Source organism: Arachis hypogaea, chromosome 19 (genome assembly GCF_003086295.3).
Source record: "Arachis hypogaea cultivar Tifrunner chromosome 19, arahy.Tifrunner.gnm2.J5K5, whole genome shotgun sequence".
Classification (NCBI taxonomy): domain Eukaryota; kingdom Viridiplantae; phylum Streptophyta; class Magnoliopsida; order Fabales; family Fabaceae; genus Arachis; species Arachis hypogaea.
Window position 1 is genome coordinate 15,994,255 of NC_092054.1, and position 120,972 is coordinate 16,115,226.

The following is a 120,972-nucleotide window of genomic DNA, read 5'->3' on the forward strand; positions in this document are numbered from 1 at the left end:
CTGATAATTCCATGAAATTATTGAGGAAGACGCGTTCTAACGTGGTGACGCAGAAGGAGATGCGTGCGGTAGAGCCGACGACAAAAATATAAAAGGAGATATATCCATTGTAAAATGAACATCCGATATATCCATTGTTCACATTGTTTAGTATTTTTATTGTTTACTTAATACTTTTCCAAAAAAAATCATTGGACTACACGGTAAATTAAAATTAATATTAGAATAATCATCCGCACATCTAATAAAATGAACATCCAATATATCCAATATTCACATTATTTAGTATTTTATTATTTACCTATACTTTGTAAAAAAAAATCATTGGACTACACAGTAAATTAAAATTAAACTCAAAAAAGACAAAGAAAAAAGGCCTAATTTCTTAGTAAATACTTTTTTCCTGTGAAAGCTTGGAATTTTGGTTCTTGTGGCTTCTGGGTTGTTTCTGCCTTGTGGTGTGACTCTTGATTAGTGGATTTCTGAGAGGCCTTATGTAGTCTTGACCCAAAGAAAAGCTTCCCAGAAGTTGTAGATGAAACATTATTCGATGAAGACTTGGAATCAGAACTCTTATCTTCATTGTCGTCACCTTGCTGTTTTGCCATACAAGAGGAAGAAGAAGCTTGTTTATCTGATGGTGTGGATGGCTTACTATCTAAACGCCTTGCAGAATTAGAGAATGGTACAAACTCTCCAATCTTTGTTAGAATGTCAGTGTCATTAGCTTCTTGCTATTGTTTTTTGCCAGATGAAGTAGATGGCAACTGTTTCTTAAATTCTTTTTTATAATCAAGAGGTAGGGACAAAATCAACTTTACAGTCTGTTTCCATGAGACTGATAGCATGAAATGGCTTAGTTTCAATCACAACAATGTAGTACTCTTTGTTGTTGTATGGAATCATTATTGTGTCACCAGTTGTTACACATGAGAAGCCCCTCAGATTAATCTCCATTAGCATTGTTTTTATATTTGAGAGATCCATGAAATCCTTTGTGTGAGGCTGCAACTTGAAGTATGTTCCTTTTGCACGTGTGATGCTTTTCAGAAGCACAAGATCTCCATCTTTCAGAGCTGTATATTTTTTATCATCCAACTCGGTACAAAAATTTTCCCCTCTTCAGCCGTGAATTCTAGGACCCCGCAGTAAAAAAAAGTTTCCATTAAAAAGATGTCTCATTTCAATTAACATAAGTATTCCGCTCCAGCATACAAAAGTTTATTAAGTGCTGAAGGGGGCATGATAATCTTATTGCCTGATTTTAAATTTGACTTTTCAATGGAAGAAAATAATTTTTAAACGGTTCCGCTACGTTACCAACAGCATTTCTGTCAACTTCTGCCAACTCTTATTTATGATTGTATTTAATAGAAGTGTCTTTGTGATGTGTCTAATAAAAATATTTTTTTATAGCTGTGTTTAATAAAAGTGCCTTTATAAATATAATTTTTAGATGTGTCTCTTTATATATGTGTTTAAAATATAATAATTAATTATTATTAACAATAAGTTGGCAGATATTATGTTGGTACCCTATACTTTTCCATTTTTAAAAGTATAATCATCCTCTTCTTCCTGTCGTTTCCCTCGTCGTGATTCACGTAGACTTTCTGGTCGATGTAGTAATCACCCATGCCAAATTGGTCCATTGGTATTTGGTAATGCATGATGATCAATATGAAACTGTGAATCCAAAAGAATAATAAAAAGTACGTAAAGATAAAAAATGTTTTGTTATATATTTTTTAATTGATTGAATTATAAAAGTAAAATTATATATATAATATTACTTATGAAAGTTAAAAATAAAAATAAAAATGTAACATAAAAATAAGATAAAGATGATAAATATTAAAATTGTAATTAAATTTATATATTTTATTAAGTTGAATTTGTGAATCACAAAATTCTTTTATTATTATCATAGACCAGATGAAAGAGTAGTTTAATAATAGTTATATCTTAAATGGGATGATGGTATTAACAAATACTAATATCATGAAGTAGTTAGTTGATAATTCTATAAAATTAATGGATCAAAAAACTCAATTCTTTTAAAGGCAGATATAGATATAATTGATACAGAGATTCTTTCTAAACCATGATGCATACTGTTCTTTTTTTTCTAAAACAATCATGCTTAGCTTTAGAATCAGGGGATACTTCCATAAAGATGTATAAAATATCTTTTTTTAAAGATATTTTTTAATAATTAAAATTTAACACATATAATTACTTAAATTGTGTTATTTTTGTCAAAATTAGGTCAGATAAATTAATTTGATCGAAAAATAGTAAATCAAATTTTGAATCGGTCTAAATTAATATTTTTTATAAAAAATGACTACAATATCCCTATTATATAAAATGACTAAAATACTCTTATTATATATATTAATTTTGAGAATCCTAAATTCTAACTCTTTTCTTCTCTGTCGATATAGAGTTAGAATTTAAAGTTTTCAAAATTAATATATATATAAAATAAGGATATTTTAGTTGTGTTTTATAATAGGAATATTGTTGTAATTTTTTATAAAAAAAATATTAATTTATACCGGTTCAAAATTTAATTTATTAATTTTTTTGCTAAACTGATTTGTCCAATTTAATCTTTAATAAAAAAAATAATACAATTTAATTAATTATATGTGTTAAATTTTAATTTTTAAAAAACATCTTTTTAAGATGTTTTTAACATCTTTATCTAAGTGACTCCCTTAAAATTAATCTTAGTGTTAAAAGCGATAATAATTAATAAACATAAATATTTCAGACAGAACAGAATTCAAGTATAGTACGGAAGAAAGGCATAGAGAGATTCTTCAATACTTTAAAGGATGCCAATTTATAAGAAAAAATTATTATTATTATTATTATTATTATTATTATTATTATTATTATTATTATTATTATTATTATTAGATAAAACAAAAATAGGTAATGCATGACATAATTATTATTATTATTAACTATGTGTATATATACGCGTAGAAATTATGTTTGATAAGAATATAAATTGTTTATTATATGAAATTTGTGGCATAAATAATATCATTTTAAAAAAAATATAATTTTAAGAACAAAATTTAACCTGACATAAAAAAAATAATTGTTAGTTTATATTTTATAATTTAAATGTTACCAAACTATTATGAAAAAATAAAACACTAATTTTAAAATAAATAAATTAGAATGATATGACAAAATTTAGAAAACATGTTGTTTTCTTTTTTCAACATAATTTAGTTCTACTCTTATTCCTTCTCTTTATAAAATATATACTTTTATTTTTATCTCTATTATTTACTTTGTTAGAAAAAAAAATTCGAATGTAAAATTAACTTCTTAAGGATCATATTTCATTTTTCTTTAACAAAATATAACAATTGTTTATAATTTAGAATTTAGAAATAAATCTTAAACTATATCATCATAAAATTTTCGATGATGTTATATGATCAAATTATTTTAGTAATTAAATTCAATTAATTAAGTTGATCTAATAATTTAAGAATTAATAATAAAAAATTTTAGTCAGAGAAAGAGGAGAAGAAACAGACGTATAAAAAGAAAAAAAAATCAACTTAAATTGGTTGAATGATCAGTTTATCCAACCAAAAAAAAAATTTAGTTAAATTTAATTAAAAAAGAATTTGTTCACTGTACAACATTTCTCTAAAGTTTTATTGGCTTTTGTATGCTTGGTATAAAGGTCATGTAAAACCAATTTATTTTTTAACTTAAATAAACTACATCTTTTATTTAAAATATAAAAAATAATTAAACAAATACGGATAATAATTTATCATATATATATAGGGATTAAGGAATTTTCTTTCATAGTCTCCAACTATTTTTTTCTTTAAATCCTTTTTTTATATTTAAAGAAAAAATATTTATGGTTAAAACTTAAACTCAAGACCATTGGTTAAAAAAGCAAAGTGCTTATTATCTTGGAGATTTTTTATTTAAATAAATTAAATAACTATTTCATTTACTGAAATAAATAATTTTAAAAATTATTACAAAAATACATAGAATTACTTATCTTGTTTACACTGTAAATGAAATAAGACAATGCACATGACATACATACATATATATATATATATATATATATATATATCGTTTACATGCAAGCTTTGTAAACGAGATACAGTAAGACAAATTTCCAACAGCTATAAAAGGATGTGTAATCCTTAGCATTCTCCACTTATATTTTATATCTCCTTCTCCTCCGTTTTTCTTCCAAAAATAAGCAAAAATGTCCAGTAGTGGCGGATATATAGTTGTTTGTTGTATCCCAATTGTCGTATGAGAAACAGTGACAATGTGGTGATATTTGAGTGTGAGAAGCCGTTACTATTGCGCATTTGGCGCGTAAGCTCGTTGTCCGAGTTGAAGAGTTTGATATTGAGCAACTTTAGTAGTTTAGGGAGAAAAAAGATCGAAAGAGTAGGTATAGGTTGTTAACTGTAACACCCTACTACACAGAGTCTTATGTTTAAGTCATAAAATAGAGGTGGTGAGGTATTACGACCTCTAGAAATAAAATTTAGTACATATAGTAGTATGAAAAGGTTTATAACTAGGAGCCTTTGAAGAAAAAGAGATAAATCAAAACTGGTAAATCGAAAAGCGCACACTCCGATCGATAACGTAAACGAAACAGATATAGGATAAGCTCACACGGGAAGATATACAAAAGAGAGCCAACAATACAGATATCAAGGCTCAGGACTCGGTTTGCGAAGATAACCGGTCCGAGCATATAAGAGTATACATACATATATAAGGAACTACCCAAAATAAACCCAAAAGACAAAATACAAAAACCCGTTTCTCCAAAAATTAACCTCTAAGAGGAGTTAATACAAAATATATATATACAATGGAGAATATAAGTATCTAAACAAGTACATATAACCAAAATAAAATCCCGAGAGCTAAGGATTTTCACCAAAATAGAAGTCTCCAGCATGCCTCAGCGAGAAGCCTCACGTCCTGCAACTGAAAACCACAAAATCCGCATGGGTGAGAACTGGAGGTTCTCAGCATGGTAACAGTGCCCAAATATCTAACATGTAATGTCTTGGAAAAGGCGAAGGCAATCCTAGAACTCCCAATTATAATCAAAACGTATAAATATACTAAACCACGAGAAATGTAAAAGTAGACAACTAACTTAAGGATCTTCAATCTAACTAAATATCCCCTTTCCAAGTCCTTCGAACCTCCCAACCACCAAGAGTGATTCAATATGTAAGCATAATTATATCAAGCAAAGAAATGCACAAGTAGAAAGTAAGTAAGGCAATTAGCAAGTAATGATGCAATGAATTAGGCATTCCAAACAATTCACATATAATGCATATGATGCATGCCTGTCCTAGTGGCTGATAAGTCTCATCTGTCGGTTATAAAGCCAATCCGACAAGTCCTGGTAGCTAACCATTGGACTGTCCCTCTGTCGTGCATCCCCCACTCGAGTTATTCACAAGATAAATCATAATTCACATCCAACACCCTCACTGGTGTATATTCATGGGGGCGAGCTCATCCGAAACATTCACAATGTCCGGCCACACTTACGACATACGGTCAGCAGAGTATCGAGTCTCCACCTGGAGCACGTGGTGGCTAGCCACTACTTTTACCCAGGAAAACTCATATCTCAGATAGGTGGAGTGCAATAATCATAATAATCAACAATTCAGCATATATGCATTCAATCACAACCATACATTAACATTCATCTCAGCCATCCGGCTTACAGATTATAATTCATTACTAGCCTTAAACCATCATCACACACAGCCATTCGGCTCATAACACATTCAGCCCTTTTTGGCTCATATCATACTCAGCACTCCACCATCCTCCTCAACAACTCATATCATTGTCATTAATCATAACTCATCATAATATCTCCTTTCTTCATCCACAAGTTACCCTCTTCCCTAACTTCCTCTCAATCACTAGGTATTCTACATTAATATAAGATTTAAAGGATGAAATTGGGGGTTTATAAGCGTGAAACAACATCTCGGAAGGTTACAGGCTTGTTGGAAATGTGAAAGACTTGAAAACAAAAGGTTTAGAAAAGAACAGGGCCGTGTGCGTGCGCACGCCCAGAAGTATTTTTAAAAAGTGTGCGTGCGCACAGGCTTGTGCATACGCACAGAAAGTGAAATCTCCATTGTTGAGTGCACGCACAAGGTGTGCTAGCGCCACCAACAGAATGTCATTCCCAACATGTGCATACGCACAGGGCTGTGCGTACACACAACTTGCAAAACCTTATTGTTTGTGTGCGTGCACAGGGCGTGCTAGCGCTCCCATTGGTAGCCCTTTCCCCGTGTGTGCGTATACACAAGGATGTGCATGTGCACAAGTCCAAAAATCCATGGGGTGTGCGTGCGCACAAGACTGAGTGTGCGCACACAAACCAGAAATCACAAATTCTGCAGAGTTTGCAGAATTTAGATTTCAGGCCCAAACTTTCAACAATCATATCTCCTTCCACAAAATTTGGATTTTCACCAAATTTAAACCATTTTAAATCTTATGAAATTATCTTTCATTTCATCAAATTCAAAAAACAATAGCTCAAGATATGATCCGTTAAAGTTTATCAAAATTTTATTTTTACCAAAACTCATAAACTCCCCATTTCTAAAACATACACTTCCAATTTCATTTAAAACCAACCAAAACTCAACCTTTCCAACATCAAGCATTTTCAAATTCTCATTCAATCATCAACCCACCAATTCTTCCACTTTAGCCAAACTCAATTCAACAATTCAATGTTTAATCAACATTACACATTTTCAATTTCCAATCAATGCTCAATCCTATCAATCAATATATATCAATTATCACATACAACTTCATACTCATCAACAAGAGCTTCAACCTTATCATCAATTAAACATATCAATCCATTTCACATACACTTCACATACTTTGTCAACAATCATCACCACTCACAATCATTCAACCAATATTTATATATATTGAATTCAATCCAATTCATTCAACAACTACATCAATATTCCAAAATCCTATCCTAAGGTCACTAGCCTAAGTTTTCACAACCACATTACATTTTAGATACAAGAAAATGAAACCGTACCTTGGCCGATTCTCGTTCCACCCGGAACACCCTCAAATTCAAATTTCAAGGTCTCAAGGCTTCCAAAAATCAGATTTCCAAGCACAAAGCTCCTTTCCAAGCTTTCTAAGATATCAATCAAGCTTCAATATGTACATACACACTTCCTAAACCACAATTATCATACCCAAACACAATAACTCAATACCCAATACCTAAACTCAGAATTTTACTAGGGTTTGAGGTCTCTTACCTTATCCAAAGACCAAGGAGGCAAGAATAAGCCTTCCCTTCAAGTTAATTTGAGCCTATAACATCCAAACTCAAAAATCTCAACACTTTACCCACTAAATTTTTGAAATTAAGGGCAGTGAATTCAAAGAGAAAATTGTAGCTTACCTCAAGAATATTTGTGTATATTTTGTAAAGCTCAACGCCGCGATCGCGTGGCTACAAACAGTGCATCAATCGGAGTTTCGAATCAAAAGTTATGATCAATGGAAGATTGAATTGATTTTGGAACAAGGTTTCTTGTTTCCCCCTTTTCCTTGCTGTGTTTTAACTTCATTTGGCTGCAAGGAAGGCTGTTGCCTTCACTTATGTATTATTGGCCTGGGCCTTGGCCCAACATGGGTCCGATTGGTCCGATTTGACCCGTTCGACCCAATCTTGGACCGATTTCTTTAAAGTTAGTGTCAAAATTCTCATTTTAACCGAATTTTACACTAACACTGTTGTGTAATAAAGTTTTTCGGTTTCGCCTGTTTCGGCTCTAGGGTGACAAGCATGTACGACTCATGTTTGACATCCATGGAAGAATTATGGCGGAACGAATGATGGAGCTTTCCGTCGAGGTTGGTGATGTTGGTGTTGGTGGTTTTGTCCACTCGACCTTTATGCAGGATGACCCACCTTTCGCACCACCACCGATTCATGTTGCTAGTCCAGTGGAAGACATGGACGTTGGTAATGAAGACTCCGACGAAGAGTACGTTGTGGATAGAAAAGATAGTGGTTCCTCTGAAGATGATGATGAGGAGGAGTTTGCACTGAGACACTAGCTGAGACAGCGGTACGCTATGTTTTGCCTCCCTCCATCCGATTCCGCCGCTACACTACAAGAAAATGGAACATTTGTAATAAAAATTTTGTATCAAATTTAAAATTGTTACAAAAAATGATTTTTTGTAATAATAATTAGTGATTGTTACAAAAGAATAATGTTTTGTAACAATATTACAAGTTGTTACAAATTATGTTAGTTTTTGTAATGAACTGTTGTTTTGTTACAAAATATTATAATATTTTGTAACAAAAAATAAAGAGGTTGCAAAATTTCGTAATTTTGTAACAAAATATCTTTTTGTTTCAAAAACTCCAGTTGTTTTGTAACAAAAAATTAATTTGTCAATAAATTCAAACATTGTTTGTAACAAGTTATTTGTTTGTCACAAAATATAAGTATATTTTATAACAATTTTTTTTTAAAAATGTTAAACACTTTGAGGGTAAATTTTTTTTTTCAAAATATTAATTTTATTTAAAACATTAAAAACAAAATTAATAGCATTTAAAAATAGTTTTAACACAAATAAAATATATCAAAAATAAAATTAAATAAATTTAAAACATTAAAAATAAAACTGAATCAAATAAACATTAAAAATATTTTTTTAAAAAATATAAACATTAGAGATAAAAAATATACTACATTATCCCATATATATTTATAAACAAGTGTAACTACCCGTGTCATGCACGTGATAAAATTAAAATTATAATTTTAAATTATTTTGTTAAAATTAATTTGAATTATAATAATTTGACTAATAAAAAGTAATGAGTTATGCATTGTTTGCTTTTTTTAATTTAGTGTTAATTGTATTAACTCTAAAATAGTTATTAACCGATTTTAGTAATCTGTTTTTTTCAATAAATCAGACATATATACTGAATGTGACCATAAATAATCTAATAATACCTAAATCTACCAACAAATTGTTATATGTGTAAGAATATATCAAAATCAGCTGAAAATGAACAATCAGCTGAATAACAAATTATTAGAGAATTCTAATGCAAAAAGTTCTCTAATAAACAATAAATAATTTAACCCCTCACTAAATAACAACTCAACAATATCCTTTGATGCCTGCAAAATATATACCTGAAACAATATTATATCAATGTTAGTATACAAAATTATATGATTAACGTAATTATAAAATTATTTATTAGGAGAATAAAATAATACGGATTTTTATGATAATTCTAATATTCTCAAGCTATAAATATACAATAAGAATACATTACCTATTAGCACCTAGAATTTGTCAATTTTTTAAATTGATAGTAATAAATTTTAATAAATTAATAAATTTAATTAAGAGATTTCGTTGTTACCTTTTCATTATAAGCTCTCAAAAATTTTTCTATATACCACATTCATCGTGCAGTTATTTTTCAAGTGTCCGTGATCTTGCCTTTATTTTTCAAACTTTTTCATTATATAATCTACCAAAGGTAATACTGTTAATAGAATCGTAGGCCATTAGGTATGAAAAAAATAAATAGAAAAAGAACTATGTCTAAGGTACGAATTTTCTAGATGATAAATAATTGTTACAATTCACTATTACTCCTTATATATATATATATATACACACACTCATTGTACACGGTAATAATTAGCCAATATTTTTAATGAAGATACTTGCTACAATTAGATAAAAATTATGCCATTATCTTTTATTAACCTTTATGACCAATGGAGATACTTGCTCAGTATATATATTATCTATATTAATTATGTGCCAATATTTTTAGGAAAGAACTAAAAGAAGAGATATATAAATATATATAATATTGTTGCTCTATAGGAAGCATATATAAATTACCACGTTCTTTTTTATTATATTATACAACTTAAAGTTATAGTATCTTGTTATTATTAATTATAGATACTTGTTATAATTATATCAAATTTAGTTATGACTCTAAATAAATAAAATAGATAACAATCAATATTATTTTCTTCTTTTTTATATTCAATATTTACTGTAAATATAAAAAATAAAATAACCAATGAATAAAAATATGAGTAAAAAATAAAACATAATAATTAAAATTCAATTTATTAACTAATTAATCTTGTGTCCAAACATTATTATTATTATTATTATTATTATTATTATTATTATTATTATTATTATTATTATTATTAATTAAAGCAGAAGATAAAGAACTATATAATCAACGAACTATTATTTGAATGAGTGAAAATTATAGCATGAATTATTGTGGATATAATTATCTACTAATAAAATTATTGCACATGAATGAGAATTAGAACTATATCAATTAATATAGTTAGAATGAATAAAAATATCGATGATTGATTATTAGTTTAATAATGCATTGAATATTGATTTGATATAATTATAATAAAGATATTTTTGTAAAATAATATAATTATACATTATTCATGAGCTAATTGTAATATAATTAAAATAAATTTATTTAAAAAAAATCATGTGTAATCTTCATAAATTACAGTAATTTCTTTATTTATATATACGTATGTATTAATTTTGTTAAATAATTCTAAATATTTTCTTACTTATACATAAAAATATTTAAATCACATATATTAAATATTTTTTATTACAATTATTTTCTTATATATATATATATTTATTCCATAATGCGTGCAATAATCTTTTATGTTTGATATCGATATATAATCTCCAATCCCAGCCCCATTCATATGTAAACTGTATACAATTTTTTCTAATAGAGCAAGTTTAATTTTTGATGGAGATACTTGCTACAATTAAGTAAAAATTATGTTATTATCTTTTATTAACCTTTACGATTAATTCAATGGAGATAATTGCTCAGTATATATGTTATATATCTACATTAATTATGTGCCAATATTTTTAGGAAAGAGCTAAAAGAAGAGATATATAAATATATATAATATTATTGCTATATAAGAAGCAAATATAAATTGCTACGTACTTTTTTATTATATTATACAACTTAAAGTTATAATATCATGTTATTATTAATTATAGATACTTACTACAATTATATCAAATTTAATTATAAATCTAAATAAATAAAATATATAGCAATCAATATTATTTTTTTCTTTTCTACATTTAATATTTACTATAAATATAAAAAGTAAAATAACTAATGAATATAAATATGAGTAGAAAATAAAATATAATAATTAAAATTCAATTTATTAACTAATTAATCTTGTGTTCCTACATTATTATTATTATTATTATTATTATTATTATTATTATTATTATTATTATTATTATTATTATTATTATTATTATTATTATTATCCACTAATTAAAGCAGAAGATAAGAACCATATAATTAACGAACTATTATTAGGATGAGTGAAAATTATAGCATGAATTATTGTAAATATAACTATCTACTAATAAAATTGTTGATAGAATTAATTATTGTAGATACAACTATCGACTAATAAAATTATTTCACATGAATGAGAATTAGAACTATATCAATTAATATAATTAGAATGAATAAAAATATTGATGATTGATAATTAGTTTAATAATGCATTGAATATTGATTTGATATAATTATAATAAAGATATTTTCTTAAAATAATATAATTATACATTATTCATGAACTAATTGTAATATAATTAGAATAAATTCATTTGAAAGAAAAAATTTTTTTATGTATAATCTTCATAAATTACAGTTTCTTTATTTATGTATTCTTATATATTAATTTTGTTAAATAATTCTAAATATTTTCTTATTTATACATATATATATATTAATTATACATAAAAATATTTAAATCACATATATTAAATATGTTTTTGTTATAATTATTTATATATATATTATTCCACAATACGTACAATAAATTTTTATGTTTGATATCCATATATAGCCTCCAATTCTAACCTCATCATACACAAACTATATACAATTTTTTTTAATAGAGCAATTTTAATTTTTCGTTTTATTTTCTTTCACGTAACATTTTCTTTTTCTTTTAAAGAGTGATATTTTAATTTTTTTTCCTTTTTTGTTTTAAGTACACTTTTATTAAGAATTGCATTATTAATCTAAAACACAAAAAGAGAAAAAAAAGTGATACATATATCCAAATAAAAAATAAACTTAAATATAAAAAAAAGAAATCTTATATTAAAACATTTAAAAATAACATATCCAATAAAAATAGTCGTAATATATAAATTGAGACAACAATTTAAATATAAATTAATATAAAACGAATTTAATCAAATACCAGAACTAAAATACTTATTTAATCTCTTCTAGTCCTTAGACATGTATAGATTAGAGTCATTCTCCTAACGACAACCAACTGAAACATAATAAGTTTGGACATTTAGAATTCGTGCAAATTCAGACCATCCTCTTGTTAAATAATAAGCTTCATCATTCGCTATCCATGCAATATGGCAAGATATAGAATTGTCACACCGAGAAACTAAACTGACCCTTATTCCCCTCAATGGCATTGCATTGATGCAAAAGAAGGCCGATAATTTCTGAAAAATATCACAATATATTATAAAATTATTTTAATAACGAAAAACTTAAAATAAGAAAATTTAAATATATTACTAATCATTGAAATTGCATATCCGAGTTTGACACGAATTCAGCAAAACTGAACTTAAATTGAGGGAATTCAATCTCATTATGTGCTCTACTTCGAAGATCTCCGGACAGACGTAGAAAGTATGGAGAGGATGGAACTTGAACTTATCCTACAAAGTTCCGTGGAAACAATTCCTCAATAAAAAATCGAGCTTCTCCCAAGAAAACTAATTTTACCCACATTCCATTAGGTCGGTCATAATATGTGAGTAGATCCAATCATCCTTCGGTAAAATAGAGTTTATTGCCTCTTCTTTGGACGCTTACATCCATGTAGTTAGAACCCGAATTAGTGAATACAACTCGATGGGGTATTTCATGGTTGTGATGCATTGTAAACGATTGCGGTAAAAGACAATCGCACTGGAACATTAAACGAAAAGAATAAGTTGGAATAAGAACAATCATTAAATTATCAAAAGAATAATATAATAAAATGAGTATATAAAAAATACTATATAAAATTATAAATTGTACCTTAAAAGGATCCACTTCGATGAAAAACAAAGAATACATTCTATAAAGTAGTAAAAGAAGAATAATAAATTTAAAGAAAATGAGCTGACTCTTAGATATGGGCTCATGTACCACAAAAAAAAAAAAAACTCTATATATAGACTTTATTAAAAAAATAAATATATAAATTAGTTATTATTAAGGTAATCTTTGATTATTTACGTTAGTTATAAATCATATATTTGTTTTGTTAAAATTATATAATTTTATTATATTATATCATGATTTGAATCATTGTTTTTTTTTATCATGAATAGAGTAACGGAGACAACTTCATATCACTATTATACCATATTATTATTATTATTATTATTATTATTATTATTATTATTATTATTATTATTATTATTATTATTATTATATTTCTAATTGATAATTGATAAGTAGTTTAATAATGTATTAAATATTGATTTTATATAATTATAATAAAAATATTTTTTTAAATTAATATAATTATATATTATTACTTAAATATTAATTATAGTATAATTATAATAAATATATTTAGTCCAAAAAAAATCCAATTTTAATATATTAAGTAGACCATCTAACAAAATTTTCATAGCTTACAACAAGATTGACCTACATTTTTATAAGATACCTTTTAAATTTTTTAAGCTTGCATTGTGACAATCTTTAACGAGCATTTTATTTGATTTTATAATTACATCACTTAGACCAATCACACATTAATGGCACCATGATCGCTCATCCAACCCACTTAATTATAATGTCAATCATTATAATTTATTTTTGACTTTTTGCACTCTTTTCCATGCTTACACCCTTTGCCCAATTTTAATGGAGTGGCACTTTCTTAGAAACTAATTATGCCCGCAACGTAGATATGACCAATGTTTTATTCACCAATCACCATCATCTAAGTCAAAACGTTTTCTACATGAAGGTGCGTGTGACAGCACCTCCAAAACTATGAATTGAGCTTTTTACACAAATCTGGTTACACAATCTTAAAATATATTTAATAATATTTAAAAATATTTATAATTATTTATTTTTAAAATTTGTTAACAATAATACTAATACACTAAAAAAAAAAGCAATATAGCACTCATTGTATTCTGGAATCTAAATTTTAAGTTTTAAACCTTAAATTTTGAATTCTAATTGTTTTTTTATGGAAATCTAAAGAGAGAACTTGGTCTCTCGGAGTCGACGCCGAGTTGTTATTTTCAGTGTTGATCTTTGAATTTTGTGGAAGTCCGAGCTTTACTCCGAGAGGATGTCCAATTACGCGGAGCGTGAGCAAAGAACAAAGGAGGGGGGAGTGTACCTGCAAAGGCACTCCAAAACTTAAGTCAGTATTGAGAATTCAATGTGTCCCTTTAAGGATAGAATAACGTACCTTTATAAGTGGAGTAAAAAGTCGGTTACATTCGTGTTGATCGCCTGAATTGATGAATAGTTATTAGGTCTCAATAGGCAATGATATTCGATCGGACGTTATGATTCTTAGGATGTATTCCGTTAAGCCGGGTTTTAACGTTTTGCCGAGTTGTAACGTAAATTGCCGAGTTATGGTGTGTAATGCCGATTTATAATGCCGGTCTTGTGACAGTCCCGATCATAGCCCCTAAGTTTAGCCTGAGAGTATGTTTTAATGAAGTAGGTTGAACTTTAAATGAAGTATAAGTCGGCGATTGCGTAGGAGTATAGCTTCGGCAAATGGGTTGGACCTGAAGCCCCCCAACTCAAGATGTTTTATTAAAAAAAGGTTAATAAAAGAAAAGAATGTTAAAAGTAAACAATTTTTAAATGAAGAGAGAGAGAAGTAATAATGGCATTAAGTGTGTTGTCATTTCCAAAACCTCTCTTGGACGGTTGATGTGATTGAAAAGTGGGTTATTGGGACTGAAGGGTTTTTGTAACTCATTGGTAACTGTATTGGAATACCAATAGTGTGTCTTCCAAATCATTTTTGAGTTTGTGAGAATAAAATTGGCTGTGAAGGTTCCAGAGGAAAGAAAATGAGTAAAAGAGGTATGTGGTATTTTTTTCTGCTTCTTCTTTCTTCATTGAGTTTCTTTGCTTGTTCCTCTATTTCTGTTTTTTGCTGATAATGGGGTTTGAGAATGATAAGAATGAGAGGATAGACTGGTCTTATGACTAGGTGAATGATGATATTAGGAGTCGTGTGTCATTGTTCTTGGATCAGGGAGCTGTAGATGAAGTAGATAAGAGTAAGGTTGTTAGGGCTGGTTCTGGAGTTCGACTGGAGCTACTGCCATGTTTTGAAAGTGATAGGATTTTTCATAGGGGTGACGGTTTTGAATATTTTTTTATGTATAGTTGTGTTCTTGAAGAGTTGAAGGTTAAGCTTTCATTTAGCGAATTTCAGTGTCGAATTTTGAGGCAGATGAACTACGCACCATCTCAGCTACATCTCAATGGGTGGGCTTTTCTTCATGCGTTTGAGGTGCTGATGAAGTTTTTGGAGGAAGTGCCATCTGTAGAGTTATTTTTCTCACTTTTTCAAGTTAAGGGTGTGTGGAAATGTGGGTGGGTGAACTTGAATAGTTCGCCGAGTTTTGCAATATTTAAGCTGTATAAATCGTCATTTAAGGAGTTTAAGGAGATGTATTTGAAGGTGAGAAGTGTTAAAGAGGACTTTCTTTTTTATGTGGACGAGCATTTAAGGGAGAGATTCCCGATTTGGTGGTGTTTTGAGCCCAATAATATACTCAGTCCAGAGTTTATCAAACCTAGGGATGAGTGTATTATTGAGTATCTGGTCGAAGCGATTGATCGGAAGGATTTGATCTCGATGTTTGATTTGTTGATGTGGGAGGAAAGTAAGCAGGCTGTGGTAGATTACTTAGGTGAGCTTGTTGGGGTTTTGTTTTGTGCTTAAGATTTGAAATATGTTGATGAAAAGTTGGTTTTTGTTTGGTTTTAGGTGAAAAGTATCATGGTGTATCCGCGGCAGACTTGAGGGCACGTGTGAAAAGTAAGAACCTAGATAAGGAAGGTTCAACGTCAAAAGTTGAGATGGTTGTTGGTGCTGGTGAGGTTGATCAACCAAAGCCGAGGAGGAGGAAGGTCGTTCTTAAGAAAAGAAAGGGTGATGTGGTGGATTTGTCCGACGTTTCTGATGATAAAGAGATGATGTGCCGATTGAAGAAGTTCATAAGTTTTTTGACAATCAAAAGAGGTTGCATGGGATTGCTGATCAGACTGATTCTTCATCCTTATGGGGAAGGGATTACCCATACATGGTTGTTGCTTATGAGTGTTGTCAATCGTCGACAGATATGACTCTGGCCGACGAGGTTGGGGATGTTGCTATTGATCAGTATATGCTGGTGATTTTATTTTTTTGAGTAATGGTTTTAAATTTTTCTGTTTTGTGGAGTACTCATGTGATAATGTATAAGTTTCAGGTGGTGGGATTACGGCTTGCAAGTTTAGGGTGTAGCCGTGAAAAAATACATCAGAAGTTTGTTGAGAAAAATGAGGATCCGAGTTTGAGGGATGAGTTGGCTATAAAGAGTGCTAAAATTTTAGAGCTTGAGGTGAAGTTAGTTGAGGTTGAGAAGCATTTGAAAGAAGTGAAGGATAGCTATGCCAAGGATGTTGAAGATTTAAAAAAGAAAGAGTCTGACTTATCTGTTTTGAGTACCCGTATGATTGAGGTTACCGCTCAATTGAAGGAGTTGGAGAAAAACAAGCAAGGAAAAATTCTTGATTCCTTTCTTGAAGAATTTGAGAGGGCTTCCTTTCAGGCGAGATTCTTAGCTCCCAAGGTAGATTTTTCACCGATGGATCCAGGTAAAATAGTGCAGGACAGTGTTATGGTTGAAGATGATGGTGCTGCTGAGCAAGGAGATGAAAATGTTCAACAGAATTTTTGGTTTGCTTCTGTTGTGCTTTTGGATAATTGATTTTGTTGGTAAACTATTTAGCTCCTGTGTTGAGCTTTTGTGTTTGTAACTTTTTTGTTTTGCTACTGCTTTTGGAATGAGTTATAATGCTTCTGAATGCAAGCTGTGTTGCATGTTACGATTAGAACAGAATATTTATGATAAGCTAGTGTTATCTTGTTTCTTATTGTGGCTTGGAGCCAAATTGGTTGTATGAATGGTGGAGTGCCATTATTTTTTATTGAGATTGGTTAACTTTCAAGGAAGGCCGATTAGGCCGAGTTTATATGAGATATCGAGTAATAGAGATAGGGTTTGTTTGTTTTGATAATATTTTGTATAAGTGGGATATGTTTAATGATCGGCGGTACTTATGGAAAAAATTTTGAGTAGTCGGTTTCCGAGTGTTGCTTGGCAATCTGTTTGAGTGATTAATTTCGAGTAGTCTGATTCGGTGGAAGATCTTCTATTTGTTTAACTGATAAATTTCGAATGGTAGGTTTCGAATTAAGATCGGCTATTTGATTGAATGTTTTTGAGTGGTCGGATTTGGATTAAAATTGGTTATGTTGATTGAATGATTGTTTCCGACTTGCCGAATTTGGATTAAGATCGGTTACTTGATTGATTGTGTTCGACTTGTCGGATTTGGATTAAGATCGGTTACTTGATTGATTGTTTACCCTCGAATGTTTGTAATCGGTAAGCTCCGTTGCCGATGACTTCTGTGATTCAGTAAGGGCCTTCCCAATAAGCTGCTAGTTTGCCATGGGTTGATGGTCTTCTAGCTTGTTCTGTTTTCCTGAGCACAAGGTCGTTTACTTGGAAAGACCTTGGGTGAAGTCTTTGGTTATATCTTCGGGCTATGTGCTGTTGCATGGCCAAATGTCTGACTGTTGTGGACGATCTGAGTTCTTCAACTAGATCAAGTTCGAATTGCCGAGCTATGTCTTTTGTAGTTTGGTCGGCCAATTCAGTGCGCTGTGATTATTGGGAGATCTCCACTGGTATCATTGCGTCTGAACCGTAGACTAATCGGAAGGGTGTTTTCTTTGTGGCTAAGTGAATGGTGGTGTTGTATCCCCATGTGATCTCTGGGATAAGCTCGGCCCAGAGGCTTTTTGCATCATCCAGTTTCTTTCTTAGGGCATGTAGTATTACTTTATTTGCAACTTCTGCTAACCCGTTTGTTTGTGGGTGCTCCACTGATGAGAAATGTTTGATTTTTAGTTCCTGCAAAAAGGATGTGAATTTTTGATCGGCAAACTGGCGACCATTATCTGTGATAATGTGCTGAGGAATGCCGAATCGACAAATAATATATTTCCAGACAAAAGAAAGCATTTGTTGTGATGTAATCTTGGCTAGAGGCCGTGCCTCTATCCATTTAGAAAAATAATCAATTCCTACAACCAGGAATTTTACCTGCCCTACTGCTGTCTGGAAAGGGCCAAGGATATCTATGCCCCATTGGTTGAACAGCTAACTTACCTCGGAACAGTGTAGGAGTTTGGCCGGGAGATGTGTGATCGGACTGTATTTTTGGCAGTTGTTACAGCTTTTTACTTTTGCTTGGCAATCCTGTCGTAGTGTGGGCCAGTATAATCCATCTCTGAGGATTTTTGAAGACAGACTTCGGGTGCCAAGGTGTGTACCACAAATCCCTTCATATGCCTCGGCAAGCGCAAGTTCGGCTTCTGTTCTGCAAAGACATTTTAGTAATGGACGGGAGAATCCTCGTCTATATAGGCAATTGTGATAAATTGTAAAAAAGGAGGCATGTTGGCGAAAATGTCGAACGTTTTTGACGTCGCCTGGCAAGATCCCTGTCCGAAGATAGTCTATGTATGGAGATCTCCAATCTGCTTCCTGTGTTATGCTTAAAATTTCTGTGAGTTCAATGCTTGGTTTAAGCAATGTTGACTAATAAAGGGATGACCCGGTTGGTTGAGTACTGGCGAGTTTAGATAGAATGTCAGCTCGGCCATTACTCTCCCGGGGTATGTGCTGTATTTCATATTTTGAGAATTTTAAAAGTAAATTTTGAACGATGTCAAGGTATTTAGAAAGCAAAGGGTCTTTTGCTTGGTATAAGTTGTTTACCTGCTGGACGATAAGTAAGGAGTCGCAGTATACCTTAAGTTTGGTGATGTTTAGGTCGGCAGCGAGTCTAAGTCCGGCAATGAGTGCTTCATACTCACTTTGATTGTTACTTGCTTTGAAAGAAAATAGGAGGGAATGTTCGATGATATTACCGTGGCTATCGTCGAGTATGATTCCTGCTCCACATCCTTGTGGGTTGGAGGACCCGTCGATGTACAAAGACCAGTCGACGTAATCTTCAGCTGTATCTGGTACTGAAAATTCGGCGATAAAGTCGACCAAGAACTGTGACTTGATGGATGATTGGCCCTCGTATTGGATATCAAATTCTGAAAGTTTCACCGACCATTTTACTAGTCGGCCAGCCAATTTTGGTTTCTGAAGTACTTGTCGCAAAGGTTGGTCTGTCCGAACATGGATGACATGACTTTGGAAGTATGGTCGTAGTCGTCTTGCAGAGAAAACAAGAGCTAAAGCTAGCTTTTCAATGGTCGGATAGCGAAGTTCAGCGTTCTGTAGTGTTTTGCTAATGAAATAAATGGGCATTTACTGCTTTTGCCTTTCTGCAACAAGAGCGAAGCTTATAGCCCAGTTAGTAACAGATAAATATAAGAATAATGGTTCCTCTTTAAGGGGAGTTTGTAAAATTGGTGGTTTTGAAAGTATTTCTTTGATGGTTGTGAATGCTTGTTCACAATCATCAGTCCATTGGAAACCCTTTTTCTTTTTTAAACTTTGGAAAAAGCATAAAGATTTAAAAGCTAGGCAAGGAAAGAATCTAGAGACTGCAGCAAGTCTCCCTATCAACTGTTGCACTTCTATGATAGTTTGAGGGCTGGTCATATCTAGAACAGCTCGGCACTTTTTTGGATTTGCCTCGATACCTTGGCTAGTGAGCATGAAGCCGAAGAATTTTCCACTTTGAACGCCAAATGCGCATTTTTCGGGATTTAGTCGCATGTTGTATATCCTGATTTGTCCGAAGATTTCAGCAATGTCATCAAGGTGGCTGTTGTCAATTTTTGTTTTGGCGACCATGTCATCAACATAGATCTCGATGTTTCTGCTGATTTGTTTGGTGAACACTTTGTCCATTAGGCGTTGATAGGTTGCATCTGCGTTCTTAAGACCAAACGGCATGACTTTATAATAATAGTTTCCATATTCAGTAATAAAGGATGTCTTATTTTGATCGGATGGATGCATTTTGATCTGGTTATAGCCAGAATATGCATCCATAAAGCTAAGTTTTTCATAACCAGACGCATTATCAACTAAGCAATCAATAGATGGCAAAGGATATAAATCTTTGGGCCATTTACCGTTATGTTTTTTCACCATGACGACATTTGCTAGCCATGTTGTGAATCTGATTTCCTAGATGAAGCCGGCGTTGATGAGCTTCTTGGTTTCTTCCAGAAAGGCTTGTTTGCTGTCATGGCTGAGGTTTCGCTTTTTCTGTGCTATAGGTCGGACAGATGGATCTAATGCCAGCTTGTGGGATATGATGGATGGATCAATACCTAGTATGTCAGCTGGGGTCCAAGCAAACAGGTCGGCATTTTGTTGTAAAAATGCTCGGAATGAGGCTTTCTCTTCTGAGTTTAATGTGGAACCGACGTAAGTGAACTTGTCCGAGCTATCTGTGAAATAAATTTTGTGCAAGTCTTCTGTTAGGGTTGGTCGTTCAAAGGTTCCTGCCCTGGGGTCAAGGTCGGCCAAGTCTGGTAGGTCTTCTAGGTTGCCGATGTTGTTCACATGAGCCTGGATGTTCTGGTTAGGTCTTTTGAGACTATTGTTGTAGCATTCTCTGGCCTCTTGGGCATCACTGTGAATGGTTGCAATGGTGTTATCCTGCAAAGAGAACTTAACACAGAGATGAATCGTGGAAACTATGGCGCCGAACCTATTTAAGAAAGGTTGTCCAAGTATCAAATTGTAAGGACTAAAACAGTCAACAACTAAGTATTAGATATTTGAAGTTTTGGATAAGGGATCCTCACCGAGTGTGGTTCGTAACCACACAGAGCCCATAACCGGGACTCTCTCACCTGAGAAACCAACCAGGTCTCTAGTGGAAGGTTGGAGGACGTTGCCGCTCATTTTCATCTTCTGAAATGTGGAGTAAAAGAGAACATCGGCACTGCTCCCAGGATCCAGTAAAACTTTTTTCACCAAGAGATCTCCGAACTGAAGGGAAATGACGACCGGGTCGTTTAGATTAGTTACGTTGGCGCTATAGTCGGCGGGCTGGAATGTTATCTGAGGAGAGTGTAGAGGTGTCTGTGTTTGATAGGCTTCTATTGAAAGCATAGCTCGGTAAGATCGCTTTCTTGCCAAGCTTGTAGCTCCTCCACCTGCAAAAACCTCCAGAGATACAGTTAATAATACGTCTTGGTTGGTCGGGATGATGGTTGTTCGGTCGATCTTTATCTCGGACATTATATGTTGCCAAGCTTTGGTCACCAGAGGGAGGTGCACGTCGTTATATGTGGCCGCCGATATACTTGTCGAGGTGACCTTGTCGAGCTAACCGCTCCAGAAGGTCTTTGGCAATGACACACTCATTAGTAGTGTGTCCGTACTTTTGGTGGAAAGAGTAGTATTTTGATCTGTCTGTGCCTTTTGAATCTGGGTAGTTGCCCGCTTTTCTCGGCGGTTTGATTAACTTTGAATTTAAGATTTCCTTGATGATGTCGTCGCATTTGGTGTTGAACTGAGTGTAAGAGTCATATCGCGGGGTTGGTTTGAAGTTCTTCCTGTTGTCTCGAGTTTTCTCGTCGTCTCTGTAATATGATTTTTCTGTTTTCCGAACTTGTCAGAATTCTTCGATGTCAATCTGGCCTTTCGCCTTTTCACGGAACTCGGCCATAGTTTTGGGCTTGGCAATAGCAATGGTCTCCTGGAACTTTCCTGGTCGGAGTCCACTTTTTATTGCATGCAGCTCCACCTCGGGGTGGAGGTCGGGTATACTCATGGCTATCTTTGTGAAGCGCGTCATGTAGTCTCTGAGGGTCTCATGTTGGCCTTATTTGATTGTGTTCAGGTAGTTGGAGTCATGTAGGTATATGGCTGATCCAGCAAAGTGTTCCTCGAAGGGCTTTGATATGTCTCGAAAACGAGAAATAGAACCTGCAGGCAAAGAACAAAACCAATCAAGTGCAGGACCGTCCAAGTAAGATGGAAAACAACGACATTATACTTTATTAGATGCACCGTTTACTATCATTATGGAGGTGAACTTTTTGATGTATTTCTTCGGACCACCCAGCCCATCATAGGGAGTCAGGGTGGTCGGCAAAGTGAATCTCCTGGGTAGCACGAAATTCATCACTTCGGCCGTGAACGGCCCAGGGGAGCTTTCTAGGTGGTCATCCTCATCTTCTGGCCAAGCTTCCTCATTATGCTCAGGTTGTTCTTCCTCGTGCCGAGCAGTTTTAAAGACATGCGTAGGCCCTGACTGATGCTCGGCTTCTTCTGTCCGTTCTTGTCTATTGTTGTTGTTTTCGATTCGGGTGTTATTCAAATTAGCAATTTGATTTGCCATTCTTTGGTTTTCTTCGGCCATGCATTGGTTGGCTTGCCGCAACTCGGTCACCATCTGAAGGAGTTCATATGGTGTGGGTGGAAGCTGTTCAGCCATGACTCCAAGCGAGATCGTCGAGGCCGATGATATATGGAAAGGATTATATTCCCGGCCCCATGGTGGGCGCCAATTATTCTTGTATGGATACCTGAAGGGAGAGCTTGGTCCTTGGGAGTCGACGTCGAGTTGTTATCTTCGGTGCCGATCTTTGAACTTTGTGGAAGTCCGAGCTTTACCCCGAGGGGATGTCCAATTACGCGGAGTGTGAGCAAGGAACAAAGATGGGGGGGGGGGAGAGTGTACCTGCAAAGGCACTCCGAAACTTAAGTCAGTATTGAGAATTTAATGTGTCCCTCTAAGGATAGAATAACGTACCTTTATAAGTGGAGTAAAAAGTCGGTTATATTCGTGTTGATCGCCTGAATTAATGAATAGTTTTTAGGTCTCAATAGGCGATGATATTCGATCGGACGTTATGATTCTTAAGATGTATTCCGTTAAGCCGAGTTATAATGTTTTGCCGAATTGTAACGTAAATTGTCGAGTTATGGTGTGTAATGCCAATTTATAATGTCGGTCTTGTAACGGTCTCGATCACTAATTATAAATTTTAAACTCTAAAATTTTAAATCTAAATAAATTTTAAATCTTAAACTTTAAATTATAAATTTTAAATTATAAATCTAAATTATTAATATAAAATATAATAAATAAAGAATTAATATTTGTTTAATTAAAAAATACCGCATTTGTTTAGTTAATAAAAAATATTTAATGATGAGGCTATAATATTATAACTAAAAAAAATTAAGAGCATTGAATATTTGTTATCAGCATGCACCAATCTTTCCTTGTCCAATAGGCTTGTGAATCTCCATCACTTTATAAGCATATCCCCATTGTTAAGGATAGGTAGAAATTCGGTATTGAAAATATATTAGGTTCAGTTGGTCGTTAGAGAGAATCTAAGGATGAAAAGGACGGCTTTGTTGGCGCATATTATTGAATTTTATAATAAATAGTCTTGTAGTGATGATAAAACCTCTTAATAATATTTTTTTTTCTTCTACATTTTTAAATAAAACAAAAATTTAACAAAATACAATATATATAAATTTAATTATCAAATCAATTACTATATAATTTATGTATTTTTAGACATACATAAATACAATACAAAATCAACCACTAATGACTAAACAAATGTGTCACCTACCAAATATAACAACCCAAACACCTCTATCCCATTTCACTCTACAAAGTACTGAAAGTAGGTAACAACACTCACACAACATTCATGTAAATCTCAATGAAAACCCCATAGATATTCTCATTTCATTATCTTCTCTATCATCACAATTTTCTTTCTTCGATTAAATATTTATAAAAATCAGTAATTTACGTACTTTTAAATATTATTATATTTTTTAATTTAATTTAAAATTTTCAATTCTTAAATTACCAAGTCAGATAGAATTAAAATATGTTTGTTTGCTGTAATAATTAAAATTAAAGATTTAAATTTTATAAAATTTTATGAACAATAATATTTTTTTATCAAAAAACGAACTAACTACCAATATAATTAATTAATAATTATAATACTACTTAGACTAATTTTTATATTAATAAATTAGAGCAAAAATAAAATAAAAATTCTAACATCTTTTAATCAATCATGTAATTTTTTTTATCAATCCACTCAAGTTAGTTTTATTTTGATTATCATGCATCCTCTTATCAATGCATAATTTTTTTTTTTAAATTCTAAGATCTTAGCTTTTTTTATTGTGTACTTTGTAGTCAAAATTTAAAAAAAATATCATTTAACTAACAATCAAAATCTTTCCTTGGATGTAATAGAAGATTACTTGGGAATCATAATAGATCATTTCCTTTCTCTGAACTAAATAACATTTTCTTTTTTACCTGTTTTCTGACTAATTTTTCTAATCAATCCATAAAGATAGCTCAATAGGTAACAAACAAGTTAATGAAAAAAAAAGGGGTCACATGAGTGTCTCCGTATTAGTTTACATCTGTTCCATTTTTTATTGGTAAGCTGTTTAGAATTTTCTAATACATTCATAGCTTCTCTGAACCATTAGCTCTCTTTTTTAAATAAATAAATAAATAAATAAATTTTATTTTTTATTTTAAATATGTACTTGTTCACTTTTCTTTTGATTTCATCTTTACTAGCGCACTACATTATTAATTTGTGCACAAGTTACTCCATCCCATTGCCTAACACATTATTCTGTTAGCAATGGATGGCAATGGCAATGTTTTATTAGTTGAACGCAACAACACAGAAACCCAACAACAATAATAATAATGGCACTATTAGTATTAGCAACTCCAAAAACTGGGAAGAGGCAATGTACCTCATACAATGAACCAAGCAGAAAGCAATTATATAGTTGGGTTGAAGCTGGGTTTAATCTGCTGAGCACATAAATCGAAGTATAGTTGCTTGTATTATATGTGCATGGGAGTCTGGCCATAAATCGCTATCCTTAGGTGTGTTTTATCACTTTATGTGTAGCATAGGAAAAGCATAAAATAAAAATATACGATAGAATCTATGATCTGAACCAAAAAAAATATGTAATATAAATAACAAATTAGACATTTAGAAAATGAAAAAATAACTGTTAAATCTAAACAAAAATCTACAACTTTTAGATTGTGAGGCTGCTAGAACTAGAACTATAGGAAATTGAGATCAATCAAGTCCAAGTACCCCAAGTCATCATAGTTTATTCCATTTGGGGCAAAGTTATCCAAGCCCACTCCATTTGGAGTGTATTCAAACTCAAGGTCTTCCAAACTCTCAAAAAACTTACTCAATATTAAGATTATTGCCAAAAAATTGAATTGCATTGGAAATTAACATTAATAGTTATATTTTTAATAGAATGATGGTATTAACAGATACTAATATCACGAAGCTCAATTAGTTGATGATTCTGTAAGGATTGAAAAACTCAATTCTTGTAAGGGCAGATATAGATGCAATTAATATAGAGATTTTTTCTAAACCATGTAACTGATGACACGTGGTTGCAATGACTTCATAATGATGCATGCTGTTCTTTTTTTTTTTTTTAAATCAGGCTTAGCTTTATAATCTTAGTGTTAAAAGTGATAATAATTAATAAATAGAGATATTTTAGATATAATAGAATTTAAGGTGAATGACCTTTATAAACCAAAGAAAAACCAATTTTATGTATATTTTTTAAATTCAAAAACGTTTGCAAGTTTTAATGTAAATCAAATTCATTGAATTCGAATTAGGCTTCATAGTACTAAATTGAATCTACTTGATTCGAATTACTTGGTTTAGAATTCACATGTAAATCAAATTAAATGAATTCGAATTAGGCCAAATACTACTAAATCGAATCAATGAGTTTTGATTTAGCTCTCTTAGTAAATCGAATGGACAATGATTGTAATTGATTCAAATTTTTCTTATAATAAATCGAAACAAGCGGTTTCAATTTATCACCATACTAAATCAAATGAAATAGCTTCGATTTAGTACCATTGAGAGTCTTTAGTAAATCGATGCTAATGGAATCGATTTACTAACATTAGACCTATATATAGAATTCGAATTCAGTTGATTCGAATTACAATTCAGAATTCCTAACGCCAATAATCCCCACCACAAACTACCCTCCTTGAAAACTTTTGAAAAAAACTCCAACAAAATTCAAATCTAAACATGGAGGACGATCCAAATCGTATCTATCGATTAGATGGAGTCGCACAAATTACTGGTGCCTTCCATGAAGAGGTTAGTGATTGAAAATTTTTGTTTTCAACATAATTTATTTAGTCATGCTAGTAATGTTAACATGCTTCATGGAGTAGTTGTTTACCGTTCTTAGTTAGAAATTAGAAAATTAATTGTTTCAATATAAATGTTGGTTAGAAGTAATAAGCTATTAGTTGGTTAGATTTTAAGAACTTGAAATGGTACTTAAAAATGTTAGTTAGCATAATGATTGTAGGCTCTGTTAGAAAGTTATTAGTTTTATATTCAGCGAGAAGTAGTTTAGGATTAGGATTCACTTTAACCCAACTGTTGCACTTGATTCCAAACTTCTAGAGAACTGTGATATGTTTTATACGTTAAAGAGAATTTTTTTTAGAGTAGTCACGTACTTACACTACAAGAAAGTTTCAGAATAGCGACCGATTTTAGAGACCGAAAAAAAGGTTGCTAATAGCGACTGATTTAACGACCGATATAGGATTTCAAGGACAAAAAAAACGTTGGTCGCTAAATTACAATCAGCGACCAATTTTAGTGACCAAAGAAATTGGTCACTAATAGTGACCAATTTAGTGACCGATAAGGCTTTTATACAAATAACATAAAGTTGGTTGCTAAAATCGGTCGCTATTTTTTAACTTAGCGACCGAATTAGCAACTGAAATGAAGAAGTAACGCTTGGGATTGTTGGTCACAAAATCGGTCGCTATTTTTTAATTTAGCGACCGATTTTGCAACTAACAGAAAAATAAGCTAAAAAAAATTGGTCGCTAACTCAGTCGCTAAGCTGGTGGTCGCTAAATCGGTTGCTAATCATTAAGATAGAGACCGATTTAACGACCGCAGTATAATAATGTTTTAACTAATTTAAAATATTTACTGAATTATTCTATCCTCACTAACCCTAACTCAGCCTCACCAGTCACCATTCTCACCTTCTCAAACAGTTACTGAGCTACACTTCTCCCCCTTAAACAGTCGTCGTCTTCTCCAATCTCGATGCCGTCGCCATCGTCTTCTAGACTCGCAGCCGTCATCGTCATCTTCTCCAGCTTCGGCACCGTCGCCATTGTCTTTTGGACTCAACATCTCGCGGTGCTTTCTCTTGCTTCTACAGCGACAAAGGTAGGGTTCTTAGCGAAGAGGAGTAGACCAAAGAGAACGTCTACATCAAGGTATCTCTCCCCTTCCCTTTCCCTTTCTGTAACATCCTAATATTCAAATTCTTATGCTCGACCCATAAGTCAATGATATTACCGTGGTACGAATCTCAGGTGGATTATAATACATAATTTATAAGTATAATTGAAAGGAGTATTAAACGAGAAGCCTGAAAAGGAGTAAAAATAAAATTGCAAATTTGTAGCGCTCACATATCGACAACTAAAGATAAAGCGTCAAGTCGAAAGCGATATACAGTTAAAGGCATAAAGGAGAGTAAGAGAAGGACAGTATATAGATATATAACATAAGTAAATGGCCACTAGCCGCGACCCGCGAAGTTTAGGCTGGCTAGGGTACAGTATAACAGTAGTTGACAACAATATCTCCTAATCTCTCCCAAAAGAAACATAAGAGCCTCTATAGGCAAGTTCAAAAGAGTTCAATACATAATATAAGCTTTTTAAAATAAAGGTGGAGAGATTCTAAGCAACATATAAAGTAGATAATATAAAAATCTTCGCCATCTCTCAGATGAACCACAGCTTACTTCTGAGCACCTGGACCTGCATCTGAAAAATAAGAGATATATACGGAATGAGAACCCCAACCCATGAGTTCCCAGTACGGTAAAAGTCTCAAATAAATACAATGCATTGTAATAAAAACTCACTAAGCATCCTAAACTTTCTTTAACCAAATATTCATCCTATATTCTCGCTAATCCATAAATAGGTAACTGTCATAAGGGAATGCTAAATCTAATTCATCTTCCTCCTGCTTCCCAACTTTCTAACTCTCCAACGAATCAGAATTAGAATCATAAACAAAACCATCACCAGTTATTATATCTCAACAATTCTATATCAATACTTCATATCCTCACCTGGAGCAAGTGAAATCACTTCATTGCGTCTACCCAGGGAGCCCAAATTACCTCATTCAATAATCATCATTTTAAATTAATCATATCATTACTCCATCTCAACAAGAACAGCCCTCAGCGTCAACTGACACCAGCATGAGGGACCTCTCAGTTGTACAAACACAAGCAATACAGGCAAGTAATACACATTAAGGTACAAGTAGAACAAGTAGTACATAATCGGGTAACATAGCATATATGATATAGCAATCCAAAACAAATAGGCAAACCCAAACAATTCAAACATATACAAATAATGTATACCTGCCCTCTGGCTGATGATATCATCTGTCGATTATATAGCCAACCCGACACGTCCTGGTAGCTAACCATGGACAGAAACACCCATCGCAGAGCAAGTGGGCTTGAGCTACAACCCCCTTGCTACTACCCGCTCAACCCAAAGCCAGTGGAATAACCACTACTACGGCTACTACCCAGACGGGTGTTTAAAAGCTCAACTTGGAGCAAGTGGAATAACAACTACTACTGCTACTACCCAGGCATCACAATCTCTGATCTAGAGCAAGTGGGACGAACCACAATCCTTGCTACTACCCAAGTATCACAATCTCTGACCTGGAGCAAGTGGGATGAACCAAAACCCTTGTTACTGCCCAGGATCTCAAAACATACATTCATTCAGTTTAAAATCAATCATCATTGTTATCAAATCTCAAACATTAACCTGGAGCAAGCGGAACGAACCACAACCCTTGTTACTACCCAGGTATCACAAATACATATTCATTCATAATCACTCTTCATTATTACCTATTCTCAAATAATGACCCGGAGCAAGCAGGACGAACCACGACCCTTGCTACTACTCAGGTATCACAGACATACATTCATTCAAAACTTCGTAATTGAACTCATTTATCATAATTCTCCTTCTCCATCTCATACCCGGGGCAAGTGGACAATGCCACTGTCTACTACCCGGGCACAGTCTCTCTATTGCGCCTTATTACCATTAGGGAAAATCCGTGCCCTGTCGCCATTAGAGGATATCTGTGCCCTGTCACCATTAGAGGGTATCGGTGCCCTGTCACCCTTACAAATAACGAGAAAACACAAGCATATTCACATTCAACATTTTCCATCACTATTCATTTACCACATTCATTCATTAATCATATATGCATCTCTAGCATACTTGCCACTTGTTCAAGCTTCCTCAATCAATCATAATCCTTTAATCATTAGTCATATACGTATCCATACTCAGCCATAATTCAATGCTTATCGCAGCCATCCGGCTCATAACATACACCGCACTTTTACCATCATTCTCAGCAACTCATACAATCATTATTCCTTATCATTCATCATTGATTCTCACTTTACTTCATCCACAAGTTACCACATGTCCTAACTTCTTCTCATTACTAGGCATACTATAAAAATTTAGGACTCAAATGATGAAAATAGAGGCTTAGAAGTTTGAAATTCGGCTTTAAAAACTCAAAAATCAAATTTTGCTGAGAACGGGGTCACACGTGCGCGTCACCCACGGGCACGCGTGGGAAGAGGAGAAAAGCGGGTGGCGCGTAAGCGTCGCCCATGTGCATGCGTGGGAAGTAGAGAGGTAGGGTGACGCGTGCACGTCAGCCATGCGTACGCGTGGATGCGTTTTGTGCTCCTCGCACAAAAACGGCATGCTACCATCACAGCTCTTTGGAATTTATACTACGCACCTGCATCAATACAGCGATGCGTATGCGTTGAGCAGGCGCATGCGTGAGATAGTAAAAATCGTGGGTGACACGTGTGCGTCGGCCATGCGTGTGCGTCGGAGAACGTTTTACCAAAATTTTACTAAGTTTAAAAAGCTGCAGAATTTTATTTTCAAACCTCAAACTTCCGCCGCACATAACTTCTTCTACAACATTCCTTTTTCAACCATTTCTGAACCATTGAAAAGATTGTTGAATGAACTTTCATAAAAATCCATTTTTGAAGAATTCCTAACTCCGAGGGCCGAGTTACGGACCTCCGAAGTTGGTCAAAAATTAGTTTTTACCCAAAAACAGAAATCACTAATTATTCCAATGTTCACAGGCCAAATTCATTTCCACTCATCCAAATGACCACAACCCAACCACATTCACATAATTACACTCAACCAAAACTAAACCTACCTCATCTACACAATTCAATTCAATTTCGTCACCTTCCACTCCTAAATTCCTAATTTCTTATTATTCCACATTCCTCCCATTTATTCACACACTCAATATTCAATATCTATTCAATCTCATATGACATCACACAATACACACATCACTTACCTTCCTTACCTCTTTCTGGCCTCCGGCCCAAATTCACAATTTAAATGCATATTCCACAAACCAATATTCATTATCCAATTCATCAAATTCTCAACACACCAAACATAAAAATTCACACAATTCTCAACCAAATCATTAATTTACCTTACATATCAACTATACATATTAGTACCAACCATTTACACAATCCAAACTTAATCCTATGGGAATCTAGCCTAGGAATTCTCATTACACCACACGGTACTTAAGTGAAACTTAAACCGTACCTATTGTAGCCAAAATAATTGAGCTTCTTCTTGGGAGTCTCCACCAACCCTTAGCTCCAAGCCTCACCAAGGCCCTACCAGCAATATCAATCTTCCAAGTGTGCCCCAAAATCACCCAATACTCTAACATAATCAATTTTCACACTTATAATCAACATAGGGTTCATGAAATTAATAAATCACAAGGGTTAGAGAGTTTCTTACCTTAACCCATAAAATTGGTTGATGGAACTCACCATTGGCTCATACTAGAGCACTCCTAAATAACCAAAATCATAAAATTACTCGACACCCATAACCAAACTCGAATTTAAGGGGGAAAACGAAAACTGGGCAGAAGATAGTGGAATAATCACCACAAAACTTAGATAGAATTGTAGCGGATGAGAAGAGCGATGCGTGGCCGCAAACGTCTCGTCAATCGGAGTTCCGGAGAGAAAGTTATGGTGATTTGAAGTTTGATAAAGTTAGGATTTTCTCTCTTCTTCCTCTCTTCTCCATTTCAGCGCCCCACACCCTTTCTTTAGGGTTAATGAGCTGAAATTTTCATAACTAATATTTATATATTTTGGGTCTTGGGTCCACTTGGGCCAGGTTCACTTGGTTTAGTCCGTTGGCCCAATTTTGGGCCAAAACCTTAAGATTAGAGTTTTTAAATCGTATATTAAATATTTCTATATTCCCAAATTATAAATTCTTATTTCTTAAAATTATTCACTTTTAATTAATTTTCTCAGCCACAGTACCGGACAGATCGCAGCCGGTACTGCCGGTCAAATTTTCAGTGCGCATCTTTACGCAGAAAACTATGTTTTCTGACTCAGAAAAATTCACTAAGTCTAAATATCATTTAAATTATCAAATTCCGATTGCTAAATTTTTTAACCATATTCGCTCCTATTTAATTTATTATTTAATTAATTATGGTTTGACCGAATTTTACATTCTACCCCCCTAACAGAAATTTTTGCCCTCGAAAATTCGATCTGCCACCACGAGTACGTGAGCGTAGTCTGCCTTTATATCCAACACATAGTAGTCCCGAGGTCTTTTTACTTAGCGCACTTCCATTGCCGCACTCTGATTCCTTTATCTTCGAGGATCTCGATTATTCGTCCAACGCCGACCAACAGCCTCGTTCATTACTTTTATCATCTTATCAACTCACATCTTATTAAATCTCAAATCATGTCATCAGTAATATCACCATCATCATTAATCATAGTCATCATCCCACATCATTATAATCAACTAAAAATCATCACCATGCTTTAATCATACTCCATCCTTATCCTCTCTCTCTCTCTCAAGTCAATTACCACTAATCACAGCTCAACACCAAGCATAACCTCCAGACTTACTTTCTTATTCCCAAACCCTCGAATTTATATATATAAATTGATGTTTTAAAGTCTTTGACTAATTAATCAAAACTCTCTTCGTTTTTAAAAATCAAATGAGTTTGAAATAACAAGTTAATAAAATCATAAGAATCCGACCTTCTTTAATAATCTATAAAAGCATTCGAAACACATCTCTTTTGTTAAAGTTACTCAAATCAAAAATCATTTTCAAAATCATAACCAACACTCTTTCAAATTCTTGAGAAAATTTCGACAGCAACTTCCCTAAAAACTGGAGTTTGCCACCCGTCACGGGTCCCCTCCTTTCAACCTCAACTCAATTAAAACCAACATTTCAAATCAACGTTTCCCAATCCATCATTTAGGATCATTCCTTATCTATTTAAATCAAAGAAAACTAAAAGTTACGGATTCAATCCATTTCACCAAAAATCTAGAAATCAACCAATAAAATAACAAACACAACATATCAATCTCAACAGAAAATCATTTACATCACAGGCATTTATCCATTTGTATTAATCTGCTAAACTTATCAGTTAGTCAAAGCCCAAAGCATTTTTGTTTAAAGCAAACCCCTACCCAGACCATCCGGTTTGGTTCTAAGTCTAATACTAAGCTCGACATTCCCAATTTTATTGTAAAGGTGGTATTATAAAATCATGCACTGTCCTTTAAGCCTGATTATTACAATTACCTCAATCTTACTGTCGTAATCAGCCCGCATCTTGACTTCCTCCTTGTTGGCAATTTCTTGATACATGCCCTGGTAACCCGCACTTGTAACATACACCTAACCCCAATCGGCACGGCCTATTTGGGTGATGACTTCCACATCTCTGATAGCTCGAAACATCTGAAGTAGCCACTGTCTATTTTCCCTTAATATTCCCTTGGGACTCCTTATTCGTTGCAAAGTTATTCCGTCCTTGGGAAAAGTATTGTGTGTATCCTCTCTCCTTAAACTCTCGACCCCTTGGTGTGAATCCTTGGTTGTGCTCCCTATGACTTCCTTTCTCTGCAGCCACCTTTTTCACACACTCTTCAGCAACTCTGCTCTTATTCACCAACTCTGAGAAAGTTCGGATCTCCATTGGTCCCACTAAACTTAAGATATCGCTCTGGAGCCTTCCTTCATACTTAATACACTTCCATTCCTCGAAGTCTCCCGGAGCTCCCTGACATATGTGAGAAAGCCTGAATAGCTCCTCATATTTGTCTGTATACTCAGATACAGACATAGCACCCTGCTTCAGCTGCAGTAACTCAAGTTCCTTTGCTGTCCTTACAGAATTTGGAAAGTACTTCTTATAAAATTCCACCTGGAAGGCATTCCAGGAAATAGGATCATCATCATGCTGCAGGAGGTGTCGTGTTCCCTGCCACCAATGCAACGCTTCCCCAGTGAGCAGATAGGTAGTAAATTCAACACACTACTCTTCAGGTACCAACTGCGCTTGCAGTGCTCGCTCCATAGCCTGAAACCAGGTATCGGCTTCAGTCGGATTGGTGGTTCCCTTGAACTTAGGTGGATTAACCTTTAAGAAGGTTGCCAGTGTCATCGGGCCCTGAGCTCCACTTCCGCCATTGCCATTATTATTTATCTGTTGCCCAAGAGCCTCTACTGTGGCCTGCATAGCAGCAGCCATGTTCTCCAATGCCGCAATGAAGTTTACCGGGTTATTCGGATTGGTTTCCGGTCCCTAAGTACTAGTACGACCTCTCTCACGTCCCCGACCGCGTCCACAAGGTGCCATCTGGTTCCTATACACACCAAACAATCGATATCAAGTTGATTAGTCTCAATATCGGAAGTCTAGTGCTTCAAAGTACCAAAGGTACACTCATGAACTTCATGCTAGACGTATCAGTCGGATACCCTAACTAGCACAAGCACAGACTCAGAGTATGCATTGAAGCATAAGCAGTTCCATCCCTCAGGCTCACGAAGACGAACAACTCTGATACCATAATATAACATCCTAATATTCAAATCCTTATGCTCATGTCATAAGTCAATGATATTACGGTGGTACGACTCTCAGGTGGATTATAATACATAATGATAAGTATAATTGAAAGGAGTATTAATCGAGAAGCCTGAAAAGGAGTAAAAATAAAATTGCTAATTCGTAGCGCTCATGTATCGACAACTAAAGATAAAGCGTGAAGTCGAAAGCGATATACAGTTAAAGGCATAAAGGAGAGTAATAGATAGACAGTATATAAGATATATAACATAAGTAAATGGCCACTAGCCGTGACCCATGAAGTTTAGGCTGGCTAGGGTACAGTATAACAGTAGTTGACAATAGTATCTCCTAATCTCTCCCAAAAGAAACATAAGAGCCTCTATAGGCAAGTTCAAAAGAGTTCAATACATAATATAAGCTTTTCAAAATAAAGGTGGAGAGATTCTAAGCAACATATAAAGTAGATAATATAAAAATCTTTGCCATCTTTCAGATAAACCACAGCTCACTTCTGAGCACCTGGACCTGCATCTGAAAAACAAGAGATATATACGGAATGAGAACCCCAACCCATGGGTTTCCAGTACGGTAAAAGTCCCAAATAAATACAATGCATTGTAATAAAAACTCACTAAGCATCCTAAACTTCCTTTCACCAAATATTCATCCTATGTTCTCGCTAATCCATAAATAGGCAACTGTCAAAAGGGAATGCTAAACCTAATTCATCTTCCTCCTGCTTCCCAACTTTCTAACTCTCCAATGAATCAGAATTAGAATCATAAACAAAACCATCACCAGTTATTCTGTCTCAGTAATTCTATATCAATACTTCATATCCTCACCTGGAGCAAGTGAAATCACTTCACTGCGTTTACCCAGGGAGCCCAAATTATCTCATTCAATAATAATCATTTTAAATTAATCATATCATTACTCCATCTCAACAAGAACATCCCTCAGTGTCAACCGACACCAGCATGAGGGACCCTCTCAATTGTACAAACACAAGCAATACAGGCAAGTAATACACATTAAGGTACAAGTAGAACAAGTAGCACATAATCAGGTAACATAGCATATATGATATAGCAATCCAAAACAAATAGGCAAACCCAAACAATTCAAACATATGCAAATGATGTATGCCTGCCCTATGGCTGATAATATCATCTGTCGGTTATATATCCAACCCGACACATCCTGGTAGCTAACCTGGACAGAAACACCAATCGTGGAGCAAGTGGGTTTGAGCTACAACCCCCTTGCTACTACCCGCTCAACCCAAAGCCAGTGGAGTAACCACTACTGTAGCTACTACCCAGACGGGTGTTTAAAAGCTCAACCTGGAGCGAGTGGAATAACCACTACTACCACTACTACCCAGGCATCATAATCTCTGACCTGGAGCAAGTGGGACGAACCACAACCCTTGCTACTACCCAGGTATCACAATATCTGACCTGGAGCAAGTGGGACGAACCAAAACCGTTGCTGCTGCCCAGGATCTCAAACATTAACCTGGAGCAAGCAGAACGAACTACAACCCTTGCTACTACCCAGGTATCACAAATACACATTCATTCATAATCACTTTTCATTATTACCTATTCTTAAATAATGACCCAGATCAAGCAGGACGAACCACGACCCTTGCTACTACCCAGGTATCACAGACATACATTCATTCAAAACTTCATAATTGAACTCATTTATCATAATTCTCCTTCCCTATCTCATACCCGGGACAAGTGGTCAATGCCACTGCCTACTACCCGGGCACAGTCTCTCTATTGCGCCTTATTACCATTAGAAGAAATCTGTGCCCTGTCACCATTAGAGGATATCTGTGCACTGTCACCATTAGAGGGTATCGGTGCCCTGTCACCTTTACAACCAAAGAGAAAACACAAGTATATTCACATTCAACATTTTCCATCATTATTCATTTACCACATTCATTCATTAATCATATATGCATCTCTGGCATACTCGCCACATGTTCAAGCTTCCTCAATCAATCATAATCCTTTAATCATTAGTCATATACATATATATACTCAGCCATAATTCAATGCTTATCGCAGCCATCCAGCTCATAACATACACAGCACTTTCACCATCATTCTCAGCAAATCATACAATCATCATTCCTCATCATTCATCATTGATTCTCACTTTACTTCATCCACAAGTTATCACATGTCCTAGCTTCTTTCCATTACTAGGCATACTATAAAAAATTTAGGACTCAAAGGATGAAAATGGAGGCTTAGAATTTTGAAATTCGGCTTTAAAAACTCAAAAATCAATTTTTGCTGAGAATGGGGTCACGCGTGTGCGTCACCCATGTTCATGCCTGGGAAGCGGAGAAAAGCGGGTAGTAGAGCACTCCTAAACAACCAAAATCATAAAATTACTCAACACCCATAACCAAACTCGAATTTAAGGGGAAAACGAAAATTGGGCAGAGGATAGTGGAATACTCATCACAAAACTTAGATAGAATTGTAGAGGATGAAAAGAGCGACGCGTGACCGCAAACGACTCGTCAATCTGAGTTCCGGAGAGAAAGTTATGGTGATTTGAAGTTTGATGAAGTTAGGATTTTCTCTCTTCTTCCTCTCTTCTCCATTTCAGCGCCCCACACACCCTTTCTTTAAGGTTAATGAGCTGAAATACTCATAACTAATGTTTATATATGTTGGATCTTGGGCCCGATTCACTTGGTTTAGTCCGTTGGCCCAATTTTGGGCCAAAACTTTTACGATTAGAGTTTTAAATCGTATTTTAAATATTTCTATCTTCCCAAATTATAAATTCTTATTTCTTAAAATTATTCACTTCTAATTAATTTTCTCAACCACAGTACCGGACAGATTGTAGCCGGTACTGCCGGTCAAATTTTCAGTGCACATTTTTACGTAGAAAACTATGTTTTTTGACTCAGAAAAATTCACTGAGTCCAAATATCATATTTGAATTATCAAATTCCGATTGCTAAATTTTCTAACCATATTCGCTCCTATTTAATTTATTATTTAATTAATTACGATTTGACCGGATTTTATACTTTCTCCTTCTCCTTCTTCGAAGCCCGATTCTGATGATTGTTTGTGTGCAGAAACATGAGAGAGAGAGAGAGGTCAGAGAAACAGAAGCAGCAAGCTAAGAAGGAAAAGGCAGAGATGGACAAAAACCGCTTATGACAAGGAATTTGATTTTTATTCTTGTCATCGGTGTTTTAGGGTTTCGATTTCGCTATTCTAATATCTAAACATCAACCATGTGTTTTCACGATTGGATAAATTTCTTCTCACTGAATTCATAATTTAGGGTCTAAATCTATAAATTAAGACATTGGCCTCTGAAAAACGTTTTAGATCTTAGAATTAAATCAAGCATTGTATGGTTTGCATTCCAATTCGTGAATCTTCGGTCGAAAAGTTCAATGACTGTTGGTATATCAGATTCAACACTCTAATCTCTAGATTCTTTTCAAATGTTTTCCTAATTTTCCTTGTTCTTCTTCAGTTTGAAGACTTTGCGAATCATAATGCGTTTGATCTGCTTGCAAAATACAGTCCATCTCTTCTTGTTTTCAATGATGATATTCAAGTAGCAAATGTTAATGCAGTTGCTTATTCTAATTTGAGGTTACTTAATTACCAATCTTTTTTGGTTTATTTTAAGGGTACAACATATGTGGTATTAGCAGGATTGCTTGCTTCTTTAAAATTTGTTAGGGGAACTTAGCTGACCATACCTTCTTACTTTTCGGTGCTGGAGAGGTTAGTGTCTTGGGAAAATTTGCTTTTTCTCTCTATGTAAAATGCATTTACATTAAATTCTGCTCGCATTAATGTTGTGAGATCTTTCAAATGCTTGTTTGTATTTGGTTTATACTACAAATGATATACATGGGATCTCATTCTTTTGTTAGATAATCTCATTCTCATTTGTGAATACTTGAAGATCTTGTCCATGTCAATGCAATGTGGTTTGTCCATAAGAGTGAACTCGTTTCGTTGCCCTTTTTGTACTTCATCTAATCATAACTTTTGTCTTGGTATATCTAGAGACAATAAGTTTCTACTTAATATATGTCACTGTCTTGTGCCATAGTTTACTTTAAAAAAATTATGTTTTTTCCCTGTTCACTTTTTTATTTTGTTCATCTCTTTTCACCATACTGCATCTCGTAACTTGATAGTACATCAAACACAAACTTGGTTTGCTGAAGATAAATATTTTGGATCTAATCTTTGATGTTCAATTAGGCTTTTTTTCACAATTTAGTCCCACTTCTCTATTTCAAGTTCAATCTTTCTTTCCAAGAAAGCATTGATGACAATGATGATTCTGATGAAGGGAAATATGAAGACAGAAGTCCCTGTTTTTTTGAAATAGAAAGAAGTGCTGGTTTTTTAGACAAGGAACTTGCTGCTAGTGGCTTTAATAAAAAGGATAAAGAAGATATTCAGAGGGTATAATGATTTTCTTATTCTATATAGGAAGGAAAAATTATGGAAGCATTTTCTTTAAATGAAAAATGCAAGATGTTTTCCCTCTTTGTTTTTCATTTGTGAAATTGCTTCCATACTGGTGGATTGGCTTTTCCTATTTTATTTATACGCATGAGTGTCAATTTGTCATGCTTTTAATTGTTCCTCAATGCTTTTCAAATTTATGTGCAGTTCATTGAAGGTGGAGCAGAGGCTGAAACAAACTCAGATAGTGAAGGTGACTCAGTGGAAGACCTGAATGAATCAATCCTTCTTCAGGTATATAAAAAGGATAATTTTGAACTAATAGATGGTGAAAAGTAGATATGTGTCAACTTCTCAGTATGCTAACTATATTTTGAAAATTAAATTTGAATAATGAATACATCTAATATTTAGTACAGAGATAATCGAGAAGCTTGCCTGTGTTTTTCCTGCTTATCTCAGTTGTTCATTTATGTGTTTTTCAATGTTGATATAAGATTGTTGCTTTATTCATACAAAGTGACACCATGCTTTGGTTAAATAACCAGGATGAAGAACATGAAAACAAAGGAAAAGATGAGAGCTGTGAAGCTGCTGAAAGCGGTGCATCTGAAAGGGAATATGCAACTGACAAGGTAATGGTTAGCTTTTGATTCTTTTTTCTTCTGCAAAAAAACCTTGAATATAGTTAGCTCCATATTTATCTACAAGTTAGTTTAATTAGTGGCAAGAATAGAAGATTGAGATCTCTCTTTGCACATAGCAAAATCTTGAAGCTTCTTCTCTGTTTTCTATTCTCTCCTCTCACATCAGCTCTATTTTAATTTAGTAATTTATGTATTTGGTATTTAATGATTTTGTGTCTTGCATGTCATTTTTTAATAACAGAGATTGCTAGCTGTAATAGATGAGCTTGAAGCATTGTGACCTGAATTTAAACTCCTTGGGAACTGATGAGCGGATAATTTATACGCTTTTTGACATTGTTTTTAGTATGTTTTTAGTAGGATCTAGTTACTTTTAGGGATGTTTTTAATAGATTTTGTGTTAAATTCACATTTCTGGACTTTACTATGAGTTTGTGTGTTTTTCTGTGATTTCAGGTATTTTCTGGCTGAAATTGAGGGACTTGAGCAGAAATCAGATTCAGAGGTTGAAAAAAGGACTGCTGATGCTGTTGGATTCTGACCTCCCTGCACTCAAAGTGGATTTTCTGGAGCTACAGAACTCGAAATGGCGCGCTTCCATTTGCGTTGGAAAGTAGACATCCAGGGCTTTCCAGCAATATATAATAGTCCATACTTTGGCCAAGAATTGACGACGTAAACTGGCGTTCAACGCCAGCCTTCTGCCCAAATCTGGCGTCCAGCGCCAGAAAAGGATCCAAAACCAGAGTTGAACGCCCAAACTGGCACAGAACTTGGCGTTCAACTCCACAAATGGCCTCTGCACGTGCTACACTCAAGCTCAGCCCAAACACACACCAAGTGGGCCCCGGAAGTGGATTTATGCATCAATTACTTACTCATGTAAACCCTAGTGACTAGTTTATTATAAATAGGACCTCTTACTATTGTATTAGGCATCTTTGGATTACCTTATGATCCTTTGATCACGTTTTAGGGGGCTGGCCATCTCGGCCATGCCTGGACCTTCACTTATGTATTTTTAACGGTAGAGTTTCTACACTCCATAGATTAAGGTGTGGAGCTCTGCTGTTCCTCAAAGATTAATGCAAGTACTACTGTTTTCTATTCAATTAATCTTATTTCGCTTCTAAGATATCCATTCGCACCCAAGAACGTGATGAAGGTGATGATTATGTGTGACGCTCATCACCATCTCCCCTATGAACACGTGCCTGACAAACACTTCCGTTCTACATGAAATAAGCTAGAATGAATATCTCTTAGATCTCTTAACCGGAATCTTCGTGGCGTAAGCTAGAATGATGGCGGCATTCAAGAGAATCCGGAAGGTCTAAACTTGTCTGTGGTATTCTGAGTAGGATTCAATGATTGAATGACTGTGACGAGCTTCAAACTTGCGAGTGCTGGGCGTTAGTGACAGACGCAAAAGGAGGGTGAATCCTATTCCAGCATGATCGAGAACCGACAGATGAATAGCCGTGCCGTGACAGGGTGCGTGAGCATATTATTCACTGAGAGGAGGGGATGTAGCCACTGACAACGGTGATGCCCTTGCATAAAGCCAGCCATGGAAAGGAGTAAGACTGATTGGATGAAGATAGCAGGAAAGCAGAGGTTCAGAGGAACGAAAAGCATCTCCATTCGCTTATCTGAAATTCCTACCAATGAATTACATAAGTATCTCCATCCCTATTTTATTATATAATATTCGAAAACACCATTATCACTTTATATCTGCCTGACTGAGATTTACAAGGTGACCATAGCTTGCTTCATACCAACAATCTCCGTGGGATTCGACCCTTACTCACGTAAGGTATTACTTGGACGACCCAGTGCACTTGCTGGTTAGTTGTATCGAAGTTGTGACGATTAAAAATTAAGATCAGAGCACCAATCTTTGGGGCCATTACCAGGATTTGTTCGAGCATGGAGATCACAATTTCGTGCACCAAGTTTTTGGCGCCGTTGCCGGGGATTGTTCGAGTTTGGACAACTGACGGTTCATCTTGTTGCTCAGATTAGGTAATTTTCTTTTTGTTTTATTTTCAAAAATTTTTCAAAAATCTTTCAAAAATCTTCTCACCTGTTTTCGAAGAAAAAAAAATGTTTTCAAAAATATATTTTTCTTCAAAAATTTTAAGAATGAATTCTAGTGTTTCATATAACATGTTTTAGCTTGACTGGCCATGAAGCCATGTCTAATTCCCAGGATTTTGATTGAGGACTATGAATTCATTACTTCCTTTTTCCCAAATGTTTTCAAAAGAATTATACAAAAATCCAAAAAAATTTAGAAAATCATAAAAATAAAAAAAAAAAAAAAATTTTCATGTTTCTTGTTTGAGTCTTGAGTCATATCATAAGTTTGGTGTCACTTGCATATGCATCTTGCATTTTTCGAAAATTCTCATGCATTCATGGTGTTCTTCATGATCTTCAAGTTGTTCTTGGTAAGTCTTCTTGTTTGATCTTGATGATTTTTTGTTTTGTGTCTTTTCATGTTTTTCATATGCATTCTTGAATTCTTAGTGTCTAAGCATTAAAGAATTCTAAGTTTGGTGTCTTGCATGTTTTCTTTGCATAAAAAATTTTTCAAAAAAATGTTCTTGATGTTCATCATGACATTCAAAGTGTTCTTGGTGTTCATCTTGACATTCATAGCATTCTTGCATGCATCACATGTTTTGATCTAAAAATTTCATGCATTGCATTTTTTTTTTGTTTTTCTCTCTCATCATAAAAATTCAAAAAATCAAAAAAATATCTTTCCCTTTTTCTCTCATCAAATTCGAAAATTGAGTTAACTTTTTTCAAAAATTTTTAAAAATCAAATTGTTTCTCATGAGTCAAATCAAATTTTCAATTTGAAAATCTTATCTTTTTCAAAATCTTTTTCAAAAATCAAATCTTTTTCAAAATTCTTAATTATTTTCGAAAATTCCAAAAATATTTTTCAAAAATCTTTTTCTTAATTTTAGATCAAATTTTCGAAAATAACATAAACAATTAATGTTTTGATTCAAAATTTGAAGTTTGTTACTTGCTTGTTAAGAAAGATTCAAACTTTAAGTTCTAGAATCATATCTTGTGATTTTTTATGAATCAAGTCATTAATTGAGATTTTAAAAATCAAATCTTTTTCAAAAACTAATCTCAATCATATCTTTTCAAAAATATCTTCTTATCTTATCTTTTTCAAAAATATCTTTTCAAAATATCTTTTCTAACTTCCTAACTTCTTATCTTTTCAAAAATTTGTTTCAACTAACTAACTAACTTTTTGTTTGTTTCTTAACTTTTTCAAAACTACCTAACTAACTCTCTCTCTCTAATTTTCGAAAATATCTCCCCTCTTTTTCAAAAATTTCTTTTTAATTAACTAATTATTTTTATTTTTTATTTTTGATTTAAAAAATTTTCGAAAATTACTAACATTTTTCAAAAACCATTTTCAAAAATCACTAACTCTTTTTCAAAATAATTTTCGAAAATTATACCTCCCCCATCCTATTCTATTTATTCATTCATATCCTAACATCTCATCTCACATCTCTTCCATTCGTACAGTTGTGCTTCTTCCTTTACATCACATTCTTTGTCTCCCCCTCTTTTCTTCCACTCACAAAGGGATCTCTATACTGTGGTATAAAGGATCTCTATTATTATTATTATTTTTCTGTGCCTTCTTCTTTGTCATATGAGCAGGAGCAAGGATAAGAACATTCTTGTGGAAGCAGATCCAGAACCTGAAAGGACTCTGAAGAGAAAATTAAAAGAAGCTAAAATACAACAATCCAGAGATAACCTTTCAGAAATTTTCGAACAGGCAGAGGAGATGGCAGCCGAAAATAATAATAATGTAAGGAAGATGCTTGGTGACTTTACTGCACCTAATTCCAATTTACATGGAAGAAGCATCTCCATTCCTGCCATTGGAGCAAACAACTTTGAGCTGAAACCTCAATTAGTTTCTCTGATGCAACAGAACTGCAAGTTTCATGGACTTCCATCTGAAGATCCTTTTCAGTTCTTAACTGAATTCTTGCAGATATGTGATACTGTTAAGACTAATGGAGTAGATCCTGAAGTCTACAGGCTCATGCTTTTCCCTTTTGCTGTAAGAGACAGGGCTAGATTATGGTTGGATTCTCAACCCAAAGACAGCCTGAACTCTTGGGATAAGCTGGTCACGGCTTTCTTAGCCAAGTACTTTCCTCCTCAAAAGCTGAGCAAGCTTAGAGCTGATGTTCAAACCTTCAGACAAAAAGAAGGTGAATCCCTCTATGAAGCTTGGGAAAGATACAAACAGTTGACCAAAAAGTGTCCTTCTGACATGCTTTCAGAATGGACCATCCTGGATATATTCTATGATGGTTTATCTGAGCTATCAAAGATGTCACTGGACACTTCTGCAGGTGGATCCATTTACCTAAAGAAAACGCCTGCAGAAGCTCAAGAACTCATTGACATGGTTGCTAATAACCAGTTCATGTACACTTCTGAAAGGAATCCTGTGAGTAATGGGACGCCTATGAAGAAGGGAGTTCTTGAAGTTGATACTCTGAATGCCATATTGGCTCAGAATAAAATATTGACTCAGCAAGTCAATATGATCTCTCAGAGTCTGCATGGAATGCAAGCTGCATCCAACAGTACTCAAGAGGCATCTTCTGAAGAAGAAGCCTATGATCCTGAGAACCCTGCAATAGCAGAGGTGAATTACTTAGGTAAACCTTATGGAAACACCTATAACTCAACATGGAGAAATCATCCAAATTTCTCATGGAAGGATCAAAGGCCTCAACAAGGCTTTAATAATGGTGGAAGAAACAGGTTTAGCAATAGCAAGCCTTTTCCATCATCAACTCAGCAACAGACAGAGAACTCTGAACAAAATGCTTCTAATTTAGCAAATCTAGTCTCTGATCTATCCAAGGCCACTGTAAGTTTCATGAATGAAACAAGATCTTCCATTAGAAATCTGGAAGCACAAGTGGGCCAGCTGAGTAAAAGGATCACTGAAATCCCTCCTAGTACTCTCCCAAGCAATACAGAAGAGAACCCAAAAGGAGAGTGCAAGGCCATTGACATAAGTGCCATGGCCGAACCTGTGAGGAGAGGAGAGGACGTGAATCCCAAGGAGGAAGACCTCCAGGGACGTCCAGTGATCAATAAGGAGCTTCCCTCTGGGGAATCAAAGGACTCTGAGGCTCATCTAGAGACTATAGAGATCCCATTGCAACTCCTTATGCCCTTCATGAGCTCTGATGAGTATTCCTCTTCTGAAGAGAATGAGGATGTCACTGAAGAGCAAACTGCCAAGTTTCTTGGTGCAATCATGAAGCTGAATGCCAAATTATTTGGCATTGATGCTTGGGAAGTTGAACCTCCCTTGTTCATCAATGAACTAAGTGATCTGGATCAACTGACATTGCCTCAGAAGAGACAGGATCCTGGAAAGTTCATAATACCCTGTACCATAGGCACCATGATCTTTAAGGCTCTATGTGACCTTGGTTCAGGAATAAACCTCATGCCCCTCTCTTTAATAGAGAAACTGGGAATCTATGGGGTACAAGCTGCTAAAATCTCACTAGAGATGGCAGACAGCTCAAGAAGACAGGCTTATGGACAAGTAGAAGATGTATTAGTAAAGGTTGAGGGCCTTTACATACCTACTGATTTCATAGTCCTGGATACTGGAAAGGAAGAGGATGAATCCATCATCCTAGGAAGACTCTTCCTGGCCACAGCAAGAGCTGTGATTGATGTTGACAGAGGTGAAATAGTCCTTCAATGGAATGAGAACTCCCTTGTATTCAAAACTCAAGGATCTCCCTCTGCAACCATGGAGAGGAAGCAGAAAAAGCTTCTCTCCAAGCAGAGTCAACCAGAGCCCCCACAGTCAAACTCTAAGTTTGGTGTTGGGAGGCCACAACCAAACTCTAAATTTGGTGTTGAACTCCCATATCCAAACTCTAAGTTTGGTGTTGGAGAGTCTCAACAAAGCTCTGCACATCTGTGAGGCTCCATGAGAGCCCACTGTCAAGCTATTGACATTAAAGAAGCGCTTGTTGGGAGGCAACCCAATGTTTATCTAATTCTTATTTTTATTGTTTTTCATGTTTTCTTAGGTTCATGGTCATGTGGAGTCACAAAATAAACAAAAAAATCAAAAACGGAATAAAAAAACAGCAGAAGAAAAATCACACCTTGGAGAAGCATCTGTCTGGCGTTCAAACGCCAGAACAGAGCATAGTTCTGGCGCTGAACGCTCAGAATGGGAGCATCCTGGCGCTGAACGCCCAGAACAAGCATGGTTCTGGCGTTCAACGCCAGAAATGGCAGCAAAGGGGCGTTGAACGCCCAAAATAGGCACCAACCTGGCGCTGAACGCCCAGAGTTGTGTGCAAGGGCATTTTACATGCCTAAATTGGTGTAGGGATGTAAATGCCTTGACACCTCAGGATCTGTGGACCCCACAGGATCATCTCAGGATCTGTGGACCCCACAGGATCCCCACCTACCTTCACTCACTCTCTTCTCTCTTCTCAATCATCCTCTATTCCCAATAAACACTCATCCCTTCTGTCTTCCATTTACCACTCACACCCATACACCCACTTACCTTAAAAAATTCAACATCTCTTCCCCACCCAATCCCACCCATATGGCCGAATACACACAGCCATCCATCTCCTCCATATCCTCTTCTTCTTCTACTCTTTCTTCTTTTGCTCGAAGGCGAGCAACATTCTAAGTTTGGTGTGGTAAAAGCATAGCTTTTTTGTTTTTTCCATAACCATTGATGGCACCTAAGGCCAGAGAAACCTCTAGAAAGAGGAAAGGGAAGACAAAAGCTTCCATCAAGGGTCTATAGCTCAGTGGTAGAACATTTGACTGCAAATCAAGAGATCCCTGAGATACCTCAGGGGATACATTTTCTTCCACACAATTATTGGAAGCAACTAAGGGTGGAACATCAAGAGCACTCCTTCATCCTTCATGAAATCAGAGAAGATCTAAAAGCAATGAAGGAGGAGCAACAAAGACAAGGAAGAGACATAGAAGAGCTCAAGGACATCACTAAGGTGGACTCATTCCTTGTTCTTACTTTCTCTGTTTTTCGTTTTCTGAATTATGTGCTTATCTATGTTTGTGCCTTCATTACATGATCATTAGTAGTTAGTAACTTTGTCTTAAAGATATGAATGTCCTATGAATCCATCACCTTTCTTAAATGAAAAATGTTTTAATTCAAAAGAACAAGAAGTACATGAGTTTCGAATCTATCCTTGAACTTAGCTTAATTATATTGATGTGGTGACAATGCTTCTTGTTTTCTGAATGTATGCTTGAACAGTGCATATGTCTTTTGAAGTTGTTGTTTAAGAATGTTAAATATGTTGGCTCTTAAAAGAATGATGACTAGGAGACATGTTATTTGATAATCTGAAAAATCATAAAAATGATTCTTGAAGCAAGAAAAAGCAGCAAAGAACAAAGCTTGCAGAAAAAAAAAATAGGCAAAAAAAAAAAGAAAGAAAAAGAAAAAGCAAGCAGAAAAAGCCAAAGCTCTTAAAACCAAAAGGCAAGAGCAAAAATCCAATAACCCTTAAAACCAAAAGGCAAGGGCAATTAAAAAGGACCCCAAGGCTTTGAGCATCAGTGGATAGGAGGGCCTAAAGGAATAAAATCCTGGTCTAAGCGGCTAAACCAAGCTGTCCCTAACCATGTGCTTGTGGCGTGTAGGTGTCAAGTGAAAACTTGAGACTGAGCGGTTAAAGTCAAGGTCCAAAGCAAAAAAAAAAAAAAAAAGAGTGTGCTTAAGAACCCTGGACACCTCTAGTTGGGGACTTTAGCAAAGCTGAGTCACAATCTGAAAAGGTTCACCCAATTATGCGTCTGTGGCCTTTATGTATCCGGTGGTAATACTGGAAAACAAAATGCTTAGGGCCACGGCCAAGACTCATAAAGAAGCTGTGTTCAAGAATCATCATACTGAACTAAGAGAGTCAATAACACTATTCGAAATCTGAAGTTCCTATAGATGCCAATCATTCTGAACCTCAATGGATAAAGTGAGATGCCAAAACTATTCAAGAGGCAAAAAGCTATAAGTCCCGCTCATATGATTGAAGCTCTGTTTCATTGATAGTTTGGAATTTATAGTATATTCTATTCTTTTTATCCTATTTTGATTTTCAGTTGCTTGGGGACAAGCAACAATTTAAGTTTGGTGTTGTGATGAGCGGATAATTTATACGCTTTTTGACATTGTTTTTAGTATGTTTTTAGTAGGATCTAGTTACTTTTAGGGATGTTTTTAATAGATTTTGTGTTAAATTCACATTTCTGGACTTTACTATGAGTTTGTGTGTTTTTCTGTGATTTCAGGTATTTTCTGGCTGAAATTGAGGGACTTGAGCAGAAATCAGATTCAGAGGTTGAAAAAAGGACTGCTGATGCTGTTGGAATCTGACCTCCCTGCACTCAAAGTGGATTTTCTGGAGCTACAGAACTCGAAATGGCGCGCTTCCAATTGCGTTGGAAAGTAGACATCCAGGGCTTTCCAGAAATATATAATAGTCCATACTTTGGCCAACAATTGACGACGTAAACTGGCGTTCAACGCCAGCCTTCTGCCCAAATCTGGCGTCCAGCGCCAGAAAAGGATCCAAAACCAGAGTTGAACGCCCAAACTGGCACAGAACTTGGCGTTCAACTCCACAAATGGCCTCTGCACGTGCTACACTCAAGCTCAGCCCAAACACACACCAAGTGGGCTCCGGAAGTGGATTTATGCATCAATTACTTACTCATGTAAACCCTAGTGACTAGTTTATTATAAGTAGGACCTCTTACTATTGTATTAGGCATCTTTGGATTACCTTATGATCCTTTGATCACGTTTTAGGGGGCTGGCCATCTCGGCCATGCCTGGACCTTCACTTATGTATTTTTAACGGTAGAGTTTCTACACTCCATAGATTAAGGTGTGGAGCTCTGCTGTTCCTCAAAGATTAATGCAAGTACTACTGTTTTCTATTCAATTAATCTTATTTCGCTTCTAAGATATCCATTCGCACCCAAGAACGTGATGAAGGTGATGATTATGTGTGACGCTCATCACTATCTCCCCTATGAACACGTGCCTGACAAACACTTCCGTTCTACATGAAATAAGCTAGAATGAATATCTCTTAGATCTCTTAACCGGAATCTTCGTGGCGTAAGCTAGAATGATGGCGGCATTCAAGAGAATCCGGAAGGTCTAAACCTTGTCTGTGGTATTCTGAGTAGGATTCAGTGATTGAATGACTGTGACGAGCTTCAAACTTGCGAGTGCTGGGCGTTAGTGACAAACGCAAAAGGAGGGTGAATCCTATTCCAGCATGATCGAGAACCGACAGATGAATAGCCGTGCCGTGACAGGGTGCGTGAGCATATTATTCACTGAGAGGAGGGGATGTAGCCACTGACAACGGTGATGCCCTTGCATAAAGCCAGCCATGGAAAGGAGTAAGACTGATTGGATGAAGATAGCAGGAAAGCAGAGGTTCAGAGGAACGAAAAGCATCTCCATTCGCTTATCTGAAATTCCTACCAATGAATTACATAAGTATCTCCATCCCTATTTTATTATATAATATTCGAAAACACCATTATCACTTTATATCTGCCTGACTGAGATTTACAAGGTGACCATAGCTTGCTTCATACCAACAATCTCCGTGGGATTCGACCCTTACTCACGTAAGGTATTACTTGGACGACCCAATGCACTTGCTGGTTAGTTGTATCGAAGTTGTGACAATTAAAAATTAAGATCAGAGCACCAATCTTTGGGGCCATTACCAGGATTTGTCGAGCATGGAGATCACAATTTCGTGCACCAGGAACAAATTGAACAATTGGAGGTAAATCCTAGCTGTAATAGCTGTAATATTATTCTACTCTCTTGCTCCTTGGGGCCGTTGCTTCTTTACTCCGCTCTCTCTTGTTTGTGGTTCTGCTAGGAGAAACCTTGAAGGCATGCTTATAATTTTATGGTCTTAGTGCAACTTTTTATCAGGACTCTTCTGGTTTTTAATTCTGTCATTTTTATGCTTCTTTGCTCTGCTCTCTCTTGAAGGCATGCTTATAATTATGTAACATGTTAATGTTTGTTCGTCATTTCACTGGAGTTAATAGCCTAGTTTTTTTTTGTCTAGTATCTCTATGAAACTCAGTCACTTGAAAATATTACCAAGCTGTACCACTTTTTGGGAAAGTTTTTAATCTTCCATTATCTATTTATTAGTTAAACCACTGGCTATCTATTGGCTTTCAATTTATTTTTATATCATTTTCAAATATTTAATATACTTTTCATTGTTTTAATAGTATTTAGAATATTATTTTTACTATTATGTTAATATATATTGTTATATTGTTTAACCTAATAGGTACTTGTTCATCAAGAGAGTGGCTTGCACTTAAATTTTATTTTCTCCTTTTGCCTTTTATTATTTTACCTATTTCTTATTGGAGCAGTACCTAGTGAAGTGGGCTTCACCCAGGCTTCACAGCGGCAAGCCAATTGAGGAGCAGCATTTGTAGCTTCATAGGCCACTTCTGCACTGTATGAAAGTGAAAAAGAAAAATTAAGGTCAAGGGTAACTGTGATTGAATACATTTATTCATAGGGTTAGTGTTTCTTAGCACACTTTTGATTTAAGTCTAATCACTATATATTATTATGAAAAGTATGAATTCACTGAATTATAAAACTCTCACATTCAATATGCTTATCAATATTATAAAAAAAATAAGCGAGAATTAACATCAACCACCAACTGAAGCAAACAAGAAGCATTAATGAAATCAGAGGCAAGCTATGACACCAGAATTCTTAATCTGAAATATTGTTTTGTTAGGTGAAGATGCTGAAATTGAAAGATGAATCGAGGCTGAGGTGCTCAGCATGAAACTCTACCACATACGGAAGATACATGGCATAGGGAAGAAGAAGATGAAGAGTGCAATTAGCAGAGTGTTGCAGGGGCCATTGTAAGATAAAATATTTGCAAGAAAATTATCTAAGAAGAAGGGTCACATTGTAACTTGGACTCAAGAGGTAAAAACTTATTCTCCCTATTGTATTTTTTTCTTATTGTTTAATAATAGTTCTTTGTATGCTTATGAATTCATTTGCATTTGAATATTGTCTTATGCTTGGTTAAATGAGTTTCAGAAAGACGATATACTGAGAATGCATATTGGTATCCATAGAACTGAAAAATACTAATTCTTCCTCTCTTGGGTTTTTCTAGTGTATTTACAAAAGGGGTAGAAGAATTTATTTCCTTTGCTGAGAGACTTTCATGATAGTTAAGATTTTCCATGTGTATGTGAAAATGTTGTGTGCTGAATTTGATGTTAATTTGTAGCCGAACTGTATCAACTTTATTCTGAATATTTCCTTCTTGCAGCTGTTGATTCATTAGAGAAAATGAGGGAGGAAAGCAAAAAAGTATACCAATTTTTGACGTGGTGCCCTTGAAAGAGGCTCGAGTTATACCAGAGTGTACAAGTTGAGATAGATACAGTTGCTTGATCTAAGTAGATATTGAATAGAGCATAGTTACGTTGTTCATGAATTATTTTTACTATGTTTTAGTGTAAAATATGGATCATAAATTTGATGTATTTAGGAATTTTCAATATTTTAAATTCTATATTTCTATGTAGATACTTTGAATGTTTTGGTATTTATTTGGAAAATTAATCTATGCTTGATTTTTTTTATATTTTGTGGAAATATAATTATTTATGAAAATTAAGTTTTAATAGTGGTAAATGTAAAATTAGTAAAAATCTCTAATTATAAAATTAGGAACAACAACCGATTAGTGACCGATTTAGATTTTTAGTTCAGGAATTGGTGACTGATTTAGCGACCGAAAAGTTGGTTGCCATTTAGCGACCAATTTACTCAACGATCGATTTAGCGACGGAAAATTTGGTCACCATTTAGCGACCGATTATGTTAGCAACCAATACTCTTTGGTGAAGGTTTGGTGACCTTGTTTAAAAATTGGTCGCTAATGGTTAGCGACCAAGGTTTTAGCGACCACCAGAATCGGTCGCTATTCCGATAATTTCTTGTTGTGTTAAGCCCATTTAGTTTTAGTATTTTCTTTTTTGTTTGAACATGTGAGATTATATGTTTGGGTTAAATTTTTTTTTTAGAATTAGGTCATGCATTATTTAGCGTTTTATTGTGATTCATCTGAACATTTTTTCATGGTTATTGTAAACATTTTTTCATAAATTAGGGTGCGCAATATTTAGTGTTTTTAGAATTTTTTTTAATCGAACACTATTTTGTTATTGCTGTAAAAAAATTGTTATTGTTGTGCAGTCCCATCGATATGTTATCAACATAAAAAGATAACACGGTGTACCTTTAGATGACAGGATTAAGTAGATTCGATTTAGTGTTATGAAGTCTAATTCGAATTTAATGAATTCGATTTATATTAAAACATCCAACGAGACATTTATGTAATGTTTTTAAATTTAAAAATACACATAAAATTAATTTCTCTTAAAAATCATTTACCCCAGAATTCAAGTATATTATGGAAGGAAGTTATAGAGAGATTCTTCAATCCTTTAAAGGATGCCAATTTATATGAAAAAAAATTACTATTATTATTATTATTATTATTATTATTATTATTATTATTATTATTATTATTATTATTATTATTATTATTATTATTATTAGATAAAACAAAAATAGGTAGTGCATGGCATAATTATTATTATTAACTATGTGTATATATACGCGTAGAAATTATGTTTGATAAGAATATAAATTGTTTATTATCTGAAATTTGTGGCATAAGTGATATCATTCTAAAAAAATATAATTTTAAGAACAAAATTTAACCTAATTTAAAAAAAATAGTTATTAGTTTATATTTTATAATTTAAATGTCACCAAATTATTATAAAAAAATAAAATATTAATTTTAAAATAAATAAAATAGAATGATATAACAAAATTTAGGAAACATATTATTTTTTTAAACATAGTTTAATTCCACTCTTATTCTTTTTATTTATAAAATATATATTTTTATTTTCATCTCTATTATTTACTTTTTTTTAGAAAAAGAATTCGAATGTAAAATTAACTTCTTAAGGATCATAATGAAATTTCATTTCTCTTTAACAAAATATAATAACGGTTTATAATTTAGGATTTAGAAATAAATCTTAAACTATATCTTCATAAAATTTTTGGTGATGTTATATGATCAAATTATTTTAGTAATTATTAGACTCACTTATATTTACCAATTAATTATGTGTAATTAGACTAGTTATAGTAGTTATAAAAGCCAGTTAGAATAAGTTTTACCCTTCAATCACTTGTATATAAAAACTAACCTCTGCTATTCATTACTCAATGAAAACAAAATTATTTTTTCTATTTTCTGATATCGCTGGTTTAACATGGTATCAGAAGAAATTCTCTAACCTTCCCTTTCACTTCCGCTATCACCGCCATTTCTTCTATCCTCTTCAAGTTTCTTCTAAAACCTTTTCTTTTCCTTTTCTTGCTGCCAATTTCTGCATCCATGGCGAACCCCTTCTTTCTCGTTCCGGCTGATCAACCAAGCTTGGTGTTAGTAACACAGCAACTTACGGAGGAGAATTATCATTCTTGGAGCCGTGCCATGAAGAAAGCCCTAAATGCAAAATGCAAACTTGGTTTCGTTACCGGAATCGTTCCTCGACTTGATCCTGTGCTCGATCCAGAACAATTTGAGACTTGGCAATGTGTTAATGATGTGGTAAGTACCTGGATTTTGAATTCTGTATCAAAAGAGATTGCTACCTCGCTAGTGTATGCTGATTCTGCTGAAGAGCTTTGGAATGATCTTAAAGAAATATTCTAGCATGGAAATGGCCCTCGAATTTTTGAAATTAGAAGAGAATTGATGAATTTATGCCAAGGTGCCCTAACAGTCTCGCAATACTTCACGAAGATCAAGGTCCTTTGGGAGGAATTGAACTCCTATCGCCCAGTTCAATGCAATTGTGGATATGCTAAACCACTTCAAGAATTCTTGCAAGCTGAGTATGTGCACTGTTTTCTCATGTGTTTGGACGATTCTTTCACGCAAATCAGATGCCAGATCTTGCTTATGGAGCCCTTACCTACAATCAACAAAGTCCTGTCCTTAGTGGTTCAAGAAGAAAAACACCACTCTTTGGGGAGCTCATCAGTCCCTAATCAACTTGCCTTCTTAGCAAGAAACCAGAACACACCAAATTCCTTTGAAAAAGGAAGGGGATTCATGAAGAAGGATAGAACCTTGTGCTCACACTGTGGATTGCTTGGACATACAATGGACAAATTTTACAAAATACATGGTTATCCACCAAGCTATAGCAAAGGCAGAGGAACCAGACAAACTGCGCACAATATTACTGATAACATCACTGAGGCACACTGTCCAGAAGCTAATTCAAGCCTAACTCTGAATGCAACTCAGATCCAACAATTAATGAACCTGTTAAATAGTCACAAGATTCAAGAAATACCAACAAAGGCAGCAACTGAAGTGGCTACTCCAGCAGGTATTGTCCTTAACACCTCAATTTCAAGATCAAAACTATCAAAATATGATTGGATTCTTGATAGTGGAGCCACTATCCACATTGCTTGTGATCTGTCTCTTTTTCATTCAGTTCACACATCTCAACATTATTCTGTTTCCCTCCCCAATAATGCCAAATTCCAAGCCAAATTCATCGGTACTGTCATTATCAGTTCAACCATCATCTTGAAAAATGTTTTATATGTGCCAGATTTTAATGTCAATTTGCTCTCAGTGTCTTCCTTCCTTAAAGCCACTACAATTACAATAACAATTAACTCTTGTAATTTCACCATTCAGGACAACAAGTCACAGAAGAAGATTGGGAAGGGTGAGCTTGATGGAGGCTTATACATCCTAAAAGTTTCAATTCCCTCCAACCAATTGAGAATACAAGAAGATACTCATAGCATAAATTTGTGCAATAATTCACAGCTATGGCATACTCGTTTAAGCCATGCTTCAAATAAAGTTTTGAAATCCCTCACTTCGGTTCTAGAATTTTCAAATAAAAATAGTTCACTTACAAAAGAGTCTCATTGTCATGTATGTCCATTAGCAAAATTTAAGCAACTACCCTTTGAATCCAACAATAATTTGTCTCCATGTCCGTTTGATCTTGTACATTGTGATGTATGGGACCTCACCATGTTCCAACCTATAATGGAAAAAGATATTTTCTTACATTGATTGATGATGCTACTCGATTTACATGGCTTTATTTGTTAACTAACAAATCTGAAGCTGCAGCATGTATGAAGCAGTTTTACTCTTTAATAGAAACTCAATTTCACATCAAGATCAAGTGCTTCAGGTCTGATAATGCCAAAGAGTTAGCAATCACTGATTTTTTACAGGAACGATGAGTCCTCCATTAATTTTCATGTCCATACAAACCTCAACAGAATGCAGTAGTGGAAAGAAAGCATCAACACTTGTTGAACGTGGCTAGAGCCCTCTATTTTCAATCCCAAGTCCCCATTGCCTTTTGGGGAGAATGTGTTTGCAGTGCTGTTTTTCTAATAAACAGAACCCCAACTCCACTTCTCAACATGCAATCTCCATTTGAGAAACTTTTTCAAAAACAACCAAATTATCAAGCTCTAAGGGTTTTTGATTGCCTTGCATATGCTGCTACAAAATCAGACTTCTGACCTAAGTTTAATCCTAGAGCAGATCCAACTGTCTTCTTAGGATACCCTATTGGTTACAAAGGTTACAGACTTTACAATCTCAAAACAAAATAATTCTTCATCTCTAGAGATGTCATCTTTCATGAAGAGATATTACCCTTCACTAAAAGCCCTCACACCTTTATACTCCTTGACCCATTTGATCATATTCCACTCCCAAAAGCCACTGATGACATAACACTCCCTAATATTCCTACCACAGAGAACACACAACATCTTTCAACAAACTCCTCTAGCTCCCACCAAAGTGTTTCACCTCAAACAACTCACTCCTCCACCAATTTTAACCCACCCCGAAGAACCACCAGGACCATTCAACCACCAAGATATCTCAATGACTATGTGTGCAACCTCAATACACCCTACCCTATTACCAACTACATAAGTAACCACAGACTCCATCACATCTACCATGCAGCAATCCATCAAGCTAGTATTATCCCTGAACCTCAATTCTATCACCAAGCAGTACATCACCATGAGTGGCAGCAGGCAATGAAGGAAGAGTTGGATGCTCTGGAGTCCAATCATACTTGGGATTTGGTTCCTCTACCTCCTAGCAAAAAGGCAATCGGTTGTAGATGAGTTTACAAAGCAAAGCTTAAGGCTGATGGTAGTTTAGAGAGATACAAAGCCAGATTCGTTGCCAAAGGTTACACGCAACAAGCTGGCATTGACTTTAAAGACACATTCAGTCCAGTAGCCAAGGTCTCAACAGTTAGAGTTTTACTCTCCATTGCAGCAGTGAGAAACTGGAATTTTGTGCAATTGGACATAAATAATGCTTTTTTAAATGGGAGTTTGGATGAAGAGGTCTACATGGAGATTCCTTTGGGGCACCCAAAACGGAACCAAGGACTTGTATGTCGACTTACTCGATCTCTTTATGGCCTAAGACAGGCTTCCCGACAGTGGTTTAACAAATTCTGTTGTACTCTCAAGCAACATGATTTTCACCAATGCAAGAGTGACTATTCTTTATTTTCTATAGGAGAAGGCTCCTCAATCACCTTTTTACTTGTCTATGTTGATGACATAATCATTGCCGGAGCAAACAATGATATGGTGCAACGGATACAGCAAAGGCTTCAATCAGTTTTCAAGTTAAAAATCTTGGGAGATCTAAAATTTTTCCTGGGGTTAGAGATTGCAAAATTCAGAAAAGGAATTTCACTTACACAGAGGAAGTATACTTTGTCTCTGCTTGAAGACACCAATTTTCTACACTGCAAGCCAACTTTGATTCCAATGGAAGCAAACATTAAATTGAGGGCCAAAGAAGGTGACAAGGTTGAAGATGCATCAGCTTATTGAAGATTGATTGGACGACTCATGTATCTCACAATCTCCAGACCGGACATAACGTTTGCAGTGACAAAACTAGCCCAATTTATGTCTGACCCAAGAGTTCAACACCTCAATGCAGTTCACCAAATCTTAAGATACCTTAAGGCGGCACCAGGCCAAGGTATTCTTTTCTTCTCAAACTCAAAGTTGAACTTGTCAATCTACACTGATGCAGATTGGGGGAGCTGCCTCAATACTAGGAGGTCTATCATTGGCTACTGCACTTTCTTGGGAGATTCCTTAATTTCGTGGAAAAGCAAGAAGCAACCTGTCGTGTCAAGAAGCTCCACCGAGGTTGAGTACAGGGCTATGGCCAATGCTGTTTATGAAGTTGTTTGGCTGACCAACTTACTGAGGTTCATGGACATCACCATTGACTCTGCCATGTTTTTTTGTGACAACCTTTCATCTATCCAATTAGTCTCTAATCTGACCTTCCATGAAAGATCCAAGCATATTGAGATAGACTGTCATTTCATTCGTGAGAAGGTTGAAATCGGGTTCATCAAGTTAGTGCACTTTCCAACCAAACATCAATTAGCCGATATCCTTACCAAGGCCATTTCGAAACCTCAGTTCCTTTTCCTCATGTCTAAGTTAGAAACATACAATTTGTATGCTCCAACTTGAGGGGGGATATTAGACTCACTTGTATTTACCAATTAATTATGTGTAATTAGACTAGTTACACTAGTTACAAAAGCCAGTTAGAATAAGTTTTACCCTTCAATCACTTGTATATAAAAACTAATCTCTGCTATTCATTACTCAATGAAAACAAAATCATTTTTCTTATTCTCTGAAATCGCTGATTTAACAGTAATTAAATTTAACTAATTAAGTTGATCCAATAAATTAAGGATTAATAATAAAAAATTTTAATTAAAGGAGGAAATAAAAGAGACATATAAAAAGAAGAAGAAAAATAACCAACTTGAATTTATCGAGTGATCAACTCATTCAACTAAAAAAAGACTTAATTAAATTTAATTATAAAAATAATTTGTTCACTGTACAACATTTCTCTAAAGCTTTAATTTATTGGCTTTTGTATGCTTGCTATAAAGATCATGAAGTAGTAAAGCCAATTTATTTTTTAACTTAAATAAACTACATCTTTTATTTATAAAAAGCTACATCTTTTATTTAAAATATAAAAAATAATTAAACAAATACGGATAATAATTTATCATATATATAGGGATTAAGGAATTTTCTTTCATAGTCTCCAACTATTTTTTTTTCTTTAAATCCCCTTTTTCATATTTAAAGAACAAAATATTCATTGTTAAAACTTAAACTCAAGACCATTGGTTAAAAAAGCAAAGTGCTTATTATCTTGGTGATCTTATAGTATAATTTTTTAAAAATAAAATTAAGACATTATTTAAATTTATTTGAACAGTTTAAAAAGAATATATAATTGAGAAAAATAATATTAATTTGATATTAATTGAATTTCTTTTATATTATTAGTGAATTAATTTAGTTTTTTAAAAATTATACTATAATATGCACTAATATTCACACAAAAATCGATTTTAACATAGTCATATGTAATTTTTGTGGAGCAACAGATTGATTTTAACATCATTGTAACATTGAATAGTCACACATACACACATGTAAATGTCACTGTTGTGTAGTCACCAAAAAAAAAATGTCACTGTGTACAACGATTTTATTTTCTCATTTAATTGCTTCTTAGTTGTTGTTTTTTTGTTAGTTCTCTTATTAATAGAAGAAATAAATATTTTCATTGTAAATTTAAATAAATAAATATTACAAGATTGAATAAATTTTATTAGAGTACTTATTTATAAAATTTATCATTAAATTAAATTTTTTTTTATCATTAATAAAAAATATTATGTGCACAAAAAAAATTAATGATTATATATTTATGTATAAATATATATAGTACTTAACTCATTTTCAATGAGTATTTATTTTCTAAAATATTTTTTATTTGGATAATTGATTTTTAGTATACATGTAATAAAATTGATTGTTAATTATATTGATAAAATTTTGTTTTTTGAGTAATATAGTTATGTATTTATATATATAGATGCTTCACACAATTTTTTAATAAAATAATAAGTCACTAAAATCAATTTTTTTTTATAACAAATGATAAGAAAATAAGAATGAAGAATGAACGATAAGAAAAGATATAGTAGAAATATAAAAAAAGATAGATAAAGAAGATTTTTTACTAAACCTCTAAGAAACCTATTCTTAGTAACTTAGGTCATCGGAAGATTTTTATTTTTTTTTACTAGACCTTCAAAGAACTTAGATCGGAGTGTTGAAAATTGAAAGAACTAACGTTAAGAATTATCTTAGGTTGAATCCTTCAATTTTTTCATACAATAAATAAATTAAATTACTCACTTCACTTGATCACACATAGAAAAATGTTTATAAAACAACCACAAAAATTTATTCATCAAAAGGTATAAATTATCTCTAACAGAGTAGCCTAAAAGTGAAATATGACTAACATTGATCTTATTTATTTTAATCAGATATGATTTAAACTAAAAGATACTAAAAATATGATAATTAATTTAAATCAGATTTGATCTTATTAAATTAAATTAAATTTGATTTAAATTTAAAATATCTAAAAATACTATTAAACAAAATCAAATGTCCAAATCAAGTCTTTTAACAAATCTTAACAACAAATCAAACTAAAATATGACTACATAATTTCAAAAATTAATGCTAAATTTATGACTTTTAATGAACTTTAAGAGTACTTTTGGGTTTCTTAATATCCTCATTTAACCCAATAAATTTTATGAGTGCTGCCATTTTAGTATTATTAATTTTTAGACAAACTTTTGATTTTTTTATATCCAAAATCGATATAATAATTCTTCTAATATTCAAATTTTTAAATAAAATAATATTATTATTTTATCTCTTAATTTTAAAATGCCAAAAATATTCTCTTGATCACGAGTGAATAACATAATTAAACTTTTTATAAACACCAAATATATACTTTCTTATAATAGCTGATATACTTTGTATATGTAATATAATTAAAAATTATTTGAGATACCTGTTTTATATATTAAAATTAATAGCATTGTAAATTTTATAACATACATACATTTAAGTTGGTAGGTTATAGTTTTATTTAAGTTCAATTTTAACAAAATTTAGTATAATTAATTTTAATAATAGGTGATTATAATTAAGTGATTGGATAAATAAACATAATCTTTTAAACTTTATTTATCTTAATTCCTTTTATAATCTCACCTCACAATTAAATTTAAGAAAAGTCTAGGGGCCAGTAACTTTTGTGTTTTTTGGCCAACACTTAACCATCAAAACAAAAGTGAGTGATCTCCTACCATTAGATGTAATCTCACACCATTAAAAATACTATTGATGGCCAATTGATGGTTACAAAACACCAAAATTACTGGCCCCTAGTATTCCTCTTAAATTTATTATATTTTTTCGTTTTATGTATACTTCATATGATAAAAATATTTCTTGAAACATAATCATAACATTTTCAATTAATATTTTAAATATGTAATAAAAAATAAGTTTATGTAAAAGTATTTTTCTATTTGACTGAAGTATTTTCTTTATTTTATATGTATTTACTTAATCTTAGTATTGTCTGCACTATTTTAATTTAGTTTTTATCTTTGGTAAATATTCTCTTAATAATGAGTATTAATTATTCAAAATTATTTTTCATACTAATTATATTAAAATACTTAATTCAAAAATTTTTTTATAAAGCTTGTTTATTATGGTTATGCCATATTATATTTATAGAATATCCAAAAATATAATATATAAATACTATTAAGTTTACATATCACTACAGAAGGTCTAAAGAACTCGATGAACATTTATTATCAAATGACCAATTTACTAAAACGAAGTGATATTTTAGTATGATGTTAATTGATACTATTTTTTACTATGACCAACATTATTTTTCTACGTATTAATTATTCAAATAACCAAGGCTGACTCGACTATAATGTCTCTCCAACCAACCCTTTTCTCACATACATACAATGAACCTCCTTTCCCTGTCTCGCAGCAGCCAGTCCCAAGCCAGTCCCAAACATGCGCGAAGAATAGTCCCGAAGCTGTAAATATCCACAATCCCACTCTCCCTAACAAGATTGAGCACAGTCTCATACTCTCGATTATGACAATACGTGCCAAGCATAGCAGTCCATGACACCGAATTCTTATTGCTCATCCTATCAAAAACAATCCTAGACTGGCCAATCGAACCGCACTTACCATACATATCCAAAAGACTACTCTCAAGTCTCAACAACCACATTCCCACATATCCCAGAAGTAACAACCTTAGCATGCACCTCTCTCCCCTGTCTCAGCCACCCCAAGTTACCACAAGCAGCCAACAATGTCCCGAAGGTAAAACCATCCGGCGCCAACCCGCAACCTCTATGAATCCTATAGAACAACTCCACAGCCTCCTTAAACCTATCATTCCTTGTAAGAGCTGAAATAACTGATGTCCAGCACACAGTATCCGGTTCAAGCAATTCATCAAACATCTTGCGTGCATCCTCCACACCAAAATTCCTCCCATACATATCAATCAACACACTAGAAACCACTCGATTCGAGTCGAACCCACGGCTAACAACAACCCCATGGAAGCACCTTCCGAGCCTCAAGAACCCAAGTTCAGAGCAGGCCTTGATAACAGAAGAAAGTGTGAAGGCATTAGGGTGAAGGCCTTCAAGGCCCACCATCTGAGAGAACAAGATAAGTGAGCTTTTGGGATCACCGACATGAACATAGCCTGAGATCATGGAAGTCCACGAAATGACATCCTTGAAGAGAAGCCCGTCGAAGATCCGGTGGGCTTGGTAGAAGTGTGGGGCGAGCTTGAAGTAGAGGGCGAGGAGGCTGTTGCCGACGAAGCGGTCGGTGTCGAGGCCGGACTTGATGACGTGGCAGTGGAGGAAGGAGTGGGTCTTAGTGGAGGTTTGGAGGAGAGAGGCATAGATGATAGATTTATGGGAAGAGGAGATGTTGTGGGTTTTGTTGAGGAGAGTGAGGCATCTCTGCAGTGTTGAAGGATCTGGGATTCTCTTGTTGGTGGTTCAATGGTGGTGGTGGGGTGGTGGTGGTGGAGAGGAAGCTGTGGCGCTTCAAGTGGTGGAGAGCTTTCAATGTTGCTAGTAGGGGTGGCAAGCGGGGAAGCCCGCCCGCCCCGCCCCGCCTCGCCAGAAGCCCGCTCTTTGGCGGGCTGGCTCGCCCCACCCTGCCTAGTGAGGCGGTCCCAGAATCCCAACCCGTCCCGTCTAACGGCAGGCTACGGACCAGCGGGCTAAACCCGCTAAATATCTTTTTTTTTTTTTACTTTTAACTATTAAATAATATATATAAAGATATAAAAAAATCTCTTTTGTTTTTTACTTTTAACTATTATAATTTCTAAAAGTATAAACAAATTATAATTTTTATATTCACAAACATTAATCTTTGTAATTATAAATATCTAATAAACATAATTATAAACCAAGTTTTCATCCAAAACATAATTAACAATATTGTCTCTAAAACAAAATAGACATAATCTAAAACACTCAATTTCCATCTTCATTCTCTTGTAAGTTGTGTTGGGAGAAGTTGGGTTTTGGTAACAAAAATTGTAAAAATACCTCTTGCCAAAAAAATACTAAGCCTGGCGAAAAAGTCTTCCCCGCTCCGCCAAAGCCCGCCAAAACCCGCGGTTTAAGTGGTGCGGGTTAAGCGAGCTTTTGCTATTTGGCGGTCCCAATTTTTCAGTCCGGCCCGCCTTTTTTGGCGGATTACCGGGGCCGGCCCGGCGGGTTTAGGCCCGTTTGCCACCCCTAGTTGCTAGTAGGGGTGTTCATGGCCCGGTCCGATTGGAAGGCCCGGTCCGGTCTCGAATTTCTTAGGGACTAATTTGGTGTAATTTTACCGGGTCTAGGGTCGGGTAAGGGTCTCAAAAATAGACCTGGTCATTATTTCGGATCGGGTCTGAGCTATAGCTTGGGTCACCCGAACTCAGCCCGGTAGCCCGGTCATCATACACAATTAATATTTTGTGTTATTAGTGATGGATGATGTCTATTTTTATGTGGAATTGAAGTATTGTAAACCTTAATATTTTGTGTTATTAGTCATTATAAGACTATAAGTTAGTGTTTTATGTTTAAAATGCATAAGACTTTAGACTAACGCATAATATTATGTTATTTGTATTGATTTAAATATTTGGTGTTATTAGACAATATTAATATTGATTGTGGTTATGCTTCAATTTTAGGAAAGGGTTGGTTCTTGTTATATTTTTCTAAATGAATTTTATCATGTCAAATAATGATTGGAGTCTTGAAAATTTGGATATTTTCACATACTAATTAACTTACAAGAAGGTAATGTTAACGGTCCGGTTTCCATTCGGTTTTTACTGGATATAATTGTGGCCCAAAAGTGTGTAAATTTCATCGGGTCTAGAACCGAATTCAGGTCTAACAAATAAACCCAGTATATATTTTGGATCGGATTTGAATCACATCAAACTCGATTTCACCCGACTCATAAACATCCTAGTTGCTAGGTTATTCTTATTTGATTTTGCCATTTTTTCATTAGAAAATTACAAATATTAGTATATTTAGTAGTAACATATTTCTAAGTAACAAATGAATAAATAAAATTCAGTCTTTAAATCAATAAGAACTTACCCTTAGGTTTTACTAATCAACTATTTCTTTCATATGCTTGATTATTTTCAAAATCAAATCACATTTAAAAAAAATTAAGTGTTTGATCGTTATAATTTAGTAGGCTAATTATCCATATATATTTCAAATGGTATCAAATATCACAAATTAAGATGTCCCACTGCGAGAATGTCATTTCTCTAGGAGAATTACCAAGCATTTTATACTAACTATACAATAAAGATTGAATTTCTATGGAACGTACAATCCACTAAATAGAATAAGAAAGGGCAAATAATATACAAACCTCACTATGTTCAATGTTAGAAATCTAACTTTCGATAAAAACTGTAAGGAGGTAATGACGAGGATATTTTAGTATATTTGAAAAATATGAAATATGAAATCATAGTGGTCAATGATCAATGTGAGAAAGAATAACAAAATACTTGCCAAAGTTTAACAAATGTAGCTGGTGTAACGACAAGTTGAGTTTCACCAAAAACGATATTAGGAATCATATAGCAAAGAGTGGGAGAATCATGAGACAGAATAGAAGGTGGAAGGGGAGGGCGACACTCGGGGACTAGAGGAACAGATGTTGGAGAACAAACTGACTTTGGCACTGGCAATGGAATCAGGGGCAGTGTTGTATGATGAGGAGGAAGACATAATGGCCATTCTTCATGCGCAGAATGAGAAAATTGCACAAAAGAAAAGGCTGGCTAAACAGAAGAAAAAGATGAGACAGTGTAGGTATAAAAATAAAAATAAGGTGTGTCATAATAGTTCTAAATGATTTTCAGTTCTTGGAATGTTAGGGGTTTACGGAGTGATGGGAAGATGAGAATGGTGAAGGATTTAAAGAATACAAGGTATTTTCACAGTATGGCGTCGGCAAGGAGAAAAAATAATAGGATTGATTCTTTGGTCGTTAATGGTAGATTGGTAAGGAACCAAGTTAGAATTAAAATAGCTATTAAAGAGTTTTACGAAGAGCTTTATCATTAGGAAGATTCTCCGGTGTTGAGGTTCAGAGATGGTCTGATGGAGAGGATAGAGGAGGTCGAGTCCGTAACCTTGGAGACATTGCCTTCGACTGAAGAGATTAGAGAGGCGGTATGGGATTGTGAGTCTTCTAAGGCGCCAGGTTGTGATGGATACAATATGAATTTCATAAAGAGATGTTGGAATGAGATTGGGTATGACTTCACAACAGCGGTAATGGGATTCTTTCAAACTTCTAGGTTGCCGGCGGAGTCAAATATCTCTTTCGCGAGTTATGAAGGACAATTTTCTAAGTTGGACAGAAGAGCCGCGTAGGAAGGAGGATCGAAAGCAGCGATTAAGGTGCTTTTCTGCGATCATTTGGAATATTTGGATGGAAAGGAATAAGAGGATATTTCAGAATAAAAGCAGAGGTGTTGAGGAAATAATCAGTATGTCCATGTTTAACTGCGACGAATGGAGGAGTGCACTCTCTTCATGTTGTTGATGGTTAGATCGGAGATAACAGGGGAGTACTTTATTTTGTGTTACTTTCTAGATTTGCTTGTCTGTTTTAGATATCTTTTATGTTTGCTCCACTCTACTGTGTTGAGCTTTTATTTAAAAAAAAAAAGAAATGCTATCACAAAAACATAATTGTAGCTTCTTTAATTTTATCGTTAAGTTGGATGAACAATATTGAATGGTGAACAATTCCGTGGTTCTCATTTGTTTTTTATTAACTATGGTGAAAACTTAAATCAAGGATTAGATACTATTAAATTTGATCTAACGGTGTGTGTTATGTTTTGTTAATTATAATCAACTTTTTTTTTGCAATTAATGCTATATGAACTATCGCCTAATAGAATTTATTATTTTGATAAAAAAAATTTTGTTAAATCTTAAATTTAACCCACACAAAGTTAAATTTCATAATTTTAACTAATTAAACTCACAATTGTCTGTCTGCATCAGCATTAATATCATCATTCTTTTTATTCTAATCTTAACTCTACAGATATCCAGTTATACATTTCTTAAATTTCATATTTTATACTTTATTTTTTTCATCAAATTTATGAGATATATCTTATCTCTCAATATCTGCGAAGAAGCAATTTGAATTCCAATTCATAGATTTTTTATCAATCTAAAACCTAAGTCATATTCTTAGGATTAATTTTGATAGATTTCTTGCATCATGCTTTAAATACCTAGCTTAAATTAATTTGTCCATATAGGATTATGTAGATGACAATAATAATGTTGACGGGTTCTACGGAAATTTTGAGAATCCGTTGAGAAACGATGATGAGCTCCTAGATGACGAGATCTTTATGGATGCTAACTTGAAAAATGAAGAAGTTAGTGCTTCTGAACCCAATGAAGGTGCCCATTTTGGTCAATTGGATGAATCCTATAAGATTGACGGGTAAGAGGACATACGACAGATTGTGTTCTTGAATATTGTAGATGTTGATATAAAAAGATATCATTTCAATGATCTTAGAGTGGATTTTGATTTTTTACCGTGCATTTGCTAAGTCAAGGGGATTTAATGGTCAAAAAGGTAAGATGCAAAAGCACAATGGGATAAGCAATCTATAGAATTTTGTTTGTTGTCACGAGGGCTTCCGACAGAAAAAAGATGGATAATATGCAAACCAGAAACAAGAGCCTAGAAATGAAACTAGGTGTGGCTGCAAGGCAAAGGTTAAGGTGTCATTTGACGTCATTAATGGTCGCTGGATTGTTTTAAAAATTTTTAATTTGCACAATCATGACCTTCTTCCTCCAATTTTTACTGCATGCTTCCTGGTCACTCAAAAAAACTTGCTACAGACATTAAGCAAATAAATATTAAATATATTAAAAAAGGGTGGATCGGACATTGCACATATTTTTGTAGCACTCTGAAGCCAATTTTTGAAGAAGATGAAGTCCATTGACCCTGTCATGGTTATAAGATATGAGGTTGATAGGTTTCACTCGATAAATAATTTATTTTAGTGTGATGAAATAACTTAAATGGATTATCAATTGTTTGGTGATGTATTGGCTTTTGACGCTACTTACAAGAAGAACAAATATCATCGTCCTCTTGTCGCTTTTTTAGGTGTTAATAACCATAACCGCACATTTGTCTTTGCAGTTGCCCTTGTGTGTGATGAGTCAGAGCAAACATATGTTTGTTTGTTAAAAAGTCTGCTGGAACCAATGAAGGGGAAGGCCTATCAATGAAAAATGTAATAAAAAATTTTTTGCTTGGCACCTTATTCACAATTCCACAAGTAATGTAGGTAATCCTAGGTTCATATTGCGGTTTAAGAAGTGCATGTTGGATGATTACGAGGTTGGAGTATTCCATAGTAAATAAGATCGGATGGTTGAAGAGTTTCATGTGCAAGATAAGCAATGGATAATTGACATGTATGATAACCAGTATAGTTGGACAATGACACATATCCATGGAAAGTTCTTTGTTGGGTTTAGGACCTCTTCTCGATGTGAGAGTTTGCACTCAGTTATTGCAAAGTATGTCAAGTCCAAGTATAATTTAAGAGATTTTGTAGAGCATTTTGATAGATGTGTTGCCTACATTTGTTTTAAGAATAGTCTAGCAGACTTTGAATGTGCATATGAAGTACCTGTGATGCAAATTCATTTATTGTCATTGAAGAAGTATGCAGCTAATTTATATACAAGAGAAGTATTTTTTCTATTTCGCCCTATTATTATAAGGCCTGGTTCAATAAAAGTGTTAGATTGCATTGATCTTGATTCTTATATATAATACACGGTGGTTAAATATGGTAGTCCTAACGATACATGGCATAGGGATTTACCAATTGAGTTTACCTTCTCTGGTATGAGGATGGAGTCATTTGCCATTGCTTGCAAACACATTCTATCTATTTTAGTTAGACTTGACATTTGTGAATTGCCAAAATGTTTAGTTCTAGATAGGTGGACCAAAAAAATGGAACAACAAATAGAAGATACAAGATGTGAGGGGTTTCACTTGGGATTGTTTAAAGTCTACTCAATATTGATGCTTGATGGACTGGTTTAGATTGGTGGCTACACTGTCAGCAGATAAATACAATAGGTTCAAGAGCATGAGGGATTGGGCGATAAATACAGCGGATGAACAGAAAGCTCATGATATTGCCAGTGCAGTTGCTTCTAGTGGTGTAATTTCTGCCACTAATACAGAGCCTCGTGACCTACCTTTCGTAGAAGGGTTAAGAATCGTTCCGGTATATGCCAGGAGCTCGGGCATAACAAAACTACATGTCCAAATCGTAATAAGTATGATGGGATTCACATGAATGGCATAGTCTACCTACAGATGATAATGCATATGAGGACAATGTGGGATGAAGAAGAGGATTTCATTTATGATGAAGATGAAGGTCTTGATGATGCGGTAAATTCTAGTTTTGAATCCAGCATAGATCAAGTAAGATATTCCTCAATTTTGATATTTTATTTATTGGCTACTTTGAGGTTCTTTGTGTGTTGCTAATAAATTGTGTTATTTCAGGATATATAGATGACTCTAATTTTGAATTTGGAAATGAGGATGATGGAGCCAATGAAATTAATTAGTCTTATATTGTTTTTGTCGCATTTAATTTTTAATGTGTATTATGTAACACCATACTATACAGAGTTTATAGTAACAATGTGACTCATGCCATTATGCAAAACACAAAAGGTCACCATTTGTACCAAGAACTTCTAAAAGTGAAAATATTTTTGATATTGTGCATATGGATATTGGAGGCTTTATAGGCACCACTTCAATTTGAGGTTTCAAATATTTTCTGTCTAGAATAGATGATAAAAGTAAGTTTATCTGACTGTATTTCATGAAAACAAAAGGAGTAGTTGTTGATTTAGTTAAAATTTTTGTAAAATTCATTGAAACTCAATTTGCAACACAAATAAAGAAAGTTAGAACTGATAATGGTTCCGAGTTTAGACTAGCTAATTTCTATGCATCGAAAGGTATTTTACATTAAACATCCTGTGTTGAGACACCTCAACAAAATGGCATAGTTGAACGAAAACATCAACACCTTTTGAAAGTTACAATGGAATTAATATTTCATTCAAATATGCCAAAGAAATTCTGGCACTATGCCTTAGCACATTCAATGCATCTCATTAACATAATTCCTAATACCTTGTTGAACAATGTCTCACCATATCAGATTCTTAATAAAAATTTACCAGACATTTCATATCTTAAGATATTTGGTTGTTTGGCATATGCCTCTATTCTAATAGCACATAGAAATAAATAGGATAAAAGGATAAGAAAGTGTGTTTATCTAAGAACTAAGAAAAGGGTTAAAGGACATATGTTGTATGACTTAGGCAACAGAGACATTTTCATTTCACGAAATGTAACACTCTATGAGCATATTCTTCCATTTGCTCTACAAGAATCCATGCATAATAGCCAAATTACATATGAATTTATTCCCAATGTTCCAATGCAAGATTTGATTGCATTTGATTATCCCTTTTGCAATCTGGGTTGTAGTATGGCACAAGCACACACACATGGATCACAACATTCATCTATACACATTGAGTGAAATTCTGAAATACCCATTATTGAAACACCTGACATGCATTCTCATGCATCATTGCACAATCAAGACACACTGCATTCTCAAACACAAACTGAATTCAATAATATTGAACATGCATCACACAACCTTCAACTTAGGAGATCAACTAGAGAAACAAAAAGACCAGCATACTTGAATGATTATCAATACATGACTTCATACACTACTTTGCAAAATGCTAAGTTAAATCTTTTACTTGACAACACATCATATTTTTCTGATTTTTTTTTTTAAATTAGCTTGGTTTATCAATAGATCAATCAAATAATTTCTTTGAATAGTCCTGCATCTTATTTTTTGAGTCACAAATTCCAAACACAACCTCACCTCTTATTCCCTTAACTAAATCATCTTTATCTTCCACCACATCAAACACAAACCAACCAAAATATTTTGAACTAAAATGTTACGATGAGGCTATAAAGAGTCCTAACTGAAAAAAGGCAATTGATGTGGAATTAACTATTTTAAAAGAAAATAAAACTCGTACTGTTGCTAACCTTTCTACTAGAAAAAGTGTCATGGGATGCAAATGGCTTTTTAAATTGAAATTGAACCTGGATGGCACGATTGAGAGGTATAAGGCACGCGTTGTAACTCAAGAGTTTACTCAAATAGTGGGAGTTAATTACTTTTAGACCTTTAGCCCTGTAGCAAATATGAGTACCCTTTGAATTCTTCTTTTTATTGCACCAGTAAATAATTGGATAGTGAATCAATTAGATATAAACACAACTTTTTTGCATGGTGATTTATATGAGAAAATGTGTATGAAACCTCCACTGGATTTAAATCTCGCTAACCCCAACTTAGTGTGCAGACTAGACAGATCATTATACGGCTTGAAACAAGCCAACATATAGTGGAACACGAAGCTGGCTTTCACCTTAGTAGCTGCAGGATATCAACAGTCGAAATATGATTATAGCCTTTTTATTAAATCTACCAACATTTTTTTTACTGTTATTTTAGTGTATGTAGATGATTTAATAGTAGCAGGTGATGATTGCAAGGAGATACAATTCATCAAGCAGCATCTCCATCAAATTTTCAAAATTAAAGAGTTAGGAAAATTACAATTCTATCTCAGTTTGGAGGTAGCTCGAAGCAAGAGGGGATTTTATGTGTGCCAAAAAAATACTGCATTGATCTATTAAAGGAGTATAGGTTGATGGACAAAAGCAGTGATAACTCCTATGGACTACACCACCAAGTTGTCAAAGCACTCAAGAACACTACTTCAATCGAATTCAGAATATCAAAGGCTAATCGGCAGGTTATTGTATCTCACCAATACTCGGCCAGAGATAAGCTATGCTGTTAGAAAATTAAGTCAGTACCTAGATTTTTTGCGACTGATAAGCACTTTAAAGATGCAGTAAGGGTGTTAAAATACCTTAAGGAGGTATATGGTTCGTGAAAATTTTTCAAATTCCTAGGAATCTTACATTGTAAAATTATTCCGATGTAAAGCTTTTGGTGTAAAAATTTCCAAGAATGTAAAAATATTCTTTTAACCACACGTCCTCTAAAGGAGATCCAACACTAGGCCTAATATTCTCAACCGAATTTGACCTTGAGCCAACTGATTTTTCAAATGGTGATTGGGGGACATGTCTCGATTCAAGAAGATCTCTATCGAGTTACTGTTTCTTTATGGGAAATTCAATTGTATAGTGGAAGAGCAAAAAACAAAATATAGTTGCTTACTCATTCTGTGAAGCTGAGTATAGAGTTCCAGCCATGGCAACTCGAGAAGCACAGTGAATCAACTACATTTTGCAAGATTTGAAAGTGAAGTTGAGAAGACCAATTGTCATTTATTGTGACAGCTAATCTGCTCTACTTATTACAGTAAATTCAGTATTTCATGAGAGAATAAAGCACATAGAAATGGATTGTCACATTGTAAGGGATAAACGGAAGGAACAAACAACTAAGTTGCTACCAATTTCAACAAACAACCAAATTGCAAACATTCTGACCAAGACAATAATCTCTAACTTGTTTCAGCAGTGCAATTCTAAGTTTAGAATGATGAGTGAAGATCATTCTAGCTTGAGAGGGGGTGTTATATGAGCTATTTTTTTTTATGTATTTTCTGAATAACTAATTGTAGAGACTAATTGTAGGAAGTTAGATTAACTATAATTAGTTAGATTGATGTGGCAGTAAGTGTGCTAATAATTAAGTGTATTTAGAAGAGAAGTAACAAAAACAAAGACTGAGATTCAAGATTACAATCTCTAGTCACAAATTCCAGCTTTATGAGGGTTCTCTCTTCCTTTACAATTCTTTGAACTCACCCTTTTAACAAAAACAATTGACGAAAAATAGAATGATACCAAGTTGGTGTAGATGCACAAAATGAGATTTGAACTTTTAATATTTGCTTAAACAAACGAGTGAGTTGACCACTGGATTAACCCAAATTAAATAATCAATCTTCACATATAATTAAAAAGATGGAGATAAGAATTTTAAAAAATTCTTAGAGACTATCACATAGTTAATTCAGATTGTAACAAACTTGATATTGTTAGAGGGTAGATTTGTAATTATAGGACCACAGCTGTAATTGTACATTGTACAAATAGGTACTGTAGCTTGTATATTCAATTAGGGTTTTCATTCATTCAAAATCACCTTTACCAAATTCCTTCTTCTTCTCTCTCATTCATCTCTCTCTCAGCTCTATGAGGACACACGAAAAAACTCCTCTCTGAACTCACTTTCAATATGGTGCGGTGAGCATGGAATGGATCGAGGTTGTGTGTGACGAGAGTGCTTGAAGATCGAAGATCAAGGACGTGATTTTTAAATTTTTTTTGGTTGCTCATAGATTGACTCTCAGATCTGCGAATCCTAAAACATGGATGCTAGCAACCCAGAATCAGGAATGAACCCAGGCGCTTTTAGTGCCGAATCTGCAACAAACCCAGGCACTTTTAGTGCCGAATCTGTAGCTGCTCTTCTCAACCAACTCTCTGCTCAACTTGGACGCAACAATGGAACCTCAAACCCAAGCATTGATCAGACCAGTCCTTACTACATTCATCCGTCTGAAAACCCTGGTATTCCTATAATTCCTATAATTATGAATGGCTCAAATTATGGTGACTGGAGTAGAGCATTGACTTTAGCTCTACAATCTAAAAACAAATTTGACTTTGTTGATGGAACGATTAAGAAACCACTTGAATCTGATCCTTTGTTTAGGCAATGGAAACGTTGCAACACTTATGTTATAGGTTGGATTAACCTGTCTCTGAGTCCAGATATTTCACAAAGTGTAATGTGGAATAATCTAGCTTATGAGATCTGGAGTGAATTGCGAAGAAGATACTATCATGGTGATAGGTTCAGAATAGCTGAATTGAAGGAAGAATTGTATGCTGCCAAGCAAGGAGAACTTTCTATTACCGCTTATTTCATGAAATTAAGATCATTATGAGAGGAATTAGAGAGTTTTCAGCCAGTACTTGCTTGTGAATGCACTCCAAAATGCTCCTGTGGTCTTGGAGTTATTCGAGCATATAGATCTGAGGGATGTGTGGTGAAATTTCTACGGGGGTTAAATGATCAATTCTCAACTATACGTTCACAGGTCATGATGATGGAGCCACTACCCAATCTTGATTCTACTTTTGCCTTACTCACACAACAAGAAAACAAGAAAGGCAACTTGGCTTTCATGGAGAAGAATCTCAAATACTTCTCAATATTGTATAACCCAAATCTCCACAAGGAACCACCTCCAACAAAGGATCAGATTCTACTAAGAGTGATATTGTTGCTGCTAATCGACAAGGCAGAGGAAATAGCAGAACATATGGAGGCAAAGAATCGGGTAGAGAAAAAATTGTTTGCACATATTGTGAAAAGCTTAGACACACAATAGATGTTTGCTATAGGAAACATGGTCTGCCACCACATCTGAAGCAGAGATATAATAGTGGTGGTGCTGCAACATTCAATTATGCAGCCACTTATGAACATGCTGATGAAGACTATGCAGATCAGAAGCAGCAAAGAAGTGACGAGCAATGCTTGGAATTCACTCAAGATCAGAAGATCGTTTTACTAGCCCTTCTTCAGCGCAACGAGTTACAGTCCATCCACAGCACCAACCAAATAGTTGGCCAAACTCCAGCAATGAGAGGTAACAATAACCGAGTGATTCAACTATTGCATTTTAAGTTACATGTTTTGGCTGAGAGAAGTGGTGATGAAATAGAAAAGTCAAAATCTTGGATCATTGATACAGGGGCCATTGACCATGTATCATATTATCTTCAAGATTTTGACACTTACCATCATATTCCTACAATTATAGTTAGGCTTCCAAATGGCTCCTACACCACAAGCAACATCATAGGAACAGTTAGATTTTCTGATTCACGCTATCTTACCAACACATTATACATACCTAGCTTTAACTATAAACTTATTTCTGTTTCATCGCTTACATCAAATTTAAAATGAAAATTGGAAATAACTGACACAATGTGTGAAATACAGGATTCATCAAAGACGAGGATTGGAGTAGCTAGAGCAGCAGAGGGACTTTATGCATTGGATATCTCAACACAACATGCATTTTCATCTGCATCTTTAATGAATTCTGTTATTAGCTTCAATGCCGCAGATTTTACACACATTTGGCATACTAGATTAGGTCATATACCAGAGGATAGGCTTGTTGTAATAAAACAGACATACAATCTTATAGATTGTGATTTGAATTTCAATAAAATTCCTCATGGTGCTTGTCATTTTGGTAAACAAAAGAAGTGTCCGTTTCCTTTAAGCTCTAGTAAGGCAGCCAATTGTTTTGATTTGCTTCATATGGATATTTGGGGGCCTTTGGGAACTCCATCTACTAATAGTCATAAATATTTTTTAACGGTTGTTAATGATAAAAGTAGGTTCACATGGATTTTTCTGATGAAACATAAGGCTGAAACATCAAACTTGATTAAATCTTTTGTTCAACTGGTTAAAACCCAATTTGAAAAATCTGTTAAGGCTATCAGATCAGATAATGGACCAGAATTTAAGATGCTTTCTTTTTACAATTCTAATGAAATTGAACATCAAACCTCTTGTGTTGAGACACCTCAACAAAATAGAATTGTAGAATAAAAACATCAATACATATTACAAATTAGCCACAGCATTATGTTTCATTCAAACATTTCAAAGTGTTTTTGGAGCTATGCTATTAAGCATGCAGTACACCTCATCAACTGTTTTCCTAGTGTTATTCTCAAAAATGCTTCTCCATATGAAGTTCTTTATTCAAAATTACTTGATATTTCACATTTGAAAACCTTTGGCTGTCTTGCCTATGCAAGTACTCTAACTTCAAAAAGGACTAAGCTAGATGCTAGGGCTTCAAAATGCTATTTTCTGGGTTATCAAGCAAGAACTAAGGGCTATCTTTTATTAGAATTACCATCGAGAAAAATATTTCTTTCAAGAAATGTTATTTTCTATGAAAATCATTTCCCTTTCATTGACAAGAACTTAAATCACACAAACAATTCTCATATATCTGAAGATTTGTTTAATTACAGCCATCATTTATCACCAAATTATCAACATATCACTCATATATCTGCACCTCCTGTTGATAATTATACACATTTTGGGACTGATAGCATAGATCCACCTGAGAATGCTCCACAATTAGGACTTGAAATAAATCATTCTGACTTTAGCATTTCATCTCATGATGTCAATCATGCATCTCCATCTGCATCTTCCTTAAAATACTCAAAATAATGATAATTATCATACATCTTCATCTGTATCTTCCTCAAACATTCAAGATAATGCTAATGTCACAGTAGATACTTCTAGCCCAGTCCTTAGAAGATCCACTCGAACTAGGCATGCACCTGCATATTTAGCAGATTATCATTGCATAAACTCAGTTGCTGCTCCAGCTACTCATCCCAGATATCCATTACGTGTGCCTCTTTTCAATTTGAGTGACAGTTTCAAACACCTCTCTCTAGCCATCACAAATACACCTGAGCCGAAACACTATAGGGATGCTGTAACTCAACAGTGTTGGAGAAGTGCTATTAAAGCTGAGCTAAATGCTCTTGAGCAGAACCAAACTTGGGAACTTACTTCTTTGCTAGCAAGGAAGTTTCCAATTGGTTGCAAATGGGTGTTTCGAAACAAATTCCATTCTGATGGCACAATTGAAAGGCACAAGGCTAGGCTTGTTGCAAAAGGATTCACCCAAGTTGTCGGAGTAGATTATCTTGACACATTTAGTCCAGTTATCAAGATGACTACATTAAAAGTAGTTCTGTCACTTGCTGCTGCAAAAGACTGGTTTCTCAAACAACTTGATGTAAACACAACCTTTTTGCATGGAGATTTGGATGAGGAAATGTACATGACATTGCCCCCTGGTCTTGAGGTAAATGGTAATGGCTTGGTTTGCAAATTGAAGAAATCATTGTATGGCGTAAAACAAGCTAGTCAGCAATGGCACACCAAACTGAGTTCAGTTCTACATGAGGCAGGTTTCACTCAATCAAGACTTGATCACTCTCTATTTACAAAGCATAACAATGACGGTATTGCCATCATCTTGGTGTATGTAGATGATCTAGTCTTGATAGGGGACAATTTGACAGAAATCAACAGGATCAAGCACATTCTTGACAGCAAGTTCAAAATCAAGGATTTGGGGGATTTAAAGTATTTCCTTGGTATGGAGGTAGCTAGATCTTCCAAAGGGATTGCTATTTACCAAAAGAAATATGTGTTAGACATGTTGAAGGATCATGGATTGCTTGATTGTAAACCAAGCTCAGCTCCAATGGACTATACTACCAAATTGTGCAAAGACAATGGTGATGATTTAGCTGATTCTGTTGAATACAGAAAATTAATTGGAAGGCTTTTATACCTAACCAACACAAGACCAGATATTTGCTTTGCTGTGAAAAAATTAAGTCAGTACCTTGATCAGCCCAGGAAGAATCATATGAGTGCTGCCATTAGAATTTTGAAGTATCTCAAGGGCTATCCAGCAACTAGTCTCCTATTTCCTTCTCATTCGGACAACAGTGTGGTTGGATTCACCGACTCTGATTGGGCGTCTTGCAGTGATTCCAGAAGATCAGTCTCTGGATATTGTTTTTTCTATGGATCAGGACTTATCTCATGGAAGAGTAAGAAACAAGCAACAGTGGCGAAATCGTCCACTAAAGCTGAATATAGAGCTCTTGCTTCTGCAACTTGTGAGGCCCAATAATGGTTATTTAATTTATTTACTGAATTGAAATTGCCTCTTACAAAATCTATAAACCTCTACTGTGATAATCAATCTGCCCTTCACTTGGCTGCGAATCCTATCTTTCATGAAAGGACTAAGCACATCGAGGTTGATTGCCATATTACACGGGAGAAAGCTCAAATGGGACTAACCAGATTGTTGCCCATTAAGAGTGAAGAACAACTTGCAGATGTTCTCACAAAACCCTTTCCCCTGGACCTTTCTCCAAATTCTATCTCAAACTGGGACTGACAGATATTCATGGCATTCCTGGATTGCGGGAGGATATCACATGACCAGTAATCATTGATCATTTTTCATCCCTTTTCATTCCCAGCTTGCGAGAGGATATCACATAGTTAATTCCTATTGTAACAAACTTGATATTGTTAGAGGGTGGATTTGTAATTATAGGATCACAGCTGTAATTGTACATTGTACAAATAAGTACTGTAGCTTGTATATTCAATTAGGATTTTCATTCATTCAAAATCACCTTTACCAAATTCTCTCTCGTTCATCTCTCTTATTCATCTCTCTCTCACCTCTACGAGGACACACGAAAAAACACCTCTTTAAGCTCACTTTCAATAGAGACTTTCAACTCTTTATTAAATTTCGATGACAAATGGTTTAATTTATCTTTTAAAAGAATATGACGTGAAACTAACTAAATGTGTTAAAAAAATTTTGAAAATTGATTTGGAGTATTACTTGTGAAAACTATCAGCAGCCTTTTTATGTTTTTTTTTCATAAGTTTTTTTATTTGAGTATCGAAAAAAATAGTGAAAGCATAATTTTATTATTTTTATTTTTTTATAAAATTTTAGAAAAAAAAATATAAAAGCACTCACCAAGTTCAATAACACTCCCAATTCGTTGAGCGAATTCCATACGTCAATCATCACTTCGTCATAGTCACTTGCAACTTTTGGTATAGGTTCTCTCTAACATGGTTAAAGCACTCCTTAGCTTGCTGGAGTTTTCTTGCGGCATAAAACATTCACATATAGCTGGTGATTTTTTTTTAATTTAAAATCTAAAATATTTAGATATTTGTGTGTTATATTTAGAGCATTTTATTGGATGTTCACCGAGATTAATTTACATATATTTCACTGACTTGCATGCCAGCGAAATACATACAAGTATTTCTCTCATATTTTGCTGGATGGCAGCAAGCAAAATATGAACAAATCAGTGTATTAACTCATTTTATAAACAAATTATTATTATTATTATTATTATTATTATTATGACCCTCATTATAAATAAAAAGATAAATAGTGCATCTTATTTAATTACAATTTTCCAACAACTAAACAACAAGGTAAGACAGTGATCTTCATTCAAGCGAATCAGTTTTGGACAAATCAAGGCGGAAAGATTCCAGTCTTTTCAAGGAGGACGGCTATAATTTGTTTTAGAGGACACATTTTTTGATAATTACTTTAAAAGATAATAAAAATTCTCAATAAAAAAATATTTTTTTAATTTTTAATCTTTATTTTTGTGAGATTAAAATTTTTTTTTGTCTTTTTTTTATATAAATTAATTAAATTTATTGTATAAAAATTAAGAAATATTATTAATTTTTAAATTTTTTATTTATAGAAATTAAATAGATGATATATTTTTTAATATTTTTATTGCTGTTTAAAAAAATTATTAAGATAATAAATTATTAGAACTATGTTAAGTTTTAGACACATTCAATTTAAATTAACCATCATCATTCATATAAATTTACTATTATTAAAAAAATGTATATTCTATTTTATAATAGATAATAAAAAATTGATACAATATTTTATCCAAAATAGATACAATAAATAAAAATATTTATGTCAACTAATTATATAAATAAAAAATAAAAAAAAAATTCTGTTAGAGACCTCGTGGTACTTCAAAAAACTTATCAGGATATATTGTTGCATAATTGGTATTAATTAAGCAATTATGCATTAATATTTACTTAAGTTACATTGGTACATTTTTTGGTGGGGGTGGTGTGATGAGGTGGGGTTGGAGGGAGAGTGGTGAAGAAAGATTTTTTCCAAAAGAATTTGAATACATCAAAATTAAATTTTTAATTTTGTTTAAAAATTTGAGAATAAAATTAATATAAATTGAACATTAAAAACAATTTTAAAACCTCTCGCCAAATATTATTATGGAAGAAGAAAGCATATTTTATTCTAATAAAATTAAAGCCACTTGAACGAGCAAGTGTGGTGGACTGTATGTCAACGAATTACAACTCAAATGACATAATCTTTCGATATTCATTTTAATCTCTCTATCTTTAGTTAAAAAAAAAATGTGGTGGACTATATATAAGCCAATGTTAATTAATGATATTAGATGCATTAGATGCACCATCTAATGGTAAACAAAATACATTAACCCTATATATGTAAATTAATTGGCTTCTCTACATGGGAAAAAAAAAGAAGATGCAAATTAAAAGCTGTCTCTATTTTTTTTTTCTTTTTGATGGGGGGTGGGGAATACAATTACAATGTTTTTCTGTAATACGGTGATTCTTGACTGGTTTTGTAGGGTACAATAATAAATTAATAATGGAGCAGACCAATCTTATGTCCTAATTTACTACTTGCCGAAGGATTCAACAAAAGTGCTTTAATAATTCACATAATAACAAAATTGCATGATCTGGTGTATGTTTTTTAACTGTCACTTACAAAGAGATTGAGGAGCAAGATTTGTTGGCACAATGTAATAGTTAATTTTGTATGTATAGATATTATTATTATTATTATTATTATTATGGAATTAAGGGATTTGAAATTGGGCTAACTTATCTTTGAAGGGAAGTGGGAAATTCCAGTCCCTTCTAAAATTGTAACCTCATTATCATCATTATTATTATCTTTAGAACTTCTTTCACTATTATTTGACTTCTGCTGTCGGTCAAACATCATCTTCAGCTGCTTTCCTTGTTCTTCAATTTGCAACTGTAATTTTCTCTGAATCTGGATCAATAATTCAAATTAAAAGAGAATTTAGAGTCAGAGAATATTATAATAATACTGCTACTATATACAACTATTATATAATTTTATATAATTCTTTTATTTAAATTCATAAAGTACTAGAGAAGAAGATAGCGTGAATCATACCTCTAGCTGTTCATGAAGACGCCTCTGCACATCCAATTGCAGCTGAAGTGCCTCTTTAATCTGCAAGCCACTGCAAACCAACAACATTAAAAGTTGCTAAGTACTTTACTACTTTATAGAGTAACCACATTATGCCAATAATGTGATTTAATTTGAATTCTCGACAATTGTTTAAGCAGACTAATGATATTTGTTTAAGCAGACTAATAAAATTGGTTAGACACAGTTAAATCAAAATACACTATTTTGGCATATATTTTTAAAAATAATACTAATATTTCTATTTTCATTGTGTTTATATCAATGTCTTATCTCATTATGTATATTTTATTCAAAATAAAACTTTATACAAACATAAAAGTGTTTCAGAGAAAAGAAGTAGCATTACGCTTTGACATCAAGATGCACATTCTCTGCACTGGTTCTTTTCTCAGATTTCCCTGAAAAAGGGAAGAAGTACTTTTTAGGCAAAGCATATGAACCTGCATATTAGAAGATATTAAATAGTAACATCAATTCATTGAACTGATATTAATTTCAAAAGATTTTTTCTTTAAAATTTGTTTTTTAGTTTTCTCCTTGGGAAATAAGTTACATAAGAGAAGTTGAAAATGCCAAGTGTTATGGCGATTTTAGAAAGAATTATGGTGTTTTCGTAAAAACTAACTCTAAGGTAGCCTTTGTTTTAAGGTATTGAGACAGAGATGGAAAGACTGAAACTTAGTATCATGTTTGTTGGTTCAGAAACTAATACTAAAATTTCTATCCCTATCTCTAAAATTTTAGTATTTCAGTACTTTCAAAAAGTGGGGACACATGGGACTAAAATTTTTAGAAATAGAGACTGAAACTTTAATAACATTTTATACCTAAAATATCTTTATTTTAATTAATTAATTCTAATTTTACCCTTTGTACAAATTAAATTAGAATTTCATTTTTGTTTCTGTCTCCCACTTTGTACCAAACAAAATACTGAGATTTATTTTAATCTCTGTCTCTTAGTCTCTGTCTCTCCGTCTCAATCTTTTCATCTCTATTTCTCCACCAAATGCTACCTAACTGACATTTATTATGGATATTTTGACCAACTAAAAACCAAAGTGGTAGTTATTCTTGCCCAAATGCCAAATGCTTTTGGTTTTTTTGCGGTCATATTCCACATTCTGACAAGTCAATGTCAAATTTGTTATGAATCGAAACTCTATTTAAGAGTCTGTCCATCCATGAGCTATTACTTACTTAAACAAACGGGTTAACTAACTGTTCGAGCAATTCAAGTTACTTAAAAATGAGAAATGCTTGAATTTACATTGGAACAAAAATGAAAGGATTTCAATTTTCAACTTATTTCATCTGCATTGCTACTTCCTCTGTTATCTTAAGTATGAAGACATCAATATAACTAGGGATTCAAATTGGAGGAATTTAGATTCATGTCTTACCCTGTTAGGTTATATGGCTTATCACACAAATAGTAACATACATAAGAAGAATAAAATGAACCTAAGAAAGTGAAATTACCCTGAGTTGATTCTGGCATATACTTTGCAATTCTGTATTTCTGCAAATGACTCTTAACATGGAAGATTGTCAATCCATCTGAATCCATCAGCCTTAATATCGCTTTCGGCGTCGCCTCTACAATCAAGAAACCAAGAACACATTCAGATATTAGACTTTAGACACATGACTTCGAATTTGATCAAATCTACTTAGAATAACCTACTCTCTGCGCCTCCTAGTCTATTGACACATTCAACAAACTTCTCATGAAGATCCTGAGTCCATCTTATACGCGTCTTACTCGATGCTATCGGTCCATTACCGACAAGGTTTCCGGCTGAAATTGTCGGAGAAAGCTTCTCTTGAGGAGAAGAGAAACTCAGCTGTTGAACAGGGGAATTGAATGAGCCACAAGCAACCTGTATTTTAGTATTTGAAAATGAGTCCAAAGGCAGAAAAAATCGAGTAATGTTAGGTAACCAATTTTTTCAGCCAACATCAGTCAACTATTTTAAAATTATTTTGTTTATCTTAAATCTAAATCTTAAATTATAAAGGCTCGACTCTAAGTCTTAAATTATAAATCTAAATTCTAAAATCATTGATTAATTAAAAGTTGATTGTCTATCTTTTCTATTAAAAAAAATTTAAATAAGATATTTATGAAAAACACTTACCGTAGATTCTTGATTTGCTTTAGGAATTGATATGCTCCTAGTGACTGGGGCAGCATCATCATTGAACAACTTATGTTGTTCAATAGGAAGGAAATTGCTGGCAGGAAAATTCCCACATGGAATTTTATTAGATTTTTCAGGTGATCCATTACATTGATCACCATTCAATTGAGATTTTATTGCTTGCAAGGTGTTTGGCAACTCAAAGTTGTTGGGGCTATTTTGGTCATTAACTGATGAATCAAAGAAGAGGCTTTCCTTTGAAGATTGATAGAGAGGGAACTCCATATCATTATTAATGTTCTTGATGGAGAGTTGATGAGGCATCAAATTGGATGGATTACCAACTTGATGGGAATCATATTGTGGGAACCCCATGAAGATTTCCGTCGCGTAAAAGGCCGAAGCCGGCGACTCGAATCGGCTTATGATGGTGCTAGATGGTTTGGCTTGAGCCGAGTATGGTAGTACTACTTCTTGTTCTCCTCCTCCTCCTCCTCTTCCTCTGCCAACTCCAACGCTGACGCAAGTCGCGCCGAGGGGTTGGTTATTGCATGGTCCCATGTTCCAAGGTTGTTGTCTAATACCAAAATATTGACAAGAAGAACGGTTGCCATATTCAGAATGAAAATCAAGCTTGTTCTCATTCATTTACAAGGGGGGAAAAAAAAAACCAATAGTTGAACTTGGATAGCAAGAAAAAGGTTCAAGGAAACAAAAAATTCGTTCCAATGTTTTCAAACTTTCTTAGGTAGAATAAATGACTCTAAGAAAGGTTGATCATCACTCTTAAGGAGCAACAAGTGGTAGAAGGGGAAGTAAAGAAAAAAAAGGAAAGAAAAGAGAATAACAAGAACAAGAATGGGAGAGAGTGGGAAAATGAAAATTATTAATAGAATAGTAGTGCTGAATTGGAAGCCTTATGGCATAAAATTCTTTTTTTTATATTCCTGATGGCTTATGGAATAAGATTTGAATCTAATTTGTCTAAATGCTACCATGCAATGTCCTTAGCCTATTATTCTTAAAAGGAAGGATAGAATTGAATAATATAATTAAATTGACATTACCAAAGTACACAACATCGAAACGAACAAAGCTCTCTTGCCAACAAACAAATAGGTTATGGTCTAATGTTGCCTTCAAATGTATTTAAATCAAAATTCAAAAATCAACCACAAGTTATACAACTTGGTAAAACTATAATGCTAGAGGTATGATACACAGACACTCACACGCACACGGGATATGATATGACACGGGATACGCTGTACGCAATTTTTAAAATGTTATAAGACATGGGGACACGTATACATATAAAATATAAAGTATTTTTAGACAAATTGTAATGATATTTTGATATTTTATTAATATTAAAATATAAATTAATTTTTTAATTATTTTTAATATCTCATTTTAATCATATCAAGTATTTAAAATATTTTTTGTTTTAATAAATAATAATATATACTATATCTAAATTTATTTCAAGAATATATATTAAGAATAAGACTGAACACACCGACACGTGATGGTATTTAGGTGTGTCCAAGCATGTCTAGAGAAGAATTTTTTATTAAAATACGGTTGGACACAATAGGCACGCATGTTGGAAGAGTGTCCGTGAGTGTCGTGTACGAAATGTGTCCGACACGCGGACACGGCAACTCAGCGAAGTGTCCGTGCTTCATAGTGTTAGAGAGATAATAATTTAAAATTATTTTCTTTAATTTAATATCTATAATTTTATGTATGTAATATTTATAATTATATATTTATTATACTAAATAGAAATTAAAATAAAAATTTTAAATGATTTTAGATTAATTTTTTATTATCCTCTAAATATTTTTATAGAAAAAATCATCATGAAAAGACTTCTATCTCTTTTATTAGAATTAAACGAGATCAAACGATTTAATCAAATTCTTTTAAGAAAAATTCTGATGCCAACAATTTAATCAAGACAAGGGAAAAATGTCAAAGCTGGGACAACAATTGCAAGGTTGACGGATACTGTTAACAACTGGCCTCAAACAAATTAATACGAAGTAGTAATATAATTATTAATTATTAATCGTATTAGGAGTTGGAGTAGAATCTTCTTGTTGTGGCCATCTAGAGTGTGAAATAATTTAATAATGTTAGATAAAGATACCAGCATAAATTCACATAATAATAAATCTGCAATTATTCTTACAATGGATTTGGAAGAAATATTTTAGCCACCTATAGGGATGATAAATATATAGAGATAGATGGCCGAATCTTTCTTTCCCCAAAAAGAAAAAAATATTTTATAAGTCTAAAAATTATTTTGTCTCAATACCTATAGCACTGCATCTTGCAAAGTAGTGGGGTATCAGAAATTACCAGAAAGTTTAACTAATTTTAATATTCGTCTTTAAAGCACAATGGAACTTTAACTACAAAAATTCTCATTATATAGTGTTCAGCAACCATAATAGACTTTCCATTATCAAAAGCTAAAAAAAAAAAAAAAGAAAAAAGATGGATACAAATATTCAGCTTTCTATGTTATGTCACTTCCTTGTTGCCATTGATTGTTCTTTAGACATATTTGTTTACCATTGTCATTCTTGGATCCTATATCACTTGAATCACATGGACAATCTTTTCCCCTATTTTTATTCTTTATGGAAAGGATTATTTTTAGTGCTGATGCTCCAATTTTTTTTTTTTTATGTTTTTATTTTAATTTGGTGCATTTCTTGGTATTCTTGATAACAAGTCATTTACCTTTTACTTATGCACTCTTCAGATTCAAGCATTTACTATTAGTGATAACTCTTCAGACCCAAGGATTTACTATTAGTGATGACTCCTTACAGAAATAAAGTAAAAAATGAAGAGATACATTCAAAACATACATATCTTAAATTCCACTAACAAATGTTTACAACTCTAGCACGTATTTCTACTTCTTCACATTGAAGGTTTTCAACTTATTACAATGATAAAAGATATCTTTATCAATTTAGTGTATAAGATAAAAATAAATTATTTCTATTTATTAAAAAAATGATATTTTTATATTTTTTGTGTATATTTTTCTATAATATAAAAAATTATTTATTTATTTTTTATCAATCACATTAAATACTAAAAAATAAAAAACAAAAAGAGTTGTTAACAAAAGTAGTACATATAATATTTTTTAATAAAATAATAAAAAATTTATAACTATTTTCTAGATGTATTTATTCTTTTCATATATATATATATATATATATATATATATATATATATATATATATTGTCAATTATTTTATTGAAAATAAAAATATTATACGTACTATTTATAATTTATATCATGGTCCAAATAATAATGGTTATAATTTAAACAAGTTGGTCTACTAAAAAATGGACTTGCTCTAATCAAAAGGAGCATTTCATACCCACTAATTATAAGGTGCCTCTTAAGAGACACGAGTTAAGCTATTCGACACAGATATTTTGACCTGTGTCCGACTCAATTTGGAGAAGATACTACTCCTCATCACTATCTCCGTTAATTATTATCCACATGAAAATATTTACACAATGTAGAAATAACTTCCCATGCATTAAGGAAAGAAAATCGTCCACTACTTATAAAGGAAAAATTCAAAAGTGATAATCAAATCATCACTCTTTTCTATAAATATCTTATTAAATTTATGTATTATCTAATTCATTCTATACATAATTTACTTAAATTTTTGTTAACTTAAATGTCAGAGTCTCTTATTTCTATCCGTCATTTTAAAATTGATATAAAACTATCTTAAATATCTACGCTCTACCTCCGACCTTATTAACAAAATTCATTATTCATAAGTCCGTTTCAAGTACGTTTTGTAATACGTACTATTTTTATTTTGTTTACATATTTTTTATTTTTGGATTAACTACTAATTTGACACTCAAAAGATTCAGCCATTAATAAAAATATCTTTAAAAAAAATTATCGACAAAATAACTTCTTGAATAATTTGAAAATACGATAAAAAGAATCAATAAATAAATATTATATTTTTTGCAAGTAACAAACAAACTTTTATATTTAGCAAACAACTTATTCATTATATTTAAATTTTTGTGACAACATTTGAATAAATATTTAAAAGGTCCACATAAAAATTCAGAGTAAAATATGATTTCTAAATTTTTCTTTTGTATTTTTCAAAAAAATGATCATTCACAATAATTGTTTTTTAAATTTACTTGACAAAAAATACTAAATTTTAAGGATAAAAATAACTTATTTTTTATAATAATTACAAAAATTTGCATCAAAATTTAATATTTAAAATTATTTTTTAAAATATATATTTAATATTTAATTATTTTGTCTTGTTTTTAAATTTTTAAAAACTTATTTGTTATTAGCATTTTTTAGAATTTTTTTTGTCAGTATTACAAACTTTTAAATACTATTTTAGTAGTATATTCTTTGTTTTTTTTTTAATTTTAAAAGTGTTTAGTAATAAATAAAAATTTAATAAATTATATTGATATAAAAATTAAAAAAAGCGACCGCCGGATTTGCATGTGAAAACGCTAATACACACTTAACGAAAAACTTTTTCATAGCTTAGGCACATGCATGTGTATACCACAAAAGTAATTAAGCATAAATTTGTTTTTGTGCTTCATAATAAGCTGCGGTGTGTATTAGACAATTAGCCTAGATCCTATGCTATATGGAATAGAATTTAGCTACTAGCTAGGGTTGTTTATATTTACTGCTTTCGTTGTTATATTTTATTGTAAGATACCAATGTAGTGTAGAGTTTATATATATCCATCTATATCATTCAGTTTATTATAGTTCATTGATTAATTGATTTCTAACATAAAAGATTCTCATTGGGAGACTTTTACTCTTTTAAGTACTTTATTTAGGTTGGGCGGACTTAATTAGAATCTTAATTAATAATAAAGTTATCGTCTCGGTTTTTCATTCGGTAATGATAGACAGATTTAGGGAGACTAGTATGGTATGGATTATGGACGAGGAGGATGACCTAATGCAACGAAGTACCAAAAAGGTCAAAACTCGCGTGACTGATCTTAATCAACCGGGTGAGAGTATGGATCCCACGAAAGGGAATGATACAAATAATTCGACAAGGCCAAAAGTCTCATATAGAGACTCCCTCTTGGTAACCCCAGGCACTATGGATGAAGATTCAAGCCCGCGCTCTCTGAACTCTAATGAGAGCGAGCCGAATCCGCAGGATCGCTGGTATATGGACGAGGAAAATTTGCAAAGGAAAGATAAACCCTTTGATCCTTGTCCTGAGATCAAGGTGACAAAGGAAGAATTCGATGACTGGTGCAAGCCTTGGCATGCTTCACTCATTGTCAAAGTTTTGGGAAAGCGAGTAAATCTCGGCTTCATGGAGCAACGCCTCGGAAGGGACTGGGTAAAGAAAGGTAAGATTAATGTCATTGATATGGATCGTGACTATTTCTTGGTTCATTTTTCACATGAGGAGGACTACTCCTTCGCGCTCACAGGAGGGCCGTGGATGATAGCTGGACATTACTTGATTGTCCAAAGGTGGAGACCTTTCTTCTTGGAATCAGAAAGAGAAGTAAAGAAGATCGCGGTATGGATCCGAATTCCGAATTTACCTATCGAACTCTATAACCATCGGTTCCTATGGAGAGTTGGTTCAGCATTAGGAACGATGCTTAAGATTGATAGAGCTACGTCCATCCATTCCCGGGGGCAATTTGCGAGAATCTGTGTAGAAATTGATCTTACGAAAAAATTGATTCTCGTATCTCGGTGCTGGACAGCACGTTGAATGTTGAATATGAAGGCCTTCATCTTATCTGCTTTGCATGTGGTCTCTATGGCCACAGATCGAAGGAATGTAGTGAGAACCTTGCAGATGACAATAATCACCGGGCGGAGGAATATTCCGGCGAAGGGGTTAACTCAGGTGAGAAAATTGCAACAGCGTTGATGGACGAAATCAATATGAAAAGTACGGATATAGCGCAGGAATCTCAGCGTAATCAAAGGCCACCATATTTTGGACCGTGGATGATGGTGAAACGACAAATAAGGAAAAAATTAGAAAGGTTAATTATAGGGAAGAAATCAATTGTCATCGGAAAGGAATCCCTTACAGTTAGGGAAGGAGGAGATACCAAGACGGGACATTTAAATGAAACAGGATCGCGCTACAATATCCTATATGAGGATGCCGAAATTGAAGGAAATAGTAATACTATCCACGCTAGCGAAAAGCAACGGACCAGGCAAGATGAACCAAGGCTCCCTAGTGTTCCCAAGGAGAGTGGGTCAAAAACCCAAATGGCCCAAAGGGTATTAAGGCTCGGAGCGGGCAAAAACCCACAAAACTCAAAAAAGAAGCAGATTGTTTCTAATGGGCCATCGGGTATCATTAAAAATCACAAGCCCAAAGCGAAAGATGCTGCAAGAAAAAGGGAAATCTCTACAAGCTCATCTAAAGCGCCCCTGCAACAACGTTCAGCAACAAAGAATAGTGAAATTGTGGCTATGGAAGCCGAAATGCTCGATACTATGAGGAGACTACAGCAAGAACAAAATGAATCCCACGAAGTGTCAAAAATTGCGAAGAATGTGCTGGAGGAGCACGTGGTAAGAGATGGTTTCCTCTCCTAATTGCCGAAGAGCTTCATGAATGAAGGAGCGCGGAGAAACCAGGGAGGCCTTCTGCGGAAGGAAAAACCACCGGACAGCTTACCGGAGTATATGGGTAACGCTGATAGCAACTCATCGAGACATGAAAATGATGTTATGTTAGACTCGCCGATGATGGCTGCCGGGGTCAAAACCCAAAATTGAACTTGGGTATGTTTCTACCCTTCTTTTTTTCTTCTGAAGTCATCACGAATGTTATTGCTTGGAATTATAGAGGAGCAGGGGGTAAAACTTTTCCGGCACTTATTAAAGATATTAAAAGAGAATATAATGCTAGTTTTTGTATTCTGTTGGAAACACATATCAGTGGAGATCGTGGTAGAACTGTTTGTAAAAAATTAGGTTTTGATAATTTTTACATTGAGGATGCTAGAGGGTTTTCTGGTGGCATATGGTGCATTTGGGACAATTCTGCCTGGAATGTGGATATCACTTTTCATAGCTCTCAAATGGTGCACATGGAATTGAAGCAGGGGCAGTCACCACCCTGGTTCCTCTCGGCCATATATGGTACCCCACAGAAGGCGAGTCGAAGAGCTCTCTGGAATGAGATTCGCGATCTAAGCAGCAACATTAACCAACCCTGGTGTCTCATTGGCGACTTCAACGCTATTCTCAATGATTTTGAAAGGAAAGGTAGTATTGGAAGCAATTCCAGAGGTGCCTGCTCTGAATTCCAAACATGTATCTCAGATTGTGGCCTCTTTGATCTAGGCTACTGTGGCTGGCTCTTTCCTGGAAAAGGGGTAACCTAGTAGAGCGGTTAGACAGAGCGCTTTGTAATTTGGAATGGCATAACACCTTCCTTGAATCGAAGATCAGACACCTACCCAGTTTCAAATTGGATCACTCACCTCTTTGTCTCCAACTCAACCCTTCTCCTTCAATAAACAAGGGCAAAAGACCGTTTAGATTTCTGGCAGCTTGGCTAACGCATCCAGATTTTGCTGAATGGGTAAAAGGTAATTGGAAGGTCCAGAACTCTTGGTCCCATTGTATCACTGAGTTTCAGAGGTCTCTTAAGTCATGGAATTCTGAAGTCTTTGGTAACATCCATAAAAGAAAGAGCAGAATTATAAGGAGGTTACAAGGGATTACAGCGTGCATGAATCTCGAAAGTAACACTTTTCTCCAAGAGTTGCAAAAGTTTTATGGTACCAAAAGTCAAGATGTAAATGGTTAGAGTTTGGTGACCGTAATACAAAATATTTCCATGGAAGTACCATAGCAAGAAGGAGGAAAAATAAAATTGAGTCTCTTTAAGGGCCAGATGGCAGCTGGGTTTCTGATAAACCAACTCTGAAATGTATGGCAACATCCTTCTACAGTAACCTTTTCACCGATGACACTCCGGATAGTCCTTATGTACTGAACAACAACTCCCCCCCCCCCCTCTCCAATGATGATCTGATGATGTTGGGTCGGTCTTTTAACAACCTAGAGATTATGGATGCCATCTTTCACATGGGCAGCCTGAAGGCCCCAGGTACAGATGGAATCCAAGCTATTTTCTACCAGAACTTTTGGGAGAAGGTAGGCTCGGACCTCTGCATGCTAGTTGATGGTATTTTCCGAAATCCGAACAACGTGGAAGAAGTTAATGAAACATTAATCACCCTTATTCCGAAGGTGGAACCGGACTTAAAACAATTGCGACCAATCAGCCTGTGCAATGTTTCTAACAAAGTGATTACTAAAGTTCTAGCTAACTGCCTGAGAAAGATTATGGACAAGCTTATCAGCCCAAATCAATGCAGCTTCGTTCCAGGGAGACAGAGTTCGGACAATATTATTATTTCACAAGAAGTTATTCACTCCATGAGGCACAAAAAAGGCAGAAAAGGGTGGATGGCTATTAAGATTGATTTGGAAAAGGCCTATGATAGATTGAAGTGGTCCTTTGTCAAAGACACACTAATTGATATAGGTATTCTGGATCATATTATCAATTTAATTTATTGTTGCATTTCAACTGTGAAAATGAAAGTCCTTTGGAATGGAGAAGCTCTAGACGAATTCAATCCCTCTCAGGCCATCCGTCAAGGCGACCCCATCTCTCCGTATATCTTTGTCCTTTGCATGGAAAGACTATCCCAATTGATAAATGCGGCAGTAGAACATGATTTCTGGAAACCTATTCAATTAAACAGAAACAGCCCAAAACTTTCGTACCTCTACTTTTCGGATGATCTTGTCCTCTTTGCGAAAGCTAACATGAGACAAGCTAAAGTCATTAGGAAGATTTTGGATGCGTTTTGCTTGAGCTCTGGTCAAAAGATCAGCAACGACAAAACCAGAATTTTTTCTCCAAGAATGTGGGAAATAGTATTCGAGAAGAAATAAGTGGATTCTTAAGCTTCAGGAGAACGGAGGACCTTGGTAAATATTTGGGCGTCCCTCTCATCCATTCCAGAGTCACAAGAAATACATATAAAGAGGTGGAAGCAAAGATTAATGCAAGACTAAACAACTGGAAAACCTCATCCCTTTCCCTAGCTGGGAGAACCACCCTGGTGAGATCTGTCCTTTCTACTATTCCGAGTTATACTATGCAAACTGCCTTTATTCCTATATCTACTTGTGATATTATTGATCGTAAATGCAGGAATTTTATTTGGAGAGAAACTGAAAACTCAAAAAAGGTTCACCTCTTGAATTGGAAAACATTGGGTGAACCTAAGAGAGCTGGAGGACTAGGAGTGCGGCACGCTAAGGATCTTAATCGTGCGTATATGATGAAAGCAGGATGAGGTCTTATCGAAAAGAAGGACTCACTATAGGCTCGGATACTTAGAGCTAAGTATCGGTGCAGAAATGACATTGTTCCAAATGTGACTAGGAAACCAAATGACTCTAACCTTTGGAAAGGCATATGTTCTTCCTGGGAAGCAATTGAAAGTAATTCCATCTAGAGGATAGGAGATGGATCCCACATCAACTTTTGGAATCATCAATGGGTGCCTAGTATTGGGCGACTAGATCAACAAACTCCACAGGTAACTAATTACTCAGAGTTTGGATCTTCATTAACGGACTTCCTTTTGGTTTCAGGTGCTTGGGACATAAATAAACTGAAGGAATAGCTTCCTGAAGATACGGTACATAAGATCATTTTCATGTCTCCGCCCTCTCCATGGAAGCAAGAGGACCACATTGCGTGGGCCGCAACCCCGGATGGTGCATTTAGTTTAAAAACAGCTTACCAAGTGATTAAAGGATATGATGGATTAAATGATCAACTCTTCAAGCTGGTTTGGAAATGGAAAGACTCGGAAAGAGGTAGATTTATCCTCTGGCTCGTGGCCCACGACGCAATCCTATCGAATGCTGAAAGGAAGAGAAGACATATGACTAATGATCCTGGATGCCCCTGCTGCAACAATAATAACGAAACGGTCCTCCATGTGCTCCGAGATTGTCCATTTGCAACCGAAATATGGAAAAGGCTGACCTATCAAGATCATGATAGAAACTTCTTCCAACAAGATAGAAGGAATTGGTTATTGAAGAATTTGGCTAGCACCGAGGAGTGGGCAAACAAATTTGGCATGGCCATTTCTTCTATTTAGTACGAGAGAAATAAGCTTGTTTTTGATGGCGCCAATTCTCAACCTGTAAAGGTTGTTGAAGAAATCAAGTCTCGGTGTAGAGAATATACCAAGATGATGAAGAAGCAAGGCTTGGCTCGTAAGATGACCAAGGAACCGGACAGCTTAATCCGATGGTACCCACCTGATGCTGACTACCTTAAAATTAATGTGGATGGGTCCTTCTACGCTCATAATGGTAACGCTGCTTGTGGTGGAGTTGTCTATGACAATCTTGGAAAGTTTGTGAAAGGGTTTGCTTTGCAACCTAGGGAGCTGCTCTATTATGCATACGGAATTGTGGAGTATTATCAAAGGTTTGCAAATCGCTATCGACAACAGTTATAATCGTATTGTTATAGAATCCGACTCTATGATAGCCATCGGTTTCATCAAGGCAGATTGCCCGAGACATCACCCTTGCTCTCCTCTGTTAGATGATATTAAGGTGCTGAGAAGACGCTTAACTCAAGTGTCGTGGAAGCATATCCTGCGTGAGGCTAATAGTGTTGCGGACATCCTTGCAAGGATAGGACAAAACCTTCCTATCAGACACCAGATTTTTTATTTCCCTCCCTCTGAGATTGTTCACAGTTTATATGTCGACAGCATAGGCGCCCTCAGATTGAGGGGCTGCTAAGCTTGTCCTTGGTTTTCTTTTATTTTTCTTTTCTTTCCTGTTGGGATCTGTGATCCCCCTATTACCACAAAAAAAAGTATGGGCTATGGGCTATGGACCATAGGCTATGAACTCCTTAAATTTTAAAACTTAAAATATATTTGATATAATATCTAAAACTTTTAATAATATACCTTCTAATTCAATAGTTAAAAAAAATATTTTATACTCTAAAATATAGATTTAAATTTTATTTTATGTATTTTAAATTTACTTTTTTTTTGTTCTTTCAACTTTTTTTTTGTAATTTTTTTTTATCTATTATTATATAAAAATATTTTAATTTTTATAATAATTTCTAATTGAATGTAATAAGAAAATATATATAAATAAATTAGATTAAATTTTATTTTTTATGATATTAAAATAAAAATATATTAAGTAAATTATTTATTAATATAAATATATTTTATATATTATATTCATTAATTTATTTTAAATACATATATTAAAAGTATTAGAGAAATAAATTTATATTATTTATGTTATATCTTTTTTAATAAGGACAAAAATTAAAATTTTATGAAAAAAAATTTTAATATAAATAATTTTTTAAAATTAATTTTAATTTAAAATAATATTAAAATATATAATTATTTTTTTATTAAAATTTTCAGTTTTAATATAGCACTTTCAATTTTTTTTTTCTGACCCCTCCTTTATAAGATTTTTAGATCCGTCACTACTGGCAATATATATATATATACACGGGTGTGTGTATATGTGAGTTAAATTAAATAGTAATTGTAGTAAAATTTTATATCACTCAAAATTTTGGTTTATCTATATTTTAAAAAAATATATTATGTTCGTTTATATTTGTCAAGTATATAAAAGATATAAAAAAATTATGGATTGATACATGAATTTTCTTTTTAAAGATGATTTATAAGATAGAGTCAAACGTTTATATTTTTTGAAAAAAAAATATTAAAAAAAGTTGTCAAATACATTTAAAATTAGAATAATAAAGTATTATTTTAATTTTTATCTAAAATCAAAATTATCTCTAATATTTTTTTAATTTAATTTTAACATTATAATTATTTTTAAATGACTCTTTCTACCAAACATTAATTTTTTTAACCAATTTACCCCGAGTGCAAATAATTATAAAATAAAAAGAACCAATCCCGCTACTAACTAAAAAGGGTTCTACCAACTCCGGTCAATTTTTGTTGGTTTGGATTTTAAAGCCAATCAAACAAAAAAAAACACACCTTAATTACTCAAATTTACCATAATTAGAATTATATTTTACTACTTTCTCCTATTTTTTTTACTATTGCTGTGCCCAGTGTCACCATTGCGGCTCCACACGAAGGTCACCGTCACCGCTGTACCGAACTTCTAATGGAAGTGTTTTTTTATTGGACCGTGTCCTTTTTATGACTGTCTCTAATGGAAGTGTCTTTGTAGATGTGTCTCCCGAATGTATCTTCTTATGTATTTATTTTTTAATGGAGGTACCTCTAATCGGATTGAGAAGGTGAAAACGAAATAGAGGGAGCGTGCTACGGTGGACGGCGGCGATGCAGATTGTGAGGGGGAGGATGCCGCGGTGGTCCTGCGGAGGGCACCGGCACTGCCCGGAGGATCGTCAGGGTGGAGGCCATAGCGGCGGCGTAGATGCGAACCACATCACGCATTCCAAGCATTGCAACTAACGGCGCGACGCAACAGCGGTAGCTCCACAAGGAGGGGGGTTTCGCGTGGTGGTGAAGAAGGCACAGCGTGACGACAGTGGCAGAGGGGATGGGACGTGGCAATCACAGAGACGTAATGTGGGCAGTGGCTTCGTGGACAGCATGTTCGGCACATCGTGCAGGGGCAACAACGGTAGAGGTAGAGAATGCAATGCCGACTAATGTCGGGGTGAGGGAAGACGCAGGAGCGAGTGATGACGTGGCAGTTAGGGGTTGCCGCGGAAGAAGGTGCTAGTGGGAGAGGAAGGGATATGAGTATGAGGTTGTTTTTTGAATTTTAGTGAAAAGTGAGATTAGGGTTAGATTGGAGAAAGATTTGGGCTGATATGTTAAAATTATGAATTTAAAAAAAAAATTAAATTAATTATTAGATTGTATTGTATAAAAGTTGGTAGATGGGGAGTTGGTCCCCTATAGTTTTCCAAAACCAAAATTATCTCTCCACCTTATTTGTATAATTGTTACAATTTACACTAATTTCTGAATTTTTTATGAAAAAGATGAACACTAACTAAGGATCAAGAATACAGAACTTTAGAGAGAAAGATACTTGAAATACGAATTAAAGAAAAGAAAATATCTATCTAAGTATTTTACACATTGTACTAGCACATATTCACCCAAATATATATATATATAAAAGTATGCTGAGCTGTGATGACCCTTGCCACACAAGCAAGACACAACAGAATAATATAATTCTTTTTTAACTATCTTTCATTAACTAATTTACTAGTTAATTACATTATTATCTTTGACACCTCTCTTTAAACTTGGTGAGAGTTTAGACCCTAGTTTGAGTTTGCTCTTGAATTTTTCAAAAAGAGTGATGTCCAAAAACTTGGTGAATAAATTTAATACTTAGTCTTATGATAAAATATGCACTACATACAGCTGTTTATTGTTGACTAATTTTCTTATAAAGTGCAAACTCATCTCCAAATATTTGCATCTATTAGAATAGGATTGGCAGCTAAGAGACAAGTACTATTGTTATTACAATAAATGATAGGCGATATACTCTGTAGTACTCTAAACTCCTTCAGCAATTCTTAGATGCTCATGATCTTAGTTTGAGTTAAAGCACATGCCCTGTATTCTGCTTTAGTGGTGGAATGACTGATTTTGGCTTGTTTTTCACATTTTCATGCAATGAGATTGATTCCTAATTAAATACAATATCCACTAGTAGATCTTTTATTATCAAGACTAATGCCCAATCTGCAGCTACAAAAAAAAATAATCTTATCATCAATACACTTAGAGAATATTATACCTTCATTTACTGTACATTGTAGCTCAATATTCTCTTGACCATTTTCTACTGTTGAACTGTAGGTGAGTGCATGAATTGAGAGACTTTATTTATTGCAAATGATAGGTCAGGTCTTGTAATAGTAAGATATTGTAGAGCTCTTACTACTGACCTATACTTTTTTGGATCTTCAAATAATTCTGAATCATCCTTACTTAATTTAAGAGAAGTCATCATATATAGGATCGGAGTTGGGATAGGTTTTGAATTCTCCATTCCTACTCTTCTTAACAAATCATGTGCATATTTTGTTTGAGTTAATAACAATAGCTTCTTGTTAAAAAGGTAATGTGCTTCAAGCCCCAAAAAATAATGAAATAAGCCAAGATCTTTTAATGGAAATATAGCATTCAGTTAGTGTATTAATACATCAATTTTATTCGAATTAGATCTTATAACAATTATGTCACTAACATATATCAACATATACACAACCGAGTTAGAAAATTTTCTAATGAACAAAGCTATATCAGATGCTGTGTTATAGGAGCCTAAGTCTTTCAAGGTATTAGCCAAAGTGGTGTACCTAGTCCTTGGAGCTTGCTCAAAGCTATATATGACTTTTTGTAGTTTGCACACTTTAGATGGTTGCTAACTTGCTATGAATTGTACCCATTTGGCTGTTGCATATAGACATTTTTTGATAATGCTGTATTAAAAAAAATTATCAAAATCAAATTGTCTAATGCACCAATTATATGTAAGAGCAATATAATAGTACTTAATTACATCATTAGCCTTGACAATACCAAGTGGACCTATTCCACCCTAAAAACATCACCACGTAACCCCCCAATGGCATCCATCCCTGACCGTAAACCTCCAATTGCCACTCTAACCCACCTATCAACACCGACCATTCACTCGTATCCCTTCCTCACCAACCCAACCCCAATCCTTCCTACTGCTCCCACCTTGTCATCTCCCTAACATCACAAAAATTTCACCTCTATTATCATTTCAACAACAAATATTAATTTGTTGCGACTGAGCTTGTGGAGATTGTGGTGACTGAGCTTGCATGTAGCAATCATTCCCTTCCCTATTTTCTCCTCTCCCTTCTTATTCAACATTTTTCTATTTTTGTGACTTTATTTCTTGAGTTCGATGTAATTAATATACCTTTTCTATTTTTTATTCTTATTTTTCACAAGGACCACATTAACTAACTATAATATTTTACCTCTTTTATAAACTCGGTTTCTAGTACAGCTTGCACTTATTTTTCTAACTTGTGTTCTCTCAAGGCCAAGCTTCCATCGCTTTTGTTGAACAAATCGGGAATCTGGATAAACGGTGAGCTTGTGACACATAAGGTCGGGGTGTATGCCAGGCATGTCAGATGCTTTCCAGGCAAGAGGTCGGAGTTTTGTTGTAAGAGTGCAAACGAGATTTGCCTTTAATTTTTCATCCAAGTTACCCCCTATGCTCGTCGTCTTTTTTGCCTGATCTCCAATTTGAACCTTTTTAATTTTTCCTTCGAGTTGTGGATGTAGTTCTTCCCGCGTTCGAATGCCGCCGAACTCAATAGTATTGACTTCTTTACCCTTTATACTGCCCTTTAGATTCAAACTTTCATTGTAACATTTTCTTGCTAACTTTTGATCTCTTTTTATAGTAGCAATTCTCTCTACAGTTGAATACTTCATGCATATGTGAGGTGTAGAAACGACCGTACATAGTCGGTTCAGTGTAGTCCGACCTATCGAGGCATTATAGGTTGATGTCACGCCAACCACAATGTAGTCAATGCTTAAGGTTCTTGATTTCATGCATTTGCCAAAAGTAGTATGCAATGAGATGAAACCAAGAGATCGGATCGGCGTATCGCCTAACCCAAAGAGGTTGTCTGAATAAGCCCTCCATTCCTTTTCTTCTAACCCGGATTTATCAAAAGCAAGTTTGAACAATATATCAGCTGAGCTTTCCTGATCCACCAGAGTCCTATGGAGGTTTGCATTAGCAAGGATCATCGTAATTACAACGGGATTGTCATGACCAGGTGTTACCTCATGAACATCTTCTTTGGTGAGTGAATTTTTGGGTAAATTAGGAGTGTCACAATCTTCACCGACTTGATATATCTCCTTAAGATGTTTTTTGCGAGAGGACTTAGTAATTTCTCCTCCTGCAAATCCTAAACCTCAAACCCTAAATCCTCCATTTATCATGTGTGTGTGTCTATTAGGGGTTTGTGGTGGCCGATCTCGCCGACCTCCATCATTTTCGCGAGGTATCTTTTTAGCCGGCCTTTTCTGACCAAATTTTCTATAATATTTTTCAGATCATAACAATTGTTGGTAGAATTCCCATATAGTTTGTGATACTCACAATATTCCATCCGACTTTCAGTTTTTTGTGCTCAATGGATTGAGGAGGTGAAAATTTTTTGGTGTGACAGATTTTTCTGTAAATATCAACAAGAGAAACTTGGAGCGAAGAGTAGTTGTGGTATCTTTGAGACTTTTTTAAGCTATATTTCTCCTTTTTCTTTGTCTCTTTATCCTTATCTCGAGCTTGATAAGGAGGGTTCGGCCTTGAAACTAGATCTCTAAGTCGGAACTTCTCCTCCATGTTGATGTACTTCTCTACCCGCTCATGTACTTCATACAAAGACGTCGGGTGCCATTTTGATATGGATTGAGAAAATGTCCCTTCTCTAAGGTCATTGACTAACCCCATTATTACTGCTTCCGGAAACAAATTTTGTATTTCTAAACAAGTTTTGTTGAAAATTTTCTTGTAATCTTGGAGAGTCTCTCCGACTTCTTGTTTTACCCCTAAGAGACTTGGAGTATGCTTGACTTTGTCTTTTTAAATTGAAAATCGGGTAAAAAACTTTTTTGTCAGGTCATCAAAACAAGTCACCGACCTAGGTGCTAAGCTATCAAACCATTTCATTGCTGCTTTGGTTAATGTTGTTAGGAACGCCTTACAACGAGTCACAACGGACGCATCGACTAGGTATGTTCAACTTTTGAAATTGTTAAGATGATGTCTTGGGTCGATTGTGCCATCATAGAGGTTCATGTCGAGGCTTTTGAAATTCCTATGAACCCTGACCCGCATGATCTCTTCTATGAATGGATGTTCTCCTCCAAAAGTGCTTTTCCTCAAGTTCTCTTCAACGTCGTACCTCCTTGCACAAATCTCTTTCAGCTTCTCTTTGTCACCCTATCTCCTGCTCGAGTTGTTCCAGTCGGCCGTGATGCCCGTGTACGAGTCCTACAATTTCAGTTGGGTGCGGAAGCTCTTCATTCTCAGGTGAATGTACCTTCGATTGTAGTCGTCAATTTTGAAAATTTTTTTTATGTTCCTTCTCCATTAGGATTACTTGTTCCTTCACGCTGTAAAGGTATCATGAGTGTTCACTCATCGTTATGGGGTTCTGGTTCCGATTCAGACGCAGTGTGTTTGTCTTTAAAATGATCGTCCGACATGATTGAGTGTAGACTTCTAGGTCCCTGGAATTACTTGAAACTGGGTACTTTTGAGCTTAGACGTGAGATCTAGACTCCTTTTGAGGCAACGTCCGACTTGTATTAGTGTTACGGTGTCGCCGTCAGAGCTCCTAATGAAGAGGTGGGGGTGGTACTTGCAAGGGACTCTGATGCTTAAGTTAGCAAGGGTTTTAAGCAGAATTTTTAGTAGATTCGGACCTGAATATATCTGAGATTGTTAGTATTTATAGTAGAAAAGATAACCATCTTTTAGAGTAGTTTCACCTTTGCTAATGGATAATTATTCCCTTTTTCTTGGGAAGTTGTTGAGATCTCCCTTTTAGATAAATGAGAGATATCTTACGAATTAGTTACTTATTTAGATACTAAAACTGAACTGCCGTTATCTCAGACCAGTGTGGAGGAGACATGATCTTTTGTGTGAACTTCTATTCTTTTTGAACCTGACTATATTTAGGGGTCAGGATATGAACAAAAATTATTTTATTTAATTTAATATTTATAATTATATATTTATTATATTTAATATTATGTAATTATTTTAGTATTAATTAATGAATATAAACAAAAGTTACGAAAGACATGTTATAACTACTTTTGATTAACTAATTTGAGTTAGTCAATTAGTTCATTCGTCTATTTAAGTAAATATTTATTGATTAGTAAAAATTATTTAAATAAAATTTAAATTCACGATAGATTAATCATTGATTTGCCAAATTAAAAGATAGCACGGCATTAAAAAAACTACCCTTGGCATAGTTGTCAGAACCGAACCGGTGATCGAACCGGTGAGGTCACTGGGTCACTGGATTACTGGTTCAACCGGTGGGTCACTGATCGAACCGGTTAACCCGGTATAATTAAGTAATTATGTACTTTTATTTTTTTTTATAAAAATAATAATTATTTTCAAATTTTAATACTTTATTAATTAATTTATATTTATTGTATTATTATATTATTATAAATAAAAACTTACATACAGTTAATTTTCATGTGAAGTTGATATTTAAAAACAGTTAGATGATTTGACAAGTTTAAATAAATATCATCTAACGATTTTCAATTATTAACTTCATATGAAGATAACTGCATGTGAGTCTTTACCTATTATTATATGATACAATTATTTATTGAAAAAATAATATTAATAGATATCATATAATCATAAAAAGAAAAAATAAATTATGGTTAATAATTTTTTTTATCTTTTTAATATATATATATATATATATTAATAAAATTTATAGTTAAATAAAATATAATTGATTTAAAAATGAGTGACTTTAAAATTAAAATTAATTGAATATAAGTAAAATAAAAAATTGCTATATGTATTCATTAAAAATAATATTAATATATTATATAATTATGAAAAGAAAAATAAGTGAGTTTATAATTATTGTTAAATAAAAATATAATTAATTTAAGAATGAGTGAGTTTATAACTAAAATTAAAATAAAATAAATAAAAGTAAACTATTTGATGAAAGATATCTATATACATTATAATTTGCATATATATTAATGAAATTCAACACAGCTCAGCGGCAAGGAGAGGTTTTGATCTTCCAACAGATAGGGGTTCGAACCCCATATCACACATTTTGGATAATTTGCCTTTCAAATGGTTCGATCAGACCGGTCTTACTGAGTTTGACCGATTCTCACCGATTCACTCCGAGTTTGACCGATTCGTTCCGGTTCTATACTTTGTACGGTTCAAATATCAAATCAGACCGATACTAAATCCGGTTCATTGATTTTTTGGTCGAACCGGCCGGTCCGGACTGGTTCTGCTAACTATGACCCTTGGTCCTAAATATTTCGTAATTAATAATTATCTATCAACTACACTCGTCACCGACACATACATGAGTGAATATGGTGGAATATAATTCTTTGTTTTTAACTAATAATTTTGGGGTTGAATTCTGAGTATGTATAGAGAGTAATCGTTGTTGGAAGTATAATTAATAATGTCAACTATTCTAACATGTTCGGACATACTTTGTCTTACAAGATTTCTTATAATTCTGTTAGTGAATTAAAGAAAACTCAAGTTTAATTAAAACCATTGAATTACCTCCCCAAAGATGTAAACAATAGATATTTCCCCCTTCTGATAGCTGCATGCCTAATAAAATATCATTATCAAGTGGTAGAATCAAATCAGTGGGGTTTAGCAGCGCATTGCAATTAAATTAAAGTATACAAAGCAAGATTCCTAGGTAAAAGTCCGGCTTATTCAACAACCTCTCAAAGGAATAATATAATCTACGTGGACAAAGGACCCTAATTTCAGTAAACAAAGTTGGTACAAATTTACCAACTTTGTCTACATCTTTCAAAGTTTCTGGGTTTTGGTGAATATATATATATAAACTCTCATATTATATTAGAATTAAATTGACCTAATTTTTCCTAATTCATGAATTAAGAGTATCTGTTACAAATAAACATCAAAAAATCTTATTTGCAGTATTTTTTATGTACTATTTATTTTGTATTTTTTTTTGTTTTTTATATTAAAAGTGATTTTTTTTTTGGTGACTTATATTAAAAGTGATTGGTAAAAAATAAAAAGATAAATATTATTTCTCTAATAAACGTAAATATCATACTAGCAACTATTACATGGCATTAGGTTACTTCAAGAGGTAACGCTGCATAGTACTACATAAATAACATAATTGAACTAGTTTTACATTTATAATAATTAAAATACGAATAAAATTATAAAAATATAATGGTAGATGATTTTTTGTATTCATAAAAAATTTGATTATTTTATTTGGTTAATTACTTTATAAAAAAAAAATATGTGCATAACAATACATAAATACATAGTGATATTTTTATATTAGCTGGCGCCCGTGTATATATATTTAAATGACCAGAGGTATTTCTCAAAAATTTAAAAACGTCAACAAAAAAAGATTTAAAATGGTGATAAAATTGATTAGAGTACGTGAAGTAAATTCGTCTTTATCAACGAAAACTGTAACATGATATAACAGACTTAGAATTAGTTAGTTAATTATTGCTGTTAGTATTAGTCAGTTAGAATTGTCAGCTAGCAAAGTTAGTTAGGCAGATTAAGTTAATTAGCTTTTGTGTAACTATATAAAGATAAGCATATAATACAGAATTAGATGATAAATGAACACAACTTTCATCTTTTTCAAGATCTCTCTTTCTCATCTTCTCCAATTCTCTCCTTCTCCGAATTTAGGGGCAAAGCTAGGTTGAAATTGAGAGAGGGGTCAAAAATTAATCTTGTAATAGAAAATGAGTAAAATAAAATTTTTAAGGAGGGCTAAAATAAAATTTTTAAGGAGGGCTAAAATAAAATTTGTACACAATTTATAAAAAAAATTTGAAGTTTGGGAGGGGCCATGGCCCCCCTTTTGTTATATGTGGCTCCGCCCCTATCCAGATTCCAATTCACTAACAGTTTCTTCTTCACTTGCACCTTCCTCCTCTGTTCATCTCTCTCTCTCTCACTCCCTTCTCCAAGTTCTTCACCCTTCACCTTTGGACTCACCTGACAGAGATTGATGAGAGCCCAAATCTCTCCAACCACAAAATTTCACATGGGGCGGTGAACGTGGAGGAGAGATCGCAGCTCTGATCAACGAGACCGAGGGTGAAAGATCTGAATTTGAAACCAAACCGGATTCATCGATTACCTTCCTCTTTTTCTTGCTTTTCGTTTTGAAGCTGTTAGACCTAATTCTTTTTCAATTTCTCAATTTCTTGAATCTACATCAATTCCCCAATCGACGATGACAACTAATCAATCAAATCCAGCCATTCCTATGGACGCACAATCAATTGCAAATTTTCTGAGTCAGATCTTTGCCATTCAAGCTCATGTGGCAAGAACTACTGTGAATCCGATGCAAGATCCAGCGAGCCCCTATTTCATCCATCCGAGTGAAAGTCCGGGTAATCCTTTCATACCTATTAAAGTGAATGCAAGCAATTATAGTTCGTGGAGCCGAGGCATGCTTTTAGCTCTGAAATCAAAGAACAAGTTGAAATTTATCGATGGATCCATTGTGAAACCGAACTAACTCGATCCACTATTTGAAGCCTGGGAGAAGTGCAACACCTATCTGGTGTCATGGATAACTGTGTCCCTCAACCTAGAAATTTCAGGAAGTGTAATTTGGAGCAACAATGCCTCAGACTTGTGGAAAGAATTGAAACAGAGGTACTATCAAGGTGACAAGTTCAGAGTTGCTGAGCTACAAGAAGAGCTCTTCCAACTCAGGCAAGGAGATGGCACTATAACTGCTTACTACACGAAGCTACAATCAATTTGGGAAGACTTGAAGAATTTCAGGCCAATTCCAGAGTGCACTCATTGTGAACAATCATGCACATGTGGACTGAATGTGATGCAAGAATTCAGAAGAGAGGATTACACAACAAGATTTTTGAGAGGTCTGAATGACCAGTATACTGCTGTCAGATCGCAACTAATGTTGATGACTCCCATGCTTGATATAGACACTGCCTTCTCCATGTTGACACAACAGGAAAGACAATTCAATGATTGCCAAGATTCAAAGATCTTCTTTAACAAATCAATACCTCCTTATCAACCAACTGATGATGACAGAAATAGAGGGAGAGGCAAAGGCAGAGGGAGATACCAAGGCAATGGTAAAGGCAGAGGCACCAGAATGTAATGCACATTCTGTGACAAATCAGGACATACCATTGCTACATGTTACAAAAAGCATGGCTTGCCACCCCATCTAAGGCAACGACAAACTGACAGCATCAATTTCACCACTGTTGAACCACATGCTGAGAAGAGAAATGATGATCTCATCCAAGTTAGTCTGGGCAATTTCCATAAGGAAGCTAATGAGGAGCCAAGTTAAGATCTCAATTCACTCCAAAAAGAAGCAATGATGAAATTTCTCAAAGGACAAGAAACTCAACAGCAACCTCAAGTCACAACCCAGGTTCAACACCCTCCAAACGCTACTCCCATGAATCAAGGTAAAATTATTGTTTTAAAATACAGTAGCAATATTTCATCCTTTGTTACTGTAAAATTTTTCCTCTGGGTCATAGACACAGGGGCCACTGATCATGTCACTTTTGACATAAATAATTATTATTCACACTACCAAGTAAAACCTATAATTGTTAGAATGTCTGATGGCAGCCACACGACAAGTAGCATCATTGGCACCATTAGATTTTCAAATCAATTATTTCTTTCAAATGTGCTATTCATTCCAACTTTTGAATTCAAATTGATTTCTGTTTCAAAATTGACTGATGGATTGAAGTGTCAAATATTAATTGATGATAAAATCTGTGAGATTCAGGACTAAGCTACTTCAAAGAGGATTGGAGTAGCTAAATGTGCTGACGGTCTCTATACAATGGATAGCCAACCTTTTAATTCTGTTTCTACAACACACAATAATCATAGCACGCATAATTCATCAAAGCTGCCGCTCACTTTCACAGTAGCACTTTACACCAATAATACCATTGCAACTTGCACTGCATCATCAGTTCAAATAAATGCACTTTGGTATTCTAGATTAGGTCATATCCCTCAAAATAGATTGCATGTAATGCACAAAACACATCCCTTCATTGATTGTAATAAGCAAATAAACCCATGTAACTCATGTCATTTAGCAAAGCAAAAACGCTTACCTTTCTCTTATAGCAATTCTGAATCTAATGCTTGTTTCGATTTGCTGCATCTTGATATCTGGGAACCAATTTTAGTCCCCTCCATTAATGCTCACAAATATTTTTTGGCCATAGTTGATGACAAAAGTAGAAACATCTGGATTTTTTGTATGAAAGCAAAGTCAGAAACTTCAGACTTGGTTAAAATCTTTATAAAATTTGTTCAAACTCAATTTAGTCACACTGTCAAGTGCCTAAGGACTGACAATGGTCCTAAGTTTACTATGCAATCATTTTATGCATCCCAAGGCATTGTGCACCACACTTCATGTGTTGAAACACCATAGCAAAATGGGATAGTGGAGAGAAAACACCAATACATTTTGGGGGTGGCTAGAGCATTGCTATTCCACTCATTTATGCCTAAATATTTTTGAAATTTTGCTGTAAAACATGCTATGCATATCATCAATATATTACCAAGCCAATTTCTCAATGACAAATCACCTTTTGAACTTCTTTTCAACAAAATACCTAATCTGTCCAATTTAAAGGTTTTTGGTTGTCTCGCCTATGCATCAACTCTTACAAATGGAAGAACTAAATTGTACCAGAGAGTACAAAAATGTGCTTTTCTCGGTTTTAAAGAAGGAACAAAAGGATTCACACTCATTGATGTGAAAACCAAAAGAATTTTCACATCTAGAGATATTATTTTCTATGAAAAGCACTTTCCATATTGTGCCCATGATGATTCTGATATGCACAATTATAATGAAATTTCATAGCAAAATTACAACTTTGATCCATTCACTTATGATTCTCACTACACTGACTCATTTGCTCCTAGTTCGCATCAACTACACATGCCTCAAACTCATATTCCACTTACACATCATCAAAACTATCAACGTTTTCAAACACCATCAAATTTGTATTCTAAATTTGTTGATCACACCGTAAATGAACCTGCACATTCAGCACACATTTGCTGAACAAAGAGAAAATCTTACATCACATGCATCACATCAAAATCCACAGCCACTTGAACTTAGAAAATATACAAGAATTAAAAGGTTACCAGCCTATCTCAAAGACTATCATTGTAAAGTGAGCAATTCAGTTTCTAGCTCCACTCATCCTCTTGGCAGGTACCCTATTTTGCAGCATATTTCCTATGATGCACTCAATCCAAAACAAGGTTTTTTCTTTGGCTGTTGCTGCAAACATTGTACCTAGTAACTATGAGGAAGATGCTACTCACCCTTGCTGGAGAGAAGCTATACAAAGTGAACTTGAGGCTCTGAAGAAAAATCAAACTTGGCAAATCACAACTCCCTCAGGGCAAGAAAGCTATAGGATGCAAGTGGGTGTTCAAGATTAAATTCCTCCCTGACGGAACCATCGAAAGATACAATGCCAGGTTGGTTGCAAAGGGCTTCACACAAATTGAAGGTGTTGACTTCATTGACACATTCAGCCCAGTAGTTCGAATGTCAACTTTGAGAGTGGTTTTGGCCTTGGCGGCTGCAAAACAATGACATATCAAGCAGCTAGATGTGAATATTGCTTTCTTGCACGACGACCTACATGAAGAGGTCTATATGAGACTTCCGCCAGGGCTTCAACAATTTGAACTGGCAGCGAACTCAGTGTGTAAATTGCGGAAATCGCTTTACGGTCTGCGGCAAGCTAGTAGGCAGTGGAATTTGAAATTAACTGAAACATTGAGCTCGGCTAGTTTCCCCAAATTAGAATCGGATCATTCTTTGTACACTAAACTCACAGCTCAGGGGGTTACAATCACCATGGTTTATGTGGACGACTTGGTCTTGACAGGCAATGACCTTGCTGAGATTGATTCAATCAAGCAACTACTTGATCAAAAATTCAAAATTAGAGATTTGGGGGACTTGAAGTACTTCCTAGGCATGGAAGTGGCCCGCTCATCAAAAGTGTAAGATCCGGTTAATTAACGGCTAATTAACCCATAAATGAGAATTTATTCTAGAAAGCCAAAAATGTTATTTTTATGGCTTAATATGATAGAGGAAATTGAGACGAGAATTTCGGTACCAATTTTATAGAAATCAGACCAAGATTGGACCGAACGAGCCAAACCGGGCCAACCGGACCCAAAGTGGGCCCTTGGCCCAACTAAACTAAACCAAAACCCTAGTTTTCAGCACTCTCTCTCCTCATTTGAGACACTAAACACGCTGAAATGGAGGCCATGGAGGGAAGAACACTCTCAAGTTCTATCTCTCACTTGATCTTCAAACCACCATAACTTTTGATCTAGAGCTCCGATTGCCGCTCCGTTTGCGGCCACGCGTTCACCGCGGAGAGCTCTACAAAACCCATACAATTAATCTTGAGGTAAGCCACGTTTTACTGTTCGAAATTCCAGCCCTTGATTTCGAGTTTCATGAGTAAAAATGTTGAGATTTTGGGTTCTTTGATGTTATAGGACCCAACTCTCTTGAAGGAGAAGGTTAATCTTGTCTCTTTGGACCTTGGGTGTGGTAAGATTCTCAACCCTAGTGTAATTTGTTGTTCTATGAGGTTTGGGCATTGAGATGTTGTGTATGGGTATGATGATTGTGGCTTAGGTTGTGTATATGTGAATATTGGAGCTTGATTGGTGATTTTGGAAAGCTTGGAAGAGGGTTTTGTGTGATAAAATCTATTCTTGGAGGTGTTGATACCTTGAGAGCTTGTGGACAAGTGGTTTGGAAGTGCTCCGGTTGAGCTTGGGAAATTGGCTAAGGTATGGTTTCGGTTTCCCGTATCTAATATGTAATGTGGTAGGAAATACTTAGGCTAGAGGCCCTAAGATAGGTATTGAATTGATGATGTTGTGGAATGGTTGAGATATATGATGTGATCATATGTGTGATTATGAATATTGATGCCTTGATTGTGTGATATGTGAGAAAATGCATGTTGTGATATATGCTTGATGAATGATTGAGGTTGAATTGATGGGTGGTGCCATATTGTTGGTGAGTATGATGATTATGTATAATGATGGTTGATTGAAAATTGATATTGTTAGAAATTGGGATGAGAAGGATGTATGACATAATATTGTGTTTATCCTTTGGCCTTTTGATTGAGAAGTGTTAAAATGGTTGGAGGTAGTTTTGAGAATTTTGGTAAAATGTCAATGCGTGAGTTGAGGATGGCTTGTTGTTGAATTTGGTACACTTTGATTGATTTCAAAGAAAAGGGATGAAATTGGCATGTTTTAATTGATTTTGAAAAGAGTTGAAAGTGGCTTGTTTTGAAAATGGCACTTTGTGGTTTTGAATGAAAATATGGTTTTTGGGCATAGTTTGACGGGACATAACTTGGACTACGGATCTTTGATTTGTGCCAATTCTGTTTAGAAATGAAATTGGATCCGGGATGTCCATGCCGTTCGAAGAACGGGTGAAAAATGATTTAAAATGAGAGAGTTATGACCGTCGGAAGATTGGGGGTTGAATCTGTGAATTCTGCAGCTTTTAACTTAGAAAATTTTTAGCAGAATGACCCCTCGCGCGTAGGCGCACTTGGCGCGTATGCGCCGTTCTTCGAGAAAGCATCATCCACGCGTGCGCGTGGAGTGCGCGTACGTGTGGCCCTGTTTTCATCCCAAAGTTGATTTTTGAGTTTCAAAAGCCAAACTTCATACTTCTAAGCCTCCAATCTCACCACTTATGTCTTAAATCATTATGATATGCCTAGCATGAGGAAAAGGGCTAGTGAATGTGGTAACTTGCGAGTGAAGCAAGGGAAAAATGAATGATCCATGAGGATCAAAGATGATTATGTGAGATGTGGAGGATGGCGGTGGAAGTGCTTGTTATGCCATGGGCCGAATGGCCGTAATTGTTAATGAATTGGCTGGTTATGGATTTAACCGTGAGCCGGATGGCTGGATTATGCCGTGTGGCGGCGGAGCCATGTTTATGGCTAAGTATAAATGCATATATGCTGTTGAATGAATTGTGAATGTTGGCACTTCCACCATTGGAGATGAGGGTTTCCCTGGGTAGTAGCAATGGCTAGCCACCATGTGCTCCAGGTTGAGACTCGAAGCTCTGTTAACCCAATGTCGTAAGTGTGGCCGGGCACTGTGAAAGGCCCGGATGAGCTCGCCCCCATAAATATTCACCAGTGATGGTGATGGATAAATATTCACCAGTGAGGGTGATGGATATGGATCATGATTATGATCAAGTTTATGATGAGTATAACTCGAGTTGGGGATGCACGACAGAGGGACAGTCCAATGGCTAGCTACCAGGACTTGTCGGGTTGGCTCTATAACCGACAGATGATATCATCAGCCACTAGGGACAGGCATGCATCATAAGCATACTACATGAATTGTTTGAGATTGCCTATTTGACTGCATATTACTTGCTAATTGCCTAAATGCCTTATCTGTTCCTATTTGTAAATCTCTTGTCTGATATAACTGTGTTTGCTATATTATACTCCTGCTGGTGGTTGGGAGGTCTGAAGGAATTGGAAAGGGAAGTATTAGTTAGACTGAAGAATCTTTAGTCAGTTGCCACTTACGGTTTAGCTTGTTTATAAGCTTTGATATTATCTGAAGGAAGTTCTAGGATTGCCTTCGGCTTTCCTCTATTATTATGTATTATATATGTGGAAGCTGTTACCGTGCTGGGGACCTCTGGTTCTCACCCATGCGGATTTTGTGGTTTTCAGATGCAGGACGCGAGGCTTCTCGTTGAGGCATGCTGGAGACTTCTGGATTAGCGAAGATCCTTTGTTCTCGGGACTCTGTTTTGGGTTATATATCTTGTTTAGATACTTTTATCTCCATTAAATAATACAAAATGTGATGACTCCTTCTAGAGGGGATTTTTGGAGAATAGGTTTTCTGTATTTGTGTCCCTTTGGGTTTCCTTTGGAGTTTCCTTATTTTATCATATGTATATATTGCTATGCTCGAACCGGTTATCTTCGCCGCCAGATTTTGAGTCTTGATATTCCTGTTTTTGATACTCTTTATATATATGATCTTGCGTTAGCTTATCTTTTGCTCGTTGTGTTAGTGATCGGAGTGTTGCGCTTTCGAGTTGCGGTTTTTGTCTACCCCTTTTTCTACAAGGCTCCTAGTTATAATCAATCATTCATACTACTATACGTACTAAATTTTTATTTCAGAGGTCGTAATACCTTGCCATCTCTGAATTATGACTTAAGCATAAGTCTCTGTATGGTAGGGTGTTACATTATGGTATCAGAGCAGTTCGTTCCTGTAGAGCCTGAGGAATAGACTGACTATGCTTCTGTGCATTCTCTGTAAATGTGTTATGTGCTGTTAGTATATCTACTTGATATAATTGGCATAAATGTTCATGAGCATACATTTGGGACTTTGAAGCACTAGACTTCCGATATTGAGACTGATTAACTTAATATCGATTGTTTGGTGTGTATAGAAACCAGATGGCGCCTCGTGGACGCGGTAGAGGCCGTGGGAGAGGTCATACGAATGCTCGTGCGCCAGGGATTAACCCTAATGACCCAGTGAATTTTATGACTGCGTTGGAGAACATGGCTGCTGCTATGCAAGCCACTGCTGAGGCTCTTGGTCAACAGATGAATAACCATGGTAATGATGGAGGTGGAGTTCAGGGCCCGATGACACTGGCAAACTTTTTGAAGGTTAATCCACCTAAGTTCAAGGGAACTACTAGCCCGACTGAAGCCGATACGTGGTTTGAGGCTATGGAACGAGCACTGCAAGCACAGGTGGTACCTGAAGGGCAGCGTGTGGAGTTCGCTACCTATTTGCTCACTGGTGAAGCGTCGCATTGGTGGCAGGGTATCCGACGCCTCCTGCAGCAGGGTGATGATTATATCACCTGGGATGTCTTCCAAGAGGAGTTCTATAAGAAGTACTTTCCGACTTCTGCTAGGACGGCCAAGGAGTTTGAATTGTTGCAGCTGAAGCAGGGTACTATGTCCGTATCTGAGTATACTGACAAGTTTGAGGAGCTGTTCAGATTCTCTCGTATGTGTCAAGGGACTCCGGTGGAATATGAGGAATGGAAGTGTGTTAAGTACGAAGGAGGACTCCGGAGTGATATTTTCAGTTCAATGGGACCAATGGAGATTAGGACTTTCTCCGAATTGGTGAACACGTGTAGGGTTGCTAAAGAGTGTGTGAAGAGGGCAGCCACTGAGAAAGGAAATCACAAGGGATCATTTCCACAAAACCGAGGGAAGAGCTTTGCACCTAGAGGTCTGCCCTTCAAGAGGGGAGGTTCTTTTAGGAGGCCCAACAACAACAACTCCCAAGGGAAAAGGTTTGGGAAGCAGCCTCAGAATGATCAAGCTTGTACTAGGTGTGGAAGTCACCATCCGGGAGTACCATGCAAGGCCGGATGGGGTTTGTGCTACAATTGTGGAAAGGCGGGGCATAAAGCCGCAAGTTGTCCGGAGAAGCAAAAGCAAGGTGCTGGGAAAGCACAACAGACTGGTCGGGTGTTCACCACCTCAGCTGTGGGTGCAGAGGGATCCGAGACACTCATTCGAGGTAACTGTGAAATGGCTGGTCAAACTTTAAATGCTTTATTTGATTCGGGAGCATCGCATTCATTTATTGCATTTGAGAAAGCCCATGAGTTAGGATTGAAGATCGTAACCTTAGGTTATGACCTAAAGGTACATAATGCTACCCATGAAGCCATGGTAACTAGGCTAGGATGCCCGAAAGTTTCGTTCAGGTTCAAGCAGCGTGATTTTGTCCATAATTTAATCTGCTTACCGATGATCGGTCTTGATCTTATCTTGGGATTGGACTGGTTATCTGAGAACCATGTCCTGCTTGATTGTTCTACAAAGTCGGTGTACTTTATGCCAGAAGATACAGAAGGGCCAGTCGTGGTGAATAATTATTACTTGAATTCGATGATGGTGAACTGTTCCGGAATCGAATGTCAGGGTATCCTGTTGTTAACCGCTGGTGTTTCGGGTGATGATCAAAGGTTGGATCAGATTCCGGTAGTGCGTGAGTTTTCGGAAGTGTTTCCCGATGATATTGAGGAATTTCCACCTAACCGAGAGGTCGAGTTTGCTATTGAGTTGGTGCCTAGGGCGGGACCAATCTCAAGTGCTCCTTATAGGATGTCACCATTAGAGATGGCCGAGTTAAAGTCTCAGTTAGAGGAATTGTTGGGTAAGAACTTTATTCGACCAAGTGTATTCCCATGGGGTGCTCCAGTATTACTGGTAAAGAAGAAAGATGGAAGTATGCGACTCTGTGTGGATTACAGGCAGCTGAACAAGGTCACCATAAAGAATAAGTATCCATTGCCGATGATTGATGATCTCATGGATCAGTTACAAGGAGATGGGGTTTTCTCTAAGATCGATTTGTGATCCGGTTATCACCAGATAAGGGTGAGGGGTGAGGATATCCCTAAGACCGCTTTCAGGACTCGTTATGGTCATTATGAGTATACTGTAATGTCCTTTGGGTTGACGAACGCTCCTGCAGTATTCATGGATTACATGAATAGAGTGTTCCGTCCGTTTCTGGATAAATTCGTGGTTGTCTTCATTGACGATATACTAATTTACTCCAAGACTGAAGAAGAGCATGCGGAACACTTGCGGACCGTGTTGCAGATTTTAAAGGAGAAGAAACTCTATGCGAAACTGTCTAAGTGTGAGTTCTGGAAGAGTGAGGTGAAGTTTTTGGGTCACGTGGTGAGTAAGAAGGGAATAGCCGTAGATCCAACCAAGGTAGAAGCTGTGATGGATTGGAAGCAACCAACCACAGTAACTGAGATAAGGAGTTTTCTGGGTTTAGCTGGCTATTACCGAAGGTTCATCAAAGGCTTTTCGCAATTAGCTTTGCCGTTGACAAAGTTAACTCGCAAAGACACTCCGTTTGTTTGGACTCCTGAGTGCGAGGAGAGCTTTCATACATTGAAGAAAAAGTTGACCACGGCACCTGTGTTAGTGTTGCCTGAGCCGAACGAGCCTTTTGAGGTGTACTGTGATGCATTGTTAAAGGGCCTAGGGTGCGTGCTGATGCAGCATCATAATGTGGTGGCGTATGCCTCACGACAGTTGAGACCTCACGAAGTTAGTTATCCTACGCACGATTTGGAACTCGCTGCGGTTGTGTTTGCCTTGAAGGTGTGGAGGCATTATCTCTATGGGGTTAAGTTCCAAGTCTTCTCCGATCACAAGAGCTTGAAATACCTCTTTGATCAGAAAGAGCTTAATATGAGGCAAAGGAGGTGGATGGAATTGTTGAAAGACTATGACTTTGAGTTAAATTACCATCCTGGAAAGGCGAATATAGTGGCGGATGCGTTAAGTCGAAAGTCGTTATATGCGTCTTGGATGATGCTTCAAGAGGAGAAGTTGCTCAAGGGATTCGAGAGTCTAAAAATTGGTGCTCGAGAAGTATCTGGAACCTTGTGTTTGAGCCGATTAGAAATCTCGAGTGACTTTAAGTCCGAACTCCTAAAGGCTCATGAAAATGATGAAGCGTTATGGAAGGTGTTACCGGCTATCGAGCAAGGAAAACAGTGGAGAGTGTCGGAAGAAAAAGATGGGTTATGGAGATTCAAGGGTAGGATCATTGTGCCGGATGTTGGCACTTTGAGGCAAGATATCTTAAAGGAGGCACACAAAAGCGGATTCTCCATTCACCCGGGGAGTACTAAGATGTACCATGATTTAAAGGCGATGTTTTGGTGGCCGGGTATGAAGAATGATGTGGCGGAATATGTTTCAAAGTGCTTAACTTGTCAAAAGGTAAAGATTGAACATCAAAGACCTTCCGGGATGTTGCAACCCTTAGAGGTTCCGCAATGGAAGTGGGAAAGTATTGCAATGGACTTTGTGTCGGGATTGCCAAGGACTAGGACTGGTTTTGATGCTATCTGGGTGATCGTGGACCGACTGACGAAGTCAGCTCACTTTTTACCCGTTCGGATGACTTACACCCTTAAGGAGCTAGCTCGGTTATACATAAAGGAGATTGTGAGACTCCATGGTGTACCTGCTACTATAATCTCTGATAGAGATCCTCGTTTCACTTCGAGGTTCTGGGGTGCATTTCAGAAAGCTTTTGGAACCCGATTAAGCTTGAGTACAGCTTACCATCCTCAAACAGATGGTCAATCTAAGAGGACGATCCAAACACTAGAGGATATGTTGAGAGCTTGTGTTTTGGACCAACCGGCGAGTTGGGATCGGTATATGCCGTTAGTAGAGTTTGCATACAATAATAGTTACCATGCGAGCATCGGAATGGCTCCGTATGAGGCATTGTATGGGAGGAAATGTCAATCTCCGCTATGTTGGTATGAAGCTGGAGAGAAAGGCTTGTTGGGGCCAGAAATGATAGCTGAGACCACTGAACAAGTCAAGAAAATCCGAGATAGGATGCTTACAGCGCAGAGTCGTCAAAAGAGTTACGCCGATCAAAGGCGGAAGCCCTTAGAATTTGAGGCAGGAGATCATGTTTTCCTGAAAGTTACTCCGACCACAGGAGTAGGTAGAGCGATTAAAGCAAAGAAGTTGAATCCTCGATACATTGGTCCATTTCAGATCTTGGAGAGGATTGGGCTGGTGGCGTATCGGGTGGCTCTACCACCCCATCTTTCAAACCTGCACGACGTATTTCACGTGTCGCAGCTTCGAAAGTACACTCCTGATGCTAGCCATGTGTTAGAACCCGAATCGGTTCAGTTAAGAGAAGATTTGACGCTTCCAGTGGCTCCAGTCAGAATTGATGATACTAGTATCAAACGGTTGCGTGGAAAAGAGGTTTCATTAGTCAAAGTGGCTTGGAGTCGAGGCGGTGTTGAGGAACACACTTGGGAACTTGAGTCGGAGATGCGAACGGATTATCCGCACTTATTCTCAGGTAATTGAATTTGAATTTGAATTTTGTGGGCAAAATTCCCAATTAGGTGGGTAGAATGTAAGATCCGGTTAATTAACGGCTAATTAACCCATAAATGAGAATTTATTCTAGAAAGCCAAAAATGTTATTTTTATGGCTTAATATGATAGAGGAAATTGAGACGAGAATTTCGGTACCACTTTTATAGAAATCGGACCAAGATTGGACCGAACGAGCCAAATCGGGCCAACCGGACCCAAAGTGGGCCCTTGGCCCAACTAAACTAAACCAAAACCCTAGTTTTCAGCACTCTCTCTCCTCATTTGAGACACTAAACACGCTGAAATGGAGGCCATGGAGGGAAGAACACTCTCAAGTTCTATCTCTCACTTGATCTTCAAACCACCATAACTTTTGATCTAGAGCTCCGATTGCCGCTCCGTTTGCGGCCACGCGTTCACCGCGGAGAGCTCTACAAAACCCATACAATTAATCTTGAGGTAAGCCACGTTTTACTGTTCGAAATTCCAGCCCTTGATTTCGAGTTTCATGAGTAAAAATGTTGAGATTTTGGGTTCTTTGATGTTATAGGACCCAACTCTCTTGAAGGAGAAGGTTAATCTTGTCTCTTTGGACCTTGGGTGTGGTAAGATTCTCAATCCTAGTGTAATTTGTTGTTCTATGAGGTTTGGGCATTGAGATGTTGTGTATGGGTATGATGATTGTGGCTTAGGTTGTGTATATGTGAATATTGGAGCTTGATTGGTGATTTTGGAAAGCTTAGAAAAGGGTTTTGTGTGATAAAATCTATTCTTGGAGGTGTTGATATTTTGAGAGCTTGTGGACAAGTGGTTTGGAAGTGCTCCGGTTGAGCTTGGGAAATTGGCTAAGGTATGGTTTCGGTTTCCCGTATCTAATATGTAATGTGGTAGGAAATACTTATGCTAGAGGCCCTAAGATAGGTATTGAATTGATGATGTTGTGGAATGGTTGAGATATATGATGTGATCATATGTGTGATTATGAATATTGATGCCTTGATTGTGTGATATGTGAGAAAATGCATGTTGTGATATATGCTTGATGAATGATTGAGGTTGAATTGATGGGTGGTGCCATATTGTTGGTGAGTATGATGATTATGTATAATGATGGTTGATTGAAAATTGATATTGTTAGAAATTGGGATGAGAAGGATGTATGACATAATATTGTGTTTATCCTTTGGCCTTTTGATTGAGAAGTGTTAAAATGGTTGGAGGTAGTTTTGAGAATTTTGGTAAAATGTCAATGCGTGAGTTGAGGATGGCTTATTGTTGAATTTGGTATACTTTGATTGATTTCAAAGAAAAGGGATGAAATTGGCATGTTTTAATTGATTTTGAAAAGAGTTGAAAGTGGCTTGTTTTGAAAATGGCACTTTGTGGTTTTGAATGAAAATATGGTTTTTGGGCATAGTTTGATGGGACATAACTTGGACTACGGATCTTTGATTTGTGCCAATTCTGTTTAGAAATGAAATTGGATCCGGGATGTCCATGCCGTTCGAAGAACGGGTGAAAAATGATTTAAAATGAGAGAGTTATGACCGTCGGAAGATTGGGGGTTGAATCTGTGAATTCTGCAGCTTTTAACTTAGAAAATTTTTAGCAGAATGACCCCTCGCGCGTAGGCGCACTTGGCGCGTATGCGCCGTTCTTCGAGAAAGCATCATCCACGCGTGCGCGTGGAGTGCGCGTACGTGTGGCCCTGTTTTCATCCCAAAGTTGATTTTTGAGTTTCAAAAGCCAAACTTCATACTTCTAAGCCTCCAATCTCACCACTTATGTCTTAAATCATTATGATATGCCTAGCATGAGGAAAAGGGCTAGTGAATGTGGTAACTTGCGAGTGAAGCAAGGGAAAAATGAATGATCCATGAGGATCAAAGATGATTATGTGAGATGTGGAGGATGGCGGTGGAAGTGCTTGTTATGCCATGGGCCGAATGGCCGTAATTGTTAATGAATTGGCTGGTTATGGATTTAACCGTGAGCCGGATGGCTGGATTATGCCGTGTGGCGGCGGAGCCATGTTTATGGCTAAGTATAAATGCATATATGCTGTTGAATGAATTGTGAATGTTGGCACTTCCACCATTGGAGATGAGGGTTTCCCTGGGTAGTAGCAATGGCTAGCCACCATGTGCTCCAGGTTGAGACTCGAAGCTCTGTTAACCCAATGTCGTAAGTGTGGCCGGGCACTGTGAAAGGCCCGGATGAGCTCGCCCCCATAAATATTCACCAGTGATGGTGATGGATAAATATTCACCAGTGAGGGTGATGGATATGGATCATGATTATGATCAAGTTTATGATGAGTATAACTCGAGTTGGGGATGCACGACAGAGGGACAGTCCAATGGCTAGCTACCAGGACTTGTCGGGTTGGCTCTATAACCGACAGATGATATCATCAGCCACTAGGGACAGGCATGCATCATAAGCATACTACATGAATTGTTTGAGATTGCCTATTTGACTGCATATTACTTGCTAATTGCCTAAATGCCTTATCTGTTCCTATTTGTAAATCTCTTGTCTGATATAACTGTGTTTGCTATATTATACTCCTGCTGGTGGTTGGGAGGTCTGAAGGAATTGGAAAGGGAAGTATTAGTTAGACTGAAGAATCTTTAGTCAGTTGCCACTTACGGTTTAGCTTGTTTATAAGCTTTGATATTATCTGAAGGAAGTTCTAGGATTGCCTTCGGCTTTCCTCTATTATTATGTATTATATATGTGGAAGCTGTTACCGTGCTGGGGACCTCTGGTTCTCACCCATGCGGATTTTGTGGTTTTCAGATGCAGGACGCGAGGCTTCTCGTTGAGGCATGCTGGAGACTTCTGGATTAGCGAAGATCCTTTGTTCTCGGGACTCTGTTTTGGGTTATATATCTTGTTTAGATACTTTTTATCTCCATTAAATAATACAAACTGTGATGACTCCTTCTAGAGGGAATTTTTGGAGAATAGGTTTTCTGTATTTGTGTCCCTTTGTGTTTCCTTTGGAGTTTCCTTATTTTATCATATGTATATATTGCTATGCTCGAACCGGTTATCTTCGCCGCCAGATTTTGAGTCTTGATATTCCTGTTTTTGATACTCTTTATATATATGATCTTGCGTTAGCTTATCCTTTGCTCGTTGTGTTAGTGATCGGAGTGTTGCGCTTTCGAGTTGCGGTTTTTGTCTACCCCTTTTTCTACAAGGCTCCTAGTTATAATCAATCATTCATACTACTATACGTACTAAATTTTTGTTTTAGAGGTCGTAATACCTTGCCATCTCTGAATTATGACTTAAGCATAAGTCTCTGTATGGTAGGGTGTTACAAAAAGGGATCTATCTTTGTCAACGCAAGTATGCCTAGACATCCTCAAAGACTTCGGCTTCTTAGAGTGCAAGCCAGCTAGCACTCCAATGGATTATACTTCTGCATCAAAATTGTCAAGGGAAAGCGGCAATACATTAGAGGATTGAGCCCCATACAGACAACTAGTTGGCAGGTTCTTGTACCTAACCAACACAAGGCCAGATTTAGCTTACGCAATGGGAAGACTTAGTCAGTTTATTGACTATCCCACAGATGTACACCTGCAAGCTACTCACAGGGTGTTGCGGTACTTAAAAGGATGTCTCTCAGTTCGTTTGTTCTTTCTGGCTGCCAATGATCTTAAACTCACAGGATTCTCATATGCAGACTGGACGTGTGCAGATTCCAGAAAATCCATCACTGGCCATTGCTTCTACATTGGAAAGTCACTCATTAGTTGGAAAAAAAAGAAACAGAACACTGTTGCAAGGTCGTCCTCAGAAGCTGAGTACAGAGCTTTGTCCCTGGCAACATGCCAAACTCAATGGCTATCTTACATCATGAATGATTTGGGCATGCTACTGATAGAGCCCATCACATTTTTCTGCGACAATAGATCAGCCATCCACATAGCCACCAATCCTATCTTCCACGAGAGAACTAAGCACATCGAGGTTGATTGCCACACTGCTTGAAACCAACATCTCTCAGGTCTCACACACCTCATGCCGGTTTCTTCATCGAACCAGTTGGCTGACTTCCTTACCAAGGCCTTAGCCCCTGGTCCCTTCTCAAGCAACATTTCCAAACTAGGCCTTTTGAATATTCATAGTCCTAGTTTGAGGGAGGTTGTAACCTGATATAACATACTTAGAATTAGTTAGTTAATTATTGCTGTTAGTATTAGTCAGTTAGAGTTGCCAGCTAGCAAAGTTAGTTAGGCAGATTAAGTTAATTAGCTCTTGTGTAACTATATAAAGATAAGCATGTAATGCAGAAATAGATGATGAATAAATACAACTTTTATCTTCACCAAAATCCCTCTTTCTCATCTTCTCCAATTTTCTCCTTCTAGAGATTCCAATTCTCCAAATTCCAATTCACTAACAGCTTCTTCTTTATTTGCACCTTCCTCCTCTGTTCATCTCTCTCTCTCTCACTCCCTTCTCCAAATTCTTCACCCTTTACCTTTGGACTCACCTACCAGAGATTGATGAGAGCTCAAATCATTCCAATCACGAAATTTCACAAAAACAACTATGATCACAAAAAAAAAATCCTTTTAAACGTTTAAAAAAAAAAGAAAAAAATATCGTTTTAAATCAATTATTCAAAAACCGTCATTTTAAAAGGATGATTGTGATGGTTTTTCAAATGGTTACGATTGTTTTTTACTGCCATTCAAGATAATAAACCAGTTATAGCTGCTATAATTACCATAAAAATCCACCATTTTAATCTAAATATCTTGTAATGATAAAAGAGGAGCTAAAGATGATGATGAATGTGATTTTTTTTAATTTATTTTAATATTGAGTTATTTTAACCTTTTAGAATTTTATAGTGTCTTGTCTATTATTGGTTTGCCAAACTTTATATAGTGACACTAATATTTTGTGTCAATATTTCAAATGTTTGTGTCTTAGTATTTATATTTTTAGTCATACACAAATCAAGTACACCCTAAAAGAATAAGGTTCGATTTTCTCTAATTACTATCTTACAATTATTATTTAGAGAGAGAAAAAGGTTATGTAAATATATGTAGAATTTAGATAGTCTAAAGTAAAGGAATTTGTAAAGTGATAAAGTGAAAGATTAATTACTATTAATTTTTTAATTTCTATAAAATGTATTGTGCCTAACTATCTTATTTAAGAGTGATTAACTCCTTACTTTATCCTTTTATCAACTTTCTCATTTTACCAAATATGTAATGTGTAAGAACAAACATGTGAGAAAAATAAAACAACTCACTCAATTCTCTATATACGAATCAAATAATAATAATAATAAAGTGATAAATAAACATTTCAGATAAATTAATTCTTAAAAAAAAAAGTACCAATAAATTTTTTTAGAATAACAAATGTAGATAAGTTAGTTTAAATTAAGATCTTCTATCATAATTATATATAGGGGCTAATTTAAAAGTAGTAATATGTCTACATTTATTATTATCCGAAAGACTTTATTGGTAATTTTTTTCTTTATTAGAAACTAATTTACTCAAAGTATAATTCTCATGAATTTATTTGTCAACTTACTCTAATAATAATAATAATAATAATAATAATAATAATAATAATAATAATAATAATAATAATAATTATTATTATTATTATTATTATTATAATTATTATTATTATTATTATTATTATTATTATTATTATTATTATTATTATTATTATTATTATTATTATTTGAAGTAAAAAGCTCAACACAACAGGGTGGAGCATATAAAGCAGTAAAGAAAAACTTACAACTCTAGTCATAACAACCCCTAGTTATCTTCGGTATTGCCATCAACAACCATAGGGTTCACAACCCCTCCACTCATCGGATAGCAAAAATGATCTACTT

The 120,972-nt window shown here is 34.9% G+C and overlaps 5 protein-coding genes, 1 non-coding gene and 2 pseudogenes across 7 annotated transcripts; 3 read left to right on the plus strand and 5 right to left on the minus strand.

The window, feature by feature from the left end:
* Positions 1 to 734: 734 nt before the first annotated feature.
* Positions 735 to 1,652, minus strand: LOC112777989 (uncharacterized; annotated as a pseudogene).
* A 42,398-nt stretch (positions 1,653 to 44,050) lies between these two features.
* Positions 44,051 to 44,158, minus strand: LOC112781073 (small nucleolar RNA R71). Its single transcript, XR_003191869.1, has one exon. It is a non-coding gene; the product is annotated as a small nucleolar RNA R71 (small nucleolar RNA).
* Positions 44,159 to 53,453: 9,295 nt separating this feature from the next.
* LOC140182162 (uncharacterized) lies at positions 53,454 to 53,774 on the plus strand. The gene has a single exon (XM_072228286.1). The coding sequence runs from the start codon at positions 53,454 to 53,456 to the stop codon at positions 53,772 to 53,774; it is 321 nt and encodes a 106-aa protein (XP_072084387.1).
* A 3,230-nt stretch (positions 53,775 to 57,004) lies between these two features.
* LOC140182163 (secreted RxLR effector protein 161-like) lies at positions 57,005 to 57,649 on the plus strand. The gene has a single exon (XM_072228287.1). It carries the CDS (start codon positions 57,005 to 57,007, stop codon positions 57,647 to 57,649), a length of 645 nt encoding a protein of 214 aa, XP_072084388.1.
* A 3,241-nt stretch (positions 57,650 to 60,890) lies between these two features.
* LOC112777991 (pentatricopeptide repeat-containing protein At1g03540-like) lies at positions 60,891 to 62,151 on the minus strand (annotated as a pseudogene).
* Positions 62,152 to 79,312: 17,161 nt separating this feature from the next.
* On the minus strand, positions 79,313 to 82,923 carry LOC112779729 (uncharacterized). Of its 2 annotated transcripts, none has more exons than XM_025824065.3 (6): positions 82,011 to 82,923; positions 81,557 to 81,752; positions 81,352 to 81,468; positions 80,216 to 80,267; positions 79,828 to 79,897; positions 79,313 to 79,680 (listed from the first exon to the last, which is right to left on the minus strand). In XM_025824065.3, the coding sequence occupies exons 1-6, from the start codon at positions 82,659 to 82,661 to the stop codon at positions 79,501 to 79,503; spliced, it is 1,266 nt and encodes a 421-aa protein (XP_025679850.1). In that variant the 5' UTR covers positions 82,662 to 82,923; the 3' UTR covers positions 79,313 to 79,500. The 2 variants fall into 2 exon arrangements, with proteins under 2 accessions (XP_025679850.1, XP_025679849.1); XM_025824064.3 differs by having other exon boundaries at positions 80,216 to 80,309.
* A 5,769-nt stretch (positions 82,924 to 88,692) lies between these two features.
* On the plus strand, positions 88,693 to 89,471 carry LOC140182164 (uncharacterized). Its single transcript, XM_072228288.1, has 2 exons — positions 88,693 to 88,814; positions 88,931 to 89,471. The coding sequence occupies exons 1-2, from the start codon at positions 88,693 to 88,695 to the stop codon at positions 89,469 to 89,471; spliced, it is 663 nt and encodes a 220-aa protein (XP_072084389.1).
* A 7,392-nt stretch (positions 89,472 to 96,863) lies between these two features.
* On the minus strand, positions 96,864 to 97,976 carry LOC112777993 (uncharacterized). Its single transcript, XM_025822366.1, has 2 exons — positions 97,236 to 97,976; positions 96,864 to 96,929 (listed from the first exon to the last, which is right to left on the minus strand). Exons 1-2 carry the CDS (start codon positions 97,974 to 97,976, stop codon positions 96,864 to 96,866), a joined length of 807 nt encoding a protein of 268 aa, XP_025678151.1.
* Positions 97,977 to 120,972: the final 22,996 nt, after the last annotated feature.

What these genes read in the sequence shown, in the direction of transcription:
- LOC140182162 (XM_072228286.1), top strand. Translation starts at nt 53,454, where the DNA reads ATGGCGAACCCCTTCTTTCTCGTTCCGGCTGATCAACCAAGCTTGGTG.
- LOC112777993 (XM_025822366.1), bottom strand. Translation starts at nt 97,976, where the DNA reads ATGATCCTTGCTAATGCAAACCTCCATAGGACTCTGGTGGATCAGGAA. An exon ending in TTGGCCTTGAGAGAACACAA is followed by an intron (nt 96,930 to 97,235) that starts GTTAGAAAAATA and finishes TTGTGATGTTAG; the next exon opens with GGAGATGACAAGGTGGGAGC.
- LOC140182164 (XM_072228288.1), top strand. Translation starts at nt 88,693, where the DNA reads ATGAATGAAGGAGCGCGGAGAAACCAGGGAGGCCTTCTGCGGAAGGAA. An exon ending in AGACATGAAAATGATGTTAT is followed by an intron (nt 88,815 to 88,930) that starts GTTAGACTCGCC and finishes TTGGAATTATAG; the next exon opens with AGGAGCAGGGGGTAAAACTT.
- LOC112779729 (XM_025824064.3), bottom strand. Translation starts at nt 82,661, where the DNA reads ATGAATGAGAACAAGCTTGATTTTCATTCTGAATATGGCAACCGTTCT. An exon ending in AAGCAAATCAAGAATCTACG is followed by an intron (nt 81,753 to 82,010) that starts GTAAGTGTTTTT and finishes ACTAAAATACAG; the next exon opens with GTTGCTTGTGGCTCATTCAA. An exon ending in GTGCATCTTGATGTCAAAGC is followed by an intron (nt 79,898 to 80,215) that starts GTAATGCTACTT and finishes GTTGGTTTGCAG; the next exon opens with TGGCTTGCAGATTAAAGAGG.
- LOC140182163 (XM_072228287.1), top strand. Translation starts at nt 57,005, where the DNA reads ATGTATCTCACAATCTCCAGACCGGACATAACGTTTGCAGTGACAAAA.